We start from the raw sequence: 142,110 nt of genomic DNA, 5'->3' as shown, positions 1-142,110 counted from the left end.
AGGGGAAGCGGTGTAGTTCCTTCAGTGCTCGGTGATGTGGTCAAACGTCTTTGGGCTTTTGGTAAGGGTTTCAGGGGGGGGCAGTGTGGTGCTGGGGGTACGCTTAGACCAATACCCCTGTGTATGCCTGATTCCTAATGTAAAAAAGGTGGGGTAGGGTGAATTTGGGTTTATCCACACCTGAAGAAAGCCTTAAAACAGAACTGAGAGGTATTGAATAAAAGAGGGATACTTTCATTCGAAGAAATGTGTACATCAATTTCTTCTTTTCTGTTGTGTGCAACACTGCAAGGTTTACACACACTTTACTCTGGGACAGAAAGGGTCATTGTTGATAGAATGTTGTTCCTCTGCTTCCGTGCAAGATAAAATCCCTGTCAGTTTGCCTGAGGTTATAGGAAGTAACGGATAATCCCCTGGCAAAGCCCTCTGGTCTCGCAAGACCGGCCGCAATCTACATGCTGTAGGGGAAATCTGAGGGAGCTGAAGATTCCGCACCGACACCGATTGAAGCTCTCCGTACCAGCCCTTCTACCTCACCAGATCACGCGCACAGACCCGCAGCCAGAAGGAATTCTGCCATGCGATTCCATAGTGTCGGGTTGTAGGTTGGCGCGGGCCTGGGAGCAGGAGAGGGGACAGGCTCTGAATGGTCGCACCGCATAGGCCAAAGGGAAGGAGTAAAGCTGCTCGCATTCTGTGGCTCCTCTGCATTTATGGTAAATGTTTGGTACAAATGCCGCTGTAGCAGTGAATCTTTACTGCGAATGGTGCATACTAATGCAAAGCGGCATAATTGCTTAGTTATGGGGCTGTTGTGTAACAAGCATAAGCTAACATTCCCAAAATTACATTATTTATGAGAGTATAATTTAAATTGTATCCAGGCCTAGCTTTACACAGTTTTTCTTCTCCCAGGGGCACTTTAACACTAAGAAAAGACAAACCAAAGCAAGAGTAACAACCCATGAAACGGAGCATGGAGGAAAGACAAGTTTTCAAATCCTTCCTAAATTTCAACCGTGTGCTTCCTCATCAGAGGGACACCAGGAAGCTGCTCCCACGTTTCTTGTGTTCCGCAATGTACAATAGACATTGGTTCACAGATATGACACAACCGATTGGTCGATATCAATGGTAGAGATGAGATAGGAGTAGTGCTGGGCAGTAAACTCCGCTCTGCGGGCGGAGTTCACAGAGCGTTTGCTACTCCGCGCTCCGCCTGGAGGGCGGTATTCAGCAAAAACTCCATCTATGCGGCATAGCGGAGTTTCCCGGCACTCACGCGGCCTGTTCACTCCTGCAGACCGACACTCCTCCTCATCCAGGGGCATATCTAGCGGTTTTGTGGTCCGTTTTCTCGTTCCACAAGCAGGGCTCATTAGACTACTTTCAAGGGAATGAAATGGATGTTACACTCACCCCTGTTAGAGGTGCTGGTCGTCTCGTGGGAAAAATGGAACCTTTGTTACAAGCTGCAGTATGAACGTGCAGCAGCCGCGAGTGCTATTCAGGTGAACCTGAGACGCAGACGCCAGGCCACCGCTAACACAGCAGTTAAAACTGTAGAAGTAAGCTGCAGAGTCATGGCGGCGAGTGGTGGGCCCTGCTCGTGGAGGAGGCATGACAGAGACTATGGTGAGTTCCCGAGAGGGCTAGTCTTTTAAATTATCCTCGCACTGCGCTTTCTTTCTGGAATTTATTTGTTTCTTTGACGAGCGCAGTGTTTTATCTGAGGTGAGCCAGGCTGCTGGGTCAGCGGTTTGTGGGGGTGGGAGGGTGCTAAAAGGGTTCAAGTGAACTACAAGTGCCAGCCTCCTCCACATGATGTGTTGAGTGCTTCATCAGCCTCGACACACACCCACAGGGGTGAAATGTGTGCGAAGGAAGACTTTCAGCGGGGCACAGGCAGTGCGGGTCTCCTTGCCACACTCTGCGTTTGCAGGGGGACGCACTCCACCCTCCTCAGGTCAACCTGACTGCACAGCGGGTGGCAGGACCTAGGCAGAGTGTTTGCTATCCTTTCGGAGCACCGGTCCTTTAGTGCCGCAGATTAGAGCCACAGCTTCCGATTCCTCCAGAGGTCACACAGATGCACCTCCTAGGGCACAAAGAATGGAGGCGTCCATATAATAACATGGTTTTAGGGCAGAGCAGAACTCCGCAGAATTCCACTGGGTTTTTATGCAACTCCGCGGAACTCCACGTAGTGCAACTCCATGAACTCTACCCACCCCTAGATTGGATTCTGGCATGGACACTCTCTATTCTGAGAGCCAAAATATGTCGCTTTAAAAAATATTCTCTGTGTGACTGGGAGCGAGGGTAAAGTTCTGAGAGCAGGGCCGGGGGGTGTGGTCACTTCTACACCATCCATAATCATCAGCACAGCAACATTTTGGAATAAATACAGCTTGGACATAGCGCCCACTGGTATAATCAGATATTGAGCATTACATGTGTTCAGAGATGATGGAATTCATAGTCAGAACTATAAGGGAGAAAGAGAAAAGATGGAAGATTCTCTTCAGCGTGCAAAGATGAACAATGCAGATATCGACTCCACACTAATCTGGAACGCAATCTGTAACTCAGAGACTAACTTTACTCCTAAATTTTTCACTTGGGAGACAGGTTGACGATCAGAGGCCAGAGTGATATTGTCAAAAACATATGTTACCAAATGTGGTTAAAGCTTCAGATGAATGTAGATCATCCAGTATTCAGCCAGTTGTTGTAGGTGAGAGAACAACTTGTCTGCTTTGTCCTCCAGCTCATTAGATAGTTTAAGGATTATTTGAGTATCCTTGGGGTACCTAAAGAAAGTGTAGCCGATTGATTGCATTAACTGTGACAATGGGAAGATGTTAAAGTAAACAATAGAGGGGACAACATAGAGCCCTTTAGTACTTCGCAAATGTAAGGTCGAGCACTGGACGCAAAACTACTTTCAGAGTTCGTGATGAGAGGAAATCCCAGAACTAGACTAGAACTGTGCCCTCAACACCAAGACTATCCATGTGGTTCAGCGTCTGGTGGTCTACGGTGTCAAAAGTCGGAGATCTATCTGATAATATGAGGCCTTCAGGATTCCCTCCGTCTGTACTTATTCTAACTTTGTCCAGAGCTATGACTACTTCTGTGCTGATGCCTGACTGGAAGCCGGCTTGTGCGGGATACAGGAACACTGAAAATCCTGTAGGTGATTGCAACGTGATCCTGATGGTCGGCCTCTGCTTATTATGGTGTCGGTTTCTGCCCTGTAGAGAGTTGAACAGTCAAAAAAGTAGCTGGTAGCTTACAGTGGTGGGTGTGGATGGGCGGCAGAACCCAACTTGCCATCTGAGCATGACTAAATGCCTGAACTCACTGAATGCCCACGCTTGTATCTCGGATAAAAATCTGCATATTAACCCCTTGTGTGCCCATGACGTGCTGGACACGTCATGGAGCACAGTCGCGCTGTGCCCATGACGTGTCCAGCACGTCATGAGGCATTCCCTGGGGAATCCCTCTGGTGCGGGCACCAGAGGGATTCCCTTTAATTAAAAATAGCCCCGGGAGCTGGGGAAGAGCTTCCCCAGCTGCCGAGGCCCCCCCTCCCCCCTTTCAGTGTAATGACGATCGGCGCGCACGTCGCGCCGACGTCGTTACACTGAAAGTGAAACTGAAATGAGCCAAGAGGCTCATTTCAGTTTCACTTTGTACGTGCTCAGGGGGCTATCTCAGCCCCCTGAGCACGTAGAAAGACGGGAGAGGTATCGTTGGAAAGGGGAGAATCTCCCCTTTCCAATGGTACCCCTCCCCAGTGGATCCCTGCTAGGGGATCGCCACAGGAGGGCGATACCCAAGCAGAGATCCACCCACTAAACACCAGAGAGGGGGGAGCGGCCCCTTGGGCAAGGGCCTTTGCTCCCCCCAAATAATTATCGCATTATTTTGTCTTTTTGCCCCCCCTGGGGGGCAGTAGCCCCAAATCTGCCCCCCCGGAGGTGCAAAAAGCCCACTAGACACCAGGGAATTTTCAAAAAAATAAAAATAGGGGTGGGGGCTGTCTTTCTGCCCCCCCGGGGGGCAGATGGGGCATTGGCCCCTAATCTGCCCCTTCGGGGGGGGGCAGAAAGCCCACTATACACCAGGGATTTCTTTTCAGTTGTTTTTAGGGTGGGGGCTACCCGAAACGGGCACGCCAATGCCCCCACCCTCCCACCACCATTACAACCTTTCTGCCCCCCCTGGGGGGCAGATGGGGCATTGGCCTCCAATCTGCCCCTCCCGGGGGGGCAAACAGACCACTAGACACCAGGGAATTGTAAAAAATAAATAAATAGGGGTGGGGCTGCCCAAACCGGCAGGCCCATGCCCCCACCACACCCCCCTATTATCACAGTCTTTATGCCCCACCCTGGGGGGGCAGATGGGGCATTGGCCCCTAATCTGCCCCTTCGGGGGGGCGAAAAGCCCACTATACACCAGGAATTTGTTTTCAGTTTTTTTTTAGGGTGGGGGCTGCCTGAAACGGGCACGCCAATGCCCCCACCCACCCGCCACCATTACAGCCTTTCTGCGCCCCCTGGGGGCAAGATGGGGCATTGGCCCCCAATCTGCCCCCCGGGGGGGCAAAAACACCACTAGACACCAGGGAATTAAAAAAAATAAAAAATGGGGTGGGGGCTGCCCAAAACGGGCTGCCCCATGCCCGCACCCCACCCCCCAATTATTACAGTCTTTCTGCCCCCCCGGGGGGCAGATGGGGCAATGGCCCTTAATCTGCCCCTCTGGGGGGGGCAGAAAGCCCACTAAACACCAGGGATTTTTTTTGCGCAATTGCTTTTAGGGTGTGGACTGCCCGAAACGGGCACGCTAATGCCCCCACCCTCCCCCCCACAAAAATGACAGTCTTTCTGCCCCCCAGGAGGCAGATGGGAGCTGTAGCCCCCAATCTGCCCCCCCCTGGGGCGCAGAATGCCCACTAGAAACCATGGATTTTTTTGTTTTATTAGTGTAGGGTTAGGGGCTCCACAAAATGGGCATGACAATACCCCACCCCACCCCCAGAGAAATTCCAGTCTTTCTACCCCCCCCGGGAGGGCAGATGGTGGCAGTGGCCCCTGATCTGCCCCCTGGGGGGGCAGAAAGCCCACTAGGCGCCAGCGAGTACGCAGGCTTTTTTTATGCCTGGGGGTTGGGGCTGCCCAAAATGGTCACACCAATGCCCCCACAAAAAATAGCCACAGTCTTTCTGCCCCTTTAGGGGCATATCAGGATGAAACCCCCTTCCCCGATTCCCCCCAGGGCGGCAGAAAGGCCACTGGGCTCCGGATGTTTTTTTAGCAATGTGCATACCTGTGGATTTTGGGCCCTAGCGCAGTTGGCACGTAGGCAAACCTAGCAAACCTGTACATTCTTTAAAACTAGACACTGAGGGGAATCTTGGATGGGGTGACTTCACTGGCTCTCACCAGGTTCTGTTACCCAGAATCCATTGCAAACCTAAAAATGTGTCCAAAATAACACATTTTCCTCACATTTCTGTGGTGGAAAGTTCTGGAATCTGCGTGGGTCCACAAATTCCACCCACCCTGCGTTCCCCAAAGTCTTCAGAGAAAAATGGTACCTCACTTGCGTGCGTAGGCCTAGTGCCCGCGTCAGGCAAGGGCCCAAAACCTATTGAGGAGACATCAAAATTACCTATCACAAAACAACCTGGTTTTGCAAGGGGGGTCACCTGGGTGTTTGGCCCGGTGCTCGGCAGCCTCCTAGGTGAACCTACCAATCCCCACACATGTCTGAAAACTAGACATCCGGGGGATTCCAGGGAGGTATGGCTTGCGTGGATCCCCCAACGTTTCCTTACCCAGAATGCCCTGCAAACCTCAAATTTAGCTGAAAAATTCACCTTTTTCACACATTTTTGTGTGGGAAAGTTGTGGTATCAGCGGGCTGACACAAATTCCCTACCACCCAGCGTTCCCCCGGGTCTCCCGATAAAAACTGTGCCTCACTCGTGTGGGAGGCCCAAGTACCCGCCACAGGCAAGGGCCCACAACGTAGTGAGGCGACATGAAAATTGCCTACCTCAAAACGACCTGGTTTTGCAAGGGGGGTCATCTGGGTTTTTGGCCCGGTGCTCGGCGGCCACCTAGGGGAACCTACCAAACCCACACATTTCTGAAAACTAGACACCCGGGGGATTCCAGGGAGATATGGCTTGCGTGGATCCCCCAACATTTCCCTACCAAGAATGCCCTGCAAACCTCAAATTTAGCTGAAAAAATCACGCTTTTCACACAAAACCATTGCAAGTTGCTGCTCAGTTTTTGGCTCTGGGTTCGTCGGGTTCTTGGTGAACCTACAAGTCCTATATATCCCCACAACCAGTAATGTCCAGCGGATGTAACGGTACATTGCTTTCAAAGAGCTGTCATAATTAGAAGAAGTTATAGGTGAAAACGTTGACACAAAAGGCGCTTTTTTTCAACAAATTTTCAATTTATCCTATATTTAACTGTTAGTTTCTATAAAGAAACCTTGATGGATCTACACATATGACCCCTTGATGAATTCAGCATTTTGTCTACTTCTCTAAAATGTATAGCTTTCCAGGATCCATTATTGCTTTTGTACCCATTTCTACCATTAACTGGAAGGAGGTCGAAAGCACAAAAAATAGCAAAAATAGGCTATGTCCCAGAAAAATGCCAAAACTGTGTAAAAAATGTTGGGTTTCTGACAAAAGTCTGGTATCCCCTAAAAGCTGGGAAATGGTGATTTCAGCCCCACAAACCCTTTTTTGATAACACTTGCAGGGAAAAACCCAGATGCTTTCATTTGCAGCCCGTTTTTCCCATTTTCCCCCCAAAAACTAAATTTTGCTGTATTTTGGCTCATTTCTGTGACCCCACCAGGGGAATCCACAAACCCTGAGTACCTTCAGAATCCCATTGATGTTGGAAGAAAAGGACGCAAATTTGGCGTGGATACCTTATGTGGTCAAAAAGTTACAGGGGCCTCAGCGCGCACTACCCCAAATAGCCAAAAAAGGGCGTGGCACAGAAGGGGGAAAAGGCCTGGCAGCGAAGGGGTTAATAATGTTGGGCCCGATTCACAGAACTAACTTAAGACAAAATCCTAAACTTACTACCATTTTGGTATTCACAGGAGGAACTTACTCATTTCAGTATTCACCTAAGTTAGGAGTCCTAACTTTAGGGCTCCTAAATGCCTTCTGTGAATACCAAAACTCTTAAAATTAGGATTTTTCTCAGTTTAGGAGTCCTAAAGTTAGGACTCCTAACTTTACTACTACTAAATTGAGAAAAATCCTAATATTAAGACTTTTGGTATTCACAGAAGGCATTTAGGAGTCCTAAAGTTTGGACTCCTAACTTCTGTGAATACCGAAATGAGTAAGTGCCTTCTGTGAATATCAAAATGAGTAAGTGCCTTCTGTGAATATCAAAATGGTAGTAAGTTTAGGATTTTGTCTTAAGTTAGTTCTGTGAATCGGGCCCGTTGTTTGCACAGGCTGTTTTATTAGCCGCCATATGAAATCTGAATAGCTTGTAGTTTTTTTTGTCTAAATGTCAAGCAGGAACGGTGCAATGATTTTCAACCATCAGGTGAGATGACATTTTTCCTGCTAGAGTCTTCTGAACACACTGATAAACTTTTTCAGGCCTTTTGTTGTAATTTGGCATGAACACTAGGTGGCGCCCTAAGTCTTACATTGCATTAGGCAAGCCCTGGCGTGCCCACTTGGGTACATTGTATCTGGTATATTTTAAGACATTCATTGAATATCTGGGTGTTTTGTGTTTCATATTATATGCGTTCTAGGGTGAGTCAATTGGAAACTAAATGGTGCTGTGACACCACGCCTGGTCTTAAACACAATAAATGGTACCTTACATCTTCACTGTAATGTCTTTCTTCCCCACAGTCTGCCCTTTCCAGTTCCACCTGAGGTTGGTTCGTGCATAAGGAACAGGCTTTGAGGGGAATCCATCACTCAGTGACACCAGGTCACTTTGTGTCTTCAACCAGTGCTGGATTTGTAAAAAAAAGAAGAGCAGGGCCCAACCTTTTCTTAGGAGCCTCTGTTAGTGCTGCAGAACACCAGGCCACTCCAGTCTTCATCTCACACCTCTTCCTCCCACCACCCCACACTTCAGGCCTCCATCACACGCCTCTTCCTCCCACCACCCCACACTTCCTGGGTCTTCATCTCACTCTTCCAGGTTCTATTTCAGTCCTCCTTTCTCCTTTTCTCACTATATTCCAATCTTTCTCTTACTCACTATTTCTACCTTTGTCTCTGTTTCCTGTATCTATCTTTTGTACCTTTTCTTCCTTTTTTTGCCTTTCTCTTGTTCTGACTCAAAGTCCAACAATACAAAATAAGTCCTGGTTTCCAAAAGTGAGTGCCCGTTCCCACCACCTGCAAACGCCAGCATAAATTAAGCCTCAGTTCCGCTCTACAAAGTCCAACTGCGTCCGTCCCCTGAGTAGTTACTCCGTCACCACGTTGGATTCACTTTTAATAAACGACGAGGCTGTCCATTCATCTGACGCCGAGCCACTGGACCGACGGAAATGTGAACAGATTAAAAGGTATCAATATTAGGAGCCTGTGAGAGAGTCAAAGACCCCTCACCTTGCCGTACCACCCTAGGCATGAGTCATGAGAGATGCCAGCTGTCAGCATGACGAGCTTGTGAGAAAGTCACAGACCCCTCACCTTGTCCTACCACCCTAGGCGCGAGTCATGAGCATGAGAGATGCCCAGCTGTCAGCATGACGAGCTTGTGAGAGAGTCAAAGACCCCTCACCTTGCCCTACCACCCTAGGCGCGAGTCATGAGCATGAGAGATGCCCAGCTGTCAGCATGACGAGCTTGTGAGAGAGTCAAAGACCCCTCACCTTGCCGTACCACCCTAGGCATGAGTCATGAGAGATGCCCAGCTGTCAGCATGAGGAGCTTGTGAGAGAGTCAAAGACCCCTCACCTTGCCCTACCACCCTAGGCGCGAGTCATGAGCATGAGAGATGCCCAGCTGTCAGCATGAGGAGCTTGTGAGAGAGTCAAAGACCCCTCACCTTGTCCTACCACCCTAGGCGCGAGTCAAGAGCATGAGAGATGCCCAGCTGTCAGCATGACGAGCTTGTGAGAGAGTCAAAGACCCCTCACCCTGTCCTACCACCCTAGGTGTGAGTCAAGAGCATGAGAGATGCCCAGCTGTCAGCATGACGAGCTTGTGAGAGAGTCAAAGACCCCTCACCTTGCCGTACCACCCTAGGCATGAGTCATGAGAGATGCCAGCTGTCAGCTTAAGGAGCTTGTGAGAGAGTCAAATACCCCTCACCTTGCCCTACCACCCTAGGCGCGAGTCATGAGCATGAGAGATGCCACGCTGTCAGCATGACGAGCTTGTGAGAGAGTCACAGACCCCTCACCTTGCCCTACCACCCTAGGCGCGAGTCATGAGCATGAGAGATGCCACGCTGTCAGCATGACGAGCTTGTGAGAGAGTCAAAGACCCCTCACCTTGCCGTACCACCCTAGGCATGAGTCATGAGAGATGCCCAGCTGTCAGCATGAGGAGCTTGTGAGAGAGTCAAAGACCCCTCACCTTGCCCTACCACCCTAGGCGCGAGTCATGAGCATGAGAGATGCCACGCTGTGAGCATGAGGAGCTTGTGAGAGAGTCAAAGACCCCTCACCTTGTCCTACCACCCTAGGCGCGAGTCAAGAGCATGAGAGATGCCCAGCTGTCAGCATGACGAGCTTGTGAGAGAGTCAAAGACCCCTCACCTTGCCCTACCACCCTAGGCGCGAGTCATGAGCATGAGAGATGCCACGCTGTCAGCATGACGAGCTTGTGAGAGAGTCACAGACCCCTCACCTTGCCCTACCACCCTAGGCACGAGTCATGAGCATGAGAGATGCCCAGCTGTCAGCTTAAGGAGCTTGTGAGAGAGTCAAAGATCCCTCACCTTGCCCTACCACCCTAGGCGCGAGTCATGAGAGATGCCCAGCTGTCAGCATGAGGAGCTTGTGAGAGAGTCAAAGACCCCTCACCTTGCCGTACCACCCTAGGCGTGAGTCAAGAGAGATGCCCAGCTGTCAGCATGACGAGCTTGTGAGAGAGTCAAAGACCCCTCACCTTGCCGTACCACCCTAGGCATGAGTCATGAGAGATGCCAGCTGTCAGCTTAAGGAGCTTGTGAGAGAGTCAAATACCCCTCACCTTGCCCTACCACCCTAGGCGCGAGTCATGAGCATGAGAGATGCCATGCTGTCAGCATGACGAGCTTGTGAGAGAGTCGAAGAACCCTCACCTTGTCCTACCACCCTAGGCGTGAGTCAAGAGCATGAGAGATGCCCAGCTGTCAGCATGACGAGCTTGTGAGAGAGTCAAAGACCCCTCACCTTGCCGTACCACCCTAGGCATGAGTCATGAGAGATGCCCAGCAGTTAGCTTAAGGAGCTTGTGAGAGAGTCAAAGACCCCTCATGTAAACCTACACCCTAGGCGCGAGTCATGAGAGATGCCCAGCTGTCAGCATGACAAGCTTGTGAGAGAGACGAAGACCCCTCACCTTGCCCTACTACCCTAGCTGTTGCTCACAAGAGAGTCCAAGACCCCTCACCCCGACTGCCATAGACATGAGTCATGCGCACGGAAAGAGGGTGGAATGCACACTTGTCAGTAACTGGTCTGCGGTGGAGCTGACAACCCTTCGAGACAACTGCTTCCAGCTATTCGCATGTGTTGTTGCTAACACGTGGTTAGTAGCCAGAGTTCCTCAAGTTGAGGAATAGAATATGCAGGAGCATGGTCTCCAGACGTCAGAGGGTTTTCATTGCCTCCCAGCTCTAGAACAGGCCTTTAGCCCCATCCCTCCCCAGGGGAGCAGTGATTGAACCTAACTCAGGAGATACGGAAGGATTGTGATAGATTGGGGTAAAAGTGCCCCTAAATATTGTGACCACAGGCTCCAGTGCCAGATGGTTCTGTTTACAACTTTCACGTGATGCGTCCCAGTCCAGGGGTCATGGCCGATCCACCCTGTGATCTGCAGGGGAGTCGGGACAGAGCCTCTGAAATGGTGCTGGAGTGAACTCAGTGCCTCAGACATCCTCTGACATTCCCTCCAAGACAGGGCAGCACCGAAGAGGATGTAGTGGGTCCAAGGGATTGACTATGATTGGGTCCGCCAGCTTAGGTACGCAACGCGTGCAAACTGGAATGAACATTGTGTAAGCTAATATGCAAGATTAAAGCCAACTCCACCTGTATGGGGACCTCCAGATATTTTAATTACTTCTGCTTGGGATATCCCAGATAAGGGAGGAACTCTCCCCTAACATATTTTAATTCCTTTCCCTGTTGGGTAGTTCCTGATAGTTTAATCTCTTCCTGTTGGACAACATCATAGATGTTCATGGCCTCTGAATAGACAGCAAAGAGCGTTAAGGGGTTCGATGATGCAATCTCCGATCATGTCCATGAACAAACTCTCTCCTATGCCAAGGAGGAAGTGAAGACCTCTCGATTAAAGACCAGCTCGTGTAATCTGTTGATCCCGCTTGATAAGAGATGCTTGTTCGTGCCATGGAGGGATTTCTAAGGGCTCCCTGTGTTCAGAGAAGGATATAAAGTCAGAGAGAGGCAGAGTGTCTTCATACCCACTACCACCTTGTACGTAGTCGTGAGCCCCGCAGATCTAAGCATGCGCGACACACCATCCTCAATCTGTTTGGCTCTGCTTTTCCTCGTCCTTGGTGGTGGTACAGTTGAGAGCGATCGAACGGTCAACCGCGAGTACAAGTCCATCCTGACCGTCCCCAATGGAGGTCGCTGGGGGGAGTGGCAGAAGCCTGAGATGTGCCCCGAAGGATACTTCGCTTATGGGTTCTCCTTGAAGGTAAATGGAACCAGTGTGTGAAGCGTGAAACTGATACATTGGTGGATTGAGCCACCGATCGACAGGTCTCTTTACAATTTACCCAAGTGTAAGAATGTGGATTTCAGTTGTTTTTAAACCAACATTCAACTCTTGTTGGGTTTCAGTCCCTATGTCCCTCATCCTACGGGGTATAGCTGCTTTGAAGGCACGGCAAGCGAAGAGAAGGGGTCTCGCGCCTCTCTGTCCACCAGCGTTCTAACGTACAAGGGTGGACAATTGTTTAACCCAGCAGAGCTGAAATAACATTCTGGGTCTGTGCAGAAGTCCCCTCTCACTGGGTTTCTCTTGTGACTTTGCTTCTCTGTGTCCATGTAAATAAAAACTTGCCGAACGCCTGGCAACCTGTCCTGGCCGGGCTGGAGAAAAGCCGCGTTGATTCCAGCTGCTTCTTCCAGCTGCTTCCAGATGTCAGAGATTGTTTCTCACTGTACTGAGGTTATTGATCTCAATTATTATTTTTATTTAACAAGACAATTTGTTCCATAGTCTACATGGATGGTATCAATTTATGGTGACTGGGTCCAGTGGACCCTTCGGTGACTGGATCCTGTGGAAGCTATAGCTGCTGGATCCAGTGGAACCTATGATAACTAGATCCTGTGAGAGGTATAGTCACTGGATCCAGCAGCAGCTATGACCACAGTGGAACCTATGATAACTGAATTCTATTGCAGATATGGTCACTGGATCCAGTGAAATCTATGGTCACTGGATCCAGTGGAACCTATGATAACTGAATCTTATGGCAGATATGGTCACTGGATCCAGTGAAATCTATGGTCACTGGATCCAGTGGAACCTATGATAACTGAATCCTATGGCAGATATGGTCACTGGATCCAGGGAAAACTATGGTCACTGGATCCAGTGGAACCTACAGACACTGGATCCTGTGGAAAATATGGTCACTGAATATAGTGGAAGCTATGGCCACTGGATCCAGTGGAAGCTGTGGCCACTGGATCTAGTGGAAGCTGTGGCCACTGGATCCAGTGAAAGCTGTGGCCACTTGATCCTGTGGAAACTATGGACACTGGATCCTTTGGAAGCCATGGTCACTGGATCCAGTGGAGCCAATGAGAACTGACTCTTATGGCAGATCTGGCCCCTGAATCCAGTGCAAGCTATTATTACTGGATCCTGTGGAAGCTATGGGCACTGATTCCTGTGAAAGCTATGGTCACTGAATCTAGTGGAAGCTATGGTCACTGGATCCTGTGGAAGCCATGGTCACTGGATCCTGTGGAAGCCATGGTCACTGGATCCTGTAGAAGCCATGGTCACTGGATCCTGTGGAAGCCATGGTCACTGGATCCTGTGGAAGCCATGTTCACTGGATCCTGTAGAAGCCATGGTCACTGGATCCTGTGGAAGCCATGGTCACTGGATCCTGTGGAAGCCATGGTCACTGGATCCTGTGGAAGCCGTGTTCACTGGATCCTGTGGAAGCTATGGTCACTGAATCTAGTGGAAGCTATGGCCACTGGATCCTGTAGCAGCCGTGGCCACTGGACACAGTGTTATCCACAGCATCAGTGATAACCAGCAGTTGAAAGTAAAACTCAACATGTCTGGAAGCCTCAGGTCCGACGAGCGTTTAATACAAACCAAGAGGCGGACAGCAAGAGGCCAAAGACAACCGTCCAATCAATGGACCCAGCCAATTGGAGCTTAGAGCTAAAACCCATGCACAATTAGAGCAGGATCTGTAGATTTTCTCTCAATACAAGTCAATGAAGTGTAATCATGTGACAGAAGCGTGTTACTCTCAGCGAACACCCCCCAGATGTGCAGGCGGGGGGCTCCTCCCATCCAGGAAGCACTGAGCGCCCGTGACGGGCGGACAGAACCCCCCCCGCAGCGCGCTCGCCATACCATCAGTCCATAAAACCCCGCTCACACTCGACCAGGTTTTATAAGTGAGATGACTGCGCATGGAAATGTGTAAGGCACACCCCTGAGCCCCGAGGCTTCCAGGCCTTCGGAGTCATGGACACAGGCAAGCATGTTCAGTGTTACAGAAGCCGCGAGCCCATATGACGTGCCCTCCATGTGTGATTCATGGAGTTGATGCACGCAGGGCCAGACGTGCTGTGATTAACACAATGGTACATGAGAGTGTATGAGCAGAGCCCAGACAATATCTGCAGTTTGTTTCCACAAAGCCCTTCCCAGTGATCCGCTGCTCCAGAGTCCAGATCTAACCCGCCTCTTCTTCTTCAGGCGCAGGGATCGCAAGGGAAGCTGGGGGACGACACCGCCCTGAACGGGATCCGCCTGCACTGCTCCCAGGAGCCCTCCACCAGGAAGGTCCAAGACGTGCAGTCCGGGGCTGGCCGGCAAGTTCCATCGGCTCTCTTCCGCATGGCTCTGGGACCAGTGGCCTCAGTGTGGGGTCACACGAACCCCTGCAGCAGCAGAAGGACCCGCACCTTAACAATATCTCACTCATCAGACCGGGGTCTCAGCAGGGCTCTTTGAATTCCGGTCCCTGGCCCCTTTGAAGCCCCTCTCATACTGGCTGCAGCAGGGGTGCCGCTGGGGCAGAAGAATTGTACGCTTTCATCCTTCTTAACTGTGATCTGCGACTGGCAGGACTAGAGTAAAACCCAGAAAACACAGCAAAATGAAGATCTGAGGGCACAACTATGGGTTGGGGGTTAATATGTGCAGAAGAGTAGTGCTTAATTTGTAAAGGAATAAGTGCAGGGGCCAACAGTATTGCTCAGGAGCCCAATGCTGAGACTGTCGAACATTGGGGTGCCGAGCACTGAGGCTGCGTAGTCTTGATTCCACCTCATGCCTCTTTCATCCACCACCAGACAATCCCTGACTTCTTATCTCTTGCAAGTACTTTCTCATTCTTTCTTTTCCAGTCTCTTTCCCCCTTTCTCTATCTCTTCTGTCCCCCATTGTATTGTTTTCTCTCTCTTACTCTAGATCAAAAATTGTTGAGGAAAAATACCTGCCGGTCCCCAAATATGAGTTTCAGTGCACCCCATCTGCAACCACCGGCTCACATTAACACTGTCGAAGAAGTCAAATAGGGAACAGAGAACTCATACGATAATAGGATAGAGAGAAAAGTAGCATAGCGAAAAACAGAAGCAGCAAAGAAAGAAAAGGGAAAAGAGGAAAATAAAGAAGGAAAGCAGGAAATTAGAATGACAATGGAAATAAGGTAAGAAACGTGTAAAGAAGAGTCAAGAGATGGAAAGTAGGACTATAAAAGCAAGGAACGAAGATGAGAAGAAAGAATTCAAGTAGAGAAGGTATACAAACAGTATCAAGCAAGGGAAGACAGGTAGATAAGAAGGAAAGGAAACAAAAGAATGAACGAACAGAAAGGAGAGATGGAATGAAAGAAATGAAATGAGACTATAATGGACAGAAAGATGGAAAGAAGGCATGGAAAGAGAATGGAAAGAATAAATGATAGAACGTGGGAAAGTTGAATAGAAAAAAAGTATGAATGATGAAGGGATGGAAACAATACCAGAAAGAATAAATGAAGAATAAAAGGAAAGAAAGAAGATGGAAGAGGGACAGAATGAATTAAGGGAATAGGTCACGATGGGTAAACGTGTACTTTGTGGCTAAATTTTCGGAAAATTATGCATTGTAACATATCATCACCTCTACGCCCCTCGTCCTCTGCCCAATACTTAACCACGAGGCCAGTCACCCAGTCCCAAGACAGGAAACAAAACAGGAAATGCTACCAAGCCACACCCACGCCCAATGGGACTACAGGAGCATAGCCCTCCCAGCGCATCCTGTGGACATGGATGGGGAATGCGGTGGATATTGGCTTCATCGGGTGTTTACAGGGTGTCTGCTCCCTACGTTGTAGGATTCTTTGCTCTCCCTACTGGGCTTGGAAATGCCCTCTTCAGTACATTGGGGTCGGTTCGACACCCGGCTGGGCGAGGTGTTTCTTCCATGGGCAGGATGCTATGCCTCCAAGCTTTGTTGAGGTCCCTCGTCGTCAGCGATTCTGCCTCCAAGTTTCAATGGTTGAAGATTCAGGGTCATATGGTGGCAACTGTGTTTACAGTCCCATGGGCGAGGCTGCATATGAGACCACTACTGTATCCTCTGGTTTCCCGGGGGTACTGTCAATCAAGGACAGGATCTTCCTGGTTCCCGTTCCCCTGGATGTCAAACTGTCTCTGCGGTGGTGGATGGTCACGGACAGCCTTTGCAAGGCAATGGTGACGCGTCCAGACCCGTCAGTGGTGAAGACTACGGATGGCGAGTGCTGTGGGCTGGGGTGCATCGTTGGGGATACTCCGAGCTCAAACACAATGGTGAGTGGTAGAGCATCGGAGAACATCGAATTGGAAAGAATTGATGTCTGTGTTCCGAGCTCTTTGGCATTACAGCCATTCTCTGTGCCACCGGCATGTATTGATAAGATCGGACAATACAGTGATGGTGGCGTGTGCCAGTCATCAGGGGAGTCCCCGTTGTTGATCAATGAATGAGCTGGCCAGCAGTCTGGGTCGGTGGGCCGAAACTCATCTCCCTTCACTGTTGATTTACCTACGGGTAAATCAACTCCTGCACCTAGATATAAATCTAAACTTGTTTTCTGTTCATAATTTCTTTTTTTTCCTTTTTACCCTCATTCACCTCTGACCACAATATCCACTCCAGTTGCCCGTACCTCGGAACCACGAAAACAGCTGGGAGACCATCCGAACTGCGGGTACGCATGCGCACAGGAGGGTACTGTCCCAAGTGGGAAAGACACTCTCAAAGTTGATCCAGCAAAGAAATACCAGCATTGGGCAAAGTGTCATATCGAATTGTCACCTACCAATTGTACCCTGCCTCTTCTCCCGGCCATCTTAGCAGGAAATTCCAGAGAGCCTTCTTCCTGTTAGATGGTTTCCCCCTTAAATCTCCCTTTGATGTTTACCGTAGACAGTCCAGACACTCCGAATGTTCTTGCTAGAAGTATAGCATAGAAAAAGAAGTATCTGGCCGGTCCTGTAATGTTATCTACAACTCCAAAAATAATCAAGAGAAGCTTACCTTAACTTGCCACCTCAGTATGCTCGAGGGATCACTGACGAAATATCGAGAAGGAGAATATCGAATTGCCAAAATATTGAAGGAAAAATACAGAATGCCAAAATATCGAAGCCCTATCTCCAAACAGGTAAGTACAAAAATATAGAATCCAAAATATCGTTGTAAAAAATATAGTTAGTCATTAATATCGAATTATTTTTAATGTCTTAAAATTAATGTAAAATTAATGAAATAAAACATATAATTAACTGAAACATACTTAAAAATACTTAAATAACTTTAAAATGAATAAATAATTAATGTAAGTAAAATAAAAAAATAAAAATCCATATATATTAACGTAATATTAATTAAAAAAATACAATATTTTTTGCGTAGGATAGCGGGCGGGTAAAATTTACTATTACCACTCCAGTAAGTGCAATAGTAGGGAAAGCGTTGGATAGCGTAGGGGTAAAAATTAATATTCACACTCCAGAGAGTGCAACAGTAGGGAAAGCATTGGATAGCGGGAGGGCAAAATTTACTATTCCCACTCCAGTGAGTGCAACAGTAGGGAAAGCGTTGGATAGCATAGGGGTAAAAATTACTATTTCCACTCCAAAGAGTGCAACAGTAGGGAAAGCGTTGGATAGCGTAGGAGTAAAAAATACTATTCCCACTCCAGAGAGTGCAACAGTAGGGAAAGCGTTGGATAGCGTAGGGGTAAAAATTACTATTCCCACTCCAAAGAGTGCAACAGTAGGGAAAGCGTTGGATAGCGTAGGGGTTAAAATTACTATTCCCACTCCAGAGAGTGCAATAGTAGGGAAAGCGTTGGATAGTGGGAGGGTAAAAATTACTATTCCCACTCCACAGAGTGCAACAGTAGGGAAAGCGTTGGATAGCGTAGGGGTAAAAATTACTATTCCCACTCCAGAGAGTGCAACAGTAGGGAAAGCGTTGGATAGCGTAGGGGTAAAAATTACTATTCCCACTCCAAAGAGTGCAACAGTAGGGAAGCGTTGGATAGCGTAGGGGTAAAAATTACTATTCCCACTCCAGAGTGTGCAACAGTAGGGACAGCGTTGGATAGCGGGAGGGTAAAATTTACTATTCCCACTCCAGTGAGTGCAACTGTAGGGTAAGCGTTGGATACCGTAGGGGTAAAAATTATTATTCCCACTCCAGTGAGTGCAATAGTAGGGAAAGCGTTGGATAGCGTAGGGGTAAAAATTACTATTCCCACTCCAGTGAGTGCAATAGTAGGGAAAATAATAATGTAATATTTTATTAAAAATAAATAAATTATTAATACCAAATAAAAATATTACAATTAATTACCAATCACACAATATTTAATAATTAATTTATTATAAATACCATGTGTTTATTAATAACCTATTAATAATTAATTAACAACCAATTAATTTTCAATACCAAAAATTAATAAATAAAATTAATACCAATTAATAATTAATTAAGAATAAATTAATTAGCAATATACACAAATTATTTCAATAATTAATTATTTACAATTACATTAATTCCCACCCTATTCCCCTATAAACCCACAACCCGCTACAGAAGTAAAACACAAAATTAAAGTAAACATTATTAATAATTCCTAAAAATTATTATTTAATGTACTATCATTAAATTACTTCCCACCCTAATCCCCTATAAACCCACAACCCGCTACGGAATTAAATTACACAAAAATTAAATAACATACAATTAATTACTTTAAAAATATTCAAACATACATTCCAAAATTTATACATACTTTTAACACATATACTAACACTTAAAACAGTATAAAAACAATCGATATTTTTACCAACTATATTATGACTATCGATATTACTTACTTCTATATTATTTAAATCGATATTTTATTTCTTACCTGATTTTCGATATTCTTCACCACTATATTTCGGCAATTCGATATTCTGTCCATTCTATATTAAATACTCGATATTCTGTCCTGTCGATATTTTTAATTCGATATTATGTCTGTTTACCTACTCAAGATAGTCTTACCCACTTCCTCCCAGAATTCTAGAATAGCCGGACATTGGGGCATATCAACAACAACCGGCGATAATTATCTCTAAGCGCACTTAGCGCTAGGATAATTATCGCCGGCTAGCGTGAATTTTTATCGCTGAGATAGCGTGCTATTAGCAACGCTTATCTCAATAGCGATAAAAATGCTCACGCTAACAGGCTAACGTGAGATTATCGCTGGAAACCCAGCGATAATCTCACGTTACCTTGTTGATAGGGACAGGCAAACTTAGCCATGATATCCTCCTTCCATAGGATATCATGGCTAAGTCAGAAAAATACCAGATGTAAAAAAGCAGCGTTAACCGCGGTTAGCGCAGCTTTTTTTGTCTCTAACTGGGTTAGCGACATTCTTGATAATAGGAGAAATGTCGCTTAGCGACATTTCTCCTATTATTTTACTCTGGAACGCCCCCTTTGCATCTCATTAGAGATGCAAGGGGAAGCGTAGAGTAAAAGGGTGCTAACATGCAAATTTGCATGTTAGCACCCTGTTGTTGATAGGGCGCTAGTTTTATCTCTCCTTTTTTGGCTTTTAAAGCCAAAAAAGCAGAGATAAAGCCCTTGTTGATATGCCCCAAAGTTGGAAGATGTGAATATACAAAGCTTTCTCCGATCCGCATTTCATACATTTGGCTGGGTTCCCTTTTGTCATTTTTGACAGCTTTTGTGGAGTTTGGTGGGCTCTATGGAGTGAAAAAAGACGATTCCTCCTTAACCAAGCCGGCTGGACAATTGAAAATAAAACGCTCATCGATACTTGCAGATTTGCTGCCACTGCTCTCCCAGTACGCAAACACCTTATAGATCTTCTGCCAGCATGAAATCTCCATCCATGGCTTCTTGAATCGCCTAGTACCACGTTGATACTTCCTTCCTCCCACTGCTCTCCCAGTAAGCAAACACCTTATAGATCTTCTGCCAGCATGAAATCTCCATCCATGGCTTCTTGAATCGCCAAGGACCACGTTGATACTTCCTTCCTCCCAGGAGGTTTCACCACCAACTGCTCTTCCAGATAATTGCCCGTGCCGATCGGAGATCTTTGATTCTGTGACCAACTTCTCAGTTGGATGGATTTGAATTTGGAGATTTCCCCCTCCAGCATACTACTTAAGTATGCCCATGATACAGGTTTGCCATCCTGGGCAAGGTCCCCCTGGCAGCAAGGCCCTGCATTCCTTAATGGGATGGCTAGTTTATCTTTTAGGCAGACCGGTGTTCCTGAAGAGTCCCATATAGGGGCCAGGTTAGAGTAGCAAGCTAGACTAGTCAGCCATCTTATACTGGCCCATGTTCTAAGCATTGCCTGTAACACCTTGAGTCTAATCTTTTGGAAATATTTAGTGTCCCTAAACTTGAATAAGAAGTGATCTGTTTCTAAGTCTGCCCCCTTCAGCATTGCTGAGAACATCGATCCCAAGTCGGAACAGTCTGGAGATTTTAACAGCATTCTGGAATGGGTCCGTTGGAAAGCCCATGAATAGTATTGTAAGTCCTGGAGGCATAGACCCCCTTTCTCCCTTTTGCGCTGCAGCTTATTCCAAGAAATTCTTGTCCCTTTGTCGGCCCAAATATATGAATTGATGTCCTGCTGAAGTTTGACGGTAGATGACTTTCCAAAATGTAAAGGGTTTGTGTTGAATAAGAAGGGGATTTTTGGCAATTTTGTAATTTTAACAAAAGTCACCCTTCCAAAGATTGACATAGGGAGGTGTACCCAACTCTTCTACCGCTTCAGTTTGGTCTCGGCCTCCGGCCGCACCTTGAGCCAAACTCCCAGTGTGGAGCGCCGCTGCACCCTGACCAAGCAGTACTACGAGCAGGTGCTCCCACAGGTAGTTTCAGGTCCTTCGTTCAGTGCCGTCCCGTGTCCCACTGGCAGACATGCTCTCTCCTCCGCGGGCCCACGCTTCTTCTGGGAACCCCACGGGAGGGGACTCCAAGGGACCGGGGTCTCTGGCATTAGCGATGTCTCGCCTGTTGCCCCTGATGCACTCCCACTTCACCTCTAGCAAAGAGGCTGACGTATCTCTGGGGTACAGTCGGGCACAGACCGCACCCAAATGTCTTCTTGCTTTTGTGGTGCGGCCCGGGCCTCCAGGTGGGCCTCAATGTCCTCTCCTCGTTCCACTACTCACCTGGCCCGGGTCTAGGATCTCTTCGCTCGGCCCGCAAACGCACTCTGGGGGCAGCTTCTCTGCTTCAGTAGGCAATGCAGTCTGTGTCCGTCGTGCTGCATAGAGCCCGCATTGGGTTTCCACACCCAGCTCTCATCTGCGGTCCCCAACTTGTTTTCCTGGGTCAGTCTTCTTCGCTAAGTCATTGGCGATTGTAGATTGCTATCCGGGCTGTGTGCCTGTTGTCACCCCTCTGGTGGTAGCGCTATCACCCCCGGCATTTATGGGGCACTTTGGGTGCTCTATGTGCTGGCAGCGATCGCGGCGGGTGGATGGGAGCGGGAAGACGAGTAAAAGCACATCTTACCCGATTGCCATCTTAGCCCCGCCCCCTTAATCGAGTTAGACAGAACAAGAGAGATAGTAGCCTGGACCTTGTGTGGAAATCCCAGGTGGGTGAAGATGCGACTCAGAGTTTTTATAGTAACGAAGCTTGATCCTGCTAGTTTGTCCCCTTAGGCATTCGTCGATAGCTTGGAGTCCATGGTCATTCTCAGGTTTCTTACTCCCTTTGATACTTTAGGCCGTGTTCCTAGATCTTCATGCGGCGAGCGGGTAATCATTTTTCCAATCGCCACACGTGAGCATTTCACTGTTGAAAGCATTCAATTTGAGACGGCTCCACGCCATCCATTGATTCATGGTTCCGAGGAAACTGAAAATTAGCGAGTTCCCAATGTCTTTGGGGCTTTCTAGTTTGAGGAGTATTTATGAGTCATTGGCATAGTTATAGCACGTGAGGTGACATTGATTGATCAATGGAGGTAATGTCTTCATGTAAATGTTAAAAAGCATGGTTGAGATGATCAAGCCTTGAGGGACCCCTGCTTTTGTGAAGTGCAGTTTGGAAGAGAAAGGGGGGCTATGGATGACATTCCTTCTGTTGTGAAGGTAGGATGTGATCCAGTCGAGAGCAGTCCCCTCTATGCCGGCTTCATGGAATCTTTGTATCAGAGTGCCTTGGTCAACCATGTCAAAGGCATCGGAGATGTCCAAGAAATGTAGTACACAAACCCCATTCTTGAGGTCATCCCCGATGGCGATGAGGGCAGGTTCTTTGCCTCTTCCTGGACGGAATCCTGTGTGGAAGTTTGAAAGGATGACATTGTCTTCAATGGAGTGTGACGTCTGGGAGAATGCTGCTCTTTCTTTAAGTTTGACCATGAAAGGTCTGTTTGAAATCGGTCTGTAGTTGTCGGGTTCAGTGGTACAGGTTTGTTTTCTTCAGTAATGGGCACATGTATGACTTTTTTAGTTCTTCAGGAAATATTTCCGTAGTTAAGGAATTGTTGAAGAGTTGTCTCACTGGTGTGGCAGCAGAGGTTGTTAGAAGAATTTTCTTGAGGGTTTTTGGTGGACACGGGTCAGAAGGGCTGCCGGAAGGCCTGCTTGCTTGGACCAGTTCCATAAATTCATTGTATAAAATTTGTTAGAAGGAATGAAGAGGCTGGATTAGTGTACTCTAGGATAGTGGTTTTGGAACAGGGTTAGTGCGGGTGGTTTTTCTTTGCTTTAAATAGGAGTCCAACGTGCTGCTTTGGTTGTGTAATGATTTGCCAGTTTGTCTGTGAAATCTTGAGTCATGGGATAAGCTCCTTCTAGGCAATGTGGTTTACAAAATTCTGTGAAAAGTTTATAGAATTCTTTATTTGCACATTTAGCATTTTAATTCTGTCTGAATAGTATTTTTTTTAGATTTTTTGATTGCTGACTTGTATATTCTGTTAAGTTTTTGTAAGTGAAGTTTCTCTTGATTGGTGATTGTTTTGTGCCAGGCACGTTGCTGCTTTCTAATTTGCTGTTTTATCTCTTTTAGCTCTGTATTTCTCCAAAGTGCCTGTTTTTTCTTTTATTCTGTTGTGTCATTCTTAGTGGTATTAGGATAGCAAAAGCTTCCTGTAGCCACTCCTATAGTTTTTGAACTGAATTTATTATGTCTAGATCTGTACTGGATGTTAGCTGTGTTTCTAAGTGTTGAAAATTTAGTTTTTTCCACAGTCAATAAGTGGATGAATGTAAGGGTTTTTTGGTGTGTCACTTAGTGTTGTTTTATGTTGGAAAGCAAAAAATGGTGGTCTGACCATGTGACTGGAGTTATTATTTGAAAGTTAACTAGTTCTGTATTTTCAAAAAGTGACATCTAGGATGTGCCCGGCAATGTGTGTGGGTTTTTGGACGATCTGATGCAGGTTCAATGTATCTAGGCCAGAGATTATTGTTTTCGGATGGGGCATATTGGGTTTGTCAAACCAAATGTGGAGGTCACTCAGAATGCATAGGTTGGAGTGTAGTGTTATAAGGTTTGAAACTGTGTCTAGATGTGTGTCTGGGAATGTTGCCTTGCTGGGTGGAGGTCTGTAAAGGAGCAGGAAGTTACAGGAGGAAGATGGTGTAGGGTTGCATCTGGTGAAAAGGGCCTCACAGCCTTGTATGGAGACGTCGTCAGTTTTAGTGATTTTCAATGTTTGCTTGAATACGACAGCTAGGCCACCTCCTCTTTTGCCTACACGGCTTTGTGTGATAGTTTGATGGCCTGGAGGAACGGCTTCATGCAAGACTGGAGCCATGTCATCTTCTAACCATGATTCAGGTATGAGGAGTAAGTCAGGTTGTGTGTCAGTGAGAAGGTCTTAGATGTGATGCTTGTTTTTGAGAGTGATCGAGCATTTATTAGTAGGCGGTTTAGAGAATGTGCTTTATGTACATGTGAAGCTGCTGGTGGTAATTCTAATCACCTCTCATCAAAGCCGGACTGGGAACCCAAAGCAGCCCTGGCAATTTTGTTGGACCGGCCCCCTCCCGAGGAGGGGGGGGCAGGGGGAAGGCACAAGAGTCTGGCAATGCCACTTTACAAAACCGTCCCCCAGCACTGCTGATTTTGTTCCTGGGACCCGATATTGCAGCATCCTTGCAAAACCCGCGTAAAACCAGCCCCGATCACTGCAAAACGGGCCCAAACCCTTCCAGCCTCCCAGGCAAACGCCTGATGCTTGCTACCTTACTACAGCCAGTCTGGCCCTGCCTCCCATTCCGAATAGTCATTTTCGTAGAGTGAGGCCCCCGTATTCTCCCAGATGGTGGGCAAGGACTGACCCCCCATCTGTAGGAACAGTCATGTGTACTCAACACACCACCAAAAACTCCTGTGTGCAACGGGGGAACACGGCGGACTAGAAGAACAGGGCTAAGTGTGGGCTCCTCAGCAGGGATATGTGGAAAAGAGGATGTGGCCCCAGACTGCAGAGGACTCCGTTAACTAGATCTCCTCATTAAGGGTCCTTCTGCTCTGTGTGAGAAAGCTAGCATCTTCTCCTTCTTTGAGGTAGGTATCTCTGATGACGGTGAGGTAGGATTGTGTTGCAGTGTGTTAGCAGGTCAATAGAGAATTACAAAATGTTTCATCTGCTGGGTATTTTCAACAAGTTTACAAAATATCAGAGCACACGTCTATAGTCTCAAAGTAAAAGTAGCATCAACAAATGCATCTCCTCCCCTGGAGAGATGGTCCAGCCTGATCGATGTGGATAGACCCTCCACTGGCGTGGTCTGAGCGCTCGGTGCACCCACACGGCGTGAAGCCAGACCCCAGTATTAAAATCTAGGTTTCTCCCCTCCTTGCTGGAATCAGGGCTGGGCCTCCAGGCCAGGTCACCCCAGTGAACCCGATGTCCCAGAACACAACCTCACTCCTAGAGGCTTTGAGGTTCTTCCCACTGCCTCCAAGTCAGCCAGCGAACATATCAGGGCTTACGCCAAGATCTTCTAATGTGGCATATGAGCTGTTCACCCATTTATAGATTTGGATATCGTCAACATATAAGAGAAATAGAAGTGCTTTGCTATGTTTAGTTGGAGTAGTGTCCTGATGTAAACATTCAATAACAAGAGAAGCAATGGCAGCCCTGGGGGACGTCTATAGATAGCGAGCCAGACGGGGGACGTCTATAGATAGCGAGCCAGACGGGGGACGTCTATAGATAGCGAGCCAGACGGGGACGTCTATAGATAGCGAGCCAGACGGGGGACGTCTATAGATAGCGAGCCAGACGGGGGACGTCTATAGATAGCGAGCCAGACAGGGACGTCTAGAGATAGCGAGCCAGACGGGGACGTCTATAGATAGCGAGCCAGACGGGGGACGTCTAGAGATAGCGAGCCAGACGAGGACGTCTATAGATAGCGAGCCAGACGGGGGACGTCTAGAGATAGCGAGCCAGACGGGGGACGTCTAGAGATAGCGAGCCAGACGGGGACGTCTATAGATAGCGAGCCAGACGGGGGACGTCTATAGATAGCGAGCCAGACGGGGGACGTCTATAGATAGCGAGCCAGACGAGGACGTCTATAGATAGCGAGCCAGACGGGGGACGTCTATAGATAGCGAGCCAGACGGGGGACGTCTATAGATAGCGAGCCAGACGGGGGACATCTATAGATAGCGAGCCAGACTGAGGTAGACGTGAAATAACTGAAGTCAACACACCGCAATCTCTTAAGCAAAATGTGGTGAGCTATTTTAAGGCTGGCTCTGCAGCGTCAACCACCGACTTCACATGTTCCGTTTGCAACAATTTGATAACAAAGCCAAAATCGACAGATAGTCTAACATCATAAGAAGGGGCTGGAGTCCCTGGTCAGCTGCATGAAAAACGTTCTCGAAAGATGTCTCGGTGCCACGTCTGGCATTTAAGCCAAAAGGATAAAAACACAGAATACAAAACTCCTCTGTAGGAGCCGGAAGATGTAAACATAGTGCTTTTCCAGAATGTTCACAGTTTTCCCCCCACAGTAGCCTTGCAATGGGCAGACGTTAATAGACATAGAGGGGATTGGTGATGGCGTTTCCAGTATTGAGGTTACTGCTGCATTATCTCTGTATTTTTACCGCAATTTTGTTTTATACCATTACTAAATCAATGGGAACCCAGGATGTTCATACTCTGTGCCGACTACCAGTCCTATTCATATAAGTTTACAAAAATACAAACTAGATTGTCGACACGTTTCAGCCATGGTAAGAGGATTTTGAACTTCAGTCTTCTTCACAGTAGTGCAGTTAAGAATAACAGAAAAGGGCTTCTGCTGACAGTACCTATAATCAAGAATAATCCTATAATCAGTCAAAATCAGGCATCAATCAGTGGCCTGAAGACAGGGGCTATGCATCCCACCTTTTGATTGGTGCTCAGTAAACACCACATGGTCTATGTACTCAAGAATCCAATCCAATCTGTCTGCTCTCTTATATTGATCAACATGATGTGAGGTGCAAGAAAATTACATATCCAGTGATCTATTGTTGTATCAGTGAGAACTGCGCCTAGTTGGCCGCTTGCATTCTACTTTATTTTACGCCTCTACAGGTGAATACGTTCATGGATTGCGTGATATATAGCTCTTAAGGTGGCTAAATAAGGTATGGCACCAGTGTGCTTTTCAACAAGTGTGCATGCGCAAGCTGTTGAAGAACTGTGGTTACCTCCTGTCCAACCGTGAACCTGCACTGCCCTGCAGAGTTCAGTCGTATCGCTGAGGGAGGTGCTGTCTCACTAGAGATATAAAACAGAAAACTGCGAGAACAGCTTTAGATAGAATATTGACAGCCCCTGCTGCTGTTTTGCTAATTTCAATCTCATAACTTCTGATTTCAACATATTGAATGCCAGCAGATTTTGAAATAGTTTGATTTCTCCTGTATTCTGCTAAGTAGCCCCTTCGCAGCCACGGGCCACTAGGGGAGCCTTCTGACCTCCTGACCGGCCAGGCCACAGGCTCGTGTTCTGGGCCTCCAAATACTGATCTACACACTGAGGCACTGGCTCCAGGGTTGCAAAGCATGACATGTCTGTAGATTGGTGACTCGGAGCTCCATTGACCATGTCTTTTCCTGTTTCTCTGCAGGTTGGGGTCTTGGACAACCCCGGTCTGGTGCCCCCGCGGCTTCCTCACTGCCTTCTCCCTGAGGGTGGAGCCCTCCCAAGGCTACATTGGCGACGACACGGCAGCCAACAACATCAAGTTCAGGTGCACGGAGGGCCACGTGGTGGAGGGCCAGGGTCTGAGCTGGGGCTCCTACGGGCCTTGGAGCGACAACTGCTCGAAGGGGATGTGCGGCCTGGAGACGCGACTGGAGTCTGAGTGGGGAGTGAGGGATGGCACGGGCCTGAACGACGTCCGGTTCTACTGCTGCGTCTGACGCTGCACTAAACTAAGTGCACACACCCACCACAGCGTGCACTAGCCAATGCTTGTTTGTAGTGGTGTATCTGAGCATACTGGGCTGGCTGGAGACTCGGAATGGGCAGCAGGCCTGGGAGCACAGTAAGTCACGTGCCAGCGCCATCATTCACGTGACTGCATCTTCTCAGAACCAGCCCCTTCAGGAGGAACCTGCCTTTCACAATGTCTTCTATAGTTCCTACATGTGTAATCATCTCCAGGTGCTAGAGTGTCCTGCCTGTTAGTATCTTATCTGCATTTTCTTGTATGGCTTTGTCCTAGGTCACACTTAAACATTCTTTTACATCACTTTTGGTGTCTACATTGTATTTGCCATATTTCTTTATGTGTTCTTTTACACAGAGCATCACCCCACCCCTCATAGTTACGCCGGACTCCTCCAAGGCTCACTTACGTGAGGACAGCATCCAGCATGCCACTACAGAAAGTGCAGCTCCCATCATGATGTCATCCAGTGGGGACAGCTCACTGTGTGATGTCACTGACGTGCGCGCAGCTCTCAGTATGATGTCACTGCAGCGCGTGCAGCTCTCAATGTGATGTCACTACAGTAAGTGCAGCTCCTAGTGTGATGTTATTGCAGTGCGTGCAGCTCTCAGTGTGATGTCACAGCATTGTGTGCAGCTCCCTTTGTGATGTCATGCAGTGAGGCCACCTCCCAGTGTGATGTCACTGCAATGTGTGCAGCTCCCAGTGTAATGGCAGCCCTCTGGAGGGGTTAAAAGGGGGCTCATGGACCCCCCAGACATCCCCTTGCAGGCGGGTGCAGTCACTGACTGTAAAACATGGCAGCTGCTTGATTTTCCACATGAATGTGCTGCCCCCAGGGCAGCGCAAGTTCGCTGCTGCCCTGGGGGCAGTGCATTCATTCTAATACGGCACATGTTCCTTGTTTGCACCGAGCGCACCTTTTAAAGAGCACGGCTCCCTGGTGACCAGCAGCACTGGGCTGCTGTTCACTTGACAGAGCAGGAACACTCAGAAAGCTGTGAAACGGGCAGACTTTATTCACACATTAACTAAGGGGCCTGGACAACTTATCTTTAGGAGCGCCTTTAGTCATAAAGACATCTTGCACGAAACATGTAAAACACTTGGTACACTCTCTGTAAACTTCGAAAAAGTGTATTCTATTAACATGCATGAGCCTTTTACCTTAGTAGATCAGATGATTTCACTGCATTGCGAGGCATTTATTGGAAGTGATAGTTTTGACGCATGATCTTCTGAAAGCAATGCCGTTAGTGAACCAAGCGGAAAGTCATTTGTCCGTTGCACCTTGTGTGTAGCCTTGGTTGTTAAATATTGGAAAAACATTATAGTTTATTCAATAAAGCAGGAGAAGGTTTTGTGTAGCACACATCCTGAACGTGTGTATTTCAAGGTGCTCTCATATGCGATGATGAAGAAAAAGGAGGCAAAGTGAAATTAACCAATTGCCTAGGATCACACAATTTGTTGAAGCCGGGACTGATGCCAGGTGTTCTGGTTTCACTTTTTGCAATTCAGCCACTAGACGAGCATCTCTTCACCGCTCACATTTTACATTAGAAGTTAATGCTTTGCCTTTAATTCTTGGTGCATGAGAATAGTGCATCAGTGGCAGACAGAAGTCACGTGAAGGCTTGGCTTGTTGCACACACCATGCACCTGCTTCGTGTCCCCCTACGCCCACCTTTCATCCTCAGACCCTCACACTGCTGGCATTGGTGCAGGCCTTGGGCATGCCACAGACAGTACGTTGCGGCCCCCCGGAAAATGTTTGTGAGTACCCATGCATTATATGGTGTGGAAGCATCCTTATTCGTAAAGAGAAAACATTTACATACTCCACAGCAAAAACAGCCAAGCAAAAAAAAACAAAGAAGAAAAAAAGCTAAGAAAAGCAAAAAGAAACTCTTACTTATGTAAAAACAAGCAACTAGCAAGACAGATCGTTGCCCCTCACCCAGCACTCAGCCTGTCCCCCATTACTCACACACCAGAGACTAGAAAAGCATTCAGTGCACAGATTTTCATATTTTAAACACCCATTTTAACATTACTGAAGCCAAAGAAAAACTTGCATCATTACGTGATGATAGCATCCCTCTAAACGTGGCTTTGTCTGAGATCTCTGAAAGTTGTTTCAGAATCACAGACACTTGTTGGCTTGTTTGTGACGTGTCAGCGAGATGTAGTTGACATGCTTTGTGAGAGCAAGGGCTGCTGATGGCCGAGTAGTCTGGGGATGTGGTGAGATCAGAAACAGAAGAGCTACCTGGTGTGATATGCACCAGACAGAAGGTATTCTCACATCATTCACTCACCAGACACCCCCCCGTAGCCCTGAGCCAGCAGGTTTCACCCCAAAAATGAAGGACATTCATATGATCGGAGTATACTCGTTTTCAATATGTAACTCCTATTTCTTGCCTTCATAATTTCCAAGCACTTTTAATGGTCCCTCCACTTCGGGCAATCCCGGTCACCGACCCAATTCAGGAAGGATCTCAAGACCTGGCTCTTCGACTGAACCCCTGCGCCCAGACATTTCAAGAACCCCCCTTCCCTGTGCGCCTTGAAGCCCTTACGGGGGAGTAGCCACGCTATATCAACCCCTGATTGATTGAATGGTAGTCAAAACATTTAGGGTTTCTTGGGGCAATTTTCCTACAAGTATTTATCCACCCCTCTTGGCCACAAGATCCACCCCTTCTTACACACACTCTGGGTCTCATTGTCAGTCACGTGACAGAAAAGAGTCTCTTGGCAATACAAGAAGGTTGCGCCAAGCAGGCCGTGGGGGATGCTTCAAGCACTTGACAGTGCATCCATGTCCAGAGGCAATCGCAAGGGAGCAGCACACCAATTATTTTTAGAGGTACATGTTTCGACATAGAAATCATTCTTCTGGGGACTGGAGCAGGCCCAAAGACATTGAAATATTTCAGGAGCTTCTCTTCCAAACTATCTGTTAAACCTGCGGCTTTTTAGAAAATGGATTTGGAAAATATTGCGGAAAAGAGCTTCATCGCAATTAGTAAAGCTCTTGGGGGACCCTATTTAAACGGATGGTCCAAGGCTTTCTTTGCTGTTCAGAATCATCCGTGAAAACATGTTAGTACAGTACAGAAGAACACGCCTAGTGTTATGAAATGAATTCATATTCCCCTATACTAATTCAATCCTTTTTGGGCCCCGGAGTAGCGTGCTATTCGCCGTAAAGTGCTTTGACACCTCGTCAGGGGTAATAAGCGCTATATAAAAGCACTTACAATTAGAGTTTTCCTTTTCAAAAACTCCAGCTTTGGGAGTTTTGGTTTTGAAAAACAAGATCGCTTGGGGAGAGGTCGCCTGAAAGATGGTGGCCGCTCGCTGAACTTTTTATGCCTTCAGCGGTTCCTGTTTAGCCATAGAGACCATCGCACAGCCAGCGGAGCGATCTCACATAATGGCGGCGGCAGTGCGTCAGGGTGAAGCGATCTCACAACATGGCGGCGGCAGTGCGTCAGGGTGAAGCGATCTCACAACATGGCGGCGGCAGTGCGTCAGGGTGAAGCGATCTCACAACATGGCGGCGGCAGTGTGTGAGGGTGGAGTGATCTCACAACATGGCGGCGGCAGTGCGTGAGGGTGAAGCGATCTCACAACATGGCGGCGGCAGTGCGTCAGGGTGAAAAGATCTCACAACATGGCGGCGACAGTGCGTCAGGGTGAAGCAATCTCACAACATGGCGGCGGCAGTGTGTCAGGGTGGTGGTGTAATGTGCTTAAAAGAGGCTGAATACAATCACGAAGCACTGTAATAATGGCTGAGTAGTTGCATTTTCAGTCATCTTATGCCAGGTTAACTCTTGGCGAGTGGCTGGTGTTTTGACAGACACCTGTAAATGTGTTTAATCTCATCTTTCAAAATGTAAAAATAATCTTCCTTCATTTGATGATCACAATATGGTCGGGGACAACCGAATTTTCCCCTCCCCCCCCTGTGCCAAAACACAATTGTAATGAGGGCCATGAAGGTAATGACTTTTTGGAGGCGGGGGTCGAACAACCCCCGGCCGTATTTATTAAAATATGAAAACAAACTTACATTTTAAGAAATAAACATTATTTACACATATTTTACGCAGAAACATAACACGACATTTGATTACAATTATTATGCACAGATTTCAGATGGTTAACCTTAACATATCTCTAATACATAGTTCTCCTATCCGAATCTAACATAAAGATCATAATCATACATTCATTACTTTCTGCATATCCTATTTGGGCCTACGGCAAGGTCATTAACTGGTGTCAGATCCTTATCAATTTACCGCGCCCCCCGTAGGGTTGCGCATGCGCAGAAGGCCCGCTTACCAAGAGGGTACTTCCCCCCCCCCCCCGGTTACCCCCATACGTTCCCTGAACTCCATGCCAATTTGGGGGGTCTTGCACTCTGCGCCATTTAGTGACGTTCATGCCAGTGCGGGGTGGCCAACCAGCCTACAAGAAAGCGTGACTCCCCCCCTTCCCCGCACCCATCCAGCCAACCGGATGTACCGCCCCTGGAGTTATAGGAGAGACCCCTTGTCCCTCCCTATGGGCGACCCCATCCGAGAATGAGGCCGCCCCCTAAGGACCTTAAATTTACTGCTCACTAGTCATGACCTTACCGTCTGACCAAGGAATAGCAATAAATACGACGATTGAAGACCTGTAAACGGGAGAAAACGCCTAAGGAAGGAACCACACCATCAATTACAAACACCCATTAAATACCTTGCAACAGGGGATGGAGGGTGGGCAAACAAAGAAGTTAAGCAGCCTCCTAAGGGCTGCGTCAGGATGCTGGGCGAGCGCGGGACAAAGAGATCGAGTCCCGTGCTCCCTAGCCTTTTATTGTGCTATTGGGGGCAGACCAGTTCTAACTGGCCTGCCCTCAGCCCCCCCCTGACCCGGAAGCGCATCAAGCACTTCCGGGCCATGGGGGTCACCGTCGCGAGCCAATCCCGGACGCGGCGCGCCGACCGCGTCATGGTGACACGGTGGCACGCGCCGCCGGATGCACAAGCGAGGGTAAGGGGGAGGGGATCGGTGCCCCGCCATATTTGCGGCGGGGCCGATGCCGGCCCCGCCTTTCTATTATACATCAAAGTGCTGTTCCACTGGGGCACTGAGACCTTATATTTCACTCAGCGGAAGCCGATGCGGGACATGTACATCAGTTTCCTGTCAGTCCTCATTGGTTGCTCGTTGTCTGACGTAGCACGACTTTAGATTTCTCCGTTTGTGAAATGTTTCCGTAAATCTCTCATAAATCCTCTCTGAAACCATGTCCTTTATTATATGAAATCTCTAAGAGAACACATGATGTCTGAAACACAGCTCCCACGAGAGCCCGTGACGCCATGGCATTCATACATGTCAGTGCCTACGGTGCAGGGGGTGCAAAATCACCGTTGGTGCAAAATCACCATTGGTGCAAACTCAGCACAAGAGTGGGAAAATGTCCTAAGCACAAATCAAATTTACTTGCAAATCCTGATTTATTTGAAGCATCAATTTCAGTTGCAAAATCACGTAAAGTTACAAAACCACCATTGGTGAAAAGTACGCAGATTTGCCTTATCACTCGTAGGAGCAGAATCGCCTTTAGGTACAAAGTCATAGTTAGGGACAAAATCACAATTGTAGCATCATCAGCAACACGGGCAGCAACGTCTGTGGGGCACCAGCAACGCTTCAGCTAAGGGGCCCAGGACAGCGCCTCGAAGCCTGGGCTTTACATGGAACAGAGGCGCCAGCTCTTGGGTATTATTAAAAACCTCTGAGCTCTGGTGCCTTCAGCTGCTGTGGTTTATGGTAGAAAGCTTGGCCCAAGGATGGTGGGGCTACAGGGGCCCAGGGAGGGGTGCGGCTACAGGGGCCCAGGGCTGCAGATGGGGCTATAAACAAAGCCCCCCCCCCGGACTCTCGTTGTACCACACTAAGGGGCATATTCACAAGGATTTATCTCCGAATTATCCCCACTTTAACGCATTAAAAGTGGTGATAGAATTAACATTCCATTCAGAAGCTGGTGCAAACTGCAGACACCAGTATTCCCGCAATAACTGCCCCCAAATTTATCTCCACGGTGGACACCACCAACTAACACTAATGAGATGCAGAGTAGGCGTTCTTGTGCAAAAACACACGAGAAAACCACAACACCACATTCACAACGAACTGCCAGAACTGCGAAGCAAAGCAAAAACAGGGGATAGACCGCGTTAGCACCAGGGATTTATCACCTGCCTTTTGCTGGTGTTTAGCAGGACGACTGCCTGCAGCATGGAAGGGAACACGGCCAGGAGCCTTTTAAGATGCAGGTGTTCCAGAGGGAAGGTGTCTGCCTAAGTTAGCACCACTAAAAGGACAGCATTTTGGATAAAACCAATGGTCAGACTCGAGGAAGCTGATTGCCGCGGTCACCGTGCTGCCAGTCTCACAGTGACACCTGGCTTCCAGCAGGGGCAGTGTTGGGTCGGGAGCTAAAAGTTGCAATGATGGGACTTTTCAGCAGATTATCGGCCATTCACAACGTATCGCCAGCTAACGCAGGATTTTAAATCGCCATCGCGATGATCAGTGCGTGTGTTTTGACACCCCTTCCCTGTTACTATCGCCATGTACAGAAGGCTTGAAAATACCCCGCTAACATGGCGATATTAATCAGGGTTAGGCAGCGTTAACTTTCCTTGCGATGACTGACGATGGCGATAGTTATCGCCCGTCTTTGTGAATATCCCCCTATGTGTTGTTTTTATTATTTTTATACCAGTTTCTATGTTTCTGAGCCGTGGGGATGTTTTCTTATTAGCAATGGGATTCTGACTTTTGCTACACATTCTACCTGCAAATCTCCCCCAAGTATATTCGCAATTGGGTCATGGGACCCCAGTCCCACCAATAATTTGATGAGTCCTGCATGCTCAGTAGTTGTCATGGAAACAGTGTTATGAGGCAGCAGTGCTGGGAAGGCGCCCCCTTTCTTAGTCCGATAATATCACGGGTAACCTTTGAACTCTGCTGCCTGCACACTTCCGCGTGCTCTCCCCCTGCCTTCCTGCCTCCCTACTTGTTATGTTATGTTATGATAACTTAATATAGCGCAACGGCTCGCCCTCAAGAGGGCATCTCGGCACTTGGATAGCAAGTCAGTTAGCCATATGCCATTTAAAGAGCCAGGTCTTCAGATGTCTTTTGACGCTGGAAAGATCGGTGCCAGCCCTAAGGTGGAAGGGGAGCTGACTCCAGTGGTGGGGGGCAGGGTATGAAAAAGGACAATCATCGTATTTTAAAGTTCAGATACGTCGCGGTTGAAGAAGGAGCTGCTGGCTTGAGCAGAGGTTTCTTCGAGGAAGGTGGGGGAGTAGTGTATCCTGCAAATATCTTGGTCCTGCACCTGACCTCGCTTTGAAGGTCACACAGAGTAGTTTGAAAGTTCCTCTTTTCCTTACAGGTAACCAATGAAGGGCCCTGAGCAGGGGATCAGACGGAGTGGCCGTTTATTCACCAGCCGGGCGGCCGTATTTTGCACCACCTGTAGTTTTGATAGAAGGGATTCGTTGGATACTGCGAGTAACGCATTTCCATAGTCCACGCGACTGATTATAAGTGCCTGGACTATGGTCTTCTGGGAGGACACCGGTGGCCATGGGATACTTCCTTCAGCTGGAGCATTACCCCAAAGCACGAGCCACAAGTGGCTATACCTTGCTCTTTCATCAATAGTTTGTTATCTATCAAAATGCCTAGATTTCTAGATTTCCTTCCTATTCACTCGAGGACAAGTGTTGTTAAATCAGAATTTCCGTCAGGGTTTAGAAGCAAAAAAACGCTTTAACACACAAAACATTACCATTCCGAATGGACGGCTGGACTCTGATGTTTCTAGCCCTGGGCCCCAGCACTCTAGTAGCCCCTATAAGCTGTCAGGCGAGCTGATAAGCAGATACAGACAGGACAGGTGCCCAGAAGAGGTGGGGACAGACAGGTATGGACAGGCGCAGATAGACAGATACAGACAGGACAGGTACTCAGAGCAGGTGGGGACAGACAGGTATAGTAGACAGGTGCTGAGAGACAAGATACAGACTTCACAGGTACTCAGTGCAGGTGGGGACAGACAGGTGCGGGTATAGACAGGTGCTGATTGGCAGATACAGACAGGACAGGTACTCAAAGGAGGTGAGGGCAGACATGTGCAGGTACAGACAGCTGCTGATGGACAAATACAGACCGGTGCTAATGGACATATACAGACATGACAGGAACTCAAAGAAGGTGGGGACAGACAGGTTTGGACAGGTATTGATAGCAGATATAGACATGCCAAGTACCCAGAGGAGGTGGGGACAGACAGGTATGGACAGGTGCTTATAGTAGATTCAGACATCACAGGTACTCAGAGGAGACGGGAGAGTGGGAGACGGGTATAGATAATTGCTGACAGACAGGTATTGACATGCCATGTACTGAGAGCAGGTGGAGACACATAGGTATAGACATATGCTGGTAGACAGGTGCATACATGCCAGGTACTCAGAGCAGGTGGGGACAAACAGGTAGAGACAGGTGCTGATAGACAGATACAGATAGAACAGGCACACATAGGAGGTGAGGACAAACAGGTACAGACAGGTGCGATAGTAGATTCAGACAGGACAGGTACTCATAAGAGGTGGGGGGACAGACGGTGCTGATGGACAGATACAGACAGGACAGGTACTCATAAGAGGTGTGGGGACAGACAGGTGCAGGTACGGACAGGTAATGATGGATAGTTACAGACAGGACAGGTACTCAGAGGAGGTGGGGACAGACAGGTATAGTAGACAGGTGCTGATAGCAAATGCAGACATCACAGAGACTCAGGGAAGGTGGGGACAGACAGGTATGGACAGGTGCTGCTAAATAGATACAGACATCACAGGTACACAGAAGAGGTGGGGACAGACAGGTATGGACAGGTGGCGATAGCAGATACAGACATCAGAGGTGCTCAGGGGAGGTGAGGACAGACAGGTATGGACAGGTGCTGATAGACAGATACAGACATCACAGGGAATCAGGTGAGGGGGGGGGACAGACAGGTATAGTAGACAGGTGCTGATAGACAGATACAGACGTCACAGGTACTCAGAGCACGTGGGGACATATCGGTATAAACATGTGCTGATTGACAGTCACAGGCATGCCAGGTACTCAGAGCAGGCGGGGACAGATAGGTATAGACAGGTGTTGATAGACAGGTACAGACTTCACAGGTACTCTGGGGAGGTGGGGACAGACAGGTGCTGATGGACAGATACAGACAGGACAGGTACTCATAAGAGGTGCGGGGACAGACAGGTGCAGGTACAGACAGGTGCTGATGGATAGATACAGACAGGACAGGTACTAAGAAGAGGTGGGGGGGACAGACAGGTGCTGATGGACAGATACAGACAGGACAGGTACTAAGAAGAGGTGGGGGGACAGACAGATGCAGGTACAGACTGGTGCTGATGGACAGATACAGACAGGACAGGTACTCGTAAGAGGTGTGGGGACAGACAGGTGCAGGTACGGACAGGTGCTGATGGAAAGATACAGACAGGACAGGTACTCATAAGAGGTGTGGGGACAGACAGGTGCAGGTACGGACAGGTGCTGATGGAAAGATACAGACAGGACAGGTACTCATAAGAGGTGTGGGGACAGACAGGTGCAGGTACGGACAGGTGCTGATGGAAAGATACAGACAGGACAGGTACTCATAAGAGGTGTGGGGACAGACAGGTGCAGGTACAGATAGGTGCTGATGGACAGATACAGACAGGACAGGTACTCGTAAGAGGTGTGGGGACAGAGAGGTGCAGGTACAGACAGGTGCTGATGGAAAGATACAGACAGGACAGGTACTCATAAGAGGTGTGGGGACAGACAGGTGCAGGTACGGACAGGTGCTGATGGAAAGATACAGACAGGACAGGTACTCATAAGAGGTGTGGGGACAGACAGGTGCAGGTACGGACAGGTGCGGATGGACAGGCACAGACAGGACAGGTACTCATAAGAGGTGCAGGTACGGACAGGTGCAGGTACAGACAGGTGCGGATGGAGAGATACAGACAGGACAGGTACTCCTAAGAGGTGCAGGTACGGACAGGTGCGGATGGAGAGATACAGACAGGGCAGGTACTCATAAGAGGTGGGGGACAGACAGGTGCTGATGGGCAGATACAGACAGGACAGGTTCACATAAGACGTGTGGGGACAGACAGGTGCAGGTTCAGACAGGTGCTGATGGACAGATACAGACAGGACAGGTACTAAGAAGAGGTGGGGGGGACAGACAGGTGCTGATGGACAGATACAGACAGGACAGGTACTCATAAGAGGTGTGAGGACAGACAGGTGCAGGTACGGACAGGTGCTGATGGACAGATACAGACAGGACAGGTACTCATAAGAGGTGTGAGGACAGACAGGTGCAGGTACGGACTGGTGCTGATGGACAGGCACAGACAGGACAGGTACTCATAAGAGGTGTGGGGACAGACAGGTGCAGGTACGGACAGGTGCTGATGGACAGGCACAGACAGGACAGGTACTCATAAGAGGTGTGAGGACAGACAGGTGCAGGTACGGACAGGTGCTGATGGACAGATACAGACAGGACAGGTACTCATAAGAGGTGTGAGGACAGACAGGTGCAGGTACGGACAGGTGCGGATGGACAGGCACAGACAGGACAGGTACTCCTAAGAGGTGCAGGTACGGACAGGTGCGGATGGAGAGATACAGACAGGACAGGTACTCATAAGAGGTGCAGGTACGGACAGGTGCAGGTACAGACAGGTGCGGATGGAGAGATACAGACAGGACAGGTACTAAGAAGAGGTGTGGGGACAGACAGGTGCAGGTACGGACAGGTGCGGATGGACAGATACAGACAGGACTGGTACTCATAAGAGGTGCAGGTACGGACAGGTGCGGATGGACAGATACAGACATGCCTCTCTCCTCTCCGGCCGGGCCTCCCCTTACGCCCGCCCGGGTGCTTCACTCCCTCCTCGCTGGGACAGAGGGAGGGCAGGCCCGGCACCAGCGGACGGCCCCACCATGGGTAGGTACAACGCAAGCTTCTACGTGGAGGGGCTCCGTCCTCCCCACGCCGTCGGGGCTCTGCATATACCTGGCGGAACCAGGCTCACCGTCACCGGGACAGGAGGACGTCTCCCGCGGCGGAGGGTGGGTGCCTTCCACCTTGCTGCCCCCTATAGCAGCATTGTACCCCTGCGCTGGGGTGGAAAGACCCCTGGTGCAGCCACCCTCAACTGCCAAGACCTTCACGAGGAGGGGCAAAAACACGGAGGGGCGGTGACATCGCTACTTTTTCATTAATATATAGTCAATGTGGCTGTCTTGGTGGAAACGCCTAGAAATCCCCCCAGTCGGTCAGCGGAGGACCTTCATAACCTGAGGGGACGCTGTGCGATTAATCAAGGTTATTAACAGCGACAAGACGCCACTGTGACCTTTGGCCAAGTCAGCAAAAGCGGCAGATAGCGCTTAGAGGCCTTCGGACTGGAGAGGGCGCGGCAGGGAATGAAGAGGCGCTCACGGTCCCCTGCTGACACCGGTGCGGGGGTCCCATCTGTGTCCCGACGCCTGTTGTATTCCTTGTCTACCAATAGGATCGATTCATGAGGGTTAGAAAGATTTTAGGTCAGAGATCTTCTGTCGGTGAGGAGGATGTAAGATGGTCTTTCTTGCACATATGAGGTTTATGCACTGGTAGTGACAAGCACATGTTTACTAAGAACACCTTTGAACTGGCTGGCCTCGGGGAGTGTAGAGAAGCCCTGGCTGTGTCTCAGAGGGGAAATGCACATTTGATTTAACTGGCTGAATATTGCGAGTTATGAACCATGAACTCTGCTTTTATCTGTCTTTCCGCGAGAGTTTAAGGGACTCTCTGTCGTATCTGTGATTATCCAGCTCTGTATCTTCTGTGCCAACCTCTTGACTTCTCCTTATCTTGTTAATTAGTTCAACGATCTACTGCTTTTGTACTGGCGTTAATTAACTTGCAATAAACATATGACCTTGAACTCGGAACTTGACCAGCCAGGATCTGATAAGCAGGTACTGACATGTCCAGGATCACAGGCTGCGGGGTGAGGGCAGGACAGGTGACTACCGACCAGTACCGTCAGCAGGTCGAGAGGGGTACAGGGTCTGAGAGGGAGGTACAGGAAAAAAACATGTCCGAAGGGGTACTCGGTCTTAGAGGGAGGAACACACAGAATACAGGAACAAACAGGTCCAGAGGGGTACAGGGTCCGAGATGGAGGTACACACGGACACAGGAACAAACAGGTCCAGAGGTGTACAGGGTCCGAGATGGAGGTACACACGGACACAGGAACATACAGGTCCAGAGGGGTACAGGGTCCGAGATGGAGGTACACACGGACACAGGAACATACAGGTCCAGAGGGGTACAGGGTCCGAGATGGAGGTACACACGGACACAGGAACATACAGGTCCAGAGGGGTACAGGGTCCGAGATGGAGGTACACACGGACACAGGAACATACAGGTCCAGAGGGGTACAGGGTCCGAGATGGAGGTACACACGGACACAGGAACATACAGGTCCAGAGGGGTACAGGGTCCGAGATGGAGGTACACACGGACACAGGAACAAACAGGTCCAGAGGTGTACAGGGTCCGAGATGGAGGTACACACGGACACAGGAACAAACAGGTCCAGAGGGGTACAGGGTCCGAGATGGAGGTACACACGGACACAGGAACATACAGGTCCAGAGGGGTACAGGGTCCGAGATGGAGGTACACACGGACACAGGAACATACAGGTCCAGAGGGGTACAGGGTCCGAGATGGAGGTACACACGGACACAGGAACATACAGGTCCAGAGGGGTACAGGGTCCGAGATGGAGGTACACACGGACACAGGAACAAACAGGTCCAGAGGTGTACAGGGTCCGAGATGGAGGTACACACGGACACAGGAACAAACAGGTCCAGAGGGGTACAGGGTCCGAGATGGAGGTACACACGGACACAGGAACATACAGGTCCAGAGGGGTACAGGGTCCGAGATGGAGGTACACACGGACACAGGAACATACAGGTTCAGAGGGGTATAGGGTCCGAGAGGGAGGTACACACAGATACAGGAACAAACAGGTTCAGAGGGGTATAGGGTCTGAGAGGGAGGTACACACAGATACAGGAACATACAGGTCCAGAGGGGTACAGGGTCCGAGATGGAGGTACACACGGACACAGGAACATACAGGTCCAGAGGGGTACAGGGTCCGAGATGGAGGTACACACGGACACAGGAACATACAGGTCCAGAGGGGTACAGGGTCCCAGATGGAGGTACACACGGATACAGGAACAAACAGACCGGGAGAGGTACAAGGTTTGAGAGGGAGGTACACACGGAAACTGGAATGACCATTTCCCGACAGATAAAGGGTCTGAGACTGAGGTACACACAGATACAGGAACAAACAGGTTCAGAGGGGTACAAGGTCTGAGAGGGAGGTACACACGGAAACTGGAATGACCATTTCCCGACAGGTGTAGTATCCGAGAGGGAGGTACACACAGAAACAGGAACAAGCAGTTCCTGACAGATACAGGGTCTGAGACGGAGGTACACACAGATACAGGAACAAACAGGTTCAGAGGGGTACAGGGTCTGAGAGGGAGGTAAACATGGATACAGGAACAAACAGGTTCAGAGGGGTACAGAGTCTGAGAGGGAGGTACACACGGATACAGGAACAAGCAGGTCCAGAGGGGTACAGGGTCCGAGAGGGAGGTACACACGGATACAGGAACAAGCAGGTCCAGAGGGGTACAGGGTCCGAGAGGGAGGTACACACGGATACAAGAACAAGCAGGGCCAGAGGGGTACAGGGTCCGAGAGGGAGGTACACACGGATACAAGAACAAGCAGGTCCAGAGGGGTACAGGGTCCGAGAGGGAGGTACACACGGATACAAGAACAAGCAGGGCCAGAGGGGTACAGGGTCCGAGAGGGAGGTACACACGGATACAAGAACAAGCAGGTCCAGAGGGGTACAGGGTCCGAGAGGGAGGTACACACGGATACAAGAACAAGCAGGTCCAGAGGGGTGCAGGGTCCGAGAGGGAGGTACACACGGATACAGGAACAAGCAGGTCCAGAGGGGTACAGGGTCCGAGAGGGAGGTACACACAGATACAGGAACAAGCAGGTCCAGAGGGGTACAGGGTCCGAGTGGGAGGTACACACGGATACAGGAACAAGCAGGTCCAGAGGGGTACAGGGTCCGAGAGGGAGGTACACACGGATACAAGAACAAGCAGGGCCAGAGGGGTACAGGGTCCGAGAGGGAGGTACACACGGATACAAGAACAAGCAGGTCCAGAGGGGTACAGGGTCCGAGAGGGAGGTACACACGGATACAAGAACAAGCAGGTCCAGAGGGGTGCAGGGTCCGAGAGGGAGGTACACACGGATACAAGAACAAGTAGGTCCAGAGGGCCACAGGGTCTGAGAGGTGGGTACACACGGATAAGAGAACAAACAGGTCCAGAGGGGTACAGGGTCCGAGAGGGAGGTACACACTGATACAGGAACAAGCAGGTCCAGAGGGGTACAGGGTCAGAGAGGGAGGTACACACGGACACAGGAACATACAGGTCCAGAGGGGTATAGGGTCTGAGAGGGAGGTACACACAGATACAGGAACATACAGGTCCAGAGGGGTACAGGGTCCGAGAGGGAGGTACACACGGACACAGGAACATACAGGTACAGAGGGGTACAGGGTCCGAGAGGGAGGTACACACGGATACAAGAACAAGCAGGTCCAGAGGGGTACAGGGTCTGAGAGGTGGGTACACACGGACACAGGAACATACAGGTCCAGAGGGGTACAGGGTCCGAGATGGAGGTACACACGGACACAGGAACATACAAGTCCAGAGGGGTACAGGGTCCGAGATGGAGGTACACACGTACACAGGAACATACAGGTCCAGAGGGGTACAGGGTCCCAGATGGAGGTACACACGGATACAGGAACAAACAGACCGGGAGAGGTACAAGGTTTGAGAGGGAGGTACACACGGAAACTGGAATGACCATTTCCCGACAGATAAAGGGTCTGAGACGGAGGTACACACAGATACAGGAACAAACAGGTTCAGAGGGGTACAAGGTCTGAGAGGGAGGTACACACGGAAACTGGAATGACCATTTCCCGACAGGTGTAGTATCCGAGAGGGAGGTACACACAGAAACAGGAACAAACAGTTCCTGACAGATACAGGGTCTGAGACGGAGGTACACACAGATACAGGATCAAACAGGTTCAGAGGGGTACAGGGTCTGAGAGGGAGGTATACATGGATACAGGAACAAACAGGTTCAGAGGGGTACAGGGTCTGAGAGGGAGGTAAACATGGATACAGGAACAAACAGGTTCAGAGGGGTACAGGGTCTGAGAGGGAGGTACACACTGATACAGGAACAAGCAGGTCCAGAGGGGTACAGTGTCCGAGAGGGAGGTTCACACGGATACAAGTACAAGCAGGGCCAGAGGGGTACAGGGTCCGAGAGGGAGGTACACACGGATACAAGAACAAGCAGGTCCAGAGGGGTACAGGGTCCGAGAGGGAGGTACACACGGATACAAGAACAAGCAGGTCCAGGGGGGTACAGGGTCTGAGAGGTGGGTACACACGGATAAAAGAACAAACAGGTCCAGAAGGGTACAGGGTCCGAGAGGGAGGTACACACTGATACAGGAACAAACAGGTCTGGAGGGGTACAGGGTCCGAGAGGGAGGTACACATGGATGCACTGCAGGGACAGACTGGTCCAGAGGTGCACAGGGTCCGAGAGGGAGGTACTCATGGATTTAGGAACAAGCATATAGGCGCTGATAGAAGGTACGGTCATAGACAGTACTCAGCTTGAGATATAACTGCCGGTGATTACATTTTGTCTCAGAAGCTCGCGGACGATGCTGCTTATGTCGGGGTGCCGAATACCAGGGTGGCGCAGACTTGATTACAGTTACAGGTGCAAAAGACAGGTACATTTACACAGACCAGGCACTGCAAGGTGGCTGTAGTTACAGGTGCAGACAGACACAGGGAGGTACACGTACACAGGGCAGGCACTGATAGGTGGCTACAGGAAAAATTGTACAGGTACAGACAGTTACAGGAGCAAACAGACAGGCACAGGCAAGGACAGGTAGCTACTGACAGATGCAGATAGTCATAGCATGACAGGTACAGAGCGGTACAGATGGTGATGTCGGACAGATACACAGAGCATATACTACTAGGTGGCAAAAGGGATGTGTGTACAGGACAGGTGCAGACAGCTTCAAGTGTAAAAAGGCACAGGCGGGTACAGACGGGTACAGGTAAGTACTGACAGATGCAGAGAGTAATGACGGGTACAGAGAGGTACAGAAGGTGACAGTAGACAGGTACACAGAGCAAGTACTGCCAAACGGCTTCAGGGATGTATGCACAGGTGCAGACAGACAGACACAGGCAGATGCAGAGACTCAAGTAATGACAGGTACAGAGAGGTACAGAAGGTGACAGTAGACAGGTACACAGAGCAAGTACTGCCAGACGGCTTCAGGGATGTATGCACAGGTGCAGACAGACAGACACAGGCAGATGCAGAGACTCAAAGGATGACAGGTACAGAGAGGTACAGAAGGTGACAGTAGACAGGTACACAGAGCAAGTACTGCCAAACGGCTTCAGGGATGTATGCACAGGTGCAGACAGACAGACACAGGCAGATGCAGAGACTCAAGTAATGACAGGTACAGAGAGGTACAGAAGGTGACAGTAGACAGGTACACAGAGCAAGTACTGCCAGACGGCTTCAGGGATGTATGCACAGGTGCAGACAGACAGACACAGGCAGATGCAGAGACTCAAAGGATGACAGGTACAGAGAGGTACAGAAGGTGACAGTAGACAGGTACACAGAGCAAGTACTGCCAGACGGCTTCAGGGATGTATGCACAGGTGCAGACAGACAGACACAGGCAGATGCAGAGACTTAAGGGATGACAGGTATAGAGCAGTACAGGAGATGGTGGCAGACAGGTCAATCAATCAGTCAGGTTACATGTAAAGCGCGACTACTCACACGTACGGGTCTCAAGGCACTGGGTTTGGGGAACAGTTGGTCTGCTGGAGGCGCTGTGGTTCAGTCGAAGAGCAAGGTCTTAAGGTCCTTCCTGAATTGAGGCAGTGACGGTGATTGTCGGAGGTCTTTGCTGTGAGGTAGCAGAAGGATCTTCCTCCGGCCGTGGTCTTGCATATATGTGGGATGGGAGCCAGGGCCAGTTGGGCGGAGCGGAGGTCCAGGGTGGGTGTGTGGAAAGCGAGGTGGTGGTTAAGATACACAGATCCCGCATCATGCAGAGCTTTGTAGGCGTGTGTGAGGAGCTTGAAGGTGATTCTTTTGTTGACTGGGAGCCAGTGGAGGACTCTCAGGTGGCCCGTAATGTAGCTGCGGAGGGGGATGTTGTGTATGAGTCTGGCGGGGGTGTTCTGAATGTTCTGCAGTTTCTTGGGGAGTTTCTGGGTGATGCCGGCGTAGAGTGTGTTGCCGTAATCGATTCTGCTGCTGATAAGTGGGTCTTTCTGGACTCAGTGGGGTCCCACTTGAAGATCTTTGTGAGCAGGAAAGCATGTGGAAGCAGGAAGAGACTGCGTTAATCTGGCGGTTCATGGTGCGTGAGGAGTCCAGGAGGATGTTGTGTGTGGTCTCTGGGTGTGGGGGGTTCCAAGTGCTGTGTGCCACCAGGAGTCATCCCAGGCAGAGGGGGTGGAGCCCAGGATGAGGACTTCGTTCTTCTCTGAGTTGAGCTTGAGGCAGTTCTTCTTCATCCAGGTGGTGACAGCCTTCATCCGGTCTTGGTGACTGTGGGTTCATTGGTGAGGGAGAGAATCAGCAGGATGTCGTCGGCGTAGGAGACGATGCTGAGTCCATGGTTACTGACGATGGCTGCAAGTGGGGCCAAGTAGATGTTGAAAAGAGTGGGGCTCAGGAAAGAGCCCTAAGGCACACCTCAGCTGATCTCTGTGGGTTTGGAGAAGAACGGTGTTAGTCTGACTATCTGAGTTCAGATGGTGAGAAAGGATCGGATCCATTCCAGGGTTTTGTCACGGATGCCGGCGTCATGGAGTCCTGCGCATAGGGTGCAATGAGAGACGGTATTGAAGGCGGCCGAGAGATCCAGAAGGATGAGGGCTGCAGTTTCTTATCGGTCGAGGAGGGTGCGAACATCGTCTGTGGCAGCGAGGAGGGCGGTCTTGGTGCTGTGGTTGGTCCAGAAGCCGGATTGGGAGCGGTCCAGGATGTGATTCGCTTTGATGATCTTGGAGAGTTGGGCATTGATGGCCTTCTCGATGACCTTGACTGAGAAGGGGAGAAGAGAGATGGGTCTGAAGTTCATGAGGTCCGTCGGGTCGGCAGAGAGTTTCTTCAGCAAGGGGTTTATCTCTGCGTATATTTCCAGTCTTCCGGGAAGGTGGCGGAGGTGATGGAGCAGTTGATGGTGTGGCAGAGCTCGGGGAGGATAGTGATGCTGGCTCTGTTAAAGATGTGGTGCGTGCAGGGGTCCGAGGATGCTCCGGAGTGGATGCTCCTCATGATCTTGAGGGTGTTGTCAGTGGTGAGGAGAGTCCAGCTGAGGAGGGTCTGCTGGGGTCTGATGTGGTTGGGTTCATTGGTTGCAGGTGGTGCAGGATGGTCCTGGGTATCGAGGCTGTCAAAGCGGTCATAGATCTCCGTGGTCTTGCAGTGGAAGAAGGTCTCTAGGTTGTTGTAGAGGTTTTGGGAGGGACGCTGCTGTCTCTGCTTGGTCAGGTGAATTCTTTGACCACGGCTAAGAGTTCTTTACTGTTGAGTGCACTGGCGTTGTTCCTTTCTTGTAGGGCCGCTTTCTTTGATGTTCTAATGAGGTGGTGGTGTGCGGTGACAGTGGTTTTAAAGCTCAGTGGTCTTCCGGGGTCTTGCTGCTCCTCCATCTCTACTCGAGCCATCTACAGGTGTGGATGGATTCATGAAGGATGGGAGAGTACTAGCTAGCTTTATTGGGGTGATGCTTGCCTGAGGCTTTCTTCAGGGGAGCCAGAGAGTCGGCGCAGTTGGAGATCCTTCGGTGGTGGCTGAGTGCTGAGGTGCTGGAGTTCGTGGATGTCAGCGGGGGAGTTTTGCTGAGGCAGGTGGTGAGCTGTTCTTCTGTGACCTTGTTCCAACATCTGCGAGGGTAGCTGTGGGCATGGTGGTGTATGGTAGGCTTGGTGAAGGAGGAGTAGAAGTAGACACAACGGTGGTCGGTCCACTGGAGCTCGGAGGTGTGGCTGGAGGTAATGTTGTTGCTTGCGGAGATGATGGAGTTGAACGTGTGTCTGGTGGAGGGGGTGGGGAGGTGACTCGTTGTTTGAGTCCGATGGTGTACAGGTTCTCCAGCAGAGACAAGGTGTTTTTGTCATTGGAGTCATCCAGGTGGAAGTTGACGATGCTGAGGTGGATGTCGTCTGTGGAGGCAAGAGTACGGGGTGCGATGAAGTTGATGATGGGATCGCTGAAGGGTGGGCAGCGTCCAAGGGGTCTATAGATGTGCGTGCAGCAGAAGGTAGTGTTCGGGTTGGTCTGGACCTGGAAGGGGAGGTGCTCTATGTTGGTCGAGTGGTCATCCGAGTGGGTGGTGACACGGAGGGTGCTTTTGTGTACGATGGCGATGCCTTCCCTCGGTTTATTGCTGGTTCCTTGTGGATGATCTTGTAGTCGTCAGGGACGGCTGTGGCGATGTCCGGGGCTGGAGTGGAGTTCATCCAGGTTTCCGTGAGGAATGCAATGTCAGGGTCGACTGAGTCGGGCAGGTCCCAGATCTCTACGGCGTGTTTGTGGAGGGAGCGTGTGTTGAGCAGGCTGCAGTTGAGGCGGCAGGGTCCGTTATGTGGTCGTCTTGGGGTGGGGTGGCTGGTATGCTGGACAATCCAAGGTGCAGCTGCAGCTCCAGCAGGAAAACGGGCCCTGGGTGTTGTTCAGCGATGCCTGGCAGCAGGCGGTGTGGCGTCCAGGGCGTGGAAGATGCTAGTGTTGTATTGGTGGATGGTCTGAGAACCAGTGTCCGTGGCGCTGGGTGTGATCCAGGCGCCGACGGGACACTTACCTTTGGCATGCCTTTGATGCGCCAGCGGAACAGCTGTGCAGCGGCCGCCATTAAGTAGTGTGTGGGGGGGCTGTACAGCTGGGAGGCGAGAAACACAGAGAGCAGGAAAGTGGTACTGGAGGGGGGTGCGGGCCAGGCAAATAAAATAAAAAATAAATTGTGTATTTGTAAAGCGCGATCTACTCATCCCTATGGGTCTCATGGCGCTGGGGGCCGTCGTGGAAATTAAGTGAGCTATTGCCCAGAGTCACATGGTGCTGAGCTAAGCTGCCGCCGGAGCCGGGGATCGAACCGTGAGCTGTGTGCTCTGAAGTCAGCTGCCCTGGCCGCTGCGCCACACCTCTCCACTAGCGGGCGTGGACGGGCTTGCCTCTGGCACACCTTTGGTGCACCGGCGGCATGCCCACTGCGCACAGCCACTGCGCGGTCATTCAGCGGCTGCCATAAGTAGTGTGAGGGGAGGGCTGGAGAGCTGGGAGGCGGGAAAGTGGGAAGAGGGAATCGGCAATGGAGGGGGTGGGGCCAAGGGGGATGAGCAGGGACATGGGGAAAAAGACGCAATATGAGGCAAAAGGGCAGAAGCAGTAAAAGAGCAGAAAAAGAGCAGAAAAAGTGAAAAAAGTGAAAAGGAGAAGGAAAAAGAGTTCAGAAGGCAGAGAGACAGAGAGCAGAGCAGTGGCAGGGGCAGAACAGAGAAGTCCCTCCCTGGACCACCAGGGACGAGGCACAGGTGGGTGCCTGTAGGTGGAAGAGGGCTACGAACTGTGACCAGTAAGGGTCAGGAGCAGCAGGGGCAGCAGCTACCTCGGCAGAGCTGTGCGGGAAGGGAAGCACTTCACTGACAAGATCAGTGCGATTGCTCCTTTTAACGCGCAGTGACCACCATCAGTAGTGTGAGGGGGAGGACTGGGAAGCTGGAAGGAGAGAAAGTGGGAAGCGGGCAGCAGCGCTGGAGGGTTGGGCGTGGGGGACAAGCAGGGGTGCAAGGAAAAAAGGTGCAAAAAGAGGCAAGAGAGCAGGAGCAGAAAAAGTAGAAAAGTCAAAAGTAAAAGAGAAACGAAAATGAGAAGGAAAAAGAGACCAGAAGGCAGAGAGACAGAGGGCAGAGCAGAGAATCTCCCCACTGGACCACCAGGGATAAGGCGCAGGAGGGTGCTTGTGGGTGGAGGAGGGCCTCAAACTCTGACCAGCAACTACATCTGCGGAGCTGAGCGGGAGGGAAGCACTTCACTGAAGCCTATGTACCAGGCAGGCCAGGTTGATGCGAGGAGGTAAACACAGGTGCTGCTAGGCATGTAGATACAGGCAGATATATGATAGCCAGGTACACGATGGTGCTTGCACAGTTGATGCTTGTCAACAGAGTGTTTGGGTGGAGCCCTGTCACTTGTGATCCACGCCATAATGCCTTAATGCCTGCTTGTCACACTCTTTGTTTCATCTAGTTGTGTACCTGTAACCACAACAGGTGTGATTTCATGAACACTACCTGTGGGCAGGTCAGCCCTCTCAGTTTGAAACAAGGAGTGACAGGGAGTCAGGCCTAGGACTCTGCAAAGCCACACATAGCGCCTTGAATGTAAACTGTTCTATACCGAGCCTTGGGTGATATTCCATCAGTCAGTAGAAGTGATGCCTCCCAAGAGAGGCCAAGGATTGCATGGACATTGAATTTGCAATACCTCAAAATTGAAAAGCCTTTTCATGGGTAAATCAGCCCTTCCTTTTGTAGTGTAAGGGATTAAGAGCGGTGGGCCTACTGTAAGGGATTAAGAGCAAGGAGCTAGTGTAAGGGATGAAGAGCATGGGGCTGATTTAAGGGATTAAACGCACGGGGCTAGTGTAACGGATTAAGAGCAGTGGGGCTAGAGTAAGGGATTAGGAGCATGGGGCTAGTGTAAGGGATTAAGAGTTTGGGGCAAGTGTAAGGGTATAGGAGCATGGAGCTAGTGTAAAAGATTAATAGCATCGGGCTAGAATAAGGGACTAAGAGCATGTGGCTAGTGTAAAGATTAAGAGCGATTGGGCTAGTGTAAGAGATTAAGAGCGTGGGGCTAGCGTATGGGATTAAGAGCATAGAAATAGTGTAAAGGATTAAAAGTTTGGGGCTAGTGTAAGGGGTTAAGAACAGGAGGCTAATGTAAGAGATTAAGAGTGTGGGGCTAGTGTGAATGATTAAGAGTGCGCAGCTAATGTATGGGATCAAGAACACAGGGCTAGTGTAAGGAATTAAGAGCGGTGGGGTTAGAATAAGGAATAAAGTGCATGGGGATAGCGTAAGGGATTAGGAGCATGGAGCTAGTGTAGGAGATTAAAAGCATGGGGCTAGAGTAAGGGATTAAGAGTGTGGGGCTAGTTTTAGGGATTAGGACCATGAGGCTAGTGTAGGGGATTCAGAGCATGGAGCTAGTGTAAGGGGATTGAGAGCATGGAGCTAGTGCAAGGGGTTAAGAGCCTGGGTAAAGTGTAACAGATTAGGAGCAATTGGGCTAGTGTAAGGGATTAAGAGCAAGGAGCTAGTGTAAGAGATTAAGAGTGCTGGGCTAGTGTAAGGGATTAAGAGCATGGAGCTAGTGTAAGTGATTAAGAGTGGTGGGACTAGAGTAAGGGATTAGGAGCATGAGCCTAGTGTAAGGGGTTAAAACCATGGGGCTAGTATATGGGATTAAGAGCATGTGGCTAGAATAATGGATTTAGAGCAGTGGGGCTAGAGTAAGGAACTAAGAGCATGGAGCTAGTGTATTGGATTAAGAGCATGGGGCTAGTGTAAGAGATTAAGAGCCATGGAGCTATAGTAATGAATTAAGAGCACATGGCTAGTGTATGAAATTAAGAGGGGTGAGGCTAGTGTAAGGGGTTAAAACCTTGGGACTAATGGAAGGTATTAAGAGCATGAGGCTAGTGTAAAGTATTAAGAGCATGGGGCTAGTGTAAGGGTTTAAGAGCATGGGGGCTAGTGTAAGGATTTAAGAGCATGGGGCTAGTGTAAGAGAGTAAGATCATGGGGCTAGTATAAGTGATTAAGCACGGTTGGGCTAGTGTAAGGGATTAGGAGCATGGGGCTAGTGTAAGGGATGAAGAGCACAGGGCTAGTGTAAGGGATTAAAAGAGGTTGGGCTAGAGTAAGAGATTAAGAGCAGTAGGGCAAGAGTAAGGGATTAAGAGCATGTGGCTAATGTAAGGGATTAAAAGCACAGAGCTAGTGTAAGGGATTAAGAGCAGTGGGGCTAGTATAAGGGATTAAGAGCATGGGGCTAGTGTAAGGGATTAGGAGTGGTGCTAGTGTAAGGGGTTAAGAACATGGGGCTAGTATAAGGAGTTAGGAACATGGGGCTAGTGTAAGGGATCAAGAGCATGGGGATAGTGTAAAGTTTTGACCGTGGGGCTAGTGTAAGGGATTCAGAGTGTGGGGCTAGTGTATGGAATTGAGAGTGTGGGGCTAGTGTATGCGATTAAGAGAATCAAGGTAGTGTAAAGGATTTAGAGCTGTGGGGCTAGTATAAGGGAGTAAGAGAGTGGGACTAGTGTAAGGGAATAAGAGCACGAGGCTAGTGTGAGGAGATAAGAGCACAGGGCTAGTTTAAGGATTAGGACTGGTAGGGCTAGAGTAAGGGATTAAGAGCATGGGGCTAGAGAAAAAGATTAAAAACTTGGGGCTAGTGTAAGGGATTAAGAGCATGGGGCTAGTGTAAGGGATTTAGAGCATGAGGCTATTGTAAATGATTAAGAACATGGGGCTAGTGTAAGGAATTAAAAGCATGGAGCTATTGTAAGGGGATAAGAGCATGGGGCTAGTGTGAGAGATTAGAAGGACAGGGCTAGTGTCAGGATTAAGAATAGTGGGGCTAGAGTAAGAGATTAGGAGCATGGGGATAGAGTAGGGGATTCAAAGCTTGGGGCTAGTGTAAGGGATTAGGAGCAAGAGTTAGTGTAAGGGATTTATAGTGTAAGGATAATGTAAAGGATTAGGAACATGGGGCTAGTGTAAGGGATTAAAAGCATGGAGATATTGTAAGGGAATAAGGGCATGGGATTAGTGTAAGGGATTAGAAGCATGGGGCTAGTTTAAGGGATTAAGATCATAGGGCTAGTGTATTGGATTAAAAGCATGGGACTAGTGTTGGAGATTAAGAGTGTGGGGCTAGCGTGACAGATTAGGAGCAATGAGTGTAAGGGATTTAGAGTGTGTGGCCATTGTAAGGGTTTAAGAGTGTGGGGCTTGTGTATTGGATTAAGAATGTCAGCGGCACTAGATATTCTGCATTGGCTGCCAATTCACAAACGCGTCCGTTTAAGGTCCTTATCATCACTTTTAGGGCCTTTCACTCCCTTGGCTCTCAATATCTTCAAATTGGTTTTAAGCGCTATGTTCCCTCCGGAAGTTTAAGATCATAAAACGCCAATCTGTTGAATATTCCAGCCTTCAGATTGGTGTCAAAGGGAGGAAAATCGCTTACACTCATAGGCTCAAAGGCATGGAATAAACTTCCACCTCAACTTTGCCAGTTTACATCCTAGTCTCTGTTTAGAAAGGCATTTAAAACCTGGACTTTTGGTGCGCCGGACACACTCTGCAAAACTCTGATCTGATCTCCTATCTTTTACCGTTAGCAGTAAACCAGCTCTGGGTTCTATCTTTGGTTTCCGTTTTAGCACCAAGATGCTCCGTGGAGTGATAGTCGCGCTATATAAATATACCTTTACATTACATTACATTACATGTGTCGCTAGTGTGAGGGATTAAGAGTGATAGGACTAGGGTAGGGGATTAAGAGCGAGGAGCTAGTGTAAGGGATTTAGAGCATGATGCTAGTGTAAGGGATTAAGAGCATGTGGCTAGTGTAAGGGATTAAGATCATAGGGCTAGTGTATTGGATTAAGAGCATGGGACTAGTGTTAGAGATTAAGAGTGTGGGGCTAGCGTGAAAGATTAAGAGTGATGGGGCTAGTGTAAAGAATTTAGAGCGTGTGGCAGTTGTAAGGGATTAAGAGTGTGGGGTTTGTGTATTGGATTAAGAATGGTCGGCTAGTGTGAGGGATTAAGAGTGATGGGGCTAGAGTAGGGGATTAAGAGTGAGGAGCTAGTGTAAGGGATTTAGAGCATGAAGCTAGTGTAAGGGGTTAAGAACATGTGGCTAGAGTAAAGGATTAATAGTGTGGGGCTAAAGTAAGGGATTAAGAGCAAGGAACTAGTGTAAGGGATTAAGAGTGTGGAACTAGGGTGAATGATTAGAGCATGGGGCTATTAGATTGGATTAAGAGCATGGTGCTAGTGTGAGGGATTAAGAGTAATGGGGCTAAAGAAAGGGATTAAGAGCATGGGGCAAGTGTAAGGGGTTAAGAGCATGGAGCTAGTGTAAGTGGTTAAGAGTGGTGGAACTAGAGTAAGGGATTAAGAGCATGGAGCTAGTGTAAGGGGTTAAAACCTTGGGGCTAGTGTAAGGGGTTAAGAGCATATGGCTAGAATAAGGGATTAAGAGCATGGAGCTAGTGTAAGTGATTAAGAGTGGTTGAACTAGAGTAAGGGATTAGGAGCATGGAGCTAGTGTAAGAGGTTAAGACTTTAGGGCTAGTGTAAGAGGTTAAGAGCATGAGGCTAGAATAAGGAGTTAAGAGCATGGGGCTAGTATAAGTGATTGAAAGCAGAGGGTTAGCATAAGGGATTAAGAGTAGTGGGGCTAGAGTAAGGTATTAATAGCATGGGGCTAGTGTAAAGGATTAGGAGCAGTGGGGCTAGTGTAAGGGGGTTAAGGACACAGAGCTAGTATAAGGGGTTAAGAAAATGTGGCTAATATTAGGAATTACACGCAGGGGGCTAGTGTAAAGTTAAAACCATGGGGCTAGTGTAAGGGATTAAGAGTGTGGGGCTAGTGTAAGGAATGGAGAGTGTGGGGCTAGTGTGAGGGATTAAGATCATTAAGATAATGTAAGGGATTTGGAGCTGTGGGGATAGTATAAGGGATTAAGAGTGAGGAGCTAGTGTAAGGGATTTAGAGCATGCAACTAGTGTAAGGGATTAAGAGCATGCAGCTAGTGTAAGGGATTAAGATCGTAGGGCTAATGTATTGGATTAAGAGCATGGGACTAGTGTTAGAGATTAAGAGTGTGGGGCTAGCGTGACAGATTAAGAGTGATGGGGCTAGTGTAAGTGATTAAGAGTGGTGGAACTAGAGTAAGGGATTAGGAGCATGGAGCTAGTGTAACGGGTTAAAACCTTGGGGCTAGTGTAAGGGGTTAAGAGCATGAGGTTAGAATAAGGGATTAAGAGGAAGGAGCTAGTGTAAGTGATTAAAAGCACAGGGTTAGTGTAAGGGATTAAGAGTAGTGGGGCTAGAGTAAGGGATTAATAGCATGGGCTAGTGTAAGGGATTAGGAGCAGTGGGGCTATTGTAAGGGGTTAAGAACACAGGGCTAGTATAAGGGGTTAAGAAAATGGGGCTAGTGTAAAGAATTAACACAGGGGGCTAGTGTAAGGTTAAAACCATGGGGCTAGTGTAAGGGATTAAGAGTGTGGGACTACTGTAAGAAATTGAGAGTGTAGGGCCACTGTAAGAGATGAAGATCATCAAGCTAGTGTAAGGGATTTAGAGCTGTTGGGCTAATATAAGGGATTAAGTGTGTGGGGCTAGTGTGAGGGATTGAGAGCGATGGGGCTAAAGTAAGGAATTAAGAGAATGGGGCTGGTGTAAGGGATGAAAAGCATGGGGCTTGTGTAAGGGATTTAGAGCATGAGGCTGTTGTAAAGGACTGAGAGCATGGGGCTAGTGTAAGGGATTAAAAGCATGGCGCTTTTGTGGGGGGGGGTAAAATCATGGGACTAGTGTGAGGGATGAAGAACACAAGGCTAGTGTCAGGATTAAGAATGGTGGGGCTGGAGTAAAAGATTGAGAGCATGAGGCTAGATTAGGAGATTCAAAGTTTGGGGCTAGTGTAAGAGATTAAGAGCATGGGGATAGTCTAAGGGATTTATAGCATGAGGCTATTGTAAAGGATTGAACCACAGAAAGGACCGTCCCTAGTTGTGTCTTAAGAGATGCCCAATTTAGTGGGGGCAAATCACAAAAACTGACGGACTGGCATCACACACCACCAGGTGTCATGCTTCATCATCTGCCAGTCCTCGCCCTCTAAAAACCGCGTTTGATAGAGGGCGGGCATACACGAAGACAGGGATGCACTTCTAAACTAAGTGGGGGCCCAAACAAAAAAAGGAGTGAGTGAATTTAAAAACCATCATAGTATACCTGAACAATTTTTATTCTATGGGGTTACTATGTGGGATTAAAATATATAAGTGCGGTGAGTGGGGACCTTATCATCCCGTCGCCGCTGTGAATCAGTGATTGTTAATAGGGGGTCAACATGTTTCTGCCTGTATTGTCCACTTGGGTACGTGGCATTCGTCAGGACCTTAAATATTGGGCTCCAATCTTACCACTGGGGGCGTAGGCCTATAGCCAGCTGCCACCTGTTTAGAGAAACCTGTAAGAGAGAGGGGGTGAGACAAACATAAAATACTCAAAATGGTTGTCATTCGGTAGACCTTGATGTGTCACAGTCACGCTCCATACTTACTGCTCTCTCCTAAAGTGAAAAAGGTGAAAAATTGATATGAGTGTCAGGCATCTGTGTTCACTCTGACATTCATGTGAAACAAATATAGAAGTCTTACCCTATTCAGTATCTTTGATATACCTTCCCAACCAGTCTGGTTTTTAACCCTTTTGTCTTCATCCTTTATCGTCTCCCACCAGAATGTGGCCACAAGGATTTCCCCCCTACCCCTCCCATGGGGCAAATAGGTTTTTCCAATAGGGTAAGACTTCTATATTTGTTTCACATGAATGTCAGAGTGAACACAGATGCCTGACACTCATATCAATTTTTCACCTTTTTCACTTTAGGAGAGAGCAGTAAGTATGGAGCGTGACTGTGACACATCAAGGTCTACCGAATGACAACCATTTTGAGTATTTTATGTTTGTCTCACCCTCTCTCTCTTACAGGTTTCTCTAAACAGGTGGCAGCTGGCTATAGGCCTACGCCCCCAGTGGTAAGATTGGAGCCCAATATTTAAGGTCCTGACGAATGCCACGTACCCAAGTGGACAATACAGGCAGAAACATGTTGACCCCCTATTAACAATCACTGATTCACAGCGGCGACGGGATGATAAGGTCCCCACTCACCGCACTTATAAATTTTAATGCCACATAATAACCCCATAGAATAAAAATTGTTCAGGTATACTATGATGGTTTTTAAATTCACTCACTCCTTTTTTTGTTTGGGTCCCCACTTAGTTTAGAAGTGCATCCCTGTCTTCAGGTGTATGCCCGCCCTCTATCAAACGCGGTTTTTAGAGGACGAGGACTGGCAGATGATGAAGCATGACACCTGGTGGTGTGTGATGCCAGTCCGTCAATTTTTGTGATTTGCCCCCACTAAATTGGGCATCTCTTAAGACACAACTAGGGACGGTCCTTTCTGTGGTTCATAGCTTTGGTTGGAGGCTGACCGTTCTCTAGTGCCCTAACGCCTCTAGTTCCCTCCCCGGGCCAGACCCTGGGTGTAACTGTGGTTCTTTTATTGTAAAGGATTAACAACAGTGGGCTAGTGTAAGGGATTAAAAGCATGGAACTATTGTAAGGGAATAAGAGCATGGGACTAGTGTAAGGAATTAGGAGCATGGAGCTAGTTTAAGGGATTAAGATAATAGGGCTAGTGTATTGGATTAAGAGCATGGGGCTAGTGTAGGAGATTTGGAGTGTGGGGCTAGTGTGACAGTTTAAGAGCAATGAGGCTAGGGTAAGGGAGTTAGAGAGTGTAGCTATTGTAAGGGATTATGTATTGGATTAAGAATGTGTGAATAGTGTAAGAGATTAAGAGTGTGGAGCAAGTGTGACAGTTTAAGAGCAATGGGGCTAGAGTAGGGGATTAAGAGTAAGGAGCTAGTGTAAGGGATTTAGAGCATGAGGTTAGTGTAAAGGATCAAGAGCATGTGGCTAGTGTAAGGGATTAAGAGTGTGGGGCTAAAAGTAAGGAATTAAGAGCAAGAAGCTAGTGTAAGAGATTAAGAGTGTGGAACTGGTGTGAAGGATTTAGAGCATGGGGCTAGTGTATTGGATTAAAAGCATGGGGCTATTTTGAGGGATTAAGAGTGATGGGGCTAAAGTAAGGGATTAATAATGTTGGGCTAGTGTAAAGGATTAAGAGCACAGGCTGGTGTAAGGGATTAAGAGTGGTGGGCTACTATAAGGGATTAAGCGCATGGGCTGGTGTAAGGAATTAAGAGCATGTGGCTAGTGTAAGGGATTAAGAGCATGGGCTGGTGTAAGGGATTAAAAGCACGGGCTGGTTTATGGGATTAGGAGCATGAGGGTTTGTGTAAGAGGCTAAGAGCGATGGGGCTAGTGTAAGGGTTTAGGAGCATGAGGCTAGTGTAAGGGATTAAGTGTGTGGTGATAGTGTAAGGGTTTAAGAGCAAGAAGCTAGTGTAAGGGATTAAGAATGTGGAACTGGTCTGAATGATTTAGAGCATGGGGCTAGTGTATTGGATTAAAAGCATGGGGCTAGTTTGAGGGATTAAGAGTGATGGGACTAAAGTAAGGGATTAGTATCACTGGGCTAGTTTAAGGGATTAAACGCATGGGGCTAGTATAATGGATTACAGGCATGGGGTTAGTGTAAGGGATTAAGAGCGTGGTGATAGTGTAAGGGATTAAAAGCGAGGGGCTAGTGTAAGGGATTAAGATCACAGAGGTCATGTAAGGGATTAGAAACGAGGGGCTAGAGTAAGGGATTAAGAACATGGCGCTAGTGTAAGGGATTAAGAGCATAGGGCAAGTGTGAGGGATTTAGAGAAAAGGGCTAGTGAAAGGGATTAAGAGCACTGGCTAGTGTAAGGGATTAAGAGCGTGGGGCTACTGTAAGGAATTAAGAGCGTGGGGCTAGTGTTTTCGATTAAGAACATAGGGCTAGCTTTAGAGATTGAGAGCATATGACCAGTGTAAGGGATGAAGAGCGTGGGGCTATTGTAAAGGATTTAGAGTGTGGGGCTAGTGTAGGGAATTAAGAACATGTGGCTAGTGGATGGGATTAGGAGCAATGGGGCTAGTGTAAGGGATTAAGAGCATGGGGGCTAATGTAAGGGATTAAGTGTGTGGGGCTGGTGTATGAGACTAAGAGCGGTGGGGAAATTGTAAGCGATTAAGACCATGGGGCTGGTGTAAGGGTTCAAGATCATGGGGCTAGTGTAAAGGATAAAGAACATGGGGCTAGTGTAAGGGTTTAAGAGCGATTAGGGGTCGCAAATTACCATCATTTTGAACTTGATCGTAATTTTCAAAAACTTAAAAAAATGCACTAAAGAGCATTTTTCAAAGTTCCATGTCCTTGGGGTATGTGTATGCGCAACATCTGCACACATGCATACTTCACGGGTGCAACAGGATGTCCTTTTGGTACCCTTGCACCCTTGAAATTGCATGTGCAATTTGCGAGTACCTATTGGGTACTCGCAAATTGCGCATGCAATTCCCATTCATTCCTATGGGACTGTAGGCCCATAGGAATGAATGGGAAGCCATTTCTTAACTGTGACTCGCAATTTACAACTCGCAATTAAGGAATGTGTAGGAATCGCTATTTATTTAGCGATTCCTACATGCATAGGCTTTTGCAATTCCATAACTGTGATTCCTTAACAATCGCAATAAAGGAATCGCAAAAGCCTACCTGCATATGCATGTGCCCCTAAGAGCTATGGGGCTGGTGTAAGGAATTAAGAGCATGAGGCTAGTGTAAGGGATTAAGAGCACAGGGCTACTGTAAGGGATTAAGAACGATGGGGCTATAGTAAGGGATTAAGAGCATGGGGCTAGTGTAAGGGATTAAGAGCCATGGAGCTATAGTAATGAATTAAGAGCACATGGCTAGTGTAAGAAATTAAGAGGGGTGAGGCTAGTGTAAGGGGTTGAGAGCACAGGGCTACTGTAAGGGATTAAGAACGATGGGGCTAGCGTAAGGGATTAAGAGCATGTGGCTAGTGTAAGGGATTAAGAGCATGGGATCAACATGCAAATGCCTGAGAGCCGCCTTAGTGGGAAAATCTTGCGTGAAAGGGGCCGACACACCAGACACCAACCAGCTGTGCCCAGCGCCAGGCTGCTGTCACACCTAGGGGACCCTGCGCAGCTACTTTGCGGCCCCCCAACTAAACAGCGGACCAGGTGCCTAGGTCAAGAGGACCATCTACCGCTACACCTGGTAAGACCTACTGCTTGTCCAATGGCACCCTAGCGGCAGAACAGGCTGCAAGAGGGGCCGCCGGCCTACGACCGAGGGCCAGTGCATTCACCACCTCTGAAAATGACCCAGAATCTCTTCACCGCTCTGCCCCTCTTCTCAGTGTACTGGGCCCTACCGACACCCTGGCCAGAGCGCCGGCCTAACAGGCTTTACCACTGCCAAGCAAAAACACAGGGGGTGATATGTGCTGCGTCCTCTAGCTTTGGCCGCTACAGGGCACCACAGTAGTGAGGGAAGTGGCCCGTTTCAGGTCAGTCGGGTCACTAATGACCACCTCTCAGCCTTTCATACCAAATGAAGAGTCGGTCAGACAGTAGAGAATGCAAACCAATAATTGTTTATTCAAAGTACACACAGAGCAGAGCCCAGTCTGCCCAGTCGCTGGGAGTGCTGCAGAGGGACAGAAATCAACGAGCATAAAGATACATTTAGTACATTTCGTAGCTGAGCTAGAACACGCCCATAATGGAATTTTCCAGGCAGGTGCTGCAAAGCAATGGAAAAGAGAGAAAAACAATCTCAGGGCTCAAATCTCATACAAAATAGCAAAATCCAAGGTTGCTTCAGTCGGGCCCGTCACCAGACAAGTGGGAGAAGGCCTCTAGTGAGAAAGGTATGTGCTAATAGGAACAGTCTATTCATTAGTGAAACAAAACCCACCCTGGAGAAATTAAACTTAGCAGAAGCCTTTTCTCGGAAATAGCAAAGGATTCGTTTTGATCATGATTTAAAACGGTGCAGGGAATGCTAACTTACATTGGATAATGCGTAAGCAGGAACATTTCTAGTCTAACAGTAGCGATCACCCTGACCACAGCCACTGCTGACCTGCCGGCAGATCCCCTTGGGTCTAGTTTGCGGGTGCCAGCTGCACCACTGCGCTACCGTAGCGCATCATACTGTGATTGAAGCTGGATGTCCACCACCATGCACGGAAGCAAGTCCTCCAGACAGCCCCTTTTTGCAGAACCATGCAAACAACCACAAAATATGTCCACGAAAAGGAACATCCATACTAACAGTGGCCCCTCTCAGACCACGCAAGGTGAGACCATGGACCGCATACTGTTGGAAATCTCACCTGTTAGCAAGCGGATGGAAGAGATGGACACTAACATCTCATCATTGGCAGCAGAGGCAAAGTCAATCAGTGCAGACATCGTGGGATTCCATGCGAGGACGGAGAACTTGGACCAGCAGCTGACAGTGGTGGAGGGCCACCTCCGGCCCATCACAGAGAGAAATCAAGAACTCCTAAATCTCTATAGCAATTTGATCAACCTAGAAGATCGCAGCAGGAGGGATAACATCCAATTTTTCGGCTTTCCCAAAAAGACTGAAGGCCTGAACACCAGAGAATTCCTCAAAACCTCCATCCCGGAACTTGTTGGTATTTCCTTTAAACCACCACTAGAGATACAACGAGCTCACCGCATCAGACCTCCACGCAAGGACCCTCCTGCAACCTTTGCCTCCTCATCGCCTGCTTCCTGCAACATGAGCAGGTGCGACCGCTGCTGGCGGTGGCGCGCACCAAAGGTCCATTCAAATACGATCGATGGCAGTGACATCCGCATAGCAGCAGGCTTCTCCAGAGAAACCAATGACCACCGCAAGGCATTCCTCTCTCTGAGACCTCAAATGCGGCAAATAAACATCAAGTATAGACCCTTTGAGCCTGCCCGCTTCCGCATCACTAAGGACAGCAATTCCAAGGACTTCTACGACCCGAAGGATTTGCACTAATTTCTGGGCCGCAGAGGATAATAGAGCATGGACACCCAGTGCACGGGCGCATTCCAGTCACCCTCCCATGACATGAAACAGCAGAAGGCGGTCCACCAGTGGATCATGGAATCGGGGCAGAGACATTGAGAGACCTGTTTGCATTCATGAAGAAAGAACCTTGGCCCTCCAAACAGTTACTGCCTTAATACAGGAACACCAAAGGGACAAATCCCGCTCCCCCTTAAAGCTCACCTCGAATGCAGACTGAGAGCGGAAGGGGCCCATGCAGGCTCCCCATACTAGAGACGGTGCAGGGTGTGGAGGCCCCTCCAGGCAGCAGGAAGACATCCAGACGTCAGACAGCTGAGTATTATTTGCTGTGTCCCCCTGTTTGTTGGAACTGATGTTTGAATTGATGTATAGACTTTATGCGTTTAATGCAGATGCTGTTCATATGTATGATTCTTGCCTCATACAATGTAACTGGTGCCATTTTCCTATAGTATCCTATCTCGGTTCACCCTGATTTTATTAGATGAACACACACACCCTGCCACCTGGAACCACTGACTCCACCTAGAGTGCCTCTGTGCCGTACTGGGTCACATTCATGGGCCCCTTCACCCCCCACACCTCCATCCATGCTACCCCCCCTAGCCTGCCTGACATTACCACTCTCACACTACATCATAGGACATGGCTAGCCTCCCCCTAGCCCCCACTCCTGGGACGGTGCTCCAGTGAGTTTAGACACGCGGTAAAAGTCAGGACCCCCTGTGCTGCATAGCAGCCGACCAACACTCCCACTTGGCCCCTCTTTCTCTACTCTATCTCCCCTCACGCGATAGCACCGCATCCCTCGATCCCCTGACTTTGGGACTCTGACTCCACCACCACTGCTTAAGGTGGCTTCCTCAAGCCGTGATACCCCTTCTATGGGCCAGACGATCCCCTAGATCCCCCACTCCCCTATTCCTCCTCCTCTCCCCACTACACCCTCCCCACTTGTCTTTTTCCCGTTCATTGTCTGTTCTTCACCCTACCTCCCCTACACCTCCACTTCCTCCTGTCCTCCACACCTTCCTCCACCTCCCAAGGCACCGACAGAACCACCTTGCTGACTGTGCACGCAACGCAGTAGATCTACCCCTTTTTTGTCACTTACACGTGCTATCTTCACTGAATAGGACTCTCCATAGGCCCTAGTGAGGCCCCCTTCTCATCCCCGCACCACCTCACCCCCATCATGGTTGCCACTCACCCTCTCCGTGCCGTGACCTGGAACATGCAGACTAACATACTATATTAAACGGAAAAAATTATTTCTAACCTACAATCCAAGTGAGCGGATATGGCAGTGTTGCAGCAGACACATTTGGACTCCTTAGAGTCTGATAAGCTATGCAGGGAATGGGTGGGAAGGGGGATCCACAGTAACATCCAGGATGGGGACACTTCAGGCGCGGGACCCACCCCCAAATGCGGAGTAGCAATCCTCCTCTGCAAATCTCTCCCAGCTACAGTGTCACAGACTTGGACGGACCCGTACGGACGATACGCATTTGCCAAACTACGACTAGGAGACAACCACATCTGAGTAGGCTCATTCTACGCAATGACTGACATGAAAAAATCATTCCTCCTCCAGCTGAACCGCCTACTGGTGTAAGTAGGCGCCTCACAATCCCTCATCGGAGGGGACTGGAACTTAGTGAGGGATCCAGTTCTGGATCGAGTGGGACCCATTGACAGGGGAAATGCAGCGGACAGGGCTCTGATGGATGATATTTTAGCAGACACTGGCCTGACGGACCACTGACCCCTCTGTCCCCCGACAGACACTGAGTTCACATTTACCTCTCCGACACACGGCATGCTTTCCTGCCTGGATTACTTCCTTTTTTCCCATCTGGCGGTGCAGCTGGTCCGAGATTCCCTCATACTGGAGGCGGTGCTGTCTGATCACTCCTTGGTCCTCCTATCGATTGGAATTGGGGCTAGCCAGGTCGGGCCGCAAACTCTGGCGCATGAACACCCAGCGCCACGGGTCCCCTAAAGCTAAATCTCAATTGCAGGCGCACCTCCAAGACCACCTCATCACCAATCGAGGGGCTGTGGACTCGGGCAGCAAACAAAGCCACCATCAGAGGCCAACTTACGAGGGATGCAGCGCAGGCCAACAGGCAGCGTGGTGACCGACAAACGACCTTAGAATGGGACATCAAGTCCTATACCAGCTTGTACACTACACAACCCACCCTACAACACTGCCAATCCCTAGAACAGGCCCTCATGGCACTCAATAGTCTTTATACCTCCAAGGTGGAATTTGCCCTACAGCGGATAAAAGGGTGACATATGAGCAGGGGGAAAAGGTGGGGAGGTTGCTGGCGGTGCAACTTCGCCAGTGGGAAGCCGCCATGGCCATACATGCTACACAGTCAGCTGCAGGAACAACACTTACTGGCCCCAGGACAGCCCTGTTTTACAAGTCCCCATACACCCCTGGGGTACCTGCTGATGCAGACAATGTGACCGCCTTTCTCACTGAGGCAGCTCTACCTCACCTATCGGACAAGGGCAAGGAACTCCTAGAGGGGGACATAAGCAGGGAGGAGAGTGCACAAGCAATAGCTACTCTACCCTACCATATGGCCCAGGGGACGATGGCTTCCCGGCTGAATTCTACCAATGGGCAGTAGAGGGAATAGCTGACACACTGAAAGATGCCTTCCAGCAGGTGGAGCGCACGTCCTCCCTATGCCCCCTGTCTAACAAAGCAGTGATTGCAGTCCTACCCAAACCAGGGAAAGATCCCCTTCTATGTGGCAGTTACCGTCCCATATCCTTGCTGAATTGTGACATCCAAATCTTGGCTAGTGTCCTGGCATCCTGCCTTCGAAAAGTTCTCCCCTCTCTGGTGCACCACACCCAAGTAGGATTCGTACCTGGGCAGTCCTCCTGAAACCACCTTTGAACCTTAGCCCGCACGTTATGGTCCACCAAAGATCTCCAGACTGATGCACTGGCACTCTCACTCGACGCAGAAAAATCATTTGATCGCATCGAGTGGGCCTATCTTTTTCATGTCATCGAGCATTTTGGCCTGGGCGACCAGTTTATAGCCAAGGTGCGACTGCTATACGATGCCCCGACCACATAGGTGAACTGCGGGGGCTTCTTAAATCGCAGAGGGACGCGTCAGGGTTGCCCCCTCTCCCCACTCCTCTTCCTCCTGGCCGTGAAACCCCTAGCAGCGGCCATATGCAAATCGGCTAGCATCTCAGGCATCTGCCTCCCGGTAGGAGAATCCAAACTATATCTCTACGCAGATTACATCCTGTTTACCCTTACCGATTTACACCACTCTCTACCGTCCTTGCTCCAGATTATAAACAATGTCTCATCCTTCTCAGGCTACAAAATCAATTAGGACAAAATCAAAGCTTTGCTCATCCCAGCTGGAACCACAAAAGATGCAGTACATGGATACCCCTTTCAATGGCAACCCTCGTTTCTTAGATACTTAGGAATGTTAGTCAATAACGGGACAGAGGGAATGTCTTGGATAATCTTAACCCTTTACTCACTCAGATGGAGCAAGACTTCGACAAATGGAACATGTTGTGACTCTCCATGTGGGGCAGAGAACAAACAGTTCACATGATGATGCTATCACGCTTTATTTACACCCTCGGTATACTCCGCCTCCTGAAGCCCCTTGCCAAGTTACGCTAGATTGACTCCAAGAAAAAATCCTTTGTGTGGGGCTCATCCAGACCCCGTATGGCTGCGTCAAAACTGAAGACCCACCGGTCCTGTGGGGCTACAGTAAGGGATTAAGAGCATGGGGTAATATAAAGGATTAGGGGCATGGGGTAGTGTAATGGATTCAGAAAGGTGGGGCTAATGTAAGGGACTCAATGTGTGGGGCTGGTGTATAGGACTCACAGCGATGAGGCTAGTGTAAGGGATTAAGACTGTGGGGCTAGTGTAAGGGATTAAGATCATGGGGCTAGTAAAAGGATAAAGAGCATAGGGCTAGTGTAAGGGATTAAGATTTTGGGATTAAGACCATGGGGCTAGTGTAAGGAATAAGGATCATGGGGCTAGTGTAAAGGATAAAGAGCAATGGGGCTAGTGTAAGGGATTTAGATAGTGAGGCTGGTGTAAGGGATTAAGAGCGATGGGGCTAGTGTAAGAGATTAAGAGTGTGGGGTTAGTCTAAGGGATTAGGAGCATGGGGATAGTGTAAGGGATTAAGAGTTTGGGGCTAGTGTAAGGGATTAATAGTTTGGGGCTAGTGTAAGGGATTAAGAGCACATGATGACTGTAAGGGATTAATAGCACAGGGCTGGTGTAAGGGATTAAGAACGGTGGGGCTACAGTAAGGGATTAAGAGTATGGGGTAGTATAAGGGATTAGGGGCATGGGGTAGTGTAATGGATTCAGAAAGATGGGGCTAATGTAAGGGACTCAGTGTGTGGGGCTGGTATATAGGACTAACAGCAATGGGGCTAGTGTAAGGGATTAAGACCATGGGGCTAGTGTAAGGGAATAAGATCATGGGGCTAGTGTAAAGGATAAAGAGCATAGGGCTAGTGTAAGGGATTAAGAGCAATGGGACTAGTGTAAGGGATTTAGAGCGTGGGGCTAGTGGAAGGGATTAAGAGCAATGGGACTAGTGTGAGGGATTAAGAGTGTGGGGATAGTGTTAATGATTGAGAATGTGTGGCTAATGTACGGGATTAAGAGCGGTGGGGCTAGAATAAGGAATTAAGAGCATGGGGCTAGTGTAAGGGATTAGGACCATGGGGCTAGTGTAAGGGATTGAGAGCGTGGGGCTAGTTGTAAGGAATTAAGAGCGTGGGGCTAGTGTAAGAGATTAAGAGCTCTAGGGCTAGTATAAGGGATTAAGTGTGGGGCTAGTGTGAGATATTAAGAGCCATGGGGCTAGAGTATGATATTAAGATTGTGGGGCTTTTGTAACAGATTAAGAGCATGAGGCTAGTGTAAGGGATTAATAGCACAGGGCTAGTGTAAGGGATTAAGAGCATGGAGTGTAAGGGATTACGAGATGTGGGGCTAGAGTGAGGGACTAAGAATGTGGGGCTAGGTAAAGGATTAAGAGCATTGGGATTGTGCAAAGGATTAACAAATTGGGGCTAGTGTAAGAGATTGAAAGTGTGGGGCTAGTGTAAAGGATTGAGTGCGTGCCGCTGGTGTAAAGGACTACGGGGCCAATTCACAGAACTAATCTGAGACAAAATCCTAAATGTATTACCTCTGGTATTCACAGAAGGCACTTATGATTTTTGGTTTTCACAGAAATCCCTTACAACTCCTAACTTGACGTCCGCAGTCGGGCCGGAATCTCTGCACCAAGACCGTACTATCCACACCCGGACCGTACTCTCTGGCTCGAGCCGTAATCTCCAGCTCGGGCTGGATAAAGTGTAATCAATGGGCTGGAATGCAATTTTTGCATAAAAGAACATTAGGATTGTGTGATAAATGGTAGAGGAGGTCATGAGAAATAGTCTGGGCAGGGAAAAGGGTATGGCCAGACACTTTATCATAACCCAGAAGGGTTTGCTCCATTGTATCATGGTAAATGCAGAGCACAATTTGCTCTTCCCTCAGTGTTTAATGTAGTGTCAACACCACAGTCAACACTAAGGGCGCTCCCCTTTGTGTTGACTGCAGTGTTGACACTGGACTGGCGGAAATAAGAAGGAACAGAGGACTCAACAGCACATTTTATTTATTTCAATGAGTTATAAAATCTTTACATTATTAAAGATTAACTTTAAACATTGGCACGACTTCCTGTACCACAGAAACTGTCAACTCACAGTTCACAGATGCTGCTGACTTTCAGCAATCAAAGGTGAAGTACAGGATAAGGGCATGACAACAGTAAATTACCAACGTCTTTCACAGAATCGATGATACAAGGTCGGTTACAAAGATACAGCAACTAGTCGGCGATAAGCAACGGACGTAGGAGATGTACTCTGCAGGTCTCGCAATCACCTGAGTTCTGGAAGAAGACAATAGACTATCTTAGACTATATACAACACAATAATGGTATATAATGAAATAGTCGATGAGGAGCCCTATGCTATAATGCTGTATGCGTTGCTGATAGAAATGATGATCTATGTGGTGATGACATATTTATATTATGGGATGATAATAGCATGACGATATATGATGAGTATGTATAAGCTGTTGACATGTACAATGAAATGTATGAAAAGGATATATATGATGATGTATGCGCAGGCGATATACGTGTGATCATGATATAAGTGATATAGATATGTGTGGTGGTGGTGCAGACCCCCATATTATAGAGAAATACCATGACGATATATACGATGAGGATATACAAGTGGTCGACATGTACGATGAAGCATATTAAACTGATATATACGATGATATGTGAGAAGACCATATATATGTAATGATAATTTATATCATATAGGCATATGTAGTGATGTTATAGACCCTGATATTATAGAGTAAGTCAATATTTGCGCTTTGATAGATACAGATGGAATTAAAGTCTGGAGTGTGTGGCTGTTTGAGGAGATCCTCTGCTGGAGGTAATCCCTAGGCATCTGTCTAGTATTGCCTAGCCCTAGGACCAGTCCTGGTGAGGAGGTCTTGGCCAATGGGAAGAGGTTTAACCTATGTCTACGGATGGACACCGCAGACGGTGACCACTCTTCTCGTCCTATGACTGTTCCATCAGAGACAGAATCTGATCTTCCTTTCACTTTAAATAAAGGGGACTGGAATGTCCAGCTTTCTAGGGGGAGTAAAAGGACATCAGAATTGATTCTGCTTTGGGCACATGTCAACCAAACCAGTGTTTAAGGGGTATAAGGAGCATCACACCTTGGGCGAGGGAGCAAGGTGCAAGACATGTCCAGGAGTGTTGAGTAGGCGTGTGAGGGGTGAAGGGTCTGGGGATTCTCATATTGTGTTGGGAGCAGTGGAGCACAGGAGCTTGAGAGGGAAGTCAGAGCGGACGAGGAAGCGTCAGGAGAGGGGTGCTAGTGCAGGAGTGTTCGGGCGTACATCTATGGGGGACTGCATGCATGTTTATTTGTATATATTATATAAGAGTATGTATATGTGTATGCATTTACATTTGTGTGTATGTGCTTATCTATGTGTATATGTATGCAAGTATATATGTATATATGTATGCTTGTATGTATGACATCTGTGTTTTCTTGTGTATAGAGTATGTGTATTTCTGTATGAATATAAATCTATATGTTCAATATGTATGTATGCATGTACTCGTGCAGTAGACATCAAAGTGTAGTACATCTATAGGTCAAGGCTACATTTAAGCCCAAGTCCAGTATTCTGGAATATCAGAAGATGGGTGGTCCTCTTGAAGATCTCAGGGGGCTAGTAGAAGCTCCCGCTTGATGATGGATGAAGAGCTCGTTGAAGAGAAGCAACTTCAACTCTTTCCTGAACCAAGCCAGTGACGTGTTCTGCCTGATGTGGTCCAGATGTTGTTAAAGATCCTGGGTGCAAATCCGGTGAGTGCTAGACCCTGGGTTTCTCTTTCTTTTGCTTCTTCTCTTCCAGTCAGTTAATGTCAAGTCCACGTGATGTGAGGAAGGAGCACCAAGACGATGCTGGGCAGACGTCTGGGGTAAAATTACTAAGCAGGGGGTATAGGGCTGATCTCCCAGGGAGGTATTGCCAGGGTGGAGGTTTGGCCCGGAAGGACTAGGTGGGGTACCAGAGATCAGTGAAGAGCTCAATGGCTCCAAAGTGCAAATACTCAATGTGCGAATGAATAAGCTAATTGGCTACTGACCCCTAGTATGTGTGAGGAAGCAGTCTGGAGGGCCGAGAGCATCTGCTTGATGACTGCCAGGAACCATTGGTTCGAACCATTGAGCAGAACTCTCAGGTCCCAACAGAGGAATACGAACTCTAATGAGTGAGACGTAGACAAGACCAGCAGCCAAAGATGATGCCAAACCAGCGTAAGACACTCATGGTGGTACTGACTGAGCCAGGGACAGCACTCATTAAAGATTGGCAGTTTCAAGGGCTATGTGGCAAAAGGGGGGGACCCATCACTGCCAGGGCTCCCTTGGACATCCAGAAGTTCCAAGGCTCGAGATATAGCCATCCCCCCACCACTCATATCTTAACCTCCGTGGTGTCTCTGCGTGGAATGTAGCAACGGGCATCTATAGTGTCTAATGCGGGTTCAAGGACTTGGAGATGACTATTTAGTGTGCCACCGGTAGAGACGACCACAAGCCTCTTAAAAGGCTGCTTTAAGTTTTTTCTTGAACTTTGACATATAATTAGGCTGTCCGGAATTCGGTTTAAACCGAATCTAAACGACAGTACACCACCAGATGAAAATCAGCTGACCCGGTTTAAACCGAGTGTCACTGATTTTCATAGTTGACGGGGGAGAGGAGCTGTTGTGGTCTGCCGTCTCTCTGACTGCGGCCGCACTCGAGTACTTCACAGGTCTTTAAAAAGACCATTTACATAATGAGGCTTTGTTCTTCTTTCGCCCCTTCTCAGAGCCCCTGGGGGCGAGGCTGCGCGCAGAAACAGTCTTTGAATGAAAACCTATCGTAATGATGTGCACGCGCTGGTGTCGTGATGCTGTGATGGCCCATATGGTGGACGCCACTCGGAGCGTGGGTAAAATGTCAGCAAGGGTCTGTGTGTTTCCTAGATGCACCCCGGCCGATATCGAGGGTCCTCGATGCAAAGACCCGGTTTATCGAGGGAGACTGGAGAAACATATGAAGAGACCATAACAACAAAGCTTTCTTTGATGAAAGTGGAAGATGTCAGGTCAGTAGTACTTCTGAGAGGTTGGGTGGACTCCTCCCCAGCCCAGCGTGCCTTTCAGGCCACTGCGTGTCATGAAATCTCAGTTTTGCACGTATGCTAGTCCCCTAACAGGCCAGCCCTCCTCTGCCAATAGCAGAAAGCAGTTCCTGCAATCAAATGAACTTTCAGAAGCACTGATGTCATCGGATCCGCGCCAGCACTAAACACAAACACACGGACATTCTCAATCGGTACGGATCAGGAAAGTATCCCTCACTTGGTAGCAACAATCCCATTATTATCCTAAATTGTTCTCCAGCGGCCGTAGGTGTACTGGCAACTTTTCTCAAGGCACTGATTCTCTTAACTCCACTGCAGTTGCATCTTGGCCTCATCTGCAAACACACACACATGCGCACAGCCACTCCTGCCAACTGCGTGCCTCCTGGACTACCCAGAGCACCTCGGTATCACATCCTCAGTACTGCGGGCATTGTCAGTACTTGTCAGGTCGAGTGGACATTACTGATGCCATTGCGGGTCCAATGGTGCACCCCCGCCCTCCCACGAGAATGAGAAAAAGCAAAAACAGCAGGGAAAGTGGAAGGAATGGACAGGATAAAAGCATCACAGGGCACACGGGGTGGGCATTTAGGGGGGAAACAGAAAACGAGGAAGAAAGCACAAAAATAGATGCACTCTGACGGAGCATTGAAGGATAATGAGGACGTTCTCTGAACGTGAACAGCGGTAGTTCCTCTTTCATCCTTTACTTTTGCTTGCTCAGGACTACATTAGATTACACCTCTCCTGGACATGTTTTTTGTCAAATTCATCCCCAGCTACGGCCTCCGTGCCCTCACCACAGACAAGTGCACCAATCGCCACTTATAAGCGACTGAGTTACATCATTTGATTGTTCTCGCTATGCTTTGTGGGACCTGTAGTTTTGCACTGCCTTGTGCCAGTATTAGTTTTCAAACGCCATCATACTGTCTCTTGATGGCCAGGACTGGCTGCTTGTGTCACACATGGCCTGAGGTACGAATCACATATTATGTCAGCTGTGAAGCTAGCCTCCTTAGCACTTCCCAACGTCTGTTGATTTTGTTTTGCACCTAACTCAAAACTAGAGCCAAATTTCCGGGGGGGGGGGGGAGGGGGGGACTGCATCTTTAAGCAATAGGCAGAGTGAAGCTGCAGGGGCTCTTAGAAGGGGTGAAACAGCGAGGCCTCATTAACATGCAAATGGTCTTTTAAAGACCGTGAAGTGCTCGGGTGCGGCTGTGGGTGCCCGGGAAGCGTCTCATCCGGGCTGACACACACGAAGTGGGAGGTGGGGGCTGAAGCCCTTTGAGTCCAATGGATGTTGCACGCCTGCTGTTTGCACATCAAAGGCCAAATGCGGAAAGTAAGCAGTGGCTGGCTGGTTCTTTAGTGAGAAAAGATTTTATCAAGGGCTGTAATGTTGTTGGAGTTGCCACACTGAATGGGTTTTAAGACTGCGAATTGCGGAAGATCACAAAATGTTAGGGTGACACTGAGTTTCAAATGTGCTTCTCTATTTGCAAATGTATCAGCTCTGTCTGTAATGCCACACACTGTTCGATGTTTGTTTCGTATCCATTGAATCGAAACTGTGCCCCACAATGCAGTTACACGCACTGCATTTTAAGAATGAAAAAGCCTGCTAGTAAAATTAACGAACTCCTGCCAGGGAGTGTTGTCAGGCACATGGGGAGGGTAATCTCACTGACCCCTACTGCTCACACCCCCTCACGCACCAAAGGGCTCCTGACATCTGCGAATAAAGCCCACATTAAAGAGGCCAAGTAACAGTGACTCCCTCCCCTCGGTTGGGGAGCCCGTTTTGTAGCAGTGCAGCTGTTTTAAAAGCACTGCAGAGGTCCTTGTATTCAACAGTTTTCAGGCAACAATAAAAGTGCCAAGAATGGATAACTCTGGTAATTAACATACCTGCAGGAGAGAGACTGGAGTTTTGTCTGGTGGCAGTGTGGAGTCATCTAAGGTAGCGCGGAGGGTTACTATGTCTGCTGCAAAGACTATGTACTAGGCGGATCACAGAGCAGTATTTTATTTCTAATGCTCAGTGGGTACTGCTTTTGTCATAGAGGTCTGCTTGTGTAGGAATAAAACTTAGATGGTAAGCGCTCCAATATTGATTATTAATTTTATATACAGTCAAATTTATTTGAAGGTATTGCAGCAAGAATATGATTATTTGTGGCACTCCAGGATGTTGTTAGAGAATAAAAATCAACAGCTGAATATAAGTTGCCATGAAGACAATAAAAATTCTAAATTGAATAGATCCGTTGTAAGAATCAACCAAAAATGTAAAAAAAATATTATGGCAATTATTGATTCATTGGACTTTCGTATTTATTGAGCTGGAACTGTGCCCCACAATAGTCACACGGACTGCATATTAAGAATAAAAAAAACATACTGGTATAATTAACGCGCTGTAAGATATGAAACAGTTAATTACAAAATAAACACACACACAAACGAAGTGGCACAAACTGCATTTGAAATCAACAGAACTGAAGTACATGTTTTCCCATTTTCAAAGTTGGAATCTCTATACCATATCCTTGCAACAAAAGTCCACATAAACAAAAAAAATTATGGGGCGAAGAAACACAGCTACAAAAAAACATGCAGTAACAAGATGTGCCTGCTTCTAAAAATAAGCATTTGCAATGCAATAGGTCTCGCGTTTACGCGAGTTTGAGCTATTGGCATTGCAAATAACAATGCCTTTTATTATTATTTTTTTTTTTAAAACATAAATAAAAGGCTTTGTCATTTACAATGTCAATAGCATAAATGTGAGACCATTTGCATTGCAAATGCTTGTTAAACCTGAGCTGCAGAATCAAAGGGCAATGGAAAGTATTTGATGACTGTATTAAGCTTCTGAAATGTAGAGCAGTATACAATTTCTGAAGAAAAATGGAAAAAGCAATAATAAAAACAAAGCGTTCCATAAACACCGGTAAAACACTGTTTCAGTTGGTTTTTATGGCGCAAAAATGAGTAACCACTGAAAAGCACTGTTTTTTTGAAGTATTGAAATCACTGGAAAACACTGAAAAAACACCACCAGAATTTACCAAAAATAGAAACTGAAAACAGGAAAGCCTACATATAATCCTTAATGGTCGTCCCCCAGACCCCGATACGGTCACTCTTAGTACTTTTTCTACAGGTTATTTCACTGATGCCTTCTACCTGATTGCTGAGACTAGAACAGGGCTTGGATCCGGCTGGGATACAGCTGGGGTAGGGCTGATATAAGTGCAGGAGGATTGGGAAAGGGCTGGACCTGTGGCGCATCAGGGAGGGGCGGGGATACAGAGCAGTATCTTATGTGAGGCACTTCAAACTATCTTTAGACCCACAAGAAGATGGGCAAAGGGTGATGGTGCTCTGGGGTCCCGATAGTAAGAGTGTCTTCAGTCTTCTGGCCTTTGACCCAGGAACTCTCGAGGACTCACCTCTAAGTGCCACCATTCCTGTTTCGTTGGAAGCGGATGAGCTGGAGTCACAACGTCACATGAGTGAAGGGACAAAATGGCCGCCGCTCTGGGGAACTTCTGCAGGTCAACTTCCGTTCTCTGCCCAAGTGTGCAGAAGACATTCCACAGCTTCTGAAGAAAAAGTCTCAGGGCAACTAGTACATAAACTAGAGTATACAAAGAGAATGACAGACACCGTCTCTAAGTTCCAACCATAGGATCCAGAGAGGGAACGAAAAAGGAAGTGATGTGAAGACACAGAGGAATCATTGTTGACAGGACGTTTTCACCATATGTTAGATATGGACTGCAAGTTCTTCTCTCACAAACCTTCATCCTATGAAGAAAAGAAAAAAAAACATAAGTTCATTGTTGTCTTTTTAGGTCTCATCTATGAGAGAGCTATTGGCTTTCCCAATGTTGTTTAGCCGTGATGTACAGCAGCGTGAATGCTGTTCAGCATGGCTAAAAGATAGTAGCATGCTGTAGAGTGGTACAGAGTAGAGAGGTATAGAAGAGAGTGGTGTAAAGGAGAGTTGAGTAGAGTGGCTTAGAGGAGACTGGAGTAGAGAGGTGTAGAGTGGTATGGAGTGGAATAGAGTGGAGTGGAGAGGCGTAGAGTAGGGTGGCATAGAGTAGAGTGGCAAAAGAGTAGAGTGGAGTGGCATAGACTAGAGTGGTTTAGAGCAGAGCGAAGTGTCACAGAATGGCATAGAATAGTGTGCATATAGATGAGTGGAGTGCCATGGAGTGGTGTAGAGTGGAGTGGAGTGGAATAGAGTTGGAAAGAGTAGAGTGACATAGAGTGGAGTGGTGGGCAGTGGCATAGCATATAGTGACATAAAGTGGAGTGGCGTAGAGAGGCATAGAGTGGAGTGGCGTGGGGTAGATTAGAGTGTAGTGGCATAGAGCGGAGTGACATAGAGTGGAGTAGCATAGAGTGGTGTGGAGTGGCACAGAGCAGAGTGGAGTGGCATAGACTAGAGTGGAGTGGCATAAAGTAGAGTTGCGTAGAGTGGTGTGGCATTGAGTAGAGTGGCAAAGAGTGAAGTTGTGTGCGGTAGCGGTGAGTGGAGAGTGGAGAGGCATAGAGTGGCGTTGAGTGAAGTAGCACATGCAGTGGAAATGCTCAAAAAGGGCACAGCATCTGGATGCTCATAATGGGCACAGCATCTGGATGCTCATAATAGGCACACTATCTGGATAATCATAATGAGCACATCATGGATAATCATAATGGGCGCGCCATGTAGAGTCTTGTAACGGGCATGCCATGTGGATGCTCATAAAGGGCATGCCATATGGATGCTCGTAATGAGCACGCCATGTGGATGCTCATAAAGGGCATGCCATATGGATGCTCGTAATGGGCACGCCATGTGGATGCTCATAAAGGGCATGCCATGTGGATGCTCGTAACGGGCACAGTATGTGGATGCTCGTAACGGGCTCAGCATGTGGATACTCGTAACGGGCACAGCAAGTGGATGCTCATAACGGGCACAGCATGTGGATGCTCATAATGGGCTCAGCATGTGGATGCTCATAAAGGGCATTACACATGGATGCTCATAATGGGTACACCAAGTGGAAGCTCATAATGCGCAAACAGCAGAGATGCTCATATCGGGCACACCATATGAAGGCTCGTAATGTGCACAATATGTGAATGCTCATAATGCACACTCCATGTGGATGCTAGTAATGCACACACAGTACTAATACTCCTGCGGGCACATGGACGATACTCATAACAGACACACAGTGGAGATGCTTATGATGGACGCACACTGATGATGATGCTCCTAATGAGCACACATTGGAGATAATCAAAGTGAACACAGGGGTGATGCTCATACCAGACATACGAACGATCCTCATACAGGTAGCACGGACAGGCTTCAGAATGGAGACAAAGGGATGACGCTCTCAACAGGCAGACAGTAGGGATGGTCATAATGGACACGGGTGAATCTCACACCGGACACAAAGGGCAGAGGCTCATACTGGCCACAAATGGGTGATGATAATATGTATAGGGGGTGATCCTATTGGATGTTTGGACAATGTTCATAATGGACACCGAAAAGTGATGCTCAAAATCATAAGGCTGATGATTGTAATAGACATAGAAGAGATATTCATATTTGAGGGTATGCTCGTAGCACTGTGCAGATGGCCATAATGCACACAAGGGTGATGGTCACAATAAGCACAAAGCGAAGAGGTCATATATATGTACAATGTTTGCTGTGGCAGCACCTAATCGGCCATAATGGACGCAGGGGTGATGCTCCCACTGGACATAAAATGCTGGTGCTCGTGCTGGACACATGGACGATGCTCATAATGCTTGCAAGTGAGGATGCTTATAATGTACACAATGGAGATGGCCGTAATGGACACACAAGGGAGATGCCCACACCGCACACAGGGATGAAGCTGACACAGAACGCGACATTGGTACTCGACAGATACAGCGCACGTGGTATCAATACTTACACTATTGTTGCCTTTCTTCCGACAGTCTCCACAGATGACCCCGATGAGCCCGTTCACGACTTGAATAGAACAGAGAACCAGCTCCAAGGCGCTGAGTCCCAGCATGATGGAGAACAGCACGATGTTCCAGAGGACAATCTTTTCCGGCTCCTTACAGGTCGTCCAGAGAGCTTCATTCTTCAAGTAAGTTTCACTGCAGGGGACAGAAGTCAGGCATGAGGTATCTTATATTCATCATGCATGGTGGTCAGGAGACCAAAACACACGTGATCTTTGCAAAAGAAGCACATTTATAATTGGCCCTATAGACAGGCACCACCTGCACTGGGGTGTGCATCGATGGTACACAAGGGAAAGATTCAATACACACTTCTAGGATAGCAACATGGGATAACAGTCCTGTAAGTCTAGATAGGCATCATTTACAATGTCAGAGGTCACCCTGAAGCCTTCGTGGATTTACACTGGACACCCATCCACTGCAGGGCAGAAGCAGAGAACCATGTATTAAACGTGCGCCTTTAGGTGTCAGCAGTGCTTATTTGTGCCAGTGTTTACCAGTGCTCAGCACTGGCACCTATTGTTAAACACTGGCACCGATTTATGAGAGTCCAACACATGGTGGCGCTGTGCTTCTTTAAGCTGAACACATCAGCGAAGCATTTTACTATTTCAGATGCTTTTTAGGTCTCGGGACCATCCGGTCGGCAGACCGGAAGTCCGGAGATTTAATGTCTTTGAGAAGAGGGGCTTGCACCCGCCCCTCTTCTCTCCTGTTCTCCATTGGCTGGCCTCTTAAATGCTGGCCAGCCACTGGAGAAGAGGTCCAGTCACTCCGTTGAAGCCCCGTCCTTTTCGGATCGGGGGGCGTGTTTTTTCGTTGCTTTTCGCAGGGCGTGTTTTTCTCTCCTCCAGCCAATGGCAAGAGGAGAGAAAAAGAAACACGCCCCCGAATCCGAAACCGAGGCTGCGTTTCTCCGAGGCAGTTCTTCTCTGCCTCGGAGAAAGGCGGTGGTGTCCCGGCGTTGCTCCCTCACCTTAAATTGATTGACGGGACTTGCAGCCATCTAACTCATTGTACATTACGCCACTTAATCTTGGAGAGAAATGTTCGTAAAAAAACTGCACAGCACACATGGCTTCAAGTTGAGGACGTGCTTTCCGCTCAAGCAAGTACGCCACTCCGTCCCTATGCATTTTAAACCCCGTTTTAAGGAATAGACGTGGTTTAGGGATGTTCTGTTTTTTACTACAAACGAATATGGAAAGTTTTCGAAGGCCCCCACGCTCCACCTCCGCGTGCTGCTCAATGGCGAGGTTACCAAGGTTGTCTAGTTTTCATTGCACCTCATTTCCCTTTCTTCCACTCTCGTAGCTCTTTTTCATCTCTTCTTTCTCTATTTGCCACACTTCCCTGGCTTTCTATGACTTCTTTCTCGTTTAGCTGGAGAGACAACTCAGCGAGCTGAACGTTCGCCACTAAACAAAAATAGGGGATCGGCAGATGACGGGTTCGAATCCCGCCTAGGCCAGCTCAGCCTGCCATCTCTCGAAGATCAGTCAAATGAGATCCATGAATGGGTAACAATAACACGATATTTACAGCGCTAAGAAACTGCACGAGTGGTGCATGAAGCGCTATATATAAACAAGTTATCTCCCTTTGGGTTTAAGTCTGATGATGAAGAAGACGTCCAAGTTTCAGCACCGCTTAATTAACCCCTGGGTCGGCGCTCTGCTCCAGCGGAGCCGCTACAATGGGGAGTAACCTAGAGGCGGCCACTTTGCTGCCGACTGTCGGCCGGATAGGCCTCCTCGCCACCTGGGAGAGATATGGACTCGTGGCGCAGACATTCACAGCGCTATGAACTGGGTCCGTGCGCTCGAGTCTCACAGACACTCTTTCAGTGAGTTGAATCGCAATCATAAAGCAGATTATTTGCAAGGAGACAAAACAGCACTCGAGAGCCCCGCTGCTGATAAAGGTCGCTTGTGTTTGCCTCGGTTAATGCAGGCGTTGTTTGTCTCGTAAAGGGCAGAGCCTGCTTTATTACAAATCCCCTGTAGAAGCATTACAGGGTCAGCGGCTAAACCACAGGAAGAAGACGGATATAAACCCAGAGTAAACACCGGCGGAGCTCTGGCCATTTAATGAAAAATGTCTCATGGAGCCACAAAAGCACAGCTCACACAGAGAACAAGCATTTACAATGCAACGGTCTCGGCATTGTTAAAGTTAGAGCTATTGGCATTGCTCATGACAATGCCCTTTCTTTAAATGTTTTAAAAACAAAAACATAAACAAAAATAATGTCATGAGCAATGCCAATAGCTCTAACTTTACCAATGCCGAGACCATTGCATTGTAAATGCTTGTTACTAAATGAAACGCTGCCACTGCCATATTCTATCAAGTACGCGTGACCATAAAGAGGCAGGCGGATCTTGGACCACTAGAGGGAGTGACATTTCAGGGCTGGATACTTCCATATAAATAAACTGTCTCGATCTATAAAGCAATCGATTATTGGTATGTCTGGGGTATAAATCCCCCTAGTAAATTTAAATAAAATGATATTTAGGTTCTCAGTAGGTTCACATCAGGGTTGTGGTTCACTTATATAATGTTAAACAATAATGTTTTCTGTTTTCTTTGCCTTTTGGGTCAGGCAGGCTGTGTCTGAGTATCTGTGGGCGCGCGACTTGTAGACTCATTACAACCTGGTGCTGTTGCAAAGTCCGAAGGAGTCTTATCTGCTACATTGAGAGAGATGGAATTTTTAAAAACAATGCTCCATGTATGACAGATGCTAAAAATAAAATGAACAATTATGCATTAAAAACAATAGTAAAATGAGATAGAAGACAGAGGAAGGTATTTCTAAGACGAGCTGACCCCGCCACATCCTGTATATACGCGCACTTAGGCTAACGGAAGAGGAGGGGCTCCAGAGCGCGGGAGCGCAGCGTGCACCTACTTCCTGTCCTTGAAGGGGTATTCCCACTTGGCCGCTTGCCCAGCCTCCGCGGTGTTGCACAGCGGTCCATCCACCAGACCTGTGGCGGAAACTACCAGGCAGTAAAAACTCCCTAAAGCACCAAACAGCGATGAGAAGACGGAGCGCAGCATCTGTGGAGGGAGCAACAGCAGTGTCAACATTTACAAACAAGCATGTGCAGTGCAATATGTCTCGCATTTGCAAGCGTTTAAGCTATTGGCATTGTAAATGATAATGCCTACTATTTATCTGTTTTGATAATTAACACATACATAAAAGGCATTGTCATTTACAACGCCAACAGGTCAAATTCTTGTAAATGTGAGACCTATTTCCTTTCAAAGAAGGGGCCGCCATTGTTCCAGGCTGCCTGGAAAGTGAAAGTGTGTAGAAAGTGTGTATGGTGTGCAGAATGCTGCAGGAAAGCATGTAGTGCCTGCAGTAGGAGAAACTCACTAAAGAAAATAGTGCTTACAGAGTAAATAAGACACACCGTGTAACAGAAGTGAAAGGGCCAGTCCTCATGGGTGGTTACAAATGAAGACAAGGAGGGACTAACAAGCCTATTAATGAATCAGAAGTCCGCATTTATGAAGGACAATGACACAAGCCAATTAAAAATATGGACCCGGGAGTGGAAGGAGCTTCAAGTCCATACTCCAATACAGCATGCCACAGAGCAGCGCATGCGCGACCCAGGCTCGACCTAAAAACAGCAGCCCGAGCCTGTGAATAAAGGAGGGCGAGATGATGGGTTTATGAATGAGTCCAGTTCTTAGCTGCCTTCACTGCTGCAATCACAAGTAATCTTTAATACAGTTGCTCTCTCCGCCCACTCTCTCCTAAAACCATGATCTAAGTTTGAACAATAAAATGTTTATGTTGTAATCTCTCTCCTTTTCCCTGGTCCTTCCCTGAGGTGACTTTCCTTTTCTTTTCCTAGTGGTAGCTTCCTTCCTCCCCCGCCTTTCCTCCAACAGTTTAGTTTGATAAAAAAATTAGGTGAAAACCGTAGTAAAAAAAACAACTTTCATTTCAAAATCTAAGTGACCTAGAGAAAAACAAATAGTTTGAAAATATAATTTTTTTTAAACCATATCCTGCGTTGTGAAACTGTATTGAATGTAGTTTGCGTGACAACGCCGGTCACCTCGTATTCGTAGCAAACGACCAAATGAAAGAGCATTCAAGGCTGATGAGAAAAAAAAGGGAAAGAAGAATCAAAATAAATCATACTATATTATATACGTTGCCACCAATTAAATAAAGGCAGGAGGGTTGGGGGCATGGCTGAGGGTCCATTGTTCATGAGCATGAAAGGACATATTCTCCAGATATGAACACACGTGCGTAACCAAACCAAACAGATGCCACATGGAACCTTGCTGGTTGCAGCCCAGATTCACCATCCAAGAAAGAAGGACGACCACAGCAAGGGACAGCAGCAATGCAGAGGCGGTGTCCAGTCTCAGGATGCAGTCGCCGAGAGGGAACGTCAAAGGTGCGGTGAAGAGATCCCACCCCCGTGAAACAATGACCAGCGACTACAGTATGTGCAAACTCCCCCCTTGGTCTGTCCCCATCTCCAACACTTGGAGTTGGGAATCAGGGTAAATCGGGGGAACGTTGTGGAGGTTCATTGACAGAATATCAATGTCAAAAATATAGATGTAAAAAATATCGATGTCAAGAATATAGATGAAAAAATATCGATGTAAAATTATAGAATGCAAAATTGTCAACTCCCTATACTTAAACATGTAAGTACAAAAATATTGAGAAAAAATTGATGCCAAAAACAAAGTTGTACAAAATATCAATGTTTATACATATATATATTAATATAAATAAAATAATAAATATAAAATAAATTAAATATATATATTTAAATTAAGTAGATTTGTTTTTTCAATATTCTTTATTGATTTCCAACAGAATATACCAATAATATTCATACATCAGTAATCATATGCTTAGCATTGCAATGACAGTTGCTTGAGTAACTTATGCAGAATGTAAGGGTATAACTGATACAGTACAATTAACGCAATGTTGACATTAATTGCCTACTGTTTCGTAGGCGAATATTAAGGAAATTCAAATACACATTTTCATTGCATTACAAAACATTTAAACTGTTAACTGTATAAAATAATGGAAAAAGGCCGATCTCGTCTGACTGGTCCAAGTGAATCCTCGGCATAAATTGATCGGGGCATGGGACCACGTATGTGGTTGAATGAGTGTGAATCATGAGCGCACGCGGGGAAGAGGGGGGACAGAGACAGGCTCCACCCCACTTGGCATAGACATGTTTTGTGTTTACATATAGAGGTGGGTGTGGCCCGCTGAGGGCATCCAGCAAATTTGTAAACTATGCCGGGGTTGCTGCGTCTCGGTTAATTTGGTCTCTATAGACGACAAGTAACCTTGCCATTGAGTGGAGTTGGTCCGTGCGGGTGAACGTGAGGCATTGGTCAGCTGCACTGTGTGTTCTACGCCTAGTGCCATACGAAGGTCTAGCAGCCAGGGTTGTGTGTTGGGACCTAGTTGCGACTTCCAACCCATTGCAATTTTTCATTTTGCAATGCCCAGGGCTAAATCCAAGAATTTATTGAGGCCTTTGCGAGAGGCGCTATGCTTTGTAATTACCAGTAAGAAATGAGTGGCCCGGGTCATCACCGGGACACCTGCCGCCTCCGTGAGCACTGCCGCAATATCGCTCCACTACTAGTGAATGCGAGGACACGTCCATACGATGTGAGTAAATGTTGCCTATGGGTTCAGACACCTGGGACACACGTCAGTGGAGGCTGGGTACATCCGTGCCCACCTGTGCGGTGTAAAATGTGTGGTGTAAATAGTTGAATTGTGTATATTTCAATCTGGTGTTCCTGGATGTGGTTTTGGGGTGACTGATGCATTGTGCCCACTGTTTATCAGTGATGGTGATCGATAATTCTGTGTCCCCGTATGCATGCAATGATATCAAAAGGAGCGCGCCACTAGGGGTGGGCGGAATTTGCGAAATTGACTTTCGCAAATTATCACGAAAATTTTAAAAATCTCCGCAAACACGCGGAAATATCCCGAAGATGCGGAAGTTTTTTTCCCGCCCGTTCGCGGTATTTTCTGCGTGGTCGCGGCTCGCCAACTTACCCATGCGGTTGCTCGTGGGCGCGGCCATCTTGTTTTCACTCTTCCCACGGTGCATGATCGCGAGAAGAAAGACGTGATCGCGCGACCAATGACATTACTGCGGGCGCGAACTGTCGCAAGACAGCGCATATGGCTACCAACAATCCAACATCTCGTGGAGAACGCGACCGGATCGGGAAAACTTGTCGGCGAACGCGGGGATTCAGGTAAGGCGATCGCGCACGCGCGAGAATGTATTATATTACAGCGCGAGCAAGAAACAAACTATCGCTAAGCTGCGGAATGCGGAAATTTTGACATTTTAGCGCTCTCCGCGGAATGCGAAAATTTCTAATTATCGCAATTTCCGCGAGCGGAACGGAAATTTAGCCCAGGCCTACGCGCCACCTAGTCTAATGGAAGTGTAGATTATTGTTATTGCGTGCCTGCCACGTCCGTGCGTCAGTACGTAAGAGTTGTGATGTAACAGGTTCAGTGCGATCGTTGTTCCATGCCTGGAAGAATTGACGCGTTAGCAATGCATAGAGTAGGAACGTCCCCCGTGGTATCCCAAAGGCAGTCACCAGAGCCTCAAAGGTTTGTAATTGCGAGTCTGAGTACATGTTGCCCCAAGTATCCAACCCTTCCACTCTCCAGAATGCAAAGTCCGGGCGGCCGTGGCAAGCGAATGTGCCCAAAAAAGTCCTCCAGTGGCAGGCTAAGGGCGTATGGTGTATTCTGGTTTTTGGGCAACACATATTTAGACCAGTTGCGTCTCGCTATCGCCTGTAGGATGTTGCCTTGTTTTTTCTGGAGCACAGTGGTTGAGCCCGAGAGCCACTCCAATATCCCTGGCTGCCCCCAGTGCAGTGCCCCGGTAGCCAGCTCAGTAAGATTGCTCTTCGCTAGCCACTGCATCGGCCACGGCACCAGTGAACGCAAGAGGAGGAAGCAGGGTGAAAATCCTCCGTCAAAAAGAGTCACAACACATCCTAAACATGAGAAGCATGATGCCTTTTGGTCTTAACCAATAGGAGGAGTTATACATACCTTTATAAAAATTGCAAATGTGTTCGCTCAGGTGGAGCATTGATACTTAAAAGAAGGAAAGAATCATAGATTTCCACTAAGGAACGTAAAGTTGAATTAAAAAAATACAAAAAACAGTGAATAAAATGAACTGAAAAAACAATAGTGGACCCGTAATGGACACATAACAATGTATATTGTATTATCTAAGAATTCCTAATTCCCCCACAAACAAACAACCCGCTACAGACTAAAAAAAGCAAAATTTATTTTACTGTGTTTTGCAAATGATATTAATGACTTGTATATTTTTGGAAACAATATTTTTTACCTTAAATTCGATATTCTTGACCACTATATTCTTGCTGTTGATATTTCTGTGTCACGATATTTTCAACTCGATATTTGTGTAAGTAGACATTTCCAACTCAACATTCTGTCTGAATACCCCCTGTGACCCAGGACAGCAGGCCGCTCCTCACTTGCGGGTATCACCCCTGCCTCGTAGCCTGAATGATGTCACTGACGGAACCGACAACAGTGAATCAATAGTGTCCATTATCAACCAGACACCACCCTCAGAATCATCCCCAAGGGTCCAGATCTGCTCACATAAGAGACAGGGTGGTCAGTGGGTTCAGGTCCCTCTGGAAACTATCCATCACTCCACTCATGTAACGCCTACCTGACGCAAGGTAACTAAAGCCCGTGCTATGCACTGCGTCTCTCTGTATTTACCCCACCATGCAGAGCGACGTAAAGTAACGCAAGCCACGTCATGCACTGCGTCTCTCTGTATTTACCCCACCATGCAGAGCGACGTAAAGTAACGCAAGCCACGTCATGCACTGCGTCTCTCTGTATTTACCCCACCATGCAGAGCGACGTAAAGGAATGCAAGCCAGTGCTATGCACCGCGCCTCTTTGTATTTACTCCACCATGTAGAGCTACGTAAAGTAACGCAAGACAGGCTATGCACTGCATCTCTTTGTATTTACTTCACCATGAGGAGCGACGTTAGGTACCGCAAGCCAGGCTATGCACTGCGTCTCTTTGTATTTACTCCATCATGCAGAGCGACGTAAATTAACGCACGCCAGGCTATGCACTGCATCTCTTTGTATTTACTCCACCATGCGAGCGACGTAAAGTAACACAAGCCAGGCTATGCACTGCGTCTCTTTTTATTTACCCCACCATGCAGAGCGACTTAAAGTAACGCAAGCCAGGCTATGCACTGCGTCTCTTTGTATTTACCCCACCATGCAGAGCGACGTAAAGTAACGCAAGCCACGCCATGCACTGCGTCTCTCTATATTAACCCCACCATGCAGAGCGACGTAAAGTAACGCAAGCCACGTCATGCACTGCGTCTCTCTGTATTCACCCCACCATGCAGAGCGACGTAAAGGAATGCAAGCCAGTGCTATGCACTGCGTCTCTTTGTATTTAACCCCCCCATGCAGAGCAATGAAAAGTAAGGCAAGCCAGGCTATGCACTGCGTCTCATTGGATTTACCCAACCATGCAGAGCGACATAAAGTAACGCAAGCCAGGCTATGCACTGAGTCTCTTTGTGTGTACTCCACCATGCAGAGCGACATAAAGTAAGGCTAGCCAGGCTATGCACTGCACCTCTTTGTGTTTACCCCACCTTGCAGAGCGACATAAAGTAACGCAAGCCAGGCTATGCACTGTGTTGGACCTGGCCCTTTTGCCAGGTTCACCCCTTAACCTTTTGTAATTATCCTTGCCTTTTTCCCTATGTAGTGTTAGTAGTTTTAGGCCTCTAGGCACTTTAGCACTGTGTCCCAGTGTAAAGTGCATGCGGTCTGTGTTACATGTAGTGAGACTGGCCTGCCCTCCCATAGGAATGCATGGGGGATATGTGTGTCCATGGTAGTTCCTGATGTGAGAGGAGTGCAGGGGCGAATTTGGTATATGCAAACTCGTGAGAATAAATGCTGCGCAATGGTGTGCGCAGATTTATGGGGACTGGTGGAGAAGTGCCACTTCTAGAAGTTGGCATGTCTGTGTTCTGTGTGATGTGAATTGCCTGTCTGGCTTGTAATTGACAGGAGCTGAGAGGGCTGGGGAAATCCAGGAGCCAGGGTGAGTCTGCCCGGTGGTGAATGGAGAGATCTGCATGTAGATGGGAGGGAGGAGTTGCACCTGGGACCTGAATAGGGCTGTGCCTTCCCTTCACAATGCTGGCTCCACCTCCTGTGGTGCGTCTGATGTCCCTGGCCTGTCCTGTGAATAGAGAGGGGAGCTGGGCAAAACAAAGTGCTCCTGAACCAGTTGTATCTGGTTCTCCCCTTGTCCTACAGTTGTTGAGACAAAGGAAAATGTAGTTTAAAAGAAGGGGCTGTGACCCCATGAAAATGTTCTTGTTTATGGACTTGAAACTACCAGGGGCGTGCTGCTGCTGGGGGCCCAGGAGAAGGCTGTCCTCCCTGGGCCCTGCCCTGCCCCTGGATGCCTGGAGGACCTTCCTTTTGCTGGGAGCTGTTTTGCTCCATCTTTTATGCCCAAGACTGCTGGACCTGTTGCTCTTTATTTTTGCTTTTGCCAAGGCTTGCTTTGATCTTCTAGAGCCTGGTGAGAGCTTTGTTTCTTTTCCTTGGTTCTAGCGCCCTGGGAGCGCTACCTTCGGGGAACTGCCCAGCTGATGGAGAACCTGGGGCTGCGCAGCGCTGCGCTGCAGCCCTTGCTGGGGGAATCCCCTACATAGGGATTCCCCCGTGATCTCTTTATTGGAATTACGGGTGCCGCCCCGCTCGCTTTGTGTACCTAAATGCGGGTGCCCGCCCCGCTTTCATGCCGCTTGTTTTTGTAGTGATAGTGGCGGGTGCCCACCCCGCCTTATGAAAGTAATTTTAACTCTCGAGGGAGCCTACCCCTCTTGCGAAGAAAGTTCACCGCCGTGGCCCCGTTCGGCCGAATCTGGAAGTCAGGCAGCATTATGCCTGGCGACGGGCAGGACTTCCGGTTTCCCGGAGGAAGTCCCGCGCACGCCGCCGCTGTCTGGAAAAGCCACCTGGGTGGAGAAGCTGGCGCCTGCCTGTGCGGGGCTCCCATGACTGAAGGAGAGCCCCGCGGGCGCCAGCCAGTCCAGAGGGTGGCAGCCAGAGTCCAGGAAAGCCCTGGGTCCCAGGAGGGGGCCCGGGTGAAGAATGCAGGCAGTACGGGACTCCCAGGGAAGCCCCACGAGAGAGGTGCGGCCAGCGCCTAGGACGAGGATTCCCCCGAGAGCAGCCCGGTGAGTAAGAAAGGGCTGGGGGAGCTCCGTATGGCCACTGGTTGGTGCCTGATCGAGGCACAGTGCGGTAATTACATTTCGAGTGGCCCCGTCTTGCAGCGGGCCGCTCCAACGAGGCTGGCATGCTTTGATCTACGCGCCAGTCCGCCCTCATATTATTAGTATATTTGGTTTGAAGCGACTTGGGGGCATAGTTGATCTTCAGAGCCTACATGGCTCCAACGACGGGGCATAATTGTTCTGAGAGCCTACGTGTCTCCAACGAAGGGGGCATGGTTGTTTACAGAGCCCCGTGAGGCTCTAACGCTTTGCATATTTGTTTTCAGAGCCCCGTGTGGCTTCACAGTGCCGGGGGACATGTTTGTTTTTAGAGCCTAGGTGGCTCCAACGTTTTGGCCCCCTCCTCATTTCTAGAGCCCGTGTGTGGCTCCAACGTTTTTCATATTGTTTCAAGGGCCATCGAGAGCCCGAGCCTCATTTGACCATCTCCAGCTGCCCAGCAAGCAGTGGGCAGCGGCAGCGTTTAGGTCCTTCTTTCCTTCAGGGGCATGTTGGTAAACAGGAGGGAGATGCACTCCTTCGCCCCATCCTTTCACAGCTGCGCAGCACTTAGTGCCAGCTGCAACGTTTAGGTTTGCGCAATGGCGCACCCTGACTTTCGCTGCCTTTGCAGCGCGCCTTGACTTTGGGGACATAGGGCATGAGGTATTCAGGTCATTATGGTATGATTAGCGCAGTATATCTAATGACGGTATGCTTAACCACTGTGCATTGGAAGGATCGAAATCCCCGTTACGTTTAGCATGACAAAAGGGCCGAGAACCAAACTGCCTCCATCTTGGATTGTGGCTCCTGCTCTTAGGAGTCACGTGGTCCTCTTACACACCATCTGCCTTCTCTTTTCACGGTAATAATTAGGAGACAGACAGAGTTGCTGAGAAGCAAGGTCACATCTGCTAAAAGGGAGTATCAAGCAAATTCCTCCAGACCTGGGACGAGAAGGGAGTCACCCTTCCGACCTTCTCGGTAAAGATAGTAACCCTTTGTATGTGTAACCGAAACTAGAAATAGGCATGAGCTCATTAGGGGCGCCAGGACTAACTGGTACTTTTCCACATATAAGGTTTTGTATGCTGTGCTGATAAATGTATAAAAGAGTGTTACCGTCAAGGAGCCAGCAGACTTCCTCGGCGCACCTGATGGGTGAGGATCGACGAGGCTCCTCTATATAGAGATCTATGATGACAATAAACGTTTGAACCTTCCACGTTGCCAACTGCTCCTTATTTAATGGATATTGCGGGTCAATGGTAAGTGTGGCCCTTGGAATAATTATTTGAACACAACAGTTGGCGACCACGAAGGGACCCCGTGACAGGGTCAACCCCCCCCCGTATTCGGGTGGTGGGATTGGGGGCGTCCTGACCGGTCGACGGGAGAAGGAGCCTGAGGATTTCTCCCACCCTGCGCGACTTTTCGGTACGCCCCCTGCTGCTAGTCACCCTTCACCGGGGTCCTACGGGCTTAACCCAGAAAATGGACTAAGTTGGCCAGGAGGAGTTGGCAGCGGAGAATGAACATTCGTATCTGGGTGCACCCGGTGAGTATAGATTGATTTGATTTGATTTGACGCACGCGTTGTAACGGTGCATTATGTTTTGTTGAAGCACGCGTCGAGGACGGTGTGCTGTTTGATTGATTTTAAGGGCATTCGTTGAGAACGATGCATTTGTCTTGACTTGAGCACTGGTTGCATTTGTTTGAAGCTCGCGCTGGACAGCGGTTCGTTGATTCGAAGACACGCACCGGAGAGTGGTGTCTGGTTTGATTAGGTTCGCATTACATTGATCTGATTCGAAGTACGTACAGATGATATTGGATTGATTAGAAATAGCGCGCCGGAGGAATATAGACGGATTGCACGAGGAAGGACCTGTGACCTGGACTGGGTAGCCACAGGCCATACTCCCGACGAGGCAAGTCCTTGTTGGAGAGGGGTTGGTCTTAGTGGTGAGCCAGGAGGGTGACCGGAATCCCCGCGTGCAGTTTGAAACCTGGATCGTGAACCGGAGTCGACGGGCTTGGTTCTCGGATATTGATTGTATGTTGTGTCTGATTGTTGTTTTATGTGTATATGTCTAAAACTAACCAAAATGTCCTGTTTCAGTAAATTGAATTGTTTTGGCTGCTGCTGCCGCACAAGTGACTCCAGGTTAGCTGAGAGCCAACCCGCCCCACCAGAAGGCAGTCCGAGCCATTTTATGTATGTCAAGCATGGAATCTCTCCTTTATTGTTTTGCACTCTGTGGCATAAGTATACTAAGGGTAATGAAGACTTACGGTGGCCCAAGACTGGTTCGTTTGATGAAAAGAAAATTGCGTTCCTACAGGAACAATTGTTTTCTAGGCGGAGCAGGCAAGCCATGTTCGATGCTCTAATTGCATGGCAGAAGGAGGCTAAGCAGCGGCGAAAAGGGAAGAGAAAGTAGCTAGAGCCAAGGCAGGACAGAGTGTTACTCAGAAGGCTATGGCTTATGACCGAGAAAGAGTAGAGAAAGGATTGGATTGCATGAATCGCGAATTCAGACTAAAAGTTGATAAAAGTTATGTGACCCGCCCGAATGCGGAGGATGAAATAGAGGATCTGTTGGACACCAGGCCACCGCCCCCTTATGTGCCCCAGAGACTATACCCCGAGGTGACAAGAGCCTCGGCCCCGACCCCAGATACGTCCCTGGGGGCCTCGGCTTCGGCTCCCCCGGCCAATACTACCTCTCCCTCCCTGCCAAACCTCTCCCAGTTGTCGGCATCTGTGTCCGACGTTATAGCCCTGTTACCTAATTTATTTTCGACAGCTGCATCCGGGACCCCTCAGCTGCCGACGGGGTCAATGTCTTCCCCTTCTGTTCTACCCTCCTCCTCCGCTAGCACAACACCAGTAGCAGCTGTGACTACTCCGGTACATCCGACCAGTCTGGCGGAGGGGAGGAGGTTGTTCACTCGTTCTGCTTTGGGAACAGAAGAAAGGGCAGCTATTGCCACACAAGCATCCCAGTGGATGCGACATTCTATTTATACCCTTGCTGATATCTGGAGTACCATGGGAGACTACGAACCGGTAATGCAACAGCATGCCCTGGAACATATGGCTAACCGTCTCATCTCTGTATGGGAACAGGTACACCAGGAAGGGAAAGCTCCGGCCATATTGTATGATATCCTTGATCAGATTCACAAATCCCGACTGACACCTGAAGACGTGTATGGGAAAGTGCAGACTTTGGTCTCTTATAGAACTCGTCTGCAGTCCGCCCTTCCCGCCGGATCCTCCCAATTTCCTATGCGGGAGGTACACCCTATCTTCCACCCAGAAGTGGCTGCAGTGGTGGATGACCACGGTGTCATTACCCGTCCGGGAGTAGATGCCCGGTTCCAGGAACAATGGGTCTATACCCCTTGGAAGCGGAGTGAGGTATTATCCTTGAAAAGCCAGTTGCCTAGGAAAAACCCCACTGCCTATTATAAAGAACTGACCGAAGCCGCCTCGTCAGCAGTAATGACGTTGGCGGATATTGAATTATTCTTCGCCCTACTAGTACTGGTGGATATTTGGCGCCAGGTACATGACCAGGACCATGTCACGGAGTTTGGTGGGACATGGGACCAACTGAGAAACTGGGATAGAGATCGCAAGCCGGGGAATAAGCCCCGACCTGAAATATTGGCTCTACCTGAAAAAATAATAACATATATGCATTCCTTGATCCCGCCTAGAAGGGTAGATTGGGACAAGCTGACGGCCTGTAAACAAAAGAAGGATGAAAGTGTATCTGATTTCTTCACAAGGTTTGAGGGAGTATTCATTGATTTCAGCGGGCAGGACCTGGCTACGGAGGGGGGTGTACGTTTATTTGTTAATAGATTTGTAACAAATTTGCTACCCGAGGTATCGGCTAGGCTACAGGCAGCCGAGAGTACCTGGACGACCACCACGCCTTCCACGATATTAAGCATGGCTCAGTATTATGAACATCGGGGAAATGAGAGCAAGGATAAGACAGAAAGAAAGTCAAAGGATCTGAAAACACGAGTATTGTTACAGCAGGTGGAGAGGGGTAGAGGAAGGGGGAGAGGGGTACAGAATTTCGTTCCGAGAGGGGCGGGGCCCGTGCACCCGACTGGGCGAACGGATCTCGGCATAAATCAATGTGCTTTCTGCAAGGAGGAGGGGCATTGGAGAGCTCAATGCCCGTTATTGCATGAACAGAACGCTGCTTCTAGGGGACGTGGAAGGGGTAGAGTAAGTGGACATCGAGGTGGATACACGAGACAAGAACAGGCGGTACGAGGTGAGAACAGTCAGAATTATTTCGATCAGAGTCAGGGTAAACAATACTACCATGACGGACGTGTGACGGAGGGAGACATCGGGTACACTCAAGCATAGGATAGCCAAGGGCAGAGTAAGGGGCATGTGTCAATCCCGATAGATCAGGCTGGACCTTATGTCCATGCACAATTGCTGGAGGCATCAGGTAAGTTTTTGGTTGACACAGGGGCTATGAACAGTTCTGTTTCACGTGCCTTGGTCCCGGGGGCTGCTCTGTCTGGGCAGACTAATGTGTCCGTGGGGTTCTCTGGAACTCCAGTGGTAAGCCCCATTTCAAAACCACTTTCCCTTACTGTGGGACCAGTAACAATTGAATCACCTTTCCTCCTCACCTCCCAGTGTGGGGAAAATCTCCTGGGTATGGATATACTAAAAAGATTACATGCACGCATCTTTTGCTCCCCCGATGGAGTTTACCTAACCATTAGGAATCCCTCTGTCCCCTCCATTCAATGTTTTGCAAAAACTGACTCCTTACCCCCTGAGCTTGCGACACTCCCGAGGAACCTCTGGGCCCTGGGGGACACTGATGTGGGGTACTTACCAATTCCACCGGTGTCCATCACTTTAAAACAGAATGCTCGATTGCCAAGGATTCCGCAATACAAAATAGCCCCCGAAGGTGAACGTGCCTTACTGGCCATTATTTCCGACCTGATTAAAACAGGGGTGGTGGAAGAAACGGCGTCCAATACCTGCAACAGTCCAATTCTCCCGATTCTTAAACGAGCCCCTGTACCCCAGTCCCCTGATTATGCTAATACCTATCGATTTGTGATTGACCTACGAGAAATCAATAAAACTGTGGTACCCCAGTATCCTGTGGTGCCGGACATTAATTCCATCTTAACGATGATTCCTCCCACTGCCACATTTTTCTCGGTGATTGATTTAAAGAATGCGTTCTTTAGTATTCCCATTCATCCAGATAGTAGACATTTGTTTGGTTTCTCGTTAGGAGGCCGCAGCTTTAGATTCTGTTGCGCCCCCCAGGGGTACACCGAAAGTCCGAGCATATATAGCCAAGCCTTCAAAAAGGTATTGGACTCTTTGCAATTGCCGCCAGGTAATGTCTTATTGCAGTATGTTGACGACCTCCTTGTGGCTTCTGATACAGAACAGGGTTGTCGCGACGCCACGGTAACCCTGCTGCGACATCTGGCCACCCACGGTAACAAGGTGTCACTTTCTAAATTTCAATATTGTCAACCGGAGGTGACCTATCTCGGTCATCTCCTGTCGAAGGAGGGAAGACGGTTGACTTCTGAGCGTATCGCAACCATAACTAACATGCCTGTCCCCCGCACGCAACGTGATATCCGCGCTTTGCTTGGCATAACCTCCTACTGTCGCCAATGGATTGCTAACTATTCTCTCTTGACTAAACCTTTCCTGTATCTAACTACGAAGGATGTGCATGAACCTTTACCGTGGACTGACGAATGCCAGAATGCTTTTTCCGCTCTGAAAACTGCTCTTTGCTCTGCTCCTGTGCTTGGCACCCCTGACTACCGGAAGCCTTTTGTGCTTTACGTGCATGAGGTGGACGGTTGTTCTCTTTCAGTGTTGACACAAGACTTTGGTGGTAAGCAAAGGCCTTGTGCATTTTTCTCGGCGGTTTTGGACAATGTTGCCAGAGCACTTCCCAGTTGTCTGAGGGCTGTAGCGGCAGTTGCCATAGCAATCAGACAATCGGAAGGGCTAGTCCTGAATACGGACCTGACAGTGATGGTGCCTCATGCTGTGGACGTATTATTAAACAGGACGCAGACGCAGCACTTAACTAGTGCACGTCTTACAGGGTACGAGTTGACACTGTTTGCACCTCACATAACGATCAAACGATGTGTTAATTTGAATCCTGCCACGTTGTTACCCCTCCCTTCGGAAGGCGGTGGACAAGACACACATGATTGTATCTTTCGAACTGAAGAAGAAACCAAGGGTCGGATAGACCTGACTGACACCCCACTATCTGATGCCCAAGGGGAGTTGTATGTAGATGGGTCATGCTTCAGATTACCAGATGGTAAGACAGCTGCGGCTTATGCGATCACTACTCTACAAACGGTAGTTGAGGCGGCGAAGATACCATACCGGTCGGCCCAGGCAGCCGAATTGGTTGCATTATTCAGGGCTTGCGAACTAGGAAAAGGTATCAGGATGAACGTCTACACCGACAGTCAGTACGCGTTCGGTGTAGCGCACAGCTTTGGGAGGTTGTGGGCGGAAAGAGGATTCCTGACATCCCATGGTGAGAGAATAAAGAATGGACCACTAGTTGAACGGTTATTGGCCGCATTAACATTGCCCAAGACCCTGGCTATAGTCAAATGCAGTGCACACAAAGTTATCACTGATGACGTGGGGAGGGGAAATTTCTTTGCAGACCAGATCGCGAAGGAAACGGCCCGGTCTGACACCACTTCCATGCTTGTAGTGACAAGAATGATAGAAACAGAGGTTTTTAATAACACCATAGATAGCGTGAAAGAGCTGCAGAAAGAGGTGACCCCGGAAGAACTGACATACTGGCAGGAGCAAGTGGGGAGGCTTGATGAGAATGGGTGTTGGACCGATCTGTCAGAGAGGTGTAGATGGTTACTGCCGAGCGCTTTTGTAAATGCGGTGGTAACTATGGCACACGGACCTTCGCATGTAGGAGTTCAGGCCATCTGTGCCATATTGGATTCTGTTTGGTATAATGTCAATATCCCCAAGACAGCTAGGAACCTGGTCCAGCATTGTATAATCTGTCTCCAACATAATCCTGGGGTTAGTATCCCCGTCCTAGCAGGTAGTTTTGCACCGCCCACCTTGCCTTTCGAAGTACTCCAAATGGATTACATACAGCTAGAGCGAGTTAACAATCTGAAATACGTGCTGGTGGTGATTTGTACCTTTAGCAAATGGGTAGAGGCGTACCCCACGAAGGAGAACACTGCCTTGGCAACTGCGAAAGCTCTGGTAAAAGAGTTATTTCCTCGATATGGGTTGCCACGGGTAATTTGGAGCGACAATGGGACCCATTTTAATGCTAACTTAGTTAAGTATGTATGCAAGGGCCTATCCATCCGGCAGAAGTTTCACGCCGCTCGACATCCCCAGTCAGCGGGTCTAGTTGAAAAATATAATGGAATTTTAAAACTGCGATTGGCTAAGCTTCAGGACACGACGGGATTAAAATGGCCCGATCTCCTCCCCCTGGCCCTGTTGTCTGTAAGAACTACTCCCCACTCACGGAGCGGTATCTCCTCTTACGAAGTCATTTTCGGCAGACCTGCCAACGTATGGGGAGTACCCCGGCCCAAATCTTTCAGGGACATTGAATATCCTATGTTGACTGATTACTTGTATGCTCTGACTAAAGATCTTCGTTCCATTCATCAACAGATATCTGCCACACTGCAGCCCCTGCCGGAAGGTCCTGGACACGGCGTAGAACCAGGACAGTGGGTCCTGGTCCGAAACTACCAACGGAAATCGAGTTTGGATCCGCGCTGGTCCCGGCCTTACCAGGTGCTCCTGGCCACGCGAACGGCGGTGAAAGTCGAAGGGAAGCAGCACTGGATCCATATCTCCCATCCTAAGCGAGTTCCTCTCCCATTGCCAAGGGAGCAACTGGACCAGGAGGAAGGTCAGCCGACTCAAGGTGAGCCCAGCACAGGAGAGCCACTTTCCCCGGACACCCGCAGAGAGGTTGACGGGCGAGGGGAGAGTGCTGTGGGCGTTGAAACCCCTTTCTGTCACCACCCAATCATCCAAAGTGAAGAATCTGGTTGGGAGCCCAGCTCGTCATCTGACCCCACTGTGCCCACCTTGTTCACGAATCCTGAAACCCCTGGTCGGGACCGATATCACCTGCGGCCCCGGAAATAGACGAATCCCAGGTCTAGCCCCGGCAAGTGCAGCTGGAGGCCGCCACAGAGACCTGAGGATTGTCGGAACACATGGACTGAACTCGTTGAGAGCATGGAACTTTAAGTAAAGCTCTGTTCAGAACGAAGATAGAGACATTGATCAGACGAACGGAGGGGCCCAGGTGGAGGTCTCTTTTCAACACGAGTTGCGTCAAGTGTGACTCCAACGCGAGAAGTTCTTACCCTTTTCCCTTTTGTTTTTTCTGAACAATAGGAGTCTGCCTGTGAGGCTCTGAATGGACACAGGAAAGAAGCACCCTCCGGCAGGACGGACTGCTTGTAGACCCCCCTTGTTGCCCGAGATTATATTGGACTTTTAGTGAGGAAAATGTACCCTTTTGCTCGTTTTGTCCCTGAAGACGGGCGTCCCATAGTACCCCGTGCTGTTCCCCCGCATTTGCCAATGTTCTCTTCATGGAGCTTGCGTGTTAAAATTGTTTTCATTTTTATACTGATGGTATCATTTGTACTATGCTTAGGTTTGTTCATATATTTAGAGTTTCGTCATCCTGTGCACACCCTGATAATGTCTACTCCTGCCCCTAAGGAACATCATTTCCAGACTTTTGCTCCTCATAAAGAAAGACACCGACAGACATATGTACATAATGCTTTTATCGAAATGCTGCACCAGACTCATAGCTCTACAAACGTTACTGATTGTTGGGTCTGTGGGCTTCTCCCGTCAGTGATGCATAAGCAAGATTTGTTTATATCAGTGCCTCTGTCTTACTTAGGTAGTTGCGAAGCTTGGTTTAAAATGTTATCCATGTTGTACGAACACTACACTATAGATGAACGTCGATTCTCAGAGAAGGATTACGCCTTGATTTTAGCATATATAGAGACACACCAAGGTTTTACCCCTAATGCTGAGGGAACGGATGGTACCCTTGACCCCACCGCCTGCATGAATGTATATACCGATCATGAAAATGATACCTGGCTGAGGGATGAAGTACTAGATTTCATGACCTTCAACTTTACTGAATATTTCAAATACTTCCAAGAGCGAAATGTCTCAAATGAGAAAATCATTCCGGTCCCGGTATTGAATACATCCTCCTCTTTCTGTGTGCAGGGGATGGGGCATTTGTTCGTAGGATATAGCAGATGTAATTACACTTATAGGTTGCAGACATACAGTAGCCCCCCTACACTCACCCCTCCCAATGTCTACTTTGTGTGCGGTGAAAACGCCTACACCTGGTTACCCAGAGGGTGGATGGGTAGGTGTTACTTGTCTTTCCTTTACCCACCGGTGTACATAGCTCCTTCTGATTATCATAAGTCTCATTCCTTAAATCGGCGGAGCCTAACAGCTGAAGTTGCCCGTAATGATGCCACTGATCAAACTGACACTCCAGCACAACATTTTGTTGATATTATAAAAGGGGCGTTGCCCATATGGGGACCCATCCTCAATAGTAAGGAAGTTAGGAGGTTATCCAGAGTGGTGGAAGGGGTGATTAACACTACTGCAGGGATATTAACTAATATCACAGTAGAGCTCCAGGCGACCCGGCTCGTGACCCTTCAAAATCGTCTTGTTTTAGACGTTATCCTAGCGGATCGTGGTGGAGCCTGTAGGGTCATCGGCAGTTCCTGTTGTGTATATATACCTGACTCCGCCCCTTCCGTCCATCTAGCTATCCAGAAACTGCATCGACTAGCCTCTGAAATTCACACTGACACTGGCACTTGGTCCTTGTCCGGGTGGTTCTGGGATTTGGTGACCGCCTGGGGATGGAAGTTATTTATGATTCTCCTGGGAGTGGTAGGATTCCTTTTCACCTGTTGCATTTGCCTACAATGCGGGCCGGCCTGTTGTGCATATTGTGCTACTCAGGTTCGCCGATCCATCCCTAAGCCCCCGTCCAACCAAACCAGGATCGATGCTCAGCGGACTCAGAAGGAGACGCATGATTTAATGCAGATTGATGAGGGTATTTTTGAAGACTGACTTCGTTATTAGTTATACTGCACTAAAAGGGCCGTTCTGAGGTATTCAGGTCATTATGGTATGATTAGCGCAGTATATCTAATGACGGTATGCTTAACCACTGTGCATTGGAAGGATCGAAATCCCCGTTACGTTTAGCATGACAAAAGGGCCGAGAACCAAACTGCCTCCATCTTGGATTGTGGCTCCTGCTCTTAGGAGTCACGTGGTCCTCTTACACACCATCTGCCTTCCCTTTTCACGGTAATTATTAGGAGACAGACAGAGTTGCTGAGAAGCAAGGTCACATCTGCTAAAAGGGAGTATCAAGCAAATTCCTCCAGACCTGGGACGAGAAGGGAGTCACCCTTCCGACCTTCTCGGTAAAGATAGTAACCCTTTGTATGTGTAACCGAAACTAGAAATAGGCATGAGCTCATTAGGGGCGCCAGGACTAACTGGTACTTTTCCACATATAAGGTTTTGTATGCTGTGCTGATAAATGTATAAAAGAGTGTTACTGTCGAGGAGCCAACAGTCTTCCTCGGCGCACCTGATGGGTGAGGATCGACGAGGCTCCTCTATATAGAGATCTATGATGACAATAAACGTTTGAACCTTCCACGTTGCCAACTGCTCCTTATTTAATGGATATTGCGGGTCAATGGTAAGTGTGGCCCTTGGAATAATTATTTGAACACAACAGGCATGTGAGCCCCTGTTTGAGATGGCCAGTTGGCCGGGGGGGACTGTGAGTTGTGTAGGGTGTCAGGCCCTAATGTGATTTATGTTCATGTGATTATGCCTAATGTGAGTGTGGTGCTAGGAAATGTAATGTATGTAGAATGATTTACGCACCTCTAAATGTGCGTTATGATTATGAGGTTGGTTCGCATATGATGGTTTATGCTAGTGAGAGTTATTCCTTAAGGTAGTTATGCTTAGGAGGTCAGGGTCTAATGTGTTTAGACTTGTCAGAGAATTGCATAATGTGTTTATGCTGGTGAGGTTGGCGTACAATGCGTTTGGCGCCTAATGTGACACTGTGCATAATGTAGTTTATGTTACAGGCTGATGCTAAGTGCAGTGATTACCAGTAGTACTGGTTGTGTTCTCTGTTTATGCTAAATTTACTAAGTTCTCTTTGTGATGGTTCTGACAGTGGTCCATGTGGCCCTGTCATGTGTACATAATCCCTTGTAAATATTGCCCAGTGCCAGTTGGCACGGTGTATATTGTGTGATTACCATTCTAATGTGTTATGATGATACAAAGGCTATATTTATATAACCTTGTGTGGAGTTTCTTTTGTGGTGGGCCTTGGGTGTTGTTGCTGGGTGCGCGCGCAAACGCTTTCCACCACGCAGAGCGACATAAAGTAACAAAAGTCAGGCTATGCACTGCGTCTCTTTGCATTTACTCCACCACACAGAGCGACGTAAAGTAACGCAAGCCAGCGTATGCAGTGCGTCTCTTTGTTGTAACCTCGCCATGCAGAGTGACGCAAACTGTCTGTACGTGGCTTAGTAAATGCCTAAAAGGGTTTTATATCGAGGCTACACTCAAAAGTGACTCAACCCCGGAGTGAACCTGCCCCTTCATGTTTAGAGTGTGGAGTGGGGGCCGCAGGCACCACTCAAGGCGCATTTCTTCTGCTGTATCTAATTGAATCCCAAACAACTATCCTGTCCCCTAACACACACCACACAGGGGCGTAGCTTGGTCAATAAGAGGGGGGGGGGGGTCAGATTTTCCAGAGTCACGCTGGACATCACGATAAAGCACATTACATGAGAAGCAGGACCTGAGGGGGATGAAGAGGCAGTGGAAAGAGAGAGGAGGGTGAATTGTCAGGGGCACTTAACACAACATTTTTCAAAGGAATCAACATTTTTGAGGCCTTCAAAACAGACACGAGAGAGAGGGTGTGGGTGCGGGTGGGTGTTTTTGTCAGTGTGAACATGTGAAAATCCCAGACAAAATCTGAGAGACACTTCAGCATACCCAACTATTCACCACAGAATATTTTTTTAGGGGGGTGTGGCACCCCAATGCCCCCTCCCCCCTCTGAAGCTACGCCTCTGGTGCAAAGCTTGCAGTATTCAGCATACTCCAGTAAACACTGTAGCAGGTCACGTCAGTGTTCAGTTGTGGACACAACATACAAACCTCTGGGCAGCTGTGAGCTCATTCTGCAGTGGGACCTGGGTTGGAAGGGGCCTTGCAGGGCACCAGACCTGTCTGTGCAGAGAGGACTTTGACCTCTGTGACGTCAGCCGCCAGGAGCACGTGCTGCACACATAACATCTGAGGAATAACGCGCCGCACTTCCTGCCACAGAGACTGGTGCACAGTGGCACCGGAACGCGCTAGGACAACCGTCCCCTTGTAAACCGGGTTAATGTGTGACGAGTCCTTGAGCCTCCCCCCCCCCCCCTCCTGCCCCCCAGGAGCGGACTTACCCGGCACCGGTTCCCACAGCAGCCGGCTCCGCAGCAGCCTTTGCCTCCGGCTCTGACGGCGGCACACCCGGGGCAGAGGACCTGCAACAAGAGAGAGAAGGTGTCAGCGGCGAGCGTTGAAGCAGAGGCTGGCGAGAGGGACCCCAGCACAAGTGTGCGAACCAGTTAGACCTCAAAAACTGAAAACAAGATTTAAAAGAGGCCCACAATTTAGTCCAACATTTCACAATCTATTTTACTTTTAAAGGCAGAGTATACAGTGTGAATAAAATTAAGTTTTTTTTTTTACTTCCAAACAAAACAAACTCCGTGCCCGTGCAGGGCCTGTAGAATGGGCGTCATTTTCTTTAAGATTCCTAATATATGGTCCACAGAGCTGGGATCCCTTTTGTATGAACGTGTCTAACATGCACAGATACCCAGATGGGACAGTCACAGGAAGCGAGGCGTGGCTCTGCACTGGTGATGTGTTATGCGCGTGCCTGGGCTCGCGCCGGCTCCCTCTACGAGTCTACGGCCACCCTGCACCGCCAATGCTTTGTCCTACGTGGTTGTTGAGGTGGAGCACAGTGGGAGGGGCGGGGGTAGGTGGATGTGACACATATATTGATGTGGTATGTGGTGTTCTGGTTTATTTCGAATGGCAATAAAAAAGTACACCAAAAAAATGAGGCATGGTTGAGTTTTTTTATAGGCCGCACAATTTGATTTTCCTTGGCCCATACATTGCCCTTCCTTTGACTTGGATTTTGGTCAGCCCTACCACATAACTGGTCCTCCCTGGCCGCTTAGTTCGAGTGGTCTTTCCCATCTGAGGAACAATGGCCTCGCCCCCCCCTGGCCGCTTCATCTGTCCTCAGGTTAGGATTGCGGTGAAGTGCTTTGAAGCACAAGAGAGGAGCTATGAATATTAGGATCTGACTTGTATCTCATTAGGTATATGGTGACCTCCTAGACTTTCAGAGGCCGAGACCCTTGGGGCAATCTCCCATGTCTCTGCTAGGGTGGGCGTGCCCCATGGACTTCCAGGCGCTAGAGAGAGGAGTGAAGGGGTGAAGCGAGGTTTGAACCACATCCTTTTTGAATCCAGGTGCATTTCTTATCCAATCTCTGGCATCAATTTCAAGCGGTGTATCGGGGGTTTAAGGGCCCATTGTACAGGGCCTGCCGCCTTATTCCTCGGGGTATGAACTGGGAAGGACCACATGTATGGGGGAGTCAGAGGATTTTATTGCACACATGTAACATATCAAACTCAAAAGTTAAAACCGTTATCGGTGCAACAACAACAACATCTACATAGCGCGGCACGCTCTCCTGTCATTAACCTATAGACAATGTATGGTGCTTCCAGCCACTGTGCCATCAGGGGGGGGTCCTCAGTATCAGACAAGCTGCAGATCACTACAGGCCACAGGGACATGAGGCGAGGGCACGGGCGCCTCAATGCGCTTTGTATGGGACACTTTATGGGGCACTGTGCCCACAACCCTCACTTTGTTCTCCTGGGCAGCACTCTTCTACCTACTCAAGACTCATACACCCTCATCTGGACCTTACTGCCCTCATTCACTCTCCTAACCACTCACAAAGCATGCACCCTCACCTGGACCGTAGCACCCTCATTCACTCTTCTACCTACTCAAGACTCATACACCCTCATCTGGACCTTACTGCCCTCAATCACTCTTCTACCCTCTCACGGCTCATGCACCCTCCCCTGGACCTTACTGCCCTCATTGACACTTCTGCCCACTCACAACCCATACACCCTCACCTGGACCTTACTACCCTCAATCACTCGTCTACCCTCTTACGGCTCATGCACCCTCCCCTGGACCTTACTGCCCTCATTGACACTTCAAACCACCCACAACCCATGCACCTTCACCTGGTCCTACTGTCCTCAGTCACTCTTCTACCCACTTAAGACCCATGCACCCTCACCTGGACCTTACTACCCTCAATCACTCTTCTACCCTCTTACGGCTCATGCACCCTCCCCTGGACCTTATTGCCCTCATTGACACTTCAAACCACTCACAACCCATGCACCTTCACCTGGCCTTACTGTCCTCAGTCACTCTTCTAACCACTCACAAATCATACACCCTCCCCTGGAGCTTACTGCCCTCAATCACTCTTCTACCCTCTCACGGCTCATGCACCCTCCCCTGGACCTTACTGCCCTCATTGACACATCTGCCCACTCACAACCCATACACCCTCACCTGGACCTTACTACCCTCAATCACTCGTCTACCCTCTTACGGCTCATGCACCCTCCCCTGGACCTTACTGCCCTCATTGACACATCTGCCCACTCACAACCTATACACCCTCACCTGGACCTTACTACCCTCAATCACTCGTCTACCCTCTTACGGCTCATGCACCCTCCCCTGGACCTTACTGCCCTCAATCACTCGTCTACCCTCTTACGGCTCATGCACCCTCCCCTGGACCTTACTGCCCTCATTGACACTTCTGCCCACTCACAACCCATACACCCTCACCTGGACCTTACTACCCTCAATCACTCGTCTACCCTCTTACGGCTCATGCACCCTCCCCTGGACCTTATTGCCCTCATTGACACTTCAAACCACCCACAACCCATGCACCTTCACCTGGCCTTACTGTCCTCAGTCACTCTTCTAACCACTCACAAATCATACACCCTCCCCTGGAGCTTACTGCCCTCAATCACTCTTCTACCCTCTCACGGCTCATGCACCCTCTCCTGGACCTTACTGCCCTCATTGACACATCTGCCCACTCACAACCCATACACCCTCACCTGGACCTTACTACCCTCAATCACTCGTCTACCCTCTTACAGCTCATGCACCCTCCCCTGGACCTTATTGCCCTCATTGACACTTCAAACCACCCACAACCCATGCACCTTCACCTGGTCTTACTGTCCTCAGTCACTCTTCTACCCACTTAAGACCCATGCACCCTCACCTGGACCTTACTACCCTCAATCACTCGTCTACCCTCTTACGGCTCATGCACCCTCCCCTGGACCTTATTGCCCTCATTGACACTTCAAACCACCCACAACCCATGCACCTTCACCTGGTCTTACTGTCCTCAGTCACTCTTCTACCCACTTAAGACCCATGCACCCTCACCTAGACCTTACTACCCTCAATCACTCTTCTACCCTCTCACGGCTCATGCAGCCTACCCTGGACCTTACTGCCCTCAATCACTCTTCTACCCTCTCATGGCTCATGCAGCCTTCCCTGGACCTTACTGCCCTCATTGACACTTCTGCCCACTCACAACCCATGCACCTTCAACTGGTCTTACTGTCCTCAGTCATTCTTCTACCCACTTAAGACCTGTACACCCTCACCCAGACCTTACTGCCCTCATTCACTCTTCTACCTACTCAGCACCCATGAACCCTCAACTGGAGCTTACTGCCCTCGTTTTACTCTTTAAACCAGTCAGAATTCATACACCGCACCTGGACCATACCACCTTCACTCACTCATGACCCATGCCCCCTCGCCCAGACCTCCCAAAACTCACCCACTCTTCTACTAACTTACAGCTTGTACACCCTCACTTGGACCTTGCCACCCTCACAGTGGCGTAATGAAACTTGAGGACCCCCCTGCAAACTGCATAGAAGGGGCCCCCACACTGCAGACACAATAAGGATTTCTCAGGTCAGCGGCCTGTTCACAGTTCCAAGGGGGGCCCCTGGAGCTCAGACCCCCTTCACTGCGGGGGCTGCAGGGGCTATTGTTATGCCCCTGCACCTTCACTCACTCTTCTGCCCACTCACAGCCCATAAACCCTCACCTGGACCTTAGTGCCCTTGGTCACAATTCTACCCACTCTAGACTCATATACACTCGCCCGGCCCTTACTGCCCTCATTCGCTCTTCTAACCACTCATAGCTCATACACCATCACCTGGACCGTACCACCCTCATTCACTCTTGTACCCTCTCAAGGCTCAAATACCCTCACCTGAACCTTACCACCCTCATTCACTCTTGTAAGCACTCATAGCTCATACACCCTCACCTGGACATTACCGCCCCATTCACTCTTCTACCTACTCAAGACCCATACACCCTCATCTGGACCTTACTGCCCTCATTCACTCTCCTAACCACTCACAAATCATGCACCCTCACCTGGACCGTAGCACCCTCTTTCACTCTTCTATCCTCTCAAAGCTCAAACACTCTCACCTGGACCTTACCGCCTTCATTCACTCTTCTAACCACTCACAAATCATACACCCTCACCTGGACCTTACCTCTCTCCCTCACTCTTCTATCCACTCATGACCCATACACTATCGCCCAGACCTTTCAACACTCCCTCACTCTTCTACTCACTCGCATTCCGTACACCCTCACCTGGACTTTACTGCTCTCATTCCCTCTTCTACAAACTCATGAACTGCACTCTCCCCTGGACCTTACTTTCCTCATTCACTATCCTACTCACTCACAACCCATACACCCTCACCCGAACCTTATTGCCCTTATTCTCTCTTCTACCCACTCAAGGCTCATGTAGCATTACCTGGATGTTGCAGCCCTCACTGACTCTTCTGCCCACTCACAAACTGCATCCAGACCTTCCAACACTCACTTACCCCTTCTACCCACTCACAACTCATTCACCCGCACCTGGACCTTACCACCTTCACTTACTTTTCTACTCATTCATGACCATTAGACTCTCACCTGGACCTTACTGCCTGGATTCACTCTTCTACCCACTCACAAACTGCTCCCAGATCTTTCACCACTCACTCTTCAACTCACTCATGACCCATACACCATCAACGGGACATTACTGTCCTGTTCAACCCACTTACAACTCATACACCCGCACCAGGACTTTACGGCCCTCATTCACTCTTCTACCCACTAACAAACCATATTCATTCAGCTCGGCCCTCCTTGCCCCTCACTCACTCGTCTATCCCCTCAAGGATCATACACGCTCATCTGAACCTTACTGACCTCACCCACTTCTTGCCCACTCACCACTCTCACACACTCACCACTTCTCACCCTCTCATCTCTCTCACACACTCACCAGGTCTGGGGGTGCTGGATCTTTGGGGAGAACTCCCAACTCACAGAAGGAAACTGGGAAGCGGCTGCTGTCTCTCGAAGGCCTTCTTCCCCAGGTGAGATCTGCACGTGTGTTGGGTAGGAGGTCCGTGGAGAGGCCATTGCTAGACCCCGGGGCACCCACACTCTCTCTAGTTCCTTCTCACTCACCCAGGTCTACTGCTGACAAGACACACCTCCCTCACCCATGCCCAGGACTGACACCGAGTTTTGCTAGGGTTTAGTTACACCCACCTTCCTAACCTACATCAAATGATGACGGCCAGCACCGGAGGGGTTAATCTACATCTAACTTGCCGACTGCTAATAACTATAATATTGATAAGATTGTGCGCACGCGTTAAGGAATATGCACAATATTAATGAACAGTTTTTATAATTTTCACACACTCTTTACCCACTCATCGTATAGTTGATCACCTACACACCCCCAGGGTTAAAGCGAGCATACATTTAACCAAACCCACTGTCGATTTCCTGTGCTGTATGGCTCAATTCACGCCTACATCACCAATGCGCTGTATCGATAATCAGTTGGTTGGGGTTAAGTCATGCCTACCTTTGATGACGGCTAGTTTATTTGGGTTAAACAACACCAACATTATATTTCCCACACATTCTCCAGCAGATTGGTTGAGGTTCATTCACAGCGACCCTTCGCAATGTCTAATTTTGCAAACTACATATTTTGGGGTAAAGTCCTACCTACAGTGTGCTATGTCCATTACTTATAACTGAGGCTCCCAGTTTTCTGTTTTTACTGATTTTTGCAGATAAATGCAGACAGAAAACAATGTGTTTCCTGTCTTTCTTTATTTTTAAAAGTAGAAAAATACAGAACATTGTTCTTTTTGTGAGTGATATGTCATGTTGTCCTTCATGAATTCTAGTCCAACAGCTGAGCAGATAGACAGCATGGGGAGTTAAACACAGGATGAAATTTCCTTGAACACAGGCATATAATATATTTGAATATAATGCAAATATTTACCCTGGGGTGTAGCGTTTTGCTCTATTGGCTGCTTAATTTGCTAAAACTCGACAAGCATCAAAGTATGAGTGCGTGTTTCTTAGTTAAATAAATGTGGAAATATAAACATGTCTCACTCAATTTCTCTCAAAACACAAAATAAATCTGAATAAATACCAATGAGATGGGTTAAAAAAAATATGGGTAAATACAGATGAAAATGTTATAAAAGGAAATACCATAGACCGGGAGCCCTACTTATAACCAGTTGCGATGTGTTTCAATCACACCTTCCTTGAGCTTGGGCCTACCCATGACCAGCTTGGATCCGGGTAAGTCACACACGCCCCTCGACAGTGACGGCCAGTTGAGCTGAGATTAAGGCACATTTACTCTACCACATCCGCAGTACTGATCACCAGCTGTGATCGGGATCATTTATGCCCCCCTAATGTACATGTCCATTAGCGTGGCAAGGTGTGGTGAGGTTAAGTCACATATGCCTTTGGCCATGCCAAAGTAGTGAACAGATTTGTTGGGGTTAGGTCTCCCACCTCATGCCGGTACCACTTCAAAGGCTGTGTTTTACTCTTAAATCGGGGTGGGCGACTCTGACGCTTGTGGATCTCCGCTGAGCGCAGCGGAGTTTGTTCGCCAGTTGCAGAGTTTCGCGTAGCAGAACTCCGTGAACTTTACCCAGGCCTAGTCTTAAAGGGTCCACCAGGCCAGTGATGTCATAATTGAAATGTAAAGCGATACCTCTCTCCCTCACTCTTCTATCCACTCATGACCCATACACTATCGCCCAGACCTTTCAACACTCCCTCACTCTTCTACTCACTCGCATTCCGTACACCCTCACCTGGACTTTACTGCTCTCATTCCCTCTTCTACAAACTCATGAACTGCACTCTCCCCTGGACCTTACTTTCCTCATTCACTATCCTACTCACTCACAACCCATACACCCTCACCCGAACCTTATTGCCCTTATTCTCTCTTCTACCCACTCAAGGCTCATGTAGCATTACCTGGATGTTGCAGCCCTCACTGACTCTTCTGCCCACTCACAAACTGCATCCAGACCTTCCAACACTCACTTACCCCTTCTACCCACTCACAACTCATTCACCCGCACCTGGACCTTACCACCTTCACTTACTTTTCTACTCATTCATGACCATTAGACTCTCACCTGGACCTTACTGCCTGGATTCACTCTTCTACCCACTCACAAACTGCTCCCAGATCTTTCACCACTCACTCACTCTTCAACTCACTCATGACCCATACACCATCAACGGGACATTACTGTCCTGTTCAACCCACTTACAACTCATACACCCGCACCAGGACTTTACGGCCCTCATTCACTCTTCTACCCACTAACAAACCATATTCATTCAGCTCGGCCCTCCTTGCCCCTCACTCACTCGTCTATCCCCTCAAGGATCATACACGCTCATCTGAACCTTACTGACCTCACCCACTTCTTGCCCACTCACCACTCTCACACACTCACCACTTCTCACCCTCTCATCTCTCTCACACACTCACCAGGTCTGGGGGTGCTGGATCTTTGGGGAGAACTCCCAACTCACAGAAGGAAACTGGGAAGCGGCTGCTGTCTCTCGAAGGCCTTCTTCCCCAGGTGAGATCTGCACGTGTGTTGGGTAGGAGGTCCGTGGAGAGGCCATTGCTAGACCCCGGGGCACCCACACTCTCTCTAGTTCCTTCTCACTCACCCAGGTCTACTGCTGACAAGACACACCTCCCTCACCCATGCCCAGGACTGACACCGAGTTTTCCTAGGGTTTAGTTACACCCACCTTCCTAACCTACATCAAATGATGACGGCCAGCACCGGAGGGGTTAATCTACATCTAACTTGCCGACTGCTAATAACTATAATATTGATAAGATTGTGCGCACGCGTTAAGGAATATGCACAATATTAATGAACAGTTTTTATAATTTTCACACACTCTTTACCCACTCATCGTATAGTTGATCACCTACACACCCCCAGGGTTAAAGCGAGCATACATTTAACCAAACCCACTGTCGATTTCCTGTGCTGTATGGCTCAATTCACGCCTACATCACCAATGCGCTGTATCGATAATCAGTTGGTTGGGGTTAAGTCATGCCTACCTTTGATGACGGCTAGTTTATTTGGGTTAAACAACACCAACATTATATTTCCCACACATTCTCCAGCAGATTGGTTGAGGTTCATTCACAGCGACCCTTCGCAATGTCTAATTTTGCAAACTACATATTTTGGGGTAAAGTCCTACCTACAGTGTGCTATGTCCATTACTTATAACTGAGGCTCCCAGTTTTCTGTTTTTACTGATTTTTGCAGATAAATGCAGACAGAAAACAATGTGTTTCCTGTCTTTCTTTATTTTTAAAAGTAGAAAAATACAGAACATTGTTCTTTTTGTGAGTGATATGTCATGTTGTCCTTCATGAATTCTAGTCCAACAGCTGAGCAGATAGACAGCATGGGGAGTTAAACACAGGATGAGATTTCCTTGAACACAGGCATATAATATATTTGAATATAATGCAAATATTTACCCTGGGGTGTAGCGTTTTGCTCTATTGGCTGCTTAATTTGCTAAAACTCGACAAGCATCAAAGTATGAGTGCGTGTTTCTTAGTTAAATAAATGTGGAAATATAAACATGTCTCACTCAATTTCTCTCAAAACACAAAATAAATCTGAATAAATACCAATGAGATGGGTTAAAAAAAATATGGGTAAATACAGATGAAAATGTTATAAAAGGAAATACCATAGACCGGGAGCCCTACTTATAACCAGTTGCGATGTGTTTCAATCACACCTTCCTTGAGCTTGGGCCTACCCATGACCAGCTTGGATCCGGGTAAGTCACACACGCCCCTCGACAGTGACGGCCAGTTGAGCTGAGATTAAGGCACATTTACTCTACCACATCCGCAGTACTGATCATCAGCTGTGATCGGGATCATTTATGCCCCCCTAATGTACATGTCCATTAGCGTGGCAAGGTGTGGTGAGGTTAAGTCACATATGCCTTTGGCCATGCCAAAGTAGTGAACAGATTTGTTGGGGTTAGGTCTCCCACCTCATGCCGGTACCACTTCAAAGGCTGTGTTTTACTCTTAAATCGGGGTGGGCGACTCTGACGCTTGTGGATCTCCGCTGAGCGCAGCGGAGTTTGTTCGCCAGTTGCAGAGTTTCGCGTAGCAGAACTCCGTGAACTTTACCCAGGCCTAGTCTTAAAGGGTCCACCAGGCCAGTGATGTCATAATTGAAATGTAAAGCGATACAAAGCATGTATCGGTCCCAGGATGCAACCACCTAGATGATAAACTCATCGTCGACCAGAAATGATCCATTTTCAACCATTTTAAATCACTTGATCCTCGTTTTATTTGAAGTATGGAAACAGTAATTCCGATTTTCAAATGCATGCATAATGCCAATCCAGGCCTTTCTACAGCATGTCAAAATTACCCATTCAATGAAAGATGCGAAGGTTTCGACCAGTGCATTTCGGGCTTTACGCCCTTCTTCAGGGGTAACGGCAATGTAGGAAAAAACAATTTATCAGAAGCGCTTTAGATGCCCATTAGTTAACAGTTTTTACAAAGAGTGCCTCATGCCTTCTGAAACTTTCAATAATTAGCATGCCAAAACCCCATGGCTATTCGGTTTATCCACCCGGCAAATAACATTTCCCCTTTCCCGTATTGGGCTACGATAAAATAAAATTTTAAAAATAATAATAACATGCCCATGTCATGACTCAAATTAAACTTTCATGCCGAACATACTTAGAAGTGTGCGCTCCAATTGTCTGAATTACTATGGTATAAATTTGAAGTAAGACTGGAGTGCAGGTTCCTGACTATTTTCCACATAATAAATCTCCAAACACCCAGTTGACGTCATCAAACTCATCAGACTGAACCCCTCGACGGCATCCTTCAACAAGCATTTACAATGCAATGGTCTCGGCAATATTATAGGTAGAGCTATTGGTATTGCTCATTATTTTTTTTATCATTTTTGTATCCCTAAATAAATGGCATTAGCTTTTTTTTTGCATATGTGATACCTATTGCATTAGTAGAGAGAGAGTGAGATAGTGAGATAGAGAGAGAGAGTGAGGTATTGAAATAGAGAGTGAGGTAGTGAGAGAGAGTGAGGTAGTGAGAGAGAGTGAGGTAGATAGAGTGAGGTAGTGAGATAGAGAGTGAGGTAGATAGAGAGTGAGGTAGTGAGATAGAGAGAGTGAGGTAGTGAAAGAGTGAGGTAGTGAGATAGAGAGAGTGAGGTAGTGAGAGAGTGAGGTAGTGAAATAGTGAGGTAGTGAGGGAGAGGGATGTTGTGAGGTAGTGATATATAAGCATAGAGTGATGTTGTGATGTAGTGAGATAGAGAGAGGTAGTGAAAGAGAGAGTGAAAGTGAGTTAGTGAGATAGAAAGAGTGAGATAGAGAGTGATTGAGGTAGTGCGTGAGAGAGAGTGAAGTTGTGAGGTTGTGAGCTAGAGAGTGAGGTAGTGATGTTTTGAGAGAGAGAATTTGTGAGATAGTGAGGTAGTGAGATAGAGAGAGAGGTAGTGAAAGAGAGAGTGAAAGTGAGTTAGTGAGATAGAAAGAGTGAGGTAGTGAGATAGAGAGTGATTGAAGTAGTGAGTGAGAGAGAGTGAAGTTGTGAGGTTGTGAGCTAGAGAGTGAGGTAGTGATATTTTGAGAGAGAGAAGTTGTGAGATAGTGAGGTAGTGAGATAGAGTGGAGTACTGAGGTAGAGAGAGTTATGTAGTGAGAGAGAGTGACATGGGTATACATGGGTATGTTTTATACCCTATCAATAGGGGTTTCTAGACGAATAAGTGGTTGGTTCGTGGATAGAGGAACCTGTTGCTAAATGTGTGGAAGACGTATAGTTTCCAGGTTGATTTCTAGATGAATCAATAGGTGGCTGGACAGCCCTATGGCAGCAGCTGGGGGTACATGACTAGAGCTCAGATTGGTGAATAGAGGTCTGCATGGATATTTCTGCAAACACCTGAAAAAAGACAACATTGAACCATTTTCAGTATGGAGGGAGACATGACTGGCGAAAATGGATGCATCGATTGCTATTGATGAATGGGTGAGTAATGACTGGAGAGGCCCCCAGACAGTTAGCCGCACTATCAGTTTCCGTTCGGTAAATTAGCGCATGCTTGGTTATCTAGTCTTCGTTGCCCTCACTGAAGACGCCAATATTTTCATGTTATTTGCATTTCAGGTTCCGTTATCAAAACTTTTAATTAATTATGTGAGTTATTGTTGACGTGCTTGGTAGCAGCCAGTCAGAACGTCCTATGCAGGCCCCTGCTCATGCGCTGCCCAGGGATGCCTCATCCCAGCAGTCGGGGTTGATGGAATTTTCTGCTGACTGCTGAGCAGGTTTTCGTTACTTCCGATCTTAATACTGTTTGTGCCCACCCTCCAGGCCGCAGCTGAAGCCTGTGGGGCAGGGCACTCACGGGCCGACCAGCATGCCATCTTCACATTGCAGGACCCCAGACCACCCGCAAGGCCAGCAGTCCGCCATCGCGGCACATTGCAGGGGCATTCTCCGCAGACAGCTGAGCCTCCAGGGCGTTGATAGCGCTGCCGAGGCCTCGGTAACCCTGGCATTGCTCTCCTGAGGACCCAGTGCGCGCGGTAATGGCTGGCCTCCGTTTAGGAAGGCAGCCAATGGAGGAGAGCCAAAAAGAGAGGCGGGCTAAAGAGCCACTCTCAGAAACATAAGATCTCCGGACTCCTGGTTCTGTCTTCGGCAGACCGGATGGTCCCTCGACCTAAAAAGGAAGTGAAAGTGCTACTGATGAACAAACTTCTGCCCAAGAACCCCCGCTTCCCAGGCCCTCTAGGACACGCTCTCCTCGCCCTTGTTTACTATGATTGTATTTTGATCTGTTGGTTTAATGTTACTAATTCCTGTTTTTTTTTGTGATCACTCAATTGTAAAGCGCTCTGTTACCCCCAGGGGTTATGTTAGCGCTATATAAAACTTTTTCAATAAAATAAAGGAGCATACTAGAATGCCTATTGTTGGTGGTTGCTAGTGATGGAGGACTGGTTAAAGAACAAGCATTTACAATGCAACGGTCTCGGCATTTTTAAAGTTAGAGCTATTGGCATTGCTCATGACAATGCCGTTTCTTTAAATGTTTTAAAAACAAAAACATAAACAAAAATAATGTCATGAGCAATGCCACTAGCTCTAACTTTACCAATGCCGAGACCATTGCATTGTAAATGCTTGTTAAATCTCGGAGCTAGACTGCGCAAGCGCAGCCTTCGCAGCCGAGACATAAAAAGTACTCTGGAATCGTATACATTGAGGTTCAAGGTGTGTCAGCATAAAGGGGGGGGGGGGGGGGGGAGTCACGAGGGGCGCAGTCTGATAGTCTAGTCAATATACATTTATCTAATTAAAAAAACTGCAACACAAAAATTTGTAAGGAAGACAACAAATGTGACAGTAAATCTGTTCTGGTTTACTTAATTGCTTACAAACAGGCTGCATTTTAAAATAGCGTATCGGGTTAAGGAACCTGCTGAAGAAAGGTTAGTGTACCCTGCTATTTCCAGGGTATAGAAACAGTATGATATCTTTGGTGGATAACTCACTAGCTGGAGAGATCTGTGTGGTTGTAGTGCAGGTTTGACTCACCCCAAAACAGTATAAGGACAATGTGCAACATGCAGGACAGTGATTTGTATTTTATGTAGATAGCTACGGGGTTACACCTTTTGTCACAGAGTCCCTTGTGTTAACTAGATTTTTAAATGTGCTATCCTTGTATTATATTTAGCACACTGAGCTATGAACAGACATCAGTGAGCTAAAAGGAAACTGCAAGCAAGAACTGTACTTTTTTCGAAATCTTTCATTACTCCGAATTGCAAAAAAGGGCGGCTCTGAGTATTAATATAGATTTTAGTATAGGCACTCGCAATCTCTATAGTCTGTAGAACCCACAGACGTTCTAAATCCTAACTTTGTGTTTCTCCTATGCATTGCCTCCTAACATGCATGAGACGAGACTCCTACACCGTGACCCTCGTTGTCTTACAGTGCAGGTATACCTCTTACATGTACACGGAGGGTTGGAAAAGTTAAAACCCGGACTCTCACTCAATCATAGTTTGTCTCTTAAGCCCTTGTGAAGAGACAGCAGGTTGAGTGTCTGTGCTTTCCTCCTAGACACTGGCATCAAGACACAAGGCACCAGCTAGCTCCTAGCCTAAAGGACCAAGAGGAGTACAGGTGGCCATGTAAGTGAGACATTTGCGTTGCAACCAGTTCAAAATGAAATAAGAAACCTCTCTCATCCACTGTGGGTTGCTGGTGTGCCCATACTTTGTGCGGTCGCTGCTGAATCTGTTCCAGTGTCTTCCAGTTACACCGGGACAACGTTTGCACATTTCCCTGTGACCGGACTGAATCCCGGATCCGGATGAATAATAGCAGCTGAGCAGGCAGGATTCTCTTATTGCATGCACTCACGGCCGCAGCGGAGAAACCAAACAAGTTTAAAGGAGTGGGGTGAAGGTGAGGGAAGATAGGTGCGTGCGCAAATGCAACGCCGGGAACGTGCCATGGTGGGCGCCTCATGCTCTAATTTATGAGAAAATAAGAAAATGCATGCCCGGCAGGCAGTGCGCGCTGTGCGGACACCAGACATCCTGTGGCAAAACACCGGTGTCGTCAGGTACAGACTCCTGCCATGCACAGCCGCGGAAAATAAAACACCGCGAGGCTGAGAAAATAACAGTCATTGTAAAGCGAGACAGAGATGGTCCTGCGGGCAGAGGACCCGCTGCCACTTGTGTGCCGGCGCTCGTGCAGGCAGGCGTCCCGGAGAGGGTGCAGTTTACTGGCAGCGCGGTGACAAGTGCACGGAGCTCCGGCTGTGTGTACAGACTGTCTAGCGCGCTCATCATCACACAGACCATCATCCTCCACCCGGAATGTGTCTGCGAGGGGGCGCTTCACCTGCGAATGTCATCATAGCTTCAAGCCAGCTTTTCTTTCTCGCAGCCGGTGTGCCAATATCCACCCACAAGTGTGTCTCGCGCCGGAGCTCGCCTCTCACTGGCAAAGGGGCAGATTTTGTAAACAACGAAGCTACTTTGGGAATGCGATCAGGTGTCTTTAAAGAGATTAGCCGTATAAATGCATGCTTCTTCCCACGCCCTGGCTCCTGTCCCACCATGCACTGGATCCCGTCCACCACCACCCCCCGGCTCCCGCTCCCTCCATACCCGTACCTCTTCCTCCTCCGGCGTGTCCAAGTCCTCTCGGCCCCCGTGTCTGCCGTTCAGCTCCATGGCTTCGGTGTGAGAGCCCATTCTCCCGGCGGGATCCCTTCTGCCGCTGGCTGGAGCAGGGAGGGCGTGAGGCCTGGGCAGGCGTGGGAAGCAGCGGGCTGCAGTAGGAGGGGACGCCGCTCTGCGGGAGGGGGCGGGGGTACAGAGCGGCTGATGCCCGCGCGGCGCTGGCTGTAGTAAAAAACAGAACATCCCTAAACCACGTCTATTCCTTAAAACGGGGTTTAAAATGCATAGGGACGGAGTGCCGTACTTGCTTGATCGGAAAGCACGTCCTCAACTTGAAGCCATGTGTGCTGTGCAGTTTTTTTACGAACATTTCTCTCCAAGATTAAGTGGCGTAATGTACAATGAGTTAGGAGCTGCAAGTCCCGTCAATCAATTTAAGGTGAGGGAGCAACGCCGGGACACCACCGCCTTTCTCCGAGGCAGAGAAGAACTGCCTCGGAGAAACGCAGCCTCGGTTTCGGATTCGGGGGCGTGTTTCTTTTTCTCTCCTCTTGCCATTGGCTGGAGGAGAGAAAAACACGCCCTGCGAAAAGCAACGAAAAAACACGCCCCCCGATCCGAAAAAGACGGGGCTTCAACGGAGTGACTGGACCTCTTCTCCAGTGGCTGGCCAGCATTTAAGAGGCCAGCCAATGGAGAACAGGAGCGAAGAGGGGCGGGTGCAAGCCCCTCTTCTCAATGACATTAAATCTCCGGACTTCCGGTCTGCCGACCGGATGGTCCCGAGACCTAAAAAGCAACTTTTCTCCACTCTGTGTGGCCCTTTAAAGGGGTGATCCGTTGGTTTGTGGTTTTGTTGCCTCGCCTCCCTCTCCGGTCACGTGTAAGATCTCTGCAGCTGGCCGAGGCCCCCGCAGGGGGCCACTAGAGAGGTCAGCACTCTATGTTGCCTGCGCACCCCACACCACCGCCCCCTTCAGGGGCAGGGACTCTGGGTGGAGTCCCCCAGCCTGGTTGCAGCGCGCGAGGGGAGTCACTAGCTGGGCGCCAGGACTTGGGGAGGGTATATATCCCTCCCCCACCATTTTGGTGCCCTCTTTTGCGCGCCTGACACGCCGTTGTGTGGGCCCTGCTGGGGAGTGCTGCTGAAGTTGTCGAGGAGCGAAGTTAGTTATCATACCCTCCCGGGTGCGCCCAGTGTGGGGAGTGTAAACGGATTAGGGAAGCCACTCTTCCCGTGCCCGGTCCCTCCCTTGCGGGGGTTGTTGGGACTCAGGGCCGACGGTAGCAACCCCGTCGTGGGTCTCCAGGCAGCCTGAGCAAGTGCGTGACTGGAGGTCCAATTTTGCTGCCTGAAAGTGTCAATCAGCCCGGACTGTCCAAGGTAATTAGGTAAATATGAAAACCCCTGTGCAGACTCTGCCCAATAGCTTGGATTCACTTGCAACGCCATTGCGTAGGAATGATGCTTCGAAGCACGGCGAATAGACTTGTGTTTCGGTTACATTTATGGCACTCAGATTTCCTAGCTCACAACGAATGCAGCCCAGTAATTCAGCACTTTTCAGTTGGCGCATGTGAGCCGTAATTGTTGTATACATGCGTGTACAGACTTACAACATATTACTGGTCATCAGGTGGTCTCGTGCATATATAGAGCAGCGTTAATTAATACGTCAAGAATGCCACCCCTCCGCCTTTGTTAGGGGGTCGTTAATTTTTAAGAAAATAGAATACTGCGCGAATAAAGAATCCAAAAGTATTTTGAGATGGAAACTGCAGCCATAGCAGCCTGCATATAGGCAGATCAGTCATTATTCCATGTATGTGGGATCAGCAGGGATGCAAGGTGCTGTTCCAGACGGGCCTGGCAACCATCACCATGGGCACCGCATCCATTGGTTATTTACATGGCGTGTCGAGCTCAAGCTCGCGGACTGGCCCTCTTTCACCATGTTCATCCTTCAGCACTTTTTTAACGGGGTCGGGCAAGAACAACACACAAGTTCCATTTACTTACCGATGGGTCGAGCACAGCACTTGTGCCATAGGCTGTGTAGGCCACCGGGTGGAAGTGCTGCACTGTTTTACTGTTATTATACCTCAAGGAGGTAGAGCACTGGGAAACATATTATTTATGAATGGCATTCGAGTGCTCCACTGTTTTTACTAATATAATGCCAGCTGAGAACAGAATAGAACGATGCCGTCCACTGGCTCTGCCGTCCCCTGGCTCTGCCGTCCCCTGGCTCTGCCGTCCACTGGCTCTGCCGTCCCCTGGCTCTGCCGTCCACTGGCTCTGCCGTCCCCTGGTTCTGCCGTCCCCTGCCTCTGCCGTCCCCTGCCTCTGCCGTCCCCTGCCTCTGCTGTCCAGTGTTTTTCTAATGAAAATGCTTGTTTAATTTATATTTTGTTTTTAGAAGGGATCATTTACATAATATACGATATGTTCCTGCCAATAGTGCATAGATTTGAACTTCGTTCATATTCACCCTCTTTAATTTGGGGGGTTTCAGCTGCTAACAGCTGCTAATGTACCATGGATAGGTACGTTGGCTCGCAGGGTGAGGGACGCTTGGTGCTATACCACCATCCGTTTCATGTGAGGGCCTTCCTGGTGCACATGGCGCCCTCCCTCTGGACGTGTAGCGAAGGACGCCGTTGACTACAGACACGCGCATGGGTCATTGGCCAATGTCTTGGGATCTCAGCTAGGGGGAACAATCGAGCAGCGTGCTGAGGGCAGGTAGTGAATTGGTGGTACTGTTGATTACAGTCTCTCATGTTCGGATTTGCTCCCAACATTTGGGTGGATCTGGTTGGACTAGCACTCCAGAAGCTTAACCATGGCTTTTTTGGCGCTGCTGGTGTCTTTTAAAACTGGCCGGGTCCTGCTGCATCCGTGAGTCACATAGGGCCTCTCTTGTGCGCATGGTGGGCTCACTCTGGCAGTTTAGCGGGGACCAGTGTTGTCCACTGACCCTCGCACAGGTCATGGTCCATATTCTTACAACGAAGCCATAAGTGGTTGCTTAATTCCTCATGCAACTATCACCCATTGAAAGTCAAGGGTCCTGGCTTGCTGCAGGGGTCATGTTACAGGTAGAAGAGACAGAACTATGCAGCACACCATGCTGAGCAAAGAGGTCCAGCTTGGATGTTTAATCCACGCCTTTCATCACATCAACCACCCCCCCCACACTTTTGGCTATGGCAGGGTTTTACACACATTTTACCTGTTTTACAGGGGGTAAGGTGGATGTCAGCTGATTGGTGGTGTTCCTTAATGTAATGGTCCCATTTGCGGTTGAGCTTGCTATGCGATGAAGGGAGATATTTATTGCAATGTTCAACACGTAAGGATGATAGTCCTCCAGTTCAGAATGGAAGCATTTTCAATATGCTACGCAGCAAGCCAGAATTGTGGCTTCAGTTATCTTATACATCTAACAAGCATTGTTAAGGCCAGTGGTACTGGCGTGTTGTAGGTGCACTATGGTTTTGTAGTTTATATCTGGAGGCAAGTCAGATGCCGCTAAACACCAGCCGGCAGCACACTAAGTTTAGCACGTAACGCCAGCGTACGGGTCAGCCATGCCAGATTGCATTGACCACGCAAATAGGAGGCAGCCTGTGGGGCACTGTGCTGCCAGAGGACTGAGGCTGAGGTACCACAGGCCTTGTGGGTGATAACCGTTGCCCATGTAGAGTGGTCTCATAGGCGGGGCGTGCCTACCATCGACAGTGAGGGCTTAAGAAGCGATGAATACTTGGTCCTCTCGCATTGTCAGGCGAATTCTGGGTGGGCTTACCTCGGCATGTCACCTCGCAGTGGTGGCACTGACTCTGGTGATATTGGCTGGCACAGCGCTTGGTCATCAGTCTGTACCCCATACGGGGATCATCCTGGAAAGGGGGCACATTCGGACTTAGTCACCCTAGAATGATACACACAACTGGCACACGGCGCGTCAGGGTTTGTGTTACACTGAACTGGGGGATGTCTCATGGGGCACACTCACCGCCTGTGGTAATGGTGTGGGATAATTATTGTTTTACTGTAGAAACCGATCTTATGCCCAGGGTCTGTCTGTCTTTGCCACTGGTTAACAGCCCAATGGTGGGAAGTATAATTTGCACTTACTCTGGAAATGACAACGCAAAGAGAGGTTCTGTAAATGCTGAGCTGCATTGGGCACAAGGGCCTTTATTAGCAACATCTGCTGGCACCATATAGACAGATACCATGTACTTTGGGTGGGCATCCTTCTGCAAACATGGGCAGGTTTTAGGTCGCTTCAGTAAGACATATTCACCTGCGCTTTAGCCAGGGCAGCAGGCGGGTGGTGGTAGTTGTCATCTAACGGGTGCTGCGGTGTGTAAAAGTTTGGTAAACACTGCGTTAGAGCCCAATGACGACAGGGTATTATTGACCTTGGCATTACCTTTATTTCGTAAAAGGGCAAGTAGATGCACAGAATGTTTCCGTCTGGTTCCTACAGACTTTCCTGCCCCCTGGGTTATCCTTCTATGGGCCAGAACCTGAGATTGGAAGGGGCATCTTCTGCTACCGGTGTCCCAAATACGTTGATAGTCAACGCCGGGGTAGACATACCATGAAGGGCACGATTATTACTTGGGTTTTCCATAAGTTTTGGTCGTCAAACTAGGTTGGAGCATTAAATCTATAGTCCTTAGGAAGCCTCGAGCATTCCTTCAATCCAAGTAAGGGCAGTTGGCGATAGATAAGTAACAGCGAGTGGGTAACTGACACCGGCTGGTCAGTGACATTGTGCTCCGGGGGCATGCGTGCTTCACAAAAACACAGAGCTGCAACCAGTAGGGTACCAAGTGGCAAAAACCAGTAAATAGGTTGAATATATGTGTCTCTTGGGCCTTACAGCTGTGTGGAGCTGGTCTCATTGAGGGGTACGCGCAGGTGAAAATTGTGTGCTTCTTAAGGTTCTCATGACCAATACGGTTTGTGGTAGCACACCAAGCTGATTGTTTAAGGGTCATTCTGGGCCACATTTACACAGCCCAGTAGGAGCGTTACAGCTGGGTGGAGCCAGTCCCATTTAGAGGTACGCCCGGGGGAATATGGGGTGCTCCTTTAGGTTCCCATGACGTAGGCAGTGTGTGGCATCTCCCACATCAAATGTTAGGCACCATATTACAGACAGTGCGCCCTGTATCGAATCACAGATTCTCTAACGGGTATGCCTAGGGGGCTTCACCAGAGAGAGCTGAGCGGGCGAAATTCCCATAAGGAATAAGGGATGCAGGGCAAGTGCTGGAGGGCAGCCTTGCTCATTGTCTTATACGCCTAGTTATGGACATTCCTGTGAGCCTTGATTTAGCAAGCAAAGGGACTTTTCAAAGGTTAAGTATAATCCTTCTTGCCATAATAGCCAAAGTAGGCAGGCGGGTGGGGGAGTGGTCACTTAGCAAGTGAGCTGCTGTCCCATAGATGGGGCACGCAGGTGTTCAGGCACACACGGTGCTAGAAGGATGGCAGCTAGTGTGATCAGCAACTAGATGGGGCAATGTGAGCCTTGGTGTCTGAAACTGTCCCGCCCAGAGTTGGGGCGGGGCTGAGTCATGTGATGCAGTGGAACTTTCCCGCGTGGGGTGAATAGTGCTTGGCACAACTTCACAGGCCAAAAAGGCTTTTTATTTCATCTGACACTAGCTGATCCAAGCTAATGTCAAGGGCGCACTGCTTAAATCAGACAGATTCTCTAAGCTGGTATGCCTAGGGGGTTCCACCACAGAGGGAACTAAACGGGCAAAATTCCCATAAGGAATAAGGGATACATGGCAAGGGCAGGAGGGCAGCCTTGCTCATTGTCACATACCTCTAGTTATGAACACTCCTGTGCGTCAGGATTTAGCAAGCATAGGGACTGTTCAAAGGTTAAGTATAATCCTTCTCGCCATAATAGCCAAAGTAGGCAGGCGGGTGGGGGAGTGGTCACCTAGCAGGTGGGCTGCTGTCCGATAGATGGGGCACGCAGGTGTTCAGGCACACACGGTGCTAGAAGGACGGCAGCTAGGTGAGATCAACAAATAGATGGGGCAAAGTGAGCCTGGTGTCTGCATTCGTCCCGCCCAGGGTTGGCACGGGGCTGAGGCATGTGCTGCAGTGGATCTTTCCTGCATGAGGGTGAATAGTTCTCGGCACAACTTCACAGGCCAAAAGGGCCTTTTGTTTCATCAGACACTAGCTGACCCAGGATAACGTTAAGGGCTATTGGGATATAGATGGGGCCATCTATAACCAGTAGGGATGGTTCTCTTTCATCTAGGTTTGCAGGAGGCTCTAGACAGGAGAGGTTGCGGGTAAGACTATAGCTGTTTTGGTGGGGGGCTCTGGCGGCGACGGTGGCCGCCTCCAGAGCTGTGGTGGAGTTACAGGGTGATCTGGAAGCAAAGGGGTACAGAAGGGTACCTCTGTGCGGCACCATGGTGGGTGCCAGAGCCAAATCCTAGGAGCCTCATGGGAGGTTCCTGGAAAACCGTGTCAGCGCCCCGCTAGTCCTTTGGGCGTTTGTGGGCCTGAACAACCGGGGGTTTGCTATGCTACGCTCCGCCCTGAAAGGGGCGTGAATAAGAAGGTACCAAGATCCGGGAAGAGGATCACAGTAAGGGCAGCACAGGTGGGGTTCGCCCCAGTGCTGCCTGGCTCATCAGGCGGGCAGGCGGCCCAGTTGGTTGCCTGCCCTTGGATCGCCCGTAAGATAACCCACCTATTACATAACGGTGTATGTAATAAACCTGCAGCAAGTTTACCCAAACACAAAATTGTGTTGTGTGCTTATTTATTGGCATGTATGTTATGTTGGAGGGGTGGGAAAGGATGCTAATGACGATACTATTATGGCGGGGAGTGGGAGTGTCACAGTAATGGCACCAGCTCCCAGATTCTGCTCAGCCATGCGCTCCACAATACCCATGGCTCATGTACTGCCAGCTTTCCTCTCTCTACTGCCCCCCCACACACCCACAGCCATGGTGACCCCGCCCACAGGTAGACCTCTTCCACCACACCTGTGCCATGGAAGGGATTTAGAAAGAGGAAGTCGGTCAGCGGTTAATGTTTACCTGGCCCTGGGCTAATCTTTATAGCACGCGCCACAAGGAAGTGCAGGGGGAGCAAAGGGGTGAATGACGCACCTTAGACAAATGTTATTCCACAGGCTCAGACCAACCTCCAATCCTGGCTATCGAGTTTACAGAAGTAAATCGAAGACGCGCAGATGTTCAAAGAGGCGTATGTAGGTCTTATGCAGTGTTCTTGGTGCAGCGCTGTTCACTGGCTTGTAAGAGCTCCTTAGGGCATTCAAAGCCCCAAACCGATTCAACCCTGATATTGTATCACTTGGAAACCTTTGATGTCCCCCCCCCCCCCCCCCCCAGCTCCACCCTGGTTCAGAGCTCCAGCCCTGACTCCCCCTGGTTCAGAGCTCCAGCCCTGACTCCCCCTGGTTCAGAGCTCCAGCCCTGACTCCCCCTGGTTACCTTAAGGTATTTTCACACCTTTTCAATCCTTGCTTGCAAAGCTTTTCATCTTAAGTTTATTTTTGATTGTGGACAGTCAGTTATATTTTTTTGAGTGGGCGGGGGATATGTTTTCTCCTTTTTATTGTCTTTACTTCTCTTGCTTGTGCCTCCCAAAACTGATAAACTGAAGAAGAAAACACATTGATTCAAACAAACTAACGAGAACTATCTAAAAACGAACTGAAGCTAAGGCCGGCCGTCCCGTGCACCAAACCTAGGGTGACCAGACGTCCCGGATTTGCCCGGACAGCCCCGGTTTTCCACCAGCTGTCCCGGCAGATTTCAGAAAATTTAGCTCATGGCCAGGTTTTTAGAGCGGGTCGACTGAAAACAGCGGGAGGTGCATTTTTATGTTTTACAAAGCAGGGATAGTTAGCAGTTGTTTCAAGAAAGCAATTTAATTAACAGGCAAGCTACTGGGTTTAAAAAATGCATTTTTATGTATGTTCTTAGTGCCTATTTGTAATTCTCTGCTGAGCAGCGCTATCATTATGTGCGCTCGCTTGAAGTAAATTTGTAGTCCTTCTATTTTTGTGAAATGTCCCGGTTTTTGGCTTTAAAATTCTGGTCACCCTAACCAAACCACAAGATACTTCATTAATACAGTGAAATACATCATACTTCACCAACATCGTTAACCACAACATACTTCACCAACACAGTAAACCATAACATGCTTCACCAACACAGAAAACCATACCGTACTTCACCAGCATAGTAAACCATACCATACTACACCAGCACAGTAAACCATACCATACTGCACCAGCATAGTAAACCATACCGTACTTCACCAGCACAGTAAACCATACCATACTGCACCAGCACAGTAAACCATACCATACTTCACCAGCACAGTTAACCATACCATACTTCACCAGCACAGTAAACCACTACGTACTTCACCGACACAATAAACCACAACATGCTGCACCAACACAGTAAACCATACCATACTTCACCAGCACAGTTAACCACAACGTACTTCACCGACACAATAAACCACAACATACTGCACCAACACAGTAAACCATAACAAACCTCACCAACACAATAATCCACAACATACTTCACCAGCACAGTTAACCACAATATGCTTTACCAACACAGTAAACCACAACATAATTCATCAACATTTAACCACAGCATACTGCACCGACACAATAAACCACAACATACTTCACCAACACAGTTAACCACAACATACTTAATCAACACAGTACGCCATAATATACTTCACCAACACAACTAAACCACAACATACTGCACCAACACAGTAAACCATAACATACTTCCCCAACACAATAATCCATAACATACTTTACCAACACAGATGACCACAAGATACTTCACCAACACAGTTAACCACAACATACTGCACCAACACAGTAAACCATAACATACTTCACCAACACAGTAAACCATAACAAACTTCCCCAACACAATAATCCATAACATACTTTACCAACACAGATGACCACAAGATACTTCACCAACACAGTTAACCACAACATACTTCACCAACATAGCAAACAACAACATAATTCATCAACACAGTAAACCACAACACACTTCATCAATACAGTACACCAGAACATGCTTCACCAACACAGTTAACAAAACATACTTCATCAATTACAGTAAGCCACAATACATTTCATCACTACAGTAAACCACAACACACTTCCTCAATGCAGTACACCACAACACACTTCCTCAATACAGTAAACCACAACATGCTTCACCAACACAGTAAACTGAATCACTTCACCAGCAACTCCAAACAGTTGTGGACATCGCAAACCAGCCTGCGAGGAAGATCGAGTCCTTCCTACAGGGGTGGACATGGAGCCTGACACTTGGAGTGCTGGTCGTCTCCTCTGCCACAGAGTCAACTGTGCAGTACAAATAGGTTTGCCTACTCCCTCCCTACCTTCTTTACCCTCCACATTGGGTGCCCTGTGCCCACCAGCTCCACAACCAGCCCTAGGCGGATGACAGACACATTAATATGACTCCTTGTCACCCCAGAACCAGATACAAATTCAAGGGGACCAGTGCCTCTCTGTGGCTGCGTCCCACCTTCAGAACATCCTGCCTGAACAACTCTGCAGTTTGGGACAAAACTAAAGACGTTATTTCAGCCTTCACCCACATCCCTCCATCTTGTCCTTACACACTGTCCATTTCAGTTCTGCTTATGCCTGGACGTGGAAGACGGCTCAGGACCAGTCCAGTCCTTATGCACACTGTCCGGATCGTTTTGCTTATGCATGGACACGGGCTGCAGCATCAGGACCAGTCCAGTCCTTACACACACTGTCTACATCAGTTCTGCTTATGCCTGGATACAGAAAAACAATATCTCAACTGGAAAATCATGTGAGAGGACTGTTAAATATAAAAATTAATCAAAAAGCACAAGGAGGGACAAGGGAGACCAAAGAAGGAGGGGGGATGAAGGTTATTATTTGTAATTAGAGGCACAACAAGTACAGACTAATTTACAGTAACCATAACAACCATATGTGCACTGAAGGTGAAGTGATAAGTGAACGGCGCAGTGACATAAGTGTTTAGACAACAACGTGGAACGGCAATGAACAATTAGAGTATACAAGGATCAAACAAGGGTATTTACAGTTAAATTTACAATTATACACACGATCATTTAATTAATTAATGACCCTTTTCAAGGCCGCAATTGGCATTGTGAAGTCGACGACGTTTCAACCTTTTTTCATTGAGGTCATCATCAGGACTATGGTTACGATGATTCAAAGGTACTTCTGTGCGGACAAGAAGAAGGGAAAAGAAGGTGATAGAACCCATCAACCAATGAATAACCATAGAAGGTAAGTAAAGCAGGTAAGTATAGAAATACCTGTAATGAAGGGGCAAGGGAACCAATTCCCACAGGACACGGTTGCGTCAGGAAATAAATACCCATACTTACTTGACACATTTTACAATACCACCTACCAGCCTCCTAAGATTAAGAATTGGGGCCGATACCGTAACCAGATCATTACTTTTTTTTGAGTTTTTCCTCTGGAATACTCCCATGGACGTCAATTCACCACAATGCCAGCGGCAGCAGAACTTTGACTCCCACACAAATGCTTACACATACCAACATATTCACACACTCTGGCGATCACACACACACTCTCACCCGCAAGCATGCATACAACATACATTTGACGGCATTGTTTACTTGCCCTAGCTTCTAGGTAGAGTCATATTCCAGCGAGTGAACTCCACTTTTTATGACACTAATAGTGAATCATATGATTCACTATTTGTACAATACAAACATTGACAGAAACCAGGCAGGTGGCAGCTCCCGCCAGCGTCCATTGGGAAGAGCTGCCCCTGTGATCCAGGCACTGGTTTGTCACCTCTGAGGTCAATGGTCGCAAAAGCAGTGCCAGGGTTAGCAAGAGGCAAGCCAGGAGTCGCAGCTGCAACCCCTGGCGACCCCTAAATGACATCCGCTCTACCTGCGGAATCTGATGTGGTGTGGACCAAGTTCTGCGAGCTTTTAACTTCCTGCATTTTCTTAGCCCAGTAAATGTCAACAGGTTAAAAATATATTGTTTACAAATGCCTCAGGCGTGGCCCTTCTCCCTGTGACCCTCTGTTCCCAAGGTTCTCGTTTACCTGCCTAGATAGCGCTTCGAAGCAGCTGTACTCGAGCTGCGTGCTTAACCGTGACAGGATGTCTTAGTGACTTGCTCGGGAATGTCTTTCACAAACACGTTCATAACACGAGCATCTTGTCTGTAAAGCTGAATGTGTGAGCAATTTCTAAGCACTGACAGCAGCTGTCTACTCCACTCAACTGTACTCATTTTATCACTCTCCACTATGATGAAATGCTGAGCAGATGCACTGGGATTAGAAACACATGCAGCCTTGGGAATATATTGTATTTCTGTTAGCTACTGTTGTACAAAACAATAAATCTTCCGTTTTTTTAAATATTTGGTAATGTTTTAGTATGTGAATAGCGCTGTGGTGCGTCTAAAAGTAAGAGGTCTGGTAACTTCCGGTGGGGTTGTGGTAAATATTTAAATTACCTGTACTATTTTTTAAGCGGTAAAGTCTAGTAAGAATAACTCAGTCAAAATAAGAGGCAGAATCCGTGGTATTAGAGGTTCTGAAAAGGACTTTATTCCTTACAAAGGAATTATGGTTCGAACCAGGCAATCTTATTCCATCACCACAAAGGTTCAGGAAGGGATCGGCAATACATTATTGACAAGTAACAATATATATATGAAAAGCATTGCATTAAGACAGATGCAGGAGGCGTAACAGCTGATAATACAGATAAGAATACACATACGTAATGAAAATAGGCGTAAATACAGGCGTATACTAGAAACGTCATTTAGAATGATGTCACAAGTGGGTGGATCCATAAGAGAATCCTGCAGTGTCAGCAGAAATATTTGGCAGAGATGCGCGCGCAGCCGCATGACGTGTGATTGACGTGTGATTGACGTGCAACTAGAGGGTGAAGGGGAATTGACATTTAGCTCTACATATGGAGACAGAAGTCTGGGGGGTCAGGTCAACCTAATCCCAAATCGTATCTAATATCTTTGTTTAAGGAACTGTTTTATCCAAAAGGAAAGGTCTCTCGGACGGAATCTATTCTATACTGACTGTTAGTGCATGTACAAGCGTCTATGTGTCTACATGAGATGCGAGGGGGCAGGAATCTTCCATGGTAACAGGAGCTATGAATTACTTGCATAGAGATAGCGAGGCCGAGCCTTTTGCTCGGTAGCTGGAAGGATGTTTACCTAAACTACTAGACAGGAATGCATTGGATGAGGAGCGGAGCAGATAACTTGAAGGCTGAATACAGTTTTTGGCAGGCAACAGGCCGCGTCAGGCACCGCTAGCCGCGCAGGGAGTAAGACAAAGTTCATGGACACGGATGCAGGTCCAGGCTGGAGCATTTCAGAGGCAGAAGCAGGAAAAGGCTTGATGACAGAATTCAGGGCCTACTCGCCTGAACTGTAAAACGTGAAAAGTGAACCATATAAAGTCGGTGGCCAATCATACTTAGGAATGGACTATTTGACCCATTCATGGCGGATCTGAAAGAGGACATGTTGGCGTTGGACGCACATGTATTTGCGTCTTCATAGCTGGAACTGGAGGGAACATACATGTACTTGTAGCATGTACATGGAGTCGTTGGGGTCTAAGATAGGGGACATAACTGATCATAAAATTCATATTTCCTCATTCCCTCCTTGTCCCCTACGGACCCTTATGAAATATCCATTTTCATCAATCCATCAATCTGTTCATATAGCATCATTTGTTCTTCTTTCTTCTTCCGGGATCTCGAATGAAAATTTGAAGGCGGGATACACGATGTGGCACACAGACCACAAATCGCTGGCCCACATTGTAGACACAAGCAGCAACTGAATAGTATGAGAAAGCCAATACCTAGGAAGGATAGGATCCTCCATCCCCAGGCTGACAACACGCTCTAGAACCAACCGGACCAAGTCCAGGTGCCTGGATTCTGGTGTATCTAGCTTACGATCTTATGAAGTCGAGTTATGGCTTTATATACTGACGGCGCGTTTTCTGGTATGAAAACACAGCAACTTGATCCGATGACCCTACAAGCTTCGCCCCTATCGGCCAGGATGACGTCAAGGACAAGACGATTTTGAAGAACAACAATCCGCATCGCAGACTGCTCCTCTGTTAAGTTGCCTAAGGCGGAAGTAGTTTCATTCACTACTGCTTCAAGGGTTCTAGTTAATCTACGTATCAACTTACTATTAGTGACTGTACCTATGTAGGGAAAGAAACCTTTATTGAAATCTGTGTATTGCTCCCATGCTGTTTCGGTGTAGTCGACAATCGGGAGATCTCTCTGCTGTCTATTGTGTACTAAATGGGTATTCCTATGGTAATCAGGCGGGGCTAGGAAAACAGGTGGTAGAAGGAATGCAATGTAACAGGTACCATCCCAATCTAGGGGTAGGCGTATGTATGCGGTGTGACCACAGATGAAGTAGGAGTGACGAGAAGCTCTAAATGTAGACTTGCCTTTATCATTGAATTCTATTACAGTGGTAACTATGGCCCATGTGTATTGAACCGTTCTTTCTTACACATAATTCGCCTCTGACTGGAAATACTGACATAGCGGGCAAGATTGGTGTAGCTTCGGATTCAACATTCAGGATCATGAGATTAAGTGTAAAGTTACCTAGTCCATATACTTCATTTTCTAGATCAGTTCCTGTTCTTTTGGGAAGTCCCTCCTTGTTAGGGTAGCAGATTTTAAGTAAAACTAGGTTCAGGTTTCCCCAAACCCAGTTGTCTTGATAAACTACTGAATTTGAATCTAGGGAATTAATCAAACTAAACCATGCTCCACAGGAGCCATTGTGTGTGAATGGATACGGAAAGAGGGGCAGAACTCCCCTATATTTCTGATAGGGAGGGAGTCGGCCACATATCCAACAATTTGTAGCATTGCTGGTCTGATGAGAATGATGTAACATACTAATGAATGTGTTGTTGCGCAGCGCAAATCTATAGGACAATTCATGCGGAGGTAATTCGCTAAAAGAATGTTCGGCAGTAGCATTGGAAGCACGCTTGGAAATAGGGTAATACATGTGTAATAATATACTGGCAATGATAATCAGAAGACTTAGAAAAAACATAATTAACAATGTCACTATGCAGTGACTACGAAGTGATTTACAGTACGCATGTTTCTTGAGCTGTTTCTGTCTATTTCTCTCTCTATTTCGGTCTAGAGGATACATGTCAGAGACAAATTCAACCGATTCACCTTGGAGAGGACTTAAACAATCAAATTGTCTGACTTGCTAGACCTTAGTTTCAGTTTATAGTTTTCTTTTTCTGTCTTGTCAACCAGGGGGAGTTTTGAGTCAGTCTGTGAGGGAATGCAGGGCTGATAATTCAAGTCGGATGATAGTCCATGAAATTTTTTGATATGGCTCGAGTGCAACCACCCTTTACGTCCCTCAATCTTCACAGCTGTCCTTGTGGTCAATAAGACGAGTTTAGGCGACTGCCAGTGAGGCTCCAGCGGGTTCCTTCTGTCGAAGTTCCTTACAAGTACAATATCTCCCGGAACCACGTCATGGGGCTTCACCTCAGTGTTATCGGGAAAAGCTGCAGCTACCTGTGAACGACAAGATTGTAGTGCAGACATCAAGGAAGCCAGGTAATCTGTCAGCATATTACAATCAACATCAGTTATTTTACGAGGTATAGGCGTCCCCCACATATTTGGTGGTCTACCGAAGATCACCTCATACGGGGATAGCCCTGTTCGAGAGTGTGCTACCATTCTCATGTAAAAGAGCGCAACCGGTAAAGCTACTATCCAGTCGACACCTTTTTCTCTACATACTTTGGACAGTCTAATTTTCAGAGTTTGATTATGTCGCTCCACGAGACCTGCTGCCTCGGGATGTCGGACACAGTGGAATTTCCATTGGTAGCCTAACAGAAGTGAAACATGTTTCATTAGCTCGGATGAGAACGGCTGGCCATTATCTGAGTACACGATACGGGGCAAACCATACCGTGGGAAGAATTCTCGAACTAACTGTTTGGCAGTAGTCGGGGCAGTGTAATCCGAGACGGGATACGCCTCTGTCCACCGGGAAAGAGCGCATACAACTACGAGGACATATTTGAATCCTCGACATCGTTCCATCTGGATATAATCCATCTGGAGGACTTCAAAAGGGTGATCGGGGGGTTGAAATCCACCCTGTTCTACAGGTACGCCTTTTCCTGGATTGAACTGACAACAAATCATGCAGGTACGTACTTTCTGTTTAGCTGCTGCTCGCAAGTGTTTATTGAACCAAATGTGTTGAATGCTGTCTAGCATAGCTTTCTCTCCTAGGTGCGCTGGACTATGTATTGTGTTAATGATGACCTGAACCATTGAGTCGGGGAGAAACCATATAGATTTTCCCTTCGTCATCCATCCTTGATCCGTTTGGATCCCTCCTAATTCAGTCCATCTCTTTATTTCTTCTGGTGTAGCATGTGTCTGTATGTCAATTACATCAAGGGCGGGATCCTTAACTGTCATGCAGTGTGTTGGTGTCGGAACTATTGTCTTTGTCGTGTCAGTTGGATGAGTCTGATTCTGAGCAGTCTGTTTAGCTGTTCTGTCAGCTAGGTCGTTACCCTGAGAAATAATGTCAGTCACTTTTGTATGGGCTTTACACTTCAAAATCGATATTGCAGTCGGCAGATGTATTGCATCTAACAGAGCTTGAATAAGGGGACCGTGCTGAATGTGGGCACCGTGAGAAGTTAAATAACCTCTCTCTCGCCAAAGTACGCCAAAGTCATGGACGACTCCGAATGCATAACGTGAATCTGTGTATATGTTGACTTTCTTATTTTTGGCTTGAATACAGGCTTGTGTCAGAGCGATGAGCTCTGCTGCTTGAGCTGACAAGGTATTGATACAATTCGTTTCAATAATTTCAGTATCTGTTGTGACTGCATAAGCGGCCACTAACTCTCCTGTATTTGTTCTCATGCATGAACCATCTACATACAATGTCAGGTCTGGATCTGATAATGGAATATCTGTCAAGTCTTGTCTGGGTTTCGTCGTAATAGTAATAACTTCAATACAATCATGTGCCAATGGGTCTGTTCCACTTAATGGCAAAAGTGTGGCAGGATTTAATGTACTACAACGTCTGATTTCTATGTGTGGCTGGAACAATGTCAATTCATAGCCCGTCAGTCTTGCTATAGTCAAGTGTTGTGTTTGGGTCCGGTTCAAGAGAACCTCTACTGCGTGTGGTACTTGTACTGTCAATTGATGTCCTAACACTATGGCATCGCTTTGTCTGATTGCTAAAGCTGTTGCTGCGACTGATTTCAGGCACGCAGGAAGAGCCTGAGCTACGGGATCTAATGTACTAGAAAAATAAGCACATGGCTTGTGTGATCCTGCTTGTTCCTGCGTGAGTACTGACAAAGCAGTACCTTCACGTTCTGTAACAAAAAGTGTAAAACGTTTGCTGTAACATGGCGTTGCTAAAACAGGTGCTTGGCATAAAGCTTTCTTTAAGCTTTCAAAAGCTTGTGTATGTTCCTGAGTCCAAGGGAGGACAGTCGATGTCGCTGCCTCCTGTGTTGTCAACTGAATGAGTGGTTTCGCTAGAAATGCATATTGAGGGATCCACTGCCTACAGTACGAAGTGAGGCCTATGAATGCCCGTACCTCCTTTTGTGTCTTGGGTGGCGGCATGTTAACAATTAACTGGATACGGTCGGGTGTAAGCTGTCTTCCCCCCTTGGACAGCAAGTGCCCAAGGTACACAACTTGCTGGACACAGAATTGCAGCTTTGAAGGGGACACTTTGTGCCCCTTGTCGGCTAAGAAATGTAAAACCGTCAGTGATGCTTTTTCACATTCAGGTTCGCTTCGGGCGGTGATCAGCAGATCATCGACGTATTGAAGCAGGGCAGTGTTAGCTGGCATGTGGATACTGTCAAGTTCTCTTTTCAATGCCTGGCTATAGATGCTGGGGCTTTCTGTGAATCCTTGAGGTGCGCGTGCGAATTTAAAACTTCGTCCATTTAAACTGAATCCGAACAAATATTGGCTTTCCGGATCGATTGGGACGCTAAAGAAAGCGTTCTTGAGATCAATTACAGTAAAGAACGTTGCTTCTGAATCTATGGCTGTTAGCAATGAAGAGATATCTGGGACCACGGGGTATTGTGGTACAATGCATTTATTTAATTCTCGCAGATCAATAACTAATCGATATACTGGTGGTGCTTTTGGATCTGTTCGTTTAAGAATCGGAATTATCGGGGAATTACATACATTGGAGTCGGTTTCCACGACCACTCCTTGTGCAATGAGCTCGTCAATGATTTGCAGCAAAGCCACTACAGCATCTGGTGGTAATTTATATTGTCGCATTCGTGGTAGTACTACTCCTGTTTTGAGTGTGACTCGATATGGTGTAATGTGCATACAACCTACATCAGTGGGGCCTTGTGCCCATAAATGTGCAGGTAGATTCTGTAACCGGTGATCCATGTCTCTAGACACGTAGTGACCTTTAAAGTCACGCAAAAATAGTCGTACTCCTTCCGGAGAACAACATATTACAGCTCCTAGAGCCTTCAATGTTTTTATACCTAACAAGTTTTCTGGACATGATTTAGTAAGCAATAGATCTGTAGTCCGTGTTAATGGACCGACTGTGAATGCAAGTGGTTGCGATACTTCGTTAATAGTGGGCTTTCCTGAAAAACCAAGGGAAATATTTTGTGAGCCTGAGAGGGGTGCCCCTGGGACTTCGCTGTGACTGATAGTGGTTCTGCTTGCCCCTGTATCGAGTAGAAACTTTCTGTCTTTCCCTAATACTTGACTCTGTACATAAGGACCCTCTTGATCTACAGGAACCTCAATCAGGGGTAGGCCAACTTCCCTCTCTAGGCTATTTCATGTGTAGCGCTGATACTCTGGATAGTCATTTTGTGCATACTGGTACATCTGTTGTGTCGTGTTTTGTGTTGCAGCAATAGGCTGTGGCTGTTGTTGTTGTTGTTATGGTACGGTCTGCTGTACAGCTGGCATAGGCTGTATATTCTGAGGTACTTGTGGTTGGATCTGATCCTGTCTAGGCGGACGTGGTCTCTCTTTCGTTATACCCGTAGAGATATTATGTTTCAGAACTGCGCAATCATGTATATAATGACCTGGCTGTTTACAATAGTTGCATGTCCCTCTAACAGGACCCGCTGAATCATTGGACTGTGTCGTACCCTTTTTATGACCGTCAGCTGGAACTGACTGAGCAACAAGCGTTTTCATTTTTGTGTCTTTCATACGTCTTTGTTCATGTTCTTGTTCTTCTCTAATTCTATTGTGATGATATTGTAACATTTGTAACATCTGTGACGGTGTGTTACCTTGCCAAGTACTCTCGAATTTCAGTACTCTACTCTTAACTTGGGGCAGAGAATTTTCAACTAATTTTGTCACAAACAGATGTGGATACGACTCACTACTTGCTTTTATGCCACTATTAATACCAAAACATTTTTCAAATCGGGAATAGAAATCACTAGTGTCTTCATCTTGTTTTTGTTTACAGGCTGAGATTGCACCCCAGTCTTCCTTTTTCGTAGTTAATAAACGTGGTAGTACCTGCACTAATAATCCTGGTAATGCTGTAGTCCTTTCCCCAAGCCCTGAACCTGCAGCTCGGGCCTTTTCTTCGTTTTCTAATGCTGTCCAATCTATCTTTTGGTCTCCCACCTCCCATTCCTTTTCTTTGAGTTTCTCGTAAATACCGGCGGGTAATAGGACTTTTAATATTTTCATAATGTCCGGGTAAGTATACTCTCCCATGAGTAACATGTCTTTTATCTCACGGTGGAAACCTGCTGGGTCTTTGTCATGGCTAGGTACTACTTTCTTCATTTCTAATAATTCAATTTTAGTTATGGGCGCGTACACAAACACGCGTTTAAGAATATTGTCCTCACCTCTGATTGGGTGCACTTCGCGTAAGGGATTCTGTCTGTCTATGTGATACGTTTTTCTTTCCAACTTGGGGGGAACTGAAACATATTCTGGGCATACGAAGACAATGTACTGGTGTCGATATTCTAGAATTTCTTTAATCAAATCAGTACCTGAACCTCTCCATTTATTCGTGAGTAATTCTATCAGTATATCAGGTAGGGGACCAGGATCGGAGTGTTGGCTTCTATACAATATAACGAGGTGTTGTATCATGTATATACCAGCTAAACGCTGTTCGTCTGGGGTAAGGTTCAAAAACGTGTGTGCTAGCGCATCATCACTGTATTTTTCAGAACTGTCCGCCCATTGTACTGCTGACCTGGCTAATTCTTGTTCATCCATAGAATCGAGCATATGATACCCCCTTCGGTCTCGGAGTAATTTATCAGCAGCCTGGAATAAGTGTTCAGGGGACTTCGTATTTAGCATAGGGGTTTGAAAATGTCTGTTGCATTCTGGACGTATCGGACGTATTGGATCATTAAAGTATCTGGTGTTACTACAAGGTCTTCCCCTACCTACATAAGCTATCGTTTCTAATTGTCCTGTGGGCATTTCTGATTCTTCCTCCTCTTCTCCCTCTGATTCAGTTTTGTCTGCCTCCAATCTGGCTTTATGTATTCGTTCTACTTCTTTGCGGATTTTCCGGCACATAGCTACTATACATGTCTGTTTATCATGTTTTCCCTCTGATATATTCTGACCCCATCTGGTAAGTACTTGCATTTCATCCTGATCTACCTCGGACCTATCTCTGTCTCTGATCAAGCAGTTTATGAAGAAGCGTAACAGTAGTCTCTGTATATCCACTTTCTGGTAATCCATGGCTTCGTCAATACTTTCAGGGCCTTGCCCTGTTTGGACAAAGCGATATATATTGTCTAGATGATTAATCATTCCTGGTAGTGTCGTTAAATACATTGAAGCTCGTCGTATACGTAGTGATGATAGCAGCATTCTGTCATTTTTACCGGGCACTGGATCATATCTACAATCTACAAGATGTTCCTTAAACATGTCGGACGTTGCTATTTGGGGTGTACGTTGGTTTGCTAAATCTCTAAGAGACGATTTGCTTTGTGATGGTGGCGTGGCAAAAATTGCTGCCGCACCTCCTGTCGCACCTTCTGAGGTGCTAGGCACAAAAGGATTTGTGGGGTGTAAGGTAGAAACTGTGGATGCAGGAAAAGTGGTGGAAACAAATGGACCTGTTGGAATATGCGGAGGAGTTTGTGGTTGCGGAGTTGGGGGCGGATGTTCTCGGGGTAGAGCACCATCGACAGGTGGCGTGTGTGGTGGAACATTAACATATTCCGGAGCTACATCGTCTAAATAGGAGGAAAGGAAAATATCTTTTGCGGTCTTGGGATGTGCTTTAATCGGGAGTAATGGGGGTGGCAAATCTTTCGGTATTTCCGGGGTGGCCTTAGGTAGACCTTCGGCTAAAAGAGGATACATACCATTCATAAGAGCATTTCGTTGTCTGTCTACTTGTTCTGTTTTTACTCGGATACCTTCCTCAACTAATACATTTTCTCGGGCTTTATTTGAGTTCTCCCTACTTTTCTCTTCCAGTCTGAGCGCTTTCTCTGTGCGCCTATGCGATTCTTTACGCCATAACTCAATAGCATCTTTCTGTGACTGTCTGGCTTTCTTTTTCCATAATTCTTCTTCTACTCTCATGATGCAATCTGCATCCCATGTCCCAGCTGCGGGCCACCTCTGACTTTCTGCTAGATTCTTGGTGTAGTCCACCCATAAGTCAAGATATAATACGGCATCTAGGCCATGTTTATGATACATAAAATACCCTGGAGTGTCCCTAGGTGGAATGGGAACAGCTTCTTCGAGTACTCCTTTTCTAGTTTTGATTTGTCTTAATTTTGAAAAGAACGGCATCTTTAAACCTTGCTACTTGATTCTTACTTGAACCGGACTTGAACACAATTAATACAATAAACACAATAATGAACACTCATTCATACCACAATTTTTGAACACAGTAAAACATTTAACATTTAATATGTAACATTTAACGAACAATGATAATTAGAAGAAAACTAATTACTGACATAATACTAATACTAAATAATACTGAATTATATACATGAACATACTGGATATACTGCTAAACAGTACAGATACACTGCTAAAACAGTGCAGACCGGATCTGTGTACCCAAACCCGTCAGGACCGGCACAAATTAATGTGCACGTCTAACTGCCTCCCCAGCAACGGTACTCACCGGGTAGCACGGAACGGAAGGCCTCGGAACTGAACTGAACTGGACCGGACTGGACTCGACTGGACTCGGAACTTCGGAACCTGGTGGGCCTCTGTATACCTCGGATCTTGCTCTCTCAGCTAGGCTCTGGTCGGGATACTTCGCACTTCTCACCGCCTCGTCTGGGTGTTGATCGCAGCCTCAGTCACCCCTGCTTGGCCGGAGGGAGATACAGGAAATCCTGTGGGTACGCGTTTTTGTCCGTTCAGCTGTGGCAGGGGACCGGGCCTGCAACGCACCTCCGGCGCGTGAGATGAGAAAGTGTCCCTATTCGGGCGCCAATTTATGTGGTAAATATTTAAATTACCTGTACTATTTTTTAAGCGGTAAAGTCTAGTAAGAATAACTCAGTCAAAATAAGAGGCAGAATCCGTGGTATTAGAGGTTCTGAAAAGGACTTTATTCCTTACAAAGGAATTATGGTTCGAACCAGGCAATCTTATTCCATCACCACGAAGGTTCAGGAAGGGATCGGCAATACATTATTGACAAGTAACAATATATATATGAAAAGCATTGCATTAAGACAGATGCAGGAGGCGTAACAGCTGATAATACAGATAAGAATACACATACGTAATGAAAATAGGCGTAAATACAGGCGTATACTAGAAACGTCATTTAGAATGATGTCACAAGTGGGTGGATCCATAAGAGAATCCTGCAGTGTCAGCAGAAATATTTGGCAGAGATGCGCGCGCAGCCGCATGACGTGTGATTGACGTGTGATTGACGTGCAACTAGAGGGTGAAGGGGAATTGACATTTAGCTCTACATATGGAGACAGAAGTCTGGGGGGTCAGGTCAACCTAATCCCAAATCGTATCTAATATCTTTGTTTAAGGAACTGTTTTATCCAAAAGGAAAGGTCTCTCGGACGGAATCTATTCTATACTGACTGTTAGTGCATGTACAAGCGTCTATGTGTCTACATGAGATGCGAGGGGGCAGGAATCTTCCATGGTAACAGGAGCTATGAATTACTTGCATAGAGATAGCGAGGCCGAGCCTTTTGCTCGGTAGCTGGAAGGATGTTTACCTAAACTACTAGACAGGAATGCATTGGATGAGGAGCGGAGCAGATAACTTGAAGGCTGAATACAGTTTTTGGCAGGCAACAGGCCGCGTCAGGCACCGCTAGCCGCGCAGGGAGTAAGACAAAGTTCATGGACACGGATGCAGGTCCAGGCTGGAGCATTTCAGAGGCAGAAGCAGGAAAAGGCTTGATGACAGAATTCAGGGCCTACTCGCCTGAACTGTAAAACGTGAAAAGTGAACCATATAAAGTCGGTGGCCAATCATACTTAGGAATGGACTATTTGACCCATTCATGGCGGATCTGAAAGAGGACATGTTGGCGTTGGACGCACATGTATTTGCGTCTTCATAGCTGGAACTGGAGGGAACATACATGTACTTGTAGCATGTACATGGAGTCGTTGGGGTCTAAGATAGGGGACATAACTGATCATAAAATTCATATTTCCTCAGGGTGGTACAGGTCTGGAGGGGTATGTGCCCATGTGCTGATGAACATTCCACAGACATCATGTCTTTGGTGTCCGAGGCCCCCGCCCGTATGTGAGTTTGGGGTTCACTGGCGAGAGTATGCCTCAAATGGAAGAGATATGCAGGGGCAGCGGGGACTCACTCCTACACTACTGTACAGCATTGTCGACAGGACTAGGGGCTTCCCGGCTGCTTCAAAGGCTGGTGTTGCAATTGGGTTCTGCCCATTTAGTATGCCCAGATCTTTTGCTCTTAGATCACCTGTTTCTTGGACTTTTTAGTGTCAGTGGGTCTCACTACTTGCGTCTCATCATTGGTAATCACATGATGAATGGATGTGACGCAGCCAGGGTAAGGGGCACTTGGTTGGTCAAATATGAACACATGTGTGGGTTGCGCTTCTGAGACTACCGCGGTGCGCAGCCTGGTACCTGTGCATTGGTAACTTGCACAAAACGAACTCTTCAAGGTCAGGTGTTGACCTGGGACAGGCCTTATATTATTAGTGGGCACTCATAGGCGAACTCAGTATGGTTTACTGTTTTGTCTGCAAAGACACTGCACTATATACCTAGGGGGAAATCTGTCTTAGAGTGCAGTTTCGCTTCACTTAGGCCTGCAACGTCCTGTAAGGTATGAAACTGGGGTGAAACATGTGCATCCAGTTTGAATATGCAGGTCACAAGATCCTAAATGTTCACTTTATGGGAGGTCCAGACTTTACATGTTTCTCCGGCTCAGCTCACAGTCAGGGTCCAGCCCTTGTGTCACCCTGCTGGGTCAAGTTATTTGCTCTGCTCCCCAGCAGAGAGAACCAAGGCCTCCCCACATAAAAGGAGTAATTAACAGTGCTTCACTCAGCTCCTGATGTGGAAGAGATGGGGAAGAAAAGCTGCATCTGTTAGTTAGTTGACACACTGTACCAGAGTTGGGACAGCCCAGGCTCACCCATTGAACAATAGAGGCCGCCCAGACAACTGGAGCCAACACAGGAGCGGACTCCCCTTTGACTTTTGGTGGGAAAGACCCTGGCAGCTACGGCTGGAGCTGAGACCCGCAGAAGAGATGCAACCAGTGACTTCTTGAGGGAGCCATCTTGAACTATTCCAGCATGGTCTGCAAGAGAGTTGGGGCAGAGGTGGAGGATTGATATGGCACACTAACATTGACCAGGTGGGCCTGGCTTCTAGAAGTTTCCATCCCCATTTAAAACCTCTTGCAAAAGGGTGAGAGAGTTACTGCAGTGCTTGTTGGATTTGGACACTGGGACTGCAACGGTGGCGGCCGCCATGGACAACTGGAAGGGCAAGCAACCTGATGCCCTAATGGACTAAGGACTCTGCCTACAGTTGACCCGAGGACCAGTGGGTCTCTCCAGGACCAGGTAAGCTGGTTCCCTTGCTCCCCGTAAGGACCAATTGGGGTAAGATCTGAACGTATGTGCCTCGGAAGGAGGAGACGAGCGCCAGCGGCAAGGACCACGAGAAAAGCTGGAGCGTGGGGCCAGTGGAGCCAGCTTCCAAGAGCACCATGAGTCCAAGATATTCCATTCAGTCTATTGGGACCTGAGATATGTTCATCTAAAGCAGTGTGACCTTTGACCACCTGAAAATGGAGTGCGTGGGTCTCCGCCGCAATTCTATGTACTTGCGTCTGGGAAGGCCAAGCCCCTAGGGGACGATGCAACATATTTTCCTTGATGTCTGCAGGAACGGGACCCTCTCCCCTGTTTCTGGATTGCCCCTTGGGTCCCACATCTCACCAAGAAACGAAGCGAATGAACATGACCAGGCGAGGTCCATGAAGGAAATCCAGGACCCCAACCCTGGGGCCCAAGGTGAGGAAGCATGGGGAGCGCCGCTGCGCCCCTCAACAAGTGCCGTGGGCTGCCACCGCCCTGTGCCTGTGTCAGGGTAAGCGGAGGGCTGTAGCACCCGCTCTTGTCAAGTATGGGGAAGACAACAAAGAAGGGTGTTCCTGCATGGCAGGAGGAGGAGGGAGGCTGCTACCTGCTACCACCTAGCACCGGCTGTGCGTGGGGAGCTGCAAAGGGCCGTCGGGGCTGGTGGGCTTCCCCCACAACTCCCACCGCATAGACCTGCCTTGGTGGCATCCCAGGAGGGCCCAGGCACCCCCTTTAAAAAAAAACACAAAAGAAAAAGGCGCCCAGCGAGAGGTCGCGCAGCAGTAATGGAACACAGACAAATCCACTCATGGAATATTCACAACTTCCACAGAGGAGGCCTCTTATAATGCCCTGAGGGGCTCATTTGCATACATTTCTCCTTCTTGTGCTGGCCCAAGGAGGCCAGGCGCACTACCAACCTGAATTTTGAGTATGGGAGGAGGGGTTGTAGATAGTGCCGCAGCACCCCTTCCCCCAAGCAGTTTGATAAGATTACCCAACGTTCCCGGGGTCATGAGAAGCATGACCCTCCAGGATTTTCACCCTGAGCTTATAACATTTCTAAGGTTGTTTTTAACCTGTGGATTATTTGTCTTTTAATGTGGTGGACCTTTGACAAAGCCAGTAAGACTGACTTATATTATTAGTGTGATGACCCCTTGACAAAGCCAATAGGCTTGATGTAGGTTGGGGAAGGGGGGACTGTGATTTTGGAGATCATGACCCTTTAGGGGTCAAATATGATTGAAGAATGTCACCAAGGTATTTCGATCTGCCTTAATGCCTAGTATTGAGTAGGGTGCGTGTCATAAATGTACTTTTCCTTTTTCAAAGAAATAACACTGGCTGGACAATCATTTGCCGAGTGTTATCATTGCGTGCCAGTGAATGGTGATTACTAGCCCACACCACCTCCCCTGCGTAGGCCTTGGACGCTCGGCTTCATTACCCTGAGACAGTCAAGTGCTACAGTGGGGGAATGGCCCTATAAATAATGCACCCCATGGTATCGTTATATATCAGGTGTGATAAATAGCGCCTGTACTCATCGTCAGGGTCTGAGTGAGGTATGGGGCGCTATAATAATTGAACCTGTTTTGCCATTTTTCCGACTGCCACCCACTGCCTTTGCCTCCCTGTTTCACTCAGCACATAGAAAGAAGCTTCGAGGAGCCCTCTGCTGAATTTGTTTTACACTTGGATGAAATTTTCTTTCCACAGGTGTCATCCTGCGCAATGTCGGCCTCTTCGCATTAGGCTTGCTCTGCGAAATGCCAGAACTATGCCAGGTTGTGTAATCTAATCAGACCACCCACATGGAAAACGGAAGCACGAGAATGTACACAAACGGCTTTTCTTCGTGTTATGTGAAATTCAGCATTTGATAGTGCAAAAGGCGTCCTTGTATGCACACGTCACACTAAAATACAGCACAAAATGACATACATCATCCTTTAAAACACAAATGTCTGCGTTTGAAAGTAACAAAATTAAGTCATAATTCCCAAAATAGGATTTGTTTTTACTACTACAAAAACTGAATTCAGAGGTCATTGTGAATCCCGGCTCCTCGGTATTGAAGCGCGGTGTGTTTCCTTCTGCAAGTGGTGACGGTTTCCACGTTCGCAAAACATTGAAGCAGCGCGGGGTTTGGAACTGATTCTCACTGGTGCTGTGTTTCGGTCAAACTTACTCTCCTCAGCAGCAGAGAGTTTAGGCCGAAGCTTGATGTGTTCGATCGATAGCAGCATTCCAGAGGTGGCATCGAAACTAGCGAAAACAAATATCTCGCAGCTGCGCTCCGACGCCTCGTCAGGGGCAGTAAGCGCTTTATAAATGCAAGTACAGCTTCAGACAACCCGGCTCTTCGGACAAACAGCATCTAAATGGCGTTTGGCTCACTTTGTGCGCGTGCACAGATGCCCTGCGGTCTCGAAGACCAGCAAGTTTGTACTCCAGGGTTGAGGGCAGCGCTTAATTTGTAAAGAACCTTGGGGCACATTATCAAGCCAGGCGATAAAATTATCCAATTAAAGCTCCGGTTAGATGTCCTTCACATCTAACATGGGCTTCAATTGGAATTCCATAAAGCATATTATCAAGCCCATTATCTCCGTTAAAGCGGCGATAATTTTATCGCCTGGCTTGATAATATGCCCCTAAGTGCCGAGCACTGGAAACCACCGGCTCAAATTAAGCACTGGTTGAGGGTGTGTACACCCAAGTGGGTGGAGCAGTTCCTGATCCAAGGCTGAGGCTTCTGGCCGCTGCAACCAGCTCCAGTGAATGAAGCCAGACTCACAGTGTTAGTGTGATTAAAAAGCATGAAGTTGCGTTTCCCTTAATGGCAGTTTCATCGAGGGAACAAGCAGGCTAAAGAAAGTTTGGTTTCATTACAAAGGTAGCGGTCGGAAGCAACCATCCAGGGGTTGCAAGCAGCAATCTAGGGGTCGCAGCAACGACCCCTGGCGACTCCTAAATGACGTCCATGAGCTGGACTGGGGAACCCAAAACAGCCCAGGCAAAACCCCTCAACCAGCCCCACTCCCTTCATCCCCTCAGGCTATCGCTCTCTTTCCCTCCATCCATCCTCCCTCTCTACCTCCCCTCCCTCACTCTCCCCTCTGAAGCCCCCCATGCCTGCCACAGCTCACCTTGGAGCGCAGGATCAAGTGACAGGCACCAGGAGTGGCCATGGACTTTCATAGCCAGTCTCAAGGGCTCCGGCCCACCAGGGAAATGCCCGGTAGAGTAAAAGGGCTCTCCGGCCAGGACCCTCACCCTCTGCTGACCACCCAAAGTCTATAAACATCTTCTCTCGCCATCTCTGGTCTTTGACTGTTCATTCCACCTCTGACACGTGCTGCCTAGGAGCGCCAGAAAAATAAAATAAATAAACGGTGGTACTTACAAAGAGTCCCCCTCCGACGATGCCCCCCATCAGCCAGACTTGCAGGGTGATGTTGTCGGTCCACTTGGTCTGGGCGTTGGGGAACATGAGCAGCAGGTTGGCCCCGATGCACAGGAAGGCCATGGGCAGGAGCATCAGGCCCACCAGGCGCGAGCACTTCCCCGTGCACATCTTGGCGCGAGCGCTACGCCTTGGCGCGAGGGCTCTTGGGGGGCAGTAGCTCCTCAGTGAGGACTTTGGGGGTCAGCTGTGGCTCCTGAGCAAGGATCTTGGGTGCAGCAGCAGATAGAGCAAGGATCCCGGCTTCCTATCCCTCTGAAGCCCTGTCCCCTAGTGCGAGCTCGAGCCGCCACGCATCGATCGATGTTTGCTCATAGATAAGTTGGGAGCAAGGTTCACCAGGGCCGTCTGCTCCACAGGCACCTGGTGGGGCCGGTTTGTAACCCTTGGAGTTTGGAAGAACTCACATTACTAAAAATAGTGCAGCGGTCGTCAATATTATTATTAGAGTGCGAGATACTGTCAATGTGGAAAGGGTCTTGTTAGCCAATGCCGTAGGTGGATGGGTCTACCTTCTTTAAATATTATGTCTCGCTTACAGACAGCTTTAACTATCTCTTATCGAAGACCTATTGTCTCTAGTTCATTAAAACATATACATACAGTGGGCTTTAGTTCAGCCGCTCTTTCTTGATTGGACGGCTTTCTTATCCATCTCGTTTCCTTGCTTCTTATTTGACGGTCTTTGTTTGTCCCGCCTCTGGAACATTGCTCTTGTACTGTGTGTGCTTGGATGACATGGAAGCTTGCATTCAGGGACCCTCTTTATCTGTTTCTTGGCACACTACGTTAGTGCATGCGTTCTCTTCCTCTCTCGTGTTGTTTCCCCTTCACATGAGCTGCATCTTCAGTGTTGCCCCCCCCCACACAGAGCAACTAATGCTATCTTTTTTAAGCGTCTTAATGGAACCGCACCATATTCAATAATGATGTATTTGTACCCCCTGGCACACATCCTTTTTCAGATAAAGTATGTCGTTGGAAAATCATGTAAACTTAAAATCTGTGATTCCCTGC

The 142,110-nt window shown here is 48.2% G+C and overlaps 2 protein-coding genes across 2 annotated transcripts; one reads left to right on the top strand and one right to left on the bottom strand.

The window, feature by feature from the left end:
* The first annotated feature begins 11,734 nt into the window (after nucleotides 1-11,734).
* Nucleotides 11,735-27,436, top strand: VMO1 (vitelline membrane outer layer 1 homolog). The gene is made up of 3 exons (XM_085637339.1): nucleotides 11,735-11,929; nucleotides 14,195-14,310; nucleotides 27,142-27,436. The coding sequence occupies exons 1-3, from the start codon at nucleotides 11,735-11,737 to the stop codon at nucleotides 27,434-27,436; spliced, it is 606 nt and encodes a 201-aa protein (XP_085493465.1).
* A 44,573-nt stretch (nucleotides 27,437-72,009) lies between these two features.
* On the bottom strand, nucleotides 72,010-141,423 carry TM4SF5 (transmembrane 4 L six family member 5). The gene is made up of 5 exons (XM_085637575.1): nucleotides 141,034-141,423; nucleotides 98,815-98,895; nucleotides 78,650-78,801; nucleotides 75,672-75,864; nucleotides 72,010-73,506 (listed from the first exon to the last, which is right to left on the bottom strand). Exons 1-5 carry the CDS (start codon nucleotides 141,202-141,204, stop codon nucleotides 73,492-73,494), a joined length of 612 nt encoding a protein of 203 aa, XP_085493701.1. The 5' UTR covers nucleotides 141,205-141,423; the 3' UTR covers nucleotides 72,010-73,491.
* Nucleotides 141,424-142,110: the final 687 nt, after the last annotated feature.

This window comes from Triturus cristatus, chromosome 12 (genome assembly GCF_964204655.1).
Source record: "Triturus cristatus chromosome 12, aTriCri1.1, whole genome shotgun sequence".
NCBI classification, from domain to species: domain Eukaryota; kingdom Metazoa; phylum Chordata; class Amphibia; order Caudata; family Salamandridae; genus Triturus; species Triturus cristatus.
Note: the sequence above shows the minus strand (reverse complement) of the source record. Positions and strands in the feature narration are given on the sequence as shown.

Excerpts from the sequence above, each read along its gene's own strand:
- VMO1 (XM_085637339.1), top strand. The coding sequence starts at position 11,735 with ATGCGCGACACACCATCCTCAATCTGTTTGGCTCTGCTTTTCCTCGTC. Across the intron at positions 11,930-14,194 it reads CTTATGGGTTCTCCTTGAAG|GCGCAGGGATCGCAAGGGAA; the intron begins GTAAATGGAACC and ends CTTCTTCTTCAG. Across the intron at positions 14,311-27,141 it reads GTGCAGTCCGGGGCTGGCCG|GTTGGGGTCTTGGACAACCC; the intron begins GCAAGTTCCATC and ends GTTTCTCTGCAG.
- TM4SF5 (XM_085637575.1), bottom strand. The coding sequence starts at position 141,204 with ATGTGCACGGGGAAGTGCTCGCGCCTGGTGGGCCTGATGCTCCTGCCC. Across the intron at positions 98,896-141,033 it reads TCGTCGGAGGGGGACTCTTT|GTCCTCTGCCCCGGGTGTGC; the intron begins GTAAGTACCACC and ends CTCTTGTTGCAG. Across the intron at positions 78,802-98,814 it reads GCTGTGGGAACCGGTGCCGG|ATGCTGCGCTCCGTCTTCTC; the intron begins GTAAGTCCGCTC and ends CTCCCTCCACAG.